Genomic DNA, 113,380 nt, shown 5'->3' with positions numbered 1-113,380 from the left:
CGCTACGGGCGACTTATATTTCTCTTATTATGTAAACTAGATGGTACGCTCGCTTCGCTCGCGTACTATCTAGGTCGTGCCCATAGATGGTTCTCGAATACACAGTAATTTCAGCGTAAAAAAATGCTTTTTTTAATGTACGTACTGCAGGACTATAATAGTTATTGTGGTTTACAGAAACGAATAAATAGACACGATGATTTATGTATTAAACTAAAATTAGCACACTGGGAATTACTTCCGAAATTTGTTATTTGGACTCATTTAAACAAACCCAATTTGTTTTTTGTGTGTAACATTAGGGTTGAGGGATGGGGAAGAGGATATGGGTACAAAGAGAACAATTTTTAAATATATTCTTTATCTACTCAGTAACGAAATATGTTTTTCATGTTTGATAGGCCAATAAATAATATACCACTTGATACAGTGACACATTTGCGATTTAATACTTTGTTAAAACTGTCACTGTCATAGTCGATTGAAATAGCATAGTACATGTAACGATACACGTACCACTACAACGTTTATATTCTTTGTAATTATTAATTAACTAGATGGTTCTCGAATACATAGTGATTTCAGCGGTAAAAAACTGGCGACTTCAAATGTACATGCAGGACAATAATACATGTCGTTTACACAGGAACGAATAAATAGACGCGGTGATTTATGTACTCAACTAAAATTAGCACCCTGGGAATTACTTTCGAAAGAGAAACTTGTCACAAAATAAGACCAATTGTTTTAATTGTAACAAACTGAATTTGTATTTTGTATGTAACATTAGGGTTGATGGATGGGGAAGAGGATGGGTGCAAAGACGAAAATTGTTTAAATGTATTCTTTATCCATTTAGTAACACAATATTAATTGTTTTCATGTTTTACAAATAATATTCACTAAACACAGTAAAACATTGCGATTTAATACTTTGTTGAAACTGTCACCGTCATAGTCGATTGAAATAGTACAGTACATGTAACGATACATCACTAATACGACGTTTATATTTTTTTGTAATTACATTATTAATTAATACAAACGTTCAGAAGGAACTGTCAGTAATAAAGTAAGACCTCTATTCGTGGTAAATCGTAAATTCGCTTTAATCGTCAATAGATAATTATCTAACTCAACTTAATTAGTAGGCCTAATGGTTTTCAATTGTTTCTTAGAGCCAATCCATACTTAAGTTGGTTCCTAACCACCAAAGTTGTTCTGCGTTTAGGGCATGTGATCCTTCGTACTGTAAGCCTGTCCTCTACTGGCTTTACAACGCTACTCATGCCAGTGAGGGGGAGGGTGGTGGTGTGGATGGTGGTTTAACTGCAATAATAAAGTTAATTGTACATAGACGACGACTGGAAAGGCTAGCTCATTATCCGTTAAAAAAATACCTATATCCAACCTCTGCAGCACAGATTGTAAAAAAATGGATCGAATTTCTGTTATGACTGTACTTGTCTTTACGACGCCTGAGGGAATAGAAGCGTGTGGAACAGAGATTGGAATGTTCCATTCATCGCAAATCAATACATTTGTATAAACGTATATTAACTCTATCAAAATAGTATTTTTTAAAGAAAATCGGCCTGTCTTCAACATTATGATACTGTACTCGAGCTGTTCAACCGGTTTTTAGCCATTAAAAACAATTATCGTAAAAGGAGATAGGAAAATTCGATGCATCCTCGTGTTATTGTGTGCAGGTATTTTTCAAGAGGACATCCATTAGACAGTGTATACCACGATCGGAAAACACCCCTATTTGGGGCAAATCGTTGAACCTAAATTCGTTTTAATTGTCAATAAATAATTATCTAACTCAATTTAATTAGTAAACAGGGTTACGTCTGGTTGTTAAAATCAGTACCGAGATTCTAACCAACTTTATATATCATCGAGTAAACATTCTAGAAATAACGCGCGATTTATCGAAGTTTGCCCTTACGTAAATTTATATATAGATGTTATCTTAATTAAACCTGTTTATGTTTTTTTTGTCTGTGTGTTAATTTATTGATAGGTACCGTGTCAAGCACGCGCATCAAAGAAATGCTAAAAATGGTAAAATAGAACACGACAGACCGATATTTTATTCTTTATACTGATATTTGTTTATGTTTTCTTTGAGACAAAATAATATAATATTATACGCATTACCCTGATTGACATAGATATTAAATCTAGTGTTGGCAAACAATTTTTGATCGGATCGTAACAGTTGTAACGGAATAATGTTATTACATTTGTACCGATATTTTATTCTGTATTGCTTACGAATGTTGTGTTTTTTTAGACACTAATACTACATGTGATTGACATTGCAGAAAAATAAAGTTTATGTTGCAAAATTATAGTTTGAACGAACAAGTTTATAGTTGTAAATAGCAAAAAGATCAAAAGGATTATTTTTTTTTACTTTATGAAATGTGATAATTTGTAAAATCATGGAGGACTTATTTCCTCTATGGTAAAATCGTGTATGCATACGTTAAATAAAAACGGGGAAATTTAAATTTCGAAAGGGCAAATTCGACTATATTTTTTAACGGAGATTACAATTTTGTCACTATTTGGAAGAAATCTCTGTAAATTACTTTTTAGTTGACGATGCGAAAAAATATTTGGATCGTCGATAAAAATGATAATAATTCATTTTATCGTAAGTTGTAAAAGTGTGATATCAGCAATGGTCAAAATTAATAGGGTGCTCCTTATGAAAACACGGTCATTGTAGCTTACATCTTAGAAGCTAAATCCTTTACAGGGAGCAATGGTCAAATTAATAAGGTGCTCTTTATAACGATAGGCCTACAGCCATTAATGCAGTAGCTTACATCTTAGAAGCTAAATCCTTTATAGCAATGGTCAAATTAATAAGGTGCTCCTTATAACGATAGGCCTACAGCCATTAATGCAGTAGCTTACATCTTAGAAGCTAAATCCTTTATAGCAATGGTCAAATTAATAAGGTGCTCCTTATAAAGATACGCCCAATAATGCAGTAGCTTACATCTTAGAAGCTAAATCCTTTATAGCAATGGTCAAATTAATAAGTTGCTCCTTATAAAAGTAGAAAGAAAGGTACTTCAGACAGAAAATGATCAGTCAGCCATGACTTTGGTGAATTTCCTGATTACGTAATATCGGTCTAGTCAGTCGTGATTATAACAATGGGGATAGTATAAGACAATAGAGTATATCATTTCACTAGAATTGTTATATAGATTTGTTATATATTAATATACATTATAATATAAAATTAATAAATATTAAATAAAAATGATATGATGATTTAGTTGCTTGTGATGAGAACAAATGGTTTACAATGGTTGAAGTCAATAGGTGTTATGTTTCGGATTATAATACAATGGTTAACATAGGGTAAGGAAGTGAGACAATATAGTTTTTGTAAGATTTGAATTAGTCATAGAGTCAATAAAGATGCACCTGGTTTAATTAAAACAACGTAACAAAATAAGTTATTTGATCCGGATATTATAACAATGACTAAAACAAAAAGATAAGAATGAATGAAGTTAAATAATAAGTATGTCTTGATTGAACTTTACCGACAGGTAATTAACCATCTTCCGGATTTGTTAACAAAGGGGAGAAATTGAAAGCAGTGACACGGGTGTTCGACATACTAAAGTTTACTGTAAGTTATCTATACAATTTTAACTTTTTAAATCATAAAAGGAAAAAAACAAAAGAAATAAAAAGGACGCTTCTGATGTCATGCATAAATTAATAAATGGTTACGTTTACAAAAAAAGAATTCTTTGTTTCCTTTTAAAATAAAACAAAAAGGGGGTAAAAGAGAGACGCTACTGACATCATGCATAAATTATTTTATATACAATATTCTGTGTATAATGTTGTAGTCAAAATAGACATTTCAGTAGATCTCTACCAGAATGAATGCCTATAAACCAACAGTTGGTTTCACTCATTCCAAAAGAAAATCCACAGAATGCAACGTACCTTCTGAAAAGGTAAAGGATGACTACACAAAGGAACCAACAGAGGCACGTAAAAGTAATGAAATAGATTTCACTCGGAAGCTAATCAAATCAGATAAGCAGCAGATGATTTCCCCATATTTTAAGTTTCCAGTGCACAAAATATCGAGAGAAAATTTAGATTGTGATTACATTCAACTTCTTGATAAAAGCTCAGCTGATACTTTGTATAAACAATGTGAGGAAGAGATTGAATATTTTACAGGTGATCTTGCAAAGGTGAAAGTGTTTGGTAGATGGTTTAATATACCTAGAAAACAGGTTAGTTTCTCTTTATTTTTTCTTCATGGTTTCATGACGTTAATGTAGGCTACATACTATTACGTTTAAAAAGATGCATTTTTACATTTTAATTACCGGCCTACCGCACTGTTTTCGTTTTATGCAACAGAATAACAGTTAACCAAGCCTACAGCACTGTTTTCGTTTTATGCAACAGAATATTAACAGTTAACCAGAATCCAACTGATTATAATTGTATATACATAAGAGAAACATTTTTAATAGTATGTTTCAACTCTGACAGGTTTCTTATGGTGATACGGGTTTAACATACACATATTCAGGCAATATAGTGCCAGCCTTGCCATGGCCACCGTTCCTGAAAGATCTTCGAGATTATTTGAAAGAAGTCACAGGGTTCTACTTCAATTTTGTTTTGGTTAACAGGTACTTATTTATTATATATCTATATATGTTTATATTTGTTATAATTAAATAATGCAAAGCTTCCTTATGGTTACATTGTTTATACATTTTGTACATTTGATTTATTCTCAATTTTACTCTCAAGATTGTATAATTGAACAATATCAGTAATCAGTCTTTTCGTCAACTATTAGAATCTCTCACTTTTTTTATCTGCACAAAACTGTGTTTAATTATGTTGTATGGTTTATTGTTTTTATACTAAAAAGTTAAGTGCAAAAAGGATATTTATTTTCTAGCTTAAATTACAGTACAATTTTTTTATTTTAATTTATGTTTCTTTACTAGATATGCAGACGGTAATGATTCTATTGGTGAACATAAAGACGATGAGAAAGATATCAACAAATTTAGTTCAATTGCGTCCATTTCATTAGGTCAAACACGATTGTTTAGATTTCGCCATGGTGCTACACGTGGAATGAGACACAAAAGAAGTATTGAACCAGTAAATGTTGATCTTAAACACGGTAGCTTACTATTGATGAATTATCCAACTAACGAGTATTGGTACCATTCGCTGCCTAAAAAACCATCCATCAAACTACCAAGAATAAATCTGACATTTAGAGATATTAAAAGATGAGAAAAGGTCAGGATTACTTTAGAACGCAAATCTTATTAGCAACAATTCATGAACAATTGTTCTAAATGTAATAGTTACATGTATTTGTGTTTTATCAAAATGTAATGGTTACCTAGCATACATTATTATTGGCGGCTGTCAAAAACTATTTTTAACAATTCATTTCTTGTATCTTCCTTTTTTATTTATTGTAAAAAATTTTGAAATAATTAGTAGCATGGTACAAGGAATCGGCCCGGAAAAAAATAACAACAACTAATTTAATTCTTCTTTTTCTGTTGAATTATTATTATTATGTTTGTGATGTGTATTGCAATAGATTTGTTTAATGAAATAAGTTAATTATGTTTTGACTTAATTTATGTCAGTGTAAATTTGTAAAAGTAGTTTTCCTATTTTAATTCATGGTAAATTTATTTCTTGACTTAATTTAATTTGTTTTCTGTTCTGTTGAAGTATTATTATTATGTTTTGTAAAGTGTAGTGCAATAGAATGTGTATTGAAATAAATTTTGTTTTTAACAGCAACAATAAAAATGAAATTTGATCTTTGCGTGTTATTTAACTCCTGTATGATGTTTTTCTAATTTATTTATACCAAAAAAAAACAAGTTTTTGAATTTGTTAAATGTAATTGCAAAAACACAAATGAATGTGATTAAAAAATATTCTGTTTACTTTTTTTTTTTATTTGAAACAGTAGCATTTTTAACAGTAGTTATATTTTATATATAATAAGTGATATTACAAAAATAAACATACAAAATGTATAAAGCATAGACTTATTAAATTTAAATACAATTTCTTTATTTCAAAATGAATTTCATTTTCTACGTGTTTTCAATTTTAAATCTTTTAAGAAAGACACAATACGTACTGCTAAAAAAAACGCACACAAAAGAAGACAAATTTGAGACGCACGGTATGTAACGACACTTTCAATAAGAAGGCATATTATAAATGTATTTTTACCAAATTTATAAAGTAAATGGTTATTATTGAGAAATATACATTTTAGATAAATGATAACACATCTAAAATTAATTAGAGAGATCAATACAATATTGTGTTCATGATAATTTGTTTTGATGACTAGAGGAAACATCTAAAGAAATTCAACGAAAAACAAGCGTTAACACCATACCAGTCACTAAGAATGCTACTACTCTGAAAAAAACATCTCCCTTCCTACACAGAAACAAATTCTGAACGAAAATAAAAAAAAAAAAAAAAAAAATTAGTAATCGAAACACGCGCATTATAAATAAAATGAATAATTTAAGAATATTAGTTAAACTACGCACGAACAAAAAACGAAACATACTAACCGATTCATCGTCATTACAAAGTTCAAATAACGAAAACTTTTCCTTGAAAAATCCACAGGAGACACGTTTTACATTTTCTAACTGCAATTCAGTGTCACATTGTGTCGCAACACATGTACATACAACGAGTCCTGTCACAAGTCTGCCGACATTTATTTTTCTATCGCTCATCATTTGTTCTAATACATAATACAGCGCTTCCGAAGAAATATCTTTACACAATTCTAACACATTAAATTTGTTTTCCAACTCTTTACAAGCACGAATAGTACTCTGGAGGATGGGTGAATCCAAAACAACTAACCCCGTCAATTTATATTCAATGTATGCTAAAACCACTTCCTCTAAATCAACCATAACGCTCGACAAACAATTGATAATGGATGTAATGGTCAAGAAAGTTACAACTTAAAACATTTATTTTTGTTTTTTAAAAAGAAGTTGTAACATAGAAACTAATTTTGTCAGGAAATGTATTTTTATCATTTATGTGATTTATTTGTGTTTAGAAAGTTACAACATTAACATTTAATTTGGTCAAAAATGTGAATATACGGAGCCGATTGTAATTTTTAATCCTTAGTATAGTGAGAGATTTTATAAACAAAAAAAGAGCGAACGGAAATTAATGATTGCAGATTAGACATATAGAAATGGATTGAAATTGGAAATCCACATGATCAAAGAAAAGAAACCCATTGTTTCGACAGAAGCTAATGACATTTACAAAGGATGACACAGTTTGAATAGAGTAATTACCGTATAACATAATTAAATTTTACACCACCAATACTACCGGGGTGTTTAGGATCGTAATATACTTTTCTTAAGTACTCATCCATACTCATTACCCTCAATCACCCAAATGAAAACTTAAAAAATAAATCAAATACTTAAATAACACGCAAAGATCAAATTTCATTTTCGTTGTTGCTTTTAAAAGAAAAAACACAACCTTTATTTTAACACACATTCTATTTCAATATATTTTACAACCATAATAATAATAAATTTACCGAAAAGAAATAAGAATTATAAAAATATATAACATTAATTAAAAAAAAGTGTTAAAATAATATTTAAATTTGTACAAATTACAATTGGTTAAGAATCTTATTAAAAAGTTCTGAATCATTTGTAATCAACTTTATGGCTTTATCGAACGCATCAACATTGATACAACGTAAATGAAAGTAGTTTAGTGCCCATTCAAAATGGGTAGCGCTATTGTCCACAAGTTTCAATGCCAGAATTGGTCGAAAAAATGTTAGCAGTTGTTCATATCTTGAGCCGTGAAAGTTATAACGTTCAACCATGTCATTCAGAATAAATATAAATTCTTCTATGAAAACCTTCTCAATTGTTCTCATTATTTCATTGTACTCAAGTTCGGTAGTTTCTTTCTTAATCTCCACCTCCAGCACAGGGTTCAGGTACTCCTATTTTATTGTAATTATTTATTTATTTATTTTATTTTCCTTTCACTTAAAATAAAATACAGAAGTGGTTATCGCGGTGATATAAATAAATTTATTTTTCTCTGTTCATAATTAAACAAATTTACAACTGAAAACACCTGTGCATGCTTTAAAAAAAAAAATGAATTCTGTCGTTAGATGTTAATTTTTTTTTTTTTTACTTATTCTTAGGATTTTAAATTCAAGTAAATTAGTTCAGTAGTTAGTTATTAGTTTAAGTTATAATTATTTGTATTTATATTTTTTTAAGTAAGATGATCACTTGAACGTTGAACTTATCTATTAGTACTCATTTTTAAGTTCTAGAATCACGGACCAAAACAAGTTACCAGAATGACAATGACGATTGGTTAAAACAGTTCCCGTAATTACAATGCAATCTTTTGGAAAAACGGAATGATGATTTAAATTCAATGACATTGGAGAAGCTACTTAATGAAACAAAAGGAACACAGCGCTTTTCACTGTATATAACTCTCGATTATTTTGTAATATTTACCTCATTCTACAACGCTACAGAGCTCGACAAGACAGACCAAAAACCAACAACTAGTTACTATGGGTTCCGTGATTGAAATCATTGATCTTACTATGGACTCTGATGTCGAAGAAGAAGTTATATATATAAGCAGTGATTCAGAATTTGAAGACGAAGACATACTAGCTATGACTGGTGCCTATTTTACAGCAGAGGAGCAGGAAGAGATGAGGGAAGAGATGGCCGGGGATATGACGTTTTTATTGGCGATTCAACCCCCACCTCCAATGAACGTTGATTTAAATAATGTATCTAATACTGAAGAAGACGAATATTATAGATCGAGAATAATTTCTGAAGAGGAGAGAATTGTATATGACGACACGTCATCGGTAGATGTAGATAAATGTTTTAAGTTGTAACTTTCTTGACCATTACATCCATTATCAATTGTTTGTCGAGCGTTATGGTTGATTTAGAGGAAGTGGTTTTAGCATACATTGAATATAAATTGACGGGGTTAGTTGTTTTGGATTCACCCATCCTCCAGAGTACTATTCGTGCTTGTAAAGAGTTGGAAAACAAATTTAATGTGTTAGAATTGTGTAAAGATATTTCTTCGGAAGCGCTGTATTATGTATTAGAACAAATGATGAGCGATAGAAAAATAAATGTCGGCAGACTTGTGACAGGACTCGTTGTATGTACATGTGTTGCGACACAATGTGACACTGAATTGCAGTTAGAAAATGTAAAACGTGTCTCCTGTGGATTTTTCAAGGAAAAGTTTTCGTTATTTGAACTTTGTAATGACGATGAATCGGTTAGTATGTTTCGTTTTTTGTTCGTGCGTAGTTTAACTAATATTCTTAAATTATTCATTTTATTTATAATGCGCGTGTTTCGATTACCATTTTTTTTTTTTTTTTTTTTTATTTTCGTTCAGAATTTGTTTCTGTGTAGGAAGGGAGATGTTTTTTTCAGAGTAGTAGCATTCTTAGTGACTGGTATGGTGTTAACGCTTGTTTTTCGTTGAATTTCTTTAGATGTTTCCTCTAGTCATCAAAACAAATTATCATGAACACAATATTGTATTGATCTCTCTAATTAATTTTAGATGTGTTATCATTTATCTAAAATGTATATTTCTCAATAATAACCATTTACTTTATAAATTTGGTAAAAATACATTTATAATATGCCTTCTTATTGAAAGTGTCGTTACATACCGTGCGTCTCAAATTTGTCTTCTTTTGTGTGCGTTTTTTTTAGCAGTACGTATTGTGTCTTTCTTAAAAGATTTAAAATTGAAAACACGTAGAAAATGAAATTCATTTTGAAATAAAGAAATTGTATTTAAATTTAATAAGTCTATGCTTTATACATTTTGTATGTTTATTTTTGTAATATCACTTATTATATATAAAATATAACTACTGTTAAAAATGCTACTGTTTCAAATAAAAAAAAAAAGTAAACAGAATATTTTTTAATCACATTCATTTGTGTTTTTGCAATTACATTTAACAAATTCAAAAACTTGTTTTTTTTTGGTATAAATAAATTAGAAAAACATCATACAGGAGTTAAATAACACGCAAAGATCAAATTTCATTTTTATTGTTGCTGTTAAAAACAAAATTTATTTCAATACACATTCTATTGCACTACACTTTACAAAACATAATAATAATACTTCAACAGAACAGAAAACAAATTAAATTAAGTCAAGAAATAAATTTACCATGAATTAAAATAGGAAAACTACTTTTACAAATTTACACTGACATAAATTAAGTCAAAACATAATTAACTTATTTCATTAAACAAATCTATTGCAATACACATCACAAACATAATAATAATAATTCAACAGAAAAAGAAGAATTAAATTAGTTGTTGTTATTTTTTTCCGGGCCGATTCCTTGTACCATGCTACTAATTATTTCAAAATTTTTTACAATAAATAAAAAAGGAAGATACAAGAAATGAATTGTTAAAAATAGTTTTTGACAGCCGCCAATAATAATGTATGCTAGGTAACCATTACATTTTGATAAAACACAAATACATGTAACTATTACATTTAGAACAATTGTTCATGAATTGTTGCTAATAAGATTTGCGTTCTAAAGTAATCCTGACCTTTTCTCATCTTTTAATATCTCTAAATGTCAGATTTATTCTTGGTAGTTTGATGGATGGTTTTTTAGGCAGCGAATGGTACCAATACTCGTTAGTTGGATAATTCATCAATAGTAAGCTACCGTGTTTAAGATCAACATTTACTGGTTCAATACTTCTTTTGTGTCTCATTCCACGTGTAGCACCATGGCGAAATCTAAACAATCGTGTTTGACCTAATGAAATGGACGCAATTGAACTAAATTTGTTGATATCTTTCTCATCGTCTTTATGTTCACCAATAGAATCATTACCGTCTGCATATCTAGTAAAGAAACATAAATTAAAATAAAAAAATTGTACTGTAATTTAAGCTAGAAAATAAATATCCTTTTTGCACTTAACTTTTTAGTATAAAAACAATAAACCATACAACATAATTAAACACAGTTTTGTGCAGATAAAAAAAGTGAGAGATTCTAATAGTTGACGAAAAGACTGATTACTGATATTGTTCAATTATACAATCTTGAGAGTAAAATTGAGAATAAATCAAATGTACAAAATGTATAAACAATGTAACCATAAGGAAGCTTTGCATTATTTAATTATAACAAATATAAACATATATAGATATATAATAAATAAGTACCTGTTAACCAAAACAAAATTGAAGTAGAACCCTGTGACTTCTTTCAAATAATCTCGAAGATCTTTCAGGAACGGTGGCCATGGCAAGGCTGGCACTATATTGCCTGAATATGTGTATGTTAAACCCGTATCACCATAAGAAACCTGTCAGAGTTGAAACATACTATTAAAAATGTTTCTCTTATGTATATACAATTATAATCAGTTGGATTCTGGTTAACTGTTAATATTCTGTTGCATAAAACGAAAACAGTGCTGTAGGCTTGGTTAACTGTTATTCTGTTGCATAAAACGAAAACAGTGCGGTAGGCCGGTAATTAAAATGTAAAAATGCATCTTTTTAAACGTAATAGTATGTAGCCTACATTAACGTCATGAAACCATGAAGAAAAAATAAAGAGAAACTAACCTGTTTTCTAGGTATATTAAACCATCTACCAAACACTTTCACCTTTGCAAGATCACCTGTAAAATATTCAATCTCTTCCTCACATTGTTTATACAAAGTATCAGCTGAGCTTTTATCAAGAAGTTGAATGTAATCACAATCTAAATTTTCTCTCGATATTTTGTGCACTGGAAACTTAAAATATGGGGAAATCATCTGCTGCTTATCTGATTTGATTAGCTTCCGAGTGAAATCTATTTCATTACTTTTACGTGCCTCTGTTGGTTCCTTTGTGTAGTCATCCTTTACCTTTTCAGAAGGTACGTTGCATTCTGTGGATTTTCTTTTGGAATGAGTGAAACCAACTGTTGGTTTATAGGCATTCATTCTGGTAGAGATCTACTGAAATGTCTATTTTGACTACAACATTATACACAGAATATTGTATATAAAATAATTTATGCATGATGTCAGTAGCGTCTCTCTTTTACCCCCTTTTTGTTTTATTTTAAAAGGAAACAAAGAATTCTTTTTTTGTAAACGTAACCATTTATTAATTTATGCATGACATCAGAAGCGTCCTTTTTATTTCTTTTGTTTTTTTCCTTTTATGATTTAAAAAGTTAAAATTGTATAGATAACTTACAGTAAACTTTAGTATGTCGAACACCCGTGTCACTGCTTTCAATTTCTCCCCTTTGTTAACAAATCCGGAAGATGGTTAATTACCTGTCGGTAAAGTTCAATCAAGACATACTTATTATTTAACTTCATTCATTCTTATCTTTTTGTTTTAGTCATTGTTATAATATCCGGATCAAATAACTTATTTTGTTACGTTGTTTTAATTAAACCAGGTGCATCTTTTATTGTACCCCTTTTTAAAAATACCGCCAAGTACATGACTAATTCAAATCTTACAACAATTTTTTACTTCCTTATCCAATGTTTTAGTCATTGTTATAATATCCGGATCGAAAAACTTATGTCTTTGGATTATGTCGGCTTAGATCAAGCAAAAACCTCAATTAACTAGTTTTAATTAACCAGGTGCATCTTTATTGACTCTATGACTAATTCAAATCTTACAAAAACTATATTGTCTCACTTCCTTACCCTATGTTAACCATTGTATTATAATCCGAAACATAACACCTATTGACTTCAACCATTGTAAACCATTTGTTCTCATCACAAGCAACTAAATCATCATATCATTTTTATTTAATATTTATTAATTTTATATTATAATGTATATTAATATATAACAAATCTATATAACAATTCTAGTGAAATGATATACTCTATTGTCTTATACTATCCCCATTGTTATAATCACGACTGACTAGACCGATATTACGTAATCAGGAAATTCACCAAAGTCATGGCTGACTGATCATTTTCTGTCTGAAGTACCTTTCTTTCTACTTATAAAGATACGCCCAATAATGCAGTAGCTTACATCTTAGAAGCTAAATCCTTTATAGCAATGGTCAAATTAATAAGGTGCTCCTTATAAAGATACGCCCAATAATGCAGTAGCTTACATCTTAGAAGCTAAATCTTTTATAGCAATGGTCAAATTAATAAGTTGCTCCTTATAAAGATACGCCTCTTAATGCAATAGCTTACATCTTAGAAGCCAAATCCTTTACGGCAATGGTCAAATTAATAAGATGCTCCTTATAAAGATACGCCCAATAATGCAGTAGCTTACATCTTAGAAGCTAAATCCTTTATAGCAATGGTCAAATTAATAAGTTGCTCCTTATAAAGATACGCCCAATAATGCAGTAGCTTACATCTTAGAAGCTAAATCCTTTATAGCAATGGTCAAATTAATAAGTTGCTCCTTATAAAGATACGCCTCTTAATGCAATAGCTTACATCTTAGAAGCCAAATCCTTTATAGCAATGGTCAAATTAATAAGTTGCTCCTTATAAAGATACGCCCAATAATGCAGTAGCTTACATCTTAGAAGCTAAATCCTTTATAGCAATGGTCAAATTAATAAGTTGCTCCTTATAAAGATACGCCCAATAATGCAGTAGCTTACATCTTAGAAGCTAAATCCTTTATAGCAATGGTCAAATTAATAAGTTGCTCCAGACTATTATGACAATTTTAGAACTATTACGACAACTCTAATGAATTAGGCCTATTCAGTTACGGTCAGCATGGCATTTGTTTTAGAAGTTTAAAAATCAGAAATGTGAATAGTTATCCATCATTACGGTGCATATGTTATGCTATGGTAGGCCTAATGCTGAAATATGAATATGAGAACTTTACTGATTTTATTTTGCGATTCTTACAAAATAAAATAAATGCAAACTCTCGGATATGTTGTTGTGTTTATTCCGTAGGCCTATAGCTCTGTCAGTGACTTCCTTGACTAAAATTGAAATAATAAATTAGACTCGCGCTCGGTCTGGCCCACGAAATAAAAACATATAGATCTAGGTGGTGTTACTTTCTTGTAGTGCCTCACTGCGCATCATCACGTCAAATAATCTTTCATTGGAAGAGTTGTACTCGTATTGACTGTCCTTTTTGTTTCCCTCTCAATAATGCTACAGACAGATCAAGAACTAAAGGTAAGTAAGGGCCTGTTCACACTTTACATTTTACATATGTCATGGTTGCATGTTGCTTCCAATGGGTATAACATTTGAGATAAAACAGCTGTTTAAATAACATACCCTAGTAGCTAAATTTTTAAATTACAGTACAGCATAACCCACAATATCATTAACCACAAGATACGAGCAAATTTCACCTTAGTCCCAAGAGCAATTTAGGTTTGTGTAATTGAGTCAGAACATATGTTTATGTTTGATACTCTTTCACAAATTGCATACATCAATATTCATACTGCAAGTCCTAGTATAAGAACATTGTGGCGCAGCATGTTAGAGATTGTACTTTATATCATGGCATCGAGAGTTCGCATTGCTTGTGTTCCTAGGCAAGACACTTAATTGTCTCTCACCACCAAGGTGTACAAATGGGTACCTGATGAAGGTGATTAATTAGCTGTATAATTCTGGGAAAGGTCCATACATGTTTAATCCAATGACCGGGGTAATAAACTTTACATGTTTTCTACAGTATAGTACTGTATTACATTACATTAAACTGCACTTACTTATTTAGCTCATTTTTATATTGACAATTGGATGCCTCTTGTTTCTTTCTACATTTTCCTATTTAAAATGGTATACGCTTGAGAACGAGACAAGAAGGACCACTCTGGGCCTGATGTATAATAAAAATAAAATACATCATTTTTTGAAGAATTACAGCTCTAGTTTGCAAAATTGTCTTAGCACAGCCCCAACCATAGAGCTGGTCGTAGGTACTTATAAATTCCATTTCATATTTCGAAGTGCATTTTCCAAGGACCTAACTGCTCTAAAATTTGTTTCGCAGTATGATAAGTCCACTTTCCAGGACCTTCCAACTATATTTTTCTAAATTTTTTTAGCTCCATCCCAACCACGGTGGTCTGGTTCTGTAGATGTAAATGAATGTATTAAATTGCAATTTTCTGGAACCTAGAAGCTCTATTTTCAAACATTTTCTTACAGATCAGCCCAAGGCGTCCATTTACAATTTTCGCACCCCCAGACAGCAACCAGCCATACTTCTCTGCGATTAACAATATACCTCTTGGCCCGTGGGTATACGTTCACGTTCGCGTATATTTTCTATGCTATAATTTACCCGATAAATATAGGCCTACTTTGAACTTTTAAAGGTCACTTCATTTTTAAAATTGAAAGTGGATTTACACACAGTCATTGCATGCATCGGACCTTATGCAATGTGTTTTGCACGCAGTATTTTATTTATGTATTATAGAAAAATTGAAAAAGTGGTTAACATAAATCTGATTAAAATGGCCTCAAATTACGCTAGAACGCGTCGCTTCCGGGGGCTTCCCCAGGCTAGTGATGCTCACTTCGCTCGCATAGCCCCCACCCCCCATCGGTGACTTTAGCCTTGCGCCACCTCTGTTGGGTCATCATTGGTCATAGTACAGGAAAGATATGCTCAGAATCAGTAAAAGGTTGAAAAAATTGCAACAGAATTTTTTTCACCACAATGCATTTCTATAAGGTCCCTATATGAACATACTAAAAGTCTAGAAAAATCCAGGTAGGGGAAATAGGTTTTTTTAAACAAAATGGCCGCCAATGGCGAAAAACGTCTAAAAATGAACAAAAAACATATATTGTATATCTAATTACCACTTGATAGCAGTTTTTATAATGCTTTTTATATTTCTTTAGTGTCAAACATTTAAACTGCAATATACATATTAATTTAAGTGCTATTTAGCAGCAAAAACACACATTTAAGTATCAAGATATCACCACGGTTATAATAATAGACAACGTAGTCTTATGCATTATAGTGCAGGACTACGGTGTCTAATAAAACAGTTCATTTACATTTGTACTGTCACAACAATAGAATTATACAATTTTACAATCTATTAATCCATTCATTTTCATTGTCCAGTTATCATCCTCTGTCTATAGGTAGGAATTAAGCATGTGCTGATGCCGTGGTATTCGTCACAAACAGTGGCACTGGTGGTAAATTTGTCATCAATGGACACATCACGCCATTTGTAACTTTCCATCCCCCATTCTGTGGGTTGAAGAGTATTTTCTATCTATTGCTGTACCATGGTAATATACACGCAGGGAATGACATTTTGCAGCATTTGTTGTTGGGGGAATAGACTTTATTTCAAGTGCTGTTTTGCTTTTTGCTACTTTCTCCCAGAACGTATTCCTCCATACAGCATATGGCTACCAATGCCAATTCCTCTGATGCGATGGTTTCTTTTTTTTGGAGACGTTTGGTTTTACAGAGTTTGTAAGCATACTACTGCCCAGGTGTTATGACATTTTAAGACTAAAACCTTTTCCTATACCAAATAGATGGGATGTAGTATCACATCCCTGGATTCCATGTATAAAAAGCAAATTAATTTTTACAGAGCTTCACACCAAGGAAAGACTTTACATGCATTCACAGTGCTCCCTTATCGAGAACATACGGTATTAAATCAATGAATGAAGCAACCGTGACAGAATATTAATTTAAGAGGAAAGAACATATTATTACACATGGGTCAAAATCAACCATATTCATCAATAGAGAAGCAGTGTACATTCCCTAACATATACCATTTCATCATTGATGATGATGTGAGACAGTCATACACAATGCATCATTTGTTGAAAAAGAACCTTGTACTTTTCCTGCAGCCCTCTTTTACTCCATTGACTCCATACACATACTGCCTACTGTATGTTATCAATGGGGGAGCACTGCTACATCAAACCTCTTGGCCCGAAACAGCAACATTTCAAGACATTTATTATGTACCATGTATGTTTGTTACGTTATGTGAAGGCAAAGCAAACTCTTGTGTTTAATGGCTATAAGTATGGGCCGTAAGTAAATTTGGTTTAGGAAAAGGTGTTGGTCTTAAAAATCATCACATCACAGTTGGAGTTGTATGTCAAATTCTGTAAACCAAACAGTTTCCAAAAAAAAGAAAACATTGCATCAGGAAGTTGGCATTGGTAGCTATATATGGAGGGAAGTCAATGAAGACTTTAGACAGCCCACTTTTCTTTGAGAAAGTTGCAAAAAGCAAATCTATTACCTTGCTGCAAAATTTCCTTTCGTGAGTCTTTATTACCAGGTATAGCAGTGGATAGGAAATACTCTTCAACCCACAGACTAGGGATGGAAAGTATTGATGACAAATTTACTACCAGCACCACCAGAGAAACTATTAAAGTTGATTAGATGTACCTGTAAATAGGGTTGTAGTAAAATGAATTGCAGCTGCAGAAAATATGGTTTGGACTGCTGCTCCACTATTTTTTAAGAATGCCACGGCATCAGCACATGCTCAATTCCCCACCAATAGATGGAGGATGAGATACTGACAAGATGAAAGTGAAATGACCACATTTATTTGAATAAATGCCCTTGGTGGTTGATTTTTAAGGAGGGTAGTGGGGGCGTGTAATCGTCGTGAGGAGTTTATTCGGAGAGAGGCGTTTATTTTTGTGGGTGTAATGTGGTAACATGTATAATCAAATAAATACACCCTTTAGATATGAACAAATACAACACCATCATGTCATTCAGTGAATTATATTACAAATAGAGATGTGTTAAAATACAATATTGTGTATAATATGCATGTGGCGGGGCGTATATTCGAGGAAATAAATTAAAAATGATGTCCGATGGAGGCGGGGGAGGGCTTGCGGTGGCGTAGGTTATTCAATTTTTCTAAATGTAGCGTTTATCCGAATAAATACGGTAATAGATTGTAGTCCAGTGATGGCGCAAGGATTTTCCCGATGAGTGGGGGAGGGGGGGGGGGGGGGGGGGTGTTGAGAGCGCAGCTAGCATCAATTGGCTGGGCCATCAATGGGAGCGCACCCAGAAGTTCCGACAATATTATACCGGTAAAGGGTAGTTTTAGTCACTTTTAAAAATGAAAATTCTTGAAACAGCACTCAATGGGGTATTGTTTTATATTAGGAAATATCATCATATTGTCTACATATACTCCCGAAAATAGCCAATTGGGGAGAGGGGATGGGGGGTGGGGGGCGGACAGACTCCCTCACCCTTCCCATATGATCTCCCATTCCTATACTCCTCTCTGCTGGCACCACCAATGTTGTAATATATTGTTATAACAGTACAAATGTATTATTGACTGCGTTTTATATATTATAACAATAGGGATATATCTAGATACTTAAACATTTGTTTTTCGGCCATTTTCTATATAACAGCACTTAAAATAATGTGTATATTGTAGTTCAGATCTTCGAAACTGTAAAGAAATATATAAACCATTGTAAAAACTGTTATAAAGTGGTAATTAGATCTATCATTTATGTTTTTTTGTCCTTTTTTAGGCATTTTTGCCATTGGCGGCCATTTTGTTTAAAAAAACCTATTTCCCCTACCTGGATTTTTCTAGACTTTTAGTATGTTCATATAGGGACCTTACAGAAATGCATTGTGGTGAAATAAATTCTGTTGCAATTTTTTCAACCATATTTCATAGTTTTCCTGTACTATCATGTTTTACCATCGTTATGTTGATGACATCTTTTGTTTATTTAAAAATACAAAAGATGATGTCAGTACTTTCTTTGACTACATAACGATCAGCACCCTAACATATAAAGTTCACAATTGGATATGAGATTGACCATCTTCCATTTTTGGATATATTGTTAGACAATAATGTTTCTTCTGTCGTTACTTTGGTTTTAAGAAAGTCTACCTTCATGGGACTCCTCAATAATTTTTTCCAGTTTTACTTCCTTCTCTTACAAAATTAGGCTTGTTCTTAAATTGATTGACAGAGTACAAATTAAATAATCCCTGGTCTAGCTTTAACCTTGACATGACATTTTCTTAAAACCATTTTAAGTAAGAACTGTTTCCCCCTCAGAATAATTAATGATAATATCAATAAATTATTAATGTTCTCTCTCCTTGCAATGTTACTTCTGTTGAGTCAATTAATGAACAAAATAATGTATAAATAATAATTTTTTATTTTAAATGACCTTAGGCCTACAGTTTGCTAAATGCGTACAACAAGGAATTGATTAAATAACACGTAATTGCAAAGGAATTATTATTAAATTAGCATTTAAGTCATTTAAAATTGAAAACTCTTTAGTCTTAAATAAAGATGTATGGTATCCCTGGAAAAATTATTTTTTAAAACTTTTGTATTTGCTATTTTAATATCGCATAATAGTTATCTACTTTTTTTGACCAAATATTAGATCGGAAAAAAAATATTTATTTGAAAAAAACTGTAATTTAAAGCAACAAATAGTCAAATTTGCTGTCAGCCAATGAGTTTTTGGTTGAATTTTACCATTTAGTTTGTTATTTTATATGCGAAAACATTTTTTTTTTTTGCGAAAGTGATTGACTTTATTAAAACTACAAAATAACCTAATCAAAGTCTGATTTAATCAATTTTCATTGTTCATGTTTTTTTATTCTGCAGATTTTTGTTTAAACTCAAGGTAAAGGAAACCCTCCACATCACATGGAAGAAACCTTCCTTGAATAAACAAATCTATAACTTAGGCATCAAGCTTGCAATTTGATTGTAATGTTGTCCCCTTACCTCGTTGTTTGTAATGGCACTGTATATACTGTAAGTGCTCTAAGGCGTTGATTTCAGTTCTGATGATGAGAATAGTATTCCTGAAACATGTCACAATATTTTAAGGCAGTTTGCATGTTCATTAAATACCTTACGATTTTGATTTTAACTCGAAAGTTTGGTGATATCATACATAATTTATGTTTAACATTGTATTATTTTGTATGTTTTACTGTATAGCTGCCCTGTTGTTAAAGCAAGCTGCCAGTAACCCTGCTCTAGGACCTAGTCCACCAAAATTGACATTGACTTCGCATGCGAACAAAAATCCTGCAATATTGAATGAAATTAAATCGAAACTAAGATTGAAAAATACAGGTAAAGTTGAATAAAAAGTTAAAAATTAATAGTTAAAGTAGTTAAAAGTTGTGTAATGTTAAAAATGTTAAACATCACAGTCATGCTATACAAATAATGAATGAATTATTAATAATGAATATTTGAGAAAATGGTACACATTCATTATTTGTAACACGCTCACTTTTAACGAACGAGGCCAGGGTCTAAATCAGTCAAGAAGGCAGCAATCCAATTGAACAAAATAGATGGTGTGACACTACAGGTTGATTTTTAAACGTGCGGTCATCAACCTGTTGCTCACTGTGTAACATAACAAGAATATATTAAATATCATGTGACCTACATTCCTCCTATCACATGACAAGAATAGTCATATAAATGTCCTCTTTTATGATATAGATATTGTAGTAATAATATTTAAATACTTTTGGTTTACAGACAATCTCTCAATGGATGAATCAATTGCTGGAAAGTCACAGCCATGGCATAGTCGTGTCACCCAGGATCTCCGTAATCATTCATTTTTTAAGTTGTAGGTTTTATTTTCATCCAAGACATTCACTATACACTTTTAACAATAAAATATGTAATGACATAAAAAAGGATTGATGCTTCCGAACCATTTTTTAAAATAATACAATTCAAGAAACACAAATTGGTGACAGGAAATAATGAACTGATCATTATAGAAATACAGAACTGTACCAAACAAAGCTCATAAATTGTCTCTCTTTTTGCTTTACAGAATTCAAGCCATATTTCCAAATCCTGATCCAGTAACTTTTACTAGGCATATAGAAAAGTTAGTAGCTTAGTTAGTAACAATATCAAACTGAAACTGGAATATTGCACTAATGACATGTATAACATTAATTATTTGTATTTTATTATATTTATTTATTTTTTTTTTGCAGGAAGAGTATTTTTATTTTCTTGCTGCAAATGGTGTGACCGGCTCATCTCAATGTAATGCTTCTGAAATGTATCAGAATGCCATTGTAGAAGAAATCCAGAAACAAATGCCCAAACTTACAATAGCTGATAATAATGATGTGAGAGAAGAACTTGAAACAGAGGCAATGCAAAGTGTTACTGATGATGGTGAGATTGAAGTGAGAACGTGGCATCACAGTCAACAGAAAATACAGCAGAAGCAAGCGCATCAACAGACAAGTTGGATCTGGAATGTAAACATTCATCACAGTCAACAGAAAATGCAGCAGAAGCAAGTGCATCAACAGACATGTTGGATCTGGAATGTAAACACTAGTAGAAGAAGAGGTACTTCAGACAGACAGTGAATTTCCTGATTACGTAATATCCGCCAGGTGTTTCTAATGAAGGTCGTTTCCGATGGTCCAGCAGGTTCACATACAATATCATGAGCACGGTATAGTCAGTCGTGATTATAACAATGGTTAACAATGGGGATAGTATAAGACAATAGAGTATATCATTTCACTAGAATTGTTATATAGATGGAAGTGAGACAATATAGTTTTTGTAAGATTTGAATTAGTCATAGAGTCAGTAAAGATGCACCTGGTTAATTAAAACTAGTTAATTGAGGGTTTTGATTGATGTATGCCGACATGCAGGTTCACATACAATATCATGAGCACGGTATAGTCAGTCGTGATTATAACAATGGTTAACAATGGGGATAGTATAAGACAATAGAGTATATCATTTCACTAGAAAAATGCCGACATAATCCAAAGACATAAGTTATTTGATCCGGATATTATAACAATGACTAAAACAAAAAGACAAGAATGAATGAAGTTAAATAATAAGTATGTCTTGATTGAACTATACCGACAGGTAATTAACCATCTTCCGGATTTGTTAACAAAGGGAAGAAACACAGGGTGTTTGACATACTAAAGTTTAATGTGTGACGTCATGATGTTACTTTCACTATTTTTTTGATGATTTTTGTTTTCCAATGTTTAGTTTTATTTTCATTTAAATTGGTTACGTTTACGAAAAGATTTCTTTGTTTCCTTTTCAAATAAAACAAAAAGAGGGGTAAAGAGGGACGCTACTGACATCATGCATAAATTATTTTAGTGTGTATAAATATATGGGTAAGTTTATAGTGAACTCATCAGTACCAGTTTTACAACGCACTAAACTCACTTCTACATTCTTGATTAAGAGAATTTAGTACAGTTTTCATCAGTATGAACTTCTACAAACCAGCAGCTGATTACATCGATTCTAAATTAGCTGATAAGGCTAAGGCTACTATGCAGCGAGTTATGAGGTCTAGCAAGAGACAGAGAGTAGAAGATGAACCAAATACAAGCGCTTCTTTTCAACAAGATTGTCGACCAGTGGTAAAGAATCACTTTTTTAAGAATGATAGTCGAATTACAGTTACAGCTACTAAACGTATTAAACTTAATGAAACGAGGCACGTCGTTGCTCAACGTTGGGGAGATGATATGTACGTATGTATCCGAGAATACTATCAATCAGAACCAGATGGTAAATTTAAACCTGGGAAGAAAGGTATTAATTTAACATTGATGCAGTGGAGAGATCTAATGGAGCAAAAGGACATGGTCGATGAAATGTTTTTAGAATTGGATGGATTTGACGATTGTGGAACCGGTGTAGACATGAATGACAATGGAATGCCAGAAACACAAATGACCAAAAAAAGCTACAAGAATGACAATTACGATTGGTTAGAACAGTTCCCGTAATTACATTGTAATCTTTTGGAAAACGGAACGGATTGATGATCTTGAATTGAACAATTTTGGAAATGGGAGTACCCACTTTGAATGTGCATTTAAACATTTTAACCTGCGTGTTATTTTTTTGGTGTGGTTTTTTCAGTACTAAATAACATGCTAGTGTATTTGTAAAAGTAATTTAAAAAATTTAAATTTATCATTTGAATTAATTTGTTATTTCTTCATTTCTATTTAAAAGTTATTTTAAAATAAATTTAAATGTTTTTTGAGTTAATGTATTTTGTTCTTTCTGTCTAAATAATATGTTAGTGTATATATAAAACTATTTTTTTTTTCTCTATTTAATTGTTATTATGTATTTTGAATTTTATGTTTTTTAAAGTGTATTGCGTGTTTTGCAATAGAATGTGTATTGAAATAAATTTTGTTTTTTTAACAACAACAACGAAAATGAAATTTGATCTTTGCGTGTTATTTAAGTATTTGAATTATTTTTATAATTTTTCATTTGGATGATTGAGGGTAATGAGTATGGATGAGAAATTGAGAAATGTGTATTACGACCCTAAACACCCCGGTAGTTTTGGTGGTGTGGATCGACTTTATCAAAATGTAAAAGACGATTTAAATATTACCAAGAAACAAGTTCAGGAATGGCTGAGCAATCAAGATACATATACTTTACACAGATCTATTCAACGTAATTTCCAACGAAACCGAGTACTTGTAACGACAATTGATGAACAATGGGAAATGGATTTGGTTGACTTGACTTCATTAAAACGTTACAATAAGCAAAATACATTTCTTATAACATGCATAGATGTCTTATCTAAATATGCGTGGGTTATACCGATAAAGAACAAGTCTTCAGATACCATATTAAAAGCTATGAAAAAACTGTTATCAGGTAAAAGAAAACCGATTAAAATTCATACAGATAAAGGTACAGAATTTATAAATAAAAAAGTACAAACGTATCTGAAATCTAAAGATATACATTTCTTTACGACAAACAACGAAACGAAGGCAAGCATAGTTGAGCGATTCAATAGAACTTTAAAAACGAGAATGTGGAAATTGTTTACAGCAAACGGTAATAAAAAATATATCGACGCACTTCCTAAATTAGTTTCCAGTTACAATAATTCAAAACATAGATCTATAGGAACTGCACCGATTCTCGTTACAAGCGACAACGAGCACGAAGTGTGGCAGAAATTGTATGGTGAAAGAAAGCATCCGGAAAAACGTTTTAAGTTTAAAGTCGGTGATCAAGTGCGTATCAGTAGATATAAGATGATTTTTGAAAAAGGTTATTTAGCAAACTGGACAGAAGAGATATTCACTGTATTTAAACGTAAAGGAACATCAATGCCAACGTATCAAGTAAAGGACTGGAACAATGATATAATCGAAGGAAATTTCTACGAAAAAGAATTACAAAAAGTTTCAAAATCTGATAAAGATGTATATCGCGTCGAAAAAGTAATTAAAAGGCGAAAGCGTGATGGAAAGACAGAATATTTCGTTAAGTGGTTAGGGTACCCTGCTAAATTCAACAGTTGGGTTCAGAATCTAGTCAGATAAACACGAGCATCATGTCATCTCAGTTTCACGTCTCACTTCCGAGCAATAGTTCATTGAATTATTTTCCTGAAAATACACTTACAAGTTACACTACAAAATTAGCCGAGTCGATACGATTAAAAGGCGAGTGGGAAGTTGGTTTAACTGAAATACAATACCCACATACGTGGTACAATGTAGACGATACAAACAATAAAATTTGGATACGATTAAACGTTTCTCAAATAGAAACAGCAACGATGGAATACAAAATCGAAATTACAAGCGGATATTATAGTTCAGGTTCGAAACTGATTGATACGATAAACTCTGCTTTAAGAAAAAAGAAGTTGGATGATAACATAAGGTTTAAATTCAATTCTGTATCGGAAAAAGTTAATATTTCAACCGATATTCTGACATCTATAACGTCGTTAGGAGGTATGCAAACGTTATTGGGATTCGACATATCTTCGATTCTATTAAATTCAAATGTTACAGGAAATCATCCGATTAATCTTCATCATCGTGTACCTGGTTTATACGTTTATACAGACGTGATCGAACATCAACGAGTTGGAGATGTAAGCGTTCCTTTATTGAGAATTGTACAAACCAAGGAGAGTCAAATGAGAAACGTTACTTCTCACGAATACATGATGCCTCACTACAAGCGTTTAATAAAAAAAGAAATTGATACCATTTCGATAGATATAAGGAGTGACACTGGTGAGAAAGTATCATTTCAACGTGGGAAGGTTTTAGTGAAGCTTCATTTTCGACAGAGTAGATCATCGCATCTCATTTAATCATGCCTAACGCGTATGAGGATTACTACGTAGGTCAAGCTGGCGGTTTAAGCCTACCTGTATTTCATGGATCATCTAATCAGAGAGGGTACGGATTAGGTGGAATGTTGTCTGGTTTGTTTAAAAAAGCTGTACCGCTTTTAAAAAAGGGTGCCAAAACTCTAGGAAAACAAGCGTTACGAACCGGAGCCGAAATAATGGAGGATGCTATAAGTGGACAAAATATCAAACAAGCTGCAAAACGTAGAATTACGCAAGCCGGTAAACGAATTGTTTCTCAGAATGGTAACGGAAAAGTGAATAAAAAGAGAAAGCGAAAAAGCAATGAAGTCAGTCGAAGAAGAACTAAGAGAGCGAGAAGATCCTCCGATATATTTGATTAATAATTACTATGGCGTACGTACACAAACAATCTTGCGAATGTTTAAAATCAGAATTGGATTTGTTTTCTGTTCCACTGACTCAAACAAGTATAACGAAGGGACAATGGGTTCAGTATCATCCTTTCAATAGTATTACCGATACAGGACCGGTTCAATTTAACATTTAAGGTTCCACCGAAGAATACGTAGATTTATCACAGACTATGTTACGAGTTAAAGTTAAAATTACAAGAGGCGATGGAACAGATTTGCATGTTGACGATCCTGTCGGACCAACTAATTTACTACTACAGTCCTTATTCAACGAAGTTGACGTTTCTTTGAATGAGAGATTAATTACTCCATCGAATAACACTTATTCGTACAGAGCGATGATTGAAACCTTGTTAACGTACGGTGCTGACGCGAAGGAAACTCACCTTACAGGTGGATTGTTTTATAAAGATACAGCGGGTAGAATGGATGTAGCAAATCCAACTTTAGACGATGCTGCTGCGAATCAAGGACTTAACAAACGATCTCAGTACATACGAGGAAGTCGATTGGTTGATTTGATAGGACCTATTCATTGCGATATATTCTTTCAAGATCGTATGATGCTTAATGGAGTTGACATTAAATTAAAATTGCATCGAAGTAAAAACGCATTCTGTTTGATGTCATCCGATGCGCAAGCTGGTTATAAGTTACAGTTAGAAGATGCATCTATTTACGTACGAAAAGTGAAACTAAATCCATCTATAGCGCTGGCTCATGCAAAAGCGCTGGAGCGCGGGTCAGCTAAATACCCTCTTCGTCGAGTCGAGGTTAAAACGCTGTCGATACCGCGGGGGAACCTTTCCTTTACCCGAGAGTCGCTGTACAACGGGAATCTACCGAAACGCTTAGTGGTAGGCTTAGTAGGAACCGACGCTTTCAACGGTGATTATAGCAAAAATCCATTTAATTTTCAACACTTTAACACCAATTTTATATCCTTATATTTGGACGGTGAGCAAATACCTTGGAAACCATTAAAGCCTAATTTTGAAGCAAACGGTGAAGGAAGTTATATTTTAGCCTATCAAAGTTTATTCTCCGGATTAAATACATTATTCGACGACACGGGAAATCAAATATCCAGAGAAGACTACGCCAGAGGATACACGTTGTTTGCATTCGACCTTACACCCGATTTATCAAGCAGTGGACATTTCAATTTAATTAAACACGGCAATATACGTCTTGAAATTCAATTTGCTACCGCTTTGGTTGAAACAATTAACGTAATAGTTTATTCAGAATTTGATTCATTAATAGAAATCGATAAGTCTCGTAACGTAATTTTAGACTTTTAAACAAATCATGGATACTGTGCAACTTTTAAAATTAGTTAAATCTGATCCATTAACTCAAAGATACTTTCGAGGTGTATATCCTTCAGATTTGTTACCTAAAAGAATAAAAAGTTACCCTAGTGCTTACATAGCAAATGTTGATGATAGTAGTCAAAACGGTTCGCATTGGGTCGCTTTTTTTCTAAACAATATTAACGAAGGTGAATTTTTTGATTCATTCGGACATTCGCCTCAATATTACAGTAATCATTTTGTAAATTTTCTAAATCGTACGGTAAACACGTGGACTTTTAATGATACGGGTTTACAGGCTCCATTGTCGACCGTCTGTGGTCAATATTGTATTTTTTATATTGTTCATAAATGTAGAGGTATTGACACCTCAAATATAGTTAATATGTTCACTAAAGATAAGAATACTAACGATGCACATGTTAATGATTTTGTAGAACGTAGATACGATGTTAACCTACCGGTGTATGATAAGGAGTATATAAAAATACAATTTGTCAAAATGTTAACTAACATATTTTAATTAAGTATTGTCTTTTTCATATTGGTATTAAAATTTAAATGTTGAAAAAAAAAAAATATGTGTATGTATCTTTATTACGCGTTGGTTAGTAAATAATGAAAGAAAGAAAACAACAAACAACGAAATAAATTTGAATAATGAATACATTTAATAACTGAAAAAAACATTTTATAACATTGATTAGAATCCAAGCCATTTCGGTTTAGTTTTAGTACGTTTCTTTTTAGTAATAGTATATTTTTTATCTTCATCGTCATCGTCGTCATCAAATCTTTCAAGTCGTTTAGATTTTGTAGATGCGGTTTTTGAAAGAGGGCTTATTTCACCAGATTTTAGACGTTGCAACATGTTGCGTCGTGTAGCATTTCCAATCAAACTTTCTGGCGTGTTCAACTTAGCCAACAACGATATAAATTCTTTCCACCCCACTGGTTCAAATCCTCGCCTTTCTTGTATCATATCTTTGGTTAAATCAAATAAATTACTCCCCTTTAGCAATTCTCCTTCGATGATCATTTCACCGTATTTTGTCCAATCTAAAATACCCATATTTCTGTATCGGTCTATTCGATCTAAAAATGTCTTAGTTTTTGATTTTAACGATATAGGCATGCTTTGCAATACTTCTTTTGTCATCGAATCATCCTTGACTGCTTCTGTCGATTCATCATTCTTGTCTTCGTCATTAAGAGGTCCATGCATATTTATGTTCATAGGTGAAGGGTTGTTAACGGGCTTCTCTTTATTTAAAAAACGCTGAAGTACTTGATTGTACATTGTGATTTTATCGTGATCGCTAATATCCTGTCTATTAAGAATAGTCTGCATAGAGTCATCTAATCCATTAGTTATTGTTTTGTGCTTTTGTTCATAGTGCTTGCTATGTAGCAATGTATTTGCCAATTCTTGAGGAACTACAATCAATTTTTTTGTGTGCTCCATTTTATTCCAAAAGTAATCCACCCAGAGTCTGTAATATAGGTTTCAAAATAAGACCAAGAAATCCTCCCTTTTGAAGTAGTATACGCTTACGTCGAAGCGTAGGTATAGCTTTATTGGAAATATCACGCAAGTGTTTCCTATGCTTCGCCAACTTCTTCTTATGAGCACTAGACACCGGTACACTACCTTTTAAGATGTTCTTTGCACACTCACAGATTGCTGTTACTAATTGACTGTCGGCATTCTCAAGCAGGGCCTTTCTTTGTTTAGGCGTACATTTAGCTAAAAACTTTAAAGTTTCTGCGTTCTTTTTGATACGTTTTGACATGTTGCGAGTTTGTATTGGAATGAATAGAATAATTTCAAATCACATGTGTTATACTTTTGGTACGTAAGCGTAATGTTTATCTACTGAAAAGATATTTGTTCGTATTCTCATTTCTTCCGACGTATATGGTTTGAGATCAATGAATAAGTATCCGTACGATTCACGCGTAGCGTCATTAAATGCCTCTTGTAAGAACCGCCCTTTGCCAGGATACATTTGTTTCGATAAATTCAATATTTGCGTTTTATCCCGTGGATTTTTAAAAAGTACGATATAATGAGCATTCAAAGTAATGGTACGGATTTCTTTGGAACCGTAGAAGAAATTTTGCATTATAAATATCACTGAAATGTTTCTATGATGAGAGCCTTTGGTAAACAAATTAACGACTCTTTTATCGCTACTGCATTCTGTCATCAAATCATCTATAATTACTAAATGATTTTTACTCGAATCAAACGCATCTAATGTTTCGATAGGTATACCTTCCATAAAACTTATATTTGATACAGCTGTACTTAATTCCGAAAATAAATTCTGATATTCACCATAGCACCATGTAATATCGTCAAAGGGTTTATTGAAATAATTATTTTCAATCAATTTCCTTACAAAGACGGATTTACCCGAAGATGTCGGACCGCTAATAACTGCGGTGAAAGGTGTTATCAAAGGACTCGCCATTACAATTATGACGGTAATTTAGTTAAATAATTGCGTTTTATAACATCTTATTTGACACGAATTAAACAATAAAACTGAATCAATGTTTAAAACGTAAATCTAAATCTTTATTCATATTAACACTAATGCGTATTTGTTTGTTTACATTATGTACAGTAAATTAATCAAAGAAATTATTATTGTACAATTAATATAAAATAGATATTTAGAAAGTTATTGCACAAACCGATTACATAAAATTTTACAAAATTATTTGAATTTAAATATAAAAAAATATATATATATAAAACAAAGAATAAACTAATTACTTAAAAAATGAGTACTAATAGATAAGTTCAACGTACGTTTAAGTGATCATCTTACTTAAAAAAAAAAAATATAAATAAAAATAATGATAACTTAAACGCAAAAAGAGAAACGGTATCGACATAAGAAAATCAAGCGGAAAAATATTTAAAAATATATTTACTTAACCCCCGCAAAAAAAAAAAAACGGGTATAAAAATTATTTATATTAAAACAGGTATAAAAATATTTACATTAAAACTACAAATATATTTTGTTCAAACTATAAAAAGAGAGAGAGAGTACGGTAAAGAATGTATAAAGAGTAACAAATAATTATCTATAACAAAGTATGTTTACATTTTTAAAAAGAAATTTATGGCCGTGATTCACCAAACATACCCGTAAGGAACTGTACGATAATTTTCGATAACAATTCTTTTGTCGTACACGATTCGATAGTCTTTAGTCGATGTTTCGTTGACTATCTTTCGTGTTTTTGGCTTGCGCGTTATGCGATTCTTCTCAGCCGTCTTAATTGTATCGGGGCCAACACCCCTTACCATATTGGAGACGGTGTCAAAATTAATTTTCTGAGCGTTTGTAAAGTTAAGGGTAAAACCCTTAACTTTACAAACGGTCTTCCCCGTATCCAATTTATAGGCGTAGTTCTTAGGCCCCCCAGAAACGAAGGACTCGATGAATTTACCATCTTTAGGATCGACCTCGGTCGTTAACTGACCCAAATAGTCGCCCAGGGGAGGGTCCCAATCCCCGGGTTTTGATACGAAGATTACGCTGTCGGTATCGTAATACAGGACGCGCTCCTGCAATTGTTCCAACAGCTCGTACAATTTTAAACGCGCTAACGCTGTGGTAAATGCGGCAATGACAACGTTAACCTTTCGGTTAACTGCAACAAATTGTTCCTCGTCCTCATATTTTACCTCCGCCAAATTATCATTAACAAAATTTATGTCATGAACGGTTATCCCAGGGTTCGATAAAATATCGTAAACCTCGCTAGGATCTTGCGTATATTTAATTCTCGTGAGATTTTCACGCTGGCCAAATTTACCCCAAAAACTATTTAGCATTAATTTGGCCAGAGATCGAAGCCCAGGATTGTACGCAATGTCGTCATGATTCAAGTCGATACCTTCTACGGTTCGATAGTCCGAAATGTATTTTTGTTTATCTTCGGGCGTTTTACACCATTCAGGCCAACCCGAAGCTTCTTGTTTCAATTTTAAAAAGGTGTTAATGTAAGAGGCAAATAGGCCGGACGAGGGAGAATCTGCAGAGTACGCGCTTTTATTTTTAAAGTGCCATACTACGTGAACTTTACGTATCTCGTACCCAACTTCCACGGCTTTAGCGACTTCGATCGTTGCCCAAGAACCCGTAAATTCTCTATCTGTACCGGAATGATTGCAAGCGGTTTGTTGTTGGGAATCGGCGCATGTTCTACAGAGAGCAAACATTAATTTACCGTTTGATCTATAAGGTAAGACCGGATGGAATAATTTTTTAGGCGCTTCGATTGTACACTTTATCAAGCCGAAATAATCGTTGATATCCGTGGACATGTCGTTGCGATCATTGATTTCAGGATGCCCTACGGGGTAGGTACCGTATTTATTTACATAAGGGTACAATGAAGTATAATCTATGTAATTAATTTCTTCACCCGGTTTTACCTTATAGAACAAACAACTGGCATTAGTCCTCCCACCGAAAAACGCGTCTCTTGGATTCAAAGTTTGCCTAATTAAAGGAACTTTGGAGACGATAGATTTAATGTTTGGGGCCAACGATTGTTTGATCCGTTTCCATTCGTGCCCCCAAATTTCGACGTACTCGAAATCTGGAAATTGTTCCTTCAGAAACCGTGTTTTCTTGCTTGTCTTGACAAAGCATTCCAACATGGTCTCGTTATTGAAGGGATTAATGGAATCGGGTCTATAACAATCTTGGCACCCGTGGAAAAAACAACCCATAAATTCGAAAATTATTTTGTTTTCTAAACATGCGCCGTCGACGGAGTAAGGCCCAAACATTTTTTCCCCTCCATTTCTGGCATGATGGATAAAGACCCCCCTTTTATGCGACTCGTAGCCATTCCATGCTAGAGTGAGAATGGTTAACGGTTGTTAGATACCCTGATGATGGAAATAGAGCGATGGTGGATGGTTTTAAAAAATTTCTAGAAAATACGTGGTTACACGCTGAGGCAATTGTCATTAAATTATTTGAAAAGGGGTCAACACCGCCGAGTAGAGGGTTTTTCGGCGATATAGTTACTTTCAAAAAAAGATGTCTAAAAGTAAGACAACACTTTCTGAGAATATCTACATCGCTGATACAATACTCGACGAGTTCTTTTTTAAGATCAAATACTTGATTACTATCAATTTTCTGGTTGTACCATTTAAAGAAAGATTCTCGACCTGAAGTAGTCATTTTATCGGGGGAATAATTTGAAGAATCGGGGTAAGGACCTACGTAATTTTGGTTTTCTAAAGAATTAAAATAATGAGGAAAGTAACCCTTTTTAAGTTCGGAGATGTCAAAAGTTTTGGGCAATTTGGATAGAGGCATGGGCAGAAATGAAAGGGAATCGATGAATCGAATGCTCGTTTCTTTAACCCTAATCGAAATAAGTTTACCACCGCGAGCAATTACATCCGGTACAATGGAGTTTTCGTACAGGTAGTTGAGCACGAAGTAGCTATCATAACCCTGGAAGTTGTGAGCGATACACGTAATATTTTCGTTAAATTTGTAATCTTTGAATACGTAATTGCAGAAATCTTCGCATGCAGACCCCCCGTGAAAAACCACTGTTTTATCTCCACACACGTCACAATCGACGGAATCATTAGCGCCGTCGATACAATTAAGACAAGTTTTTTGAAGAACGCATAAATTTGGTTTGTGTTCGCCTGTATCTTGCGTGCATTCGAAATCAAAAAAGAAATATTTGGTGACAGCTCTGTTACGGGCCTCCTGATTCTTAAACTTTTTTTCAGTATGCTTAGGGGCTACAACCGGTTCCATGTAGCATTGATGATCGTATGAAACGAAAGTCCGACAAATTCTACAAAAGCGGTTTTGACAATTGTGATCTTTTTGAACGATCCTATTACAAGTTGAACAATTTTTAATTTTGCCACATACTGAAACTTTAGAATCAGGAGATTTTTTATGATTGGTGAAACATTGCTTATCCTTAAAAAATCTATTACATTCTTTACATTCAATTCTACTCTCTCTATTTTCAAAAGAATTAGAAGAGGAGCAGTCGTTGTGCTTGCACAGCACGCACGTAAATTGACAATTGTGTTGGTACTTGTGAATATACCCCTTATGGCATCTATCGCAAAAATAGTCAATTTTTAGAAAACCTGTCATTGTTGTTATTAGATCGTAATGATTAGAATGATGATAAAGATATATCTGCTTCTTTCTATAATCGCCGCTAAAAATGACAGAATTTAAATTGTCTTTTGAAATGACAATAATTTGGTAATTTGGTAATTTTGATTGCATCTTTTTTATTTCCTCGATGCCGCATGTCTGCTCCCTAACCCCCGAATCTCTAAGTAAATGAAGGGCGGCTATTTTTTGCTGACCCCAACCTTGCCTAATGTTATTCCATCTAGTTACGTTGTTAATTTTGTCTTCGAACATAGAAATACCCGTAACAATAGCGCGTGCGCAGCAGATAGTTTCGTTATCATCATTCTTAATCTTAATTATACATTTAGCATTTAACAATATGTCGATACCGTTTCTTCTATAGCCCCCACCCCTAGGCATTCTCATGTGAAGAACGTTAAATTTAAATTTGTTATTAATAAAAATATCCGTTTTGGACTGAAGGACCTTCATAATGGCTGCAAAAATAACGTCAGCCGTAAGATGGCCCCTCCGTCCAAAAGGGATAGAGATAGGTGAATCTAACCCCTCAGCCTGTATGACTATTCGAAGCATGTCGTCGACATGCACGTTAACGCAGAGATTATCGACGACATGCTCAAAAATTCGGTACAGTGTGGGCAGAAACACCTCTAAACTTATATGATCAATATTAAAAAAATTTACTAAAAAATCGCTAATAGTCGCGTTAAAACGTTGATTATACCTATCAGCTACTTGAACGATTCTACAGAAGTGATTCAACTCTACCTCATCAAGGTTAAGGTCCTCGTCTTCAACAGTATCAATGTCGGCAAATTCTTCTTCTTCTTCTTCTTCCCCGTCTTCGATTCTGAGCCTCTTTCTATTAACGCCCCTTCCGTACTGTATGGGTACAGGCTGAAAACAAAAAGAGAAAAACGGTAAAGAAAAAGAAATAAAAGACGTTGTACGACAACAACAACAACAACAACAGTAGTAAAGAAAATAAAACGATAGTTACCTCAATAATCGAAGACTCCGTTGAATCATTAATCTCGACATTTCCTCTCAAACTCAAACATTTGGTGTGAGCACCAACACCGTACTATACAGAAATAAAAATAATTAGATAAATTAGAAAGGAAAACGTATATAAACCGAAAACGCGGAAACACTTTGTAAATTATACACGGTAAAATAAATATTACGTAAAAAATAAAATATAACAAACACTTACTTCTATGTCATCAATACGCAAATTAGCCGATAGCTCCTGCACTATCTCAATAGCGTTATTACAAATATCCGAAAGTGAGAGGCTATCGGCTTCAGAAACACTCTGGCTAACATCTAAATCAAGATCCTGGTCATTAAATACGAAATCTTCTAGTAGTCCAACATCGGGGATAACATCGTCGGTATCGATATTTTCGATATTGTTTCGCGATAAACTAACGATAGCTTCTACTGCTCTCTGACATTCGATAAACAAGCTATCGTTAGAATCGGTAGATGATGATGATGATTCGTAATGAGCCATTGTAAAATAAAATTCTCTTAATCAAGAATGTGGAAGTGAGTTCACTGTAAATTTACCCATATATTTATACACACTAAAATAATTTATACATGATGTCAGTAGCGTCCCTCTTTACCCACCTTTTGTTTTATTTTAAAAGGAAACAAAGAAATCTTCTAGTAGTCCAACATCGGGGATAACATCGTCGGTATCGATATTTTCGATATTGTTTCGCGATAAACTAACGATAGCTTCTACTGCTCTCTGACATTCGATAAACAAGCTATCGTTAGAATCGGTAGATGATGATGATGATTCGTAATGAGCCATTGTAAAATAAAATTCTCTTAATCAAGAATGTGGAAGTGAGTTCACTGTAAATTTACCCATATATTTATACACACTAAAATAATTTATACATGATGTCAGTAGCGTCCCTCTTTACCCACCTTTTGTTTTATTTTAAAAGGAAACAAAGAAATCTTTTCGTAAACGTAACCAATTTAAATGAAAATAAAACTAAACATTGGAAAACAAAAATCATCAAAAATAGTGAAGCTAACATCATGACGTCACACATTAAACTTTAGTATGTCAAACACCCTGTGTTTCTTCCCTTTGTTAACAAATCCGGAAGATGGTTAATTACCTGTCGGTATAGTTCAATCAAGACATACTTATTATTTAACTTCATTCATTCTTGTCTTTTTGTTTTAGTCATTGTTATAATATCCGGATCAAATAACTTATGTCTTTGGATTATGTCGGCATTTTTCTAGTGAAATGATATACTCTATTGTCTTATACTATCCCCATTGTTAACCATTGTTATAATCACGACTGACTATACCGTGCTCATGATATTGTATGTGAACCTGCATGTCGGCATACATCAATCAAAACCCTCAATTAACTAGTTTTAATTAACCAGGTGCATCTTTACTGACTCTATGACTAATTCAAATCTTACAAAAACTATATTGTCTCACTTCCATCTATATAACAATTCTAGTGAAATGATATACTCTATTGTCTTATACTATCCCCATTGTTAACCATTGTTATAATCACGACTGACTATACCGTGCTCATGATATTGTATGTGAACCTGCTGGACCATCGGAAACGACCTTCATTAGAAACACCTGGCGGATATTACGTAATCAGGAAATTCACTGTCTGTCTGAAGTACCTCTTCTTCTACTAACACTCATCACAGTCAACAGAAAATGCAGCAGAAGCAAGAGCATCAACAGACATGTTGGATCTGGAATGTAAACATTTATCAGAGTCAAGAGAGAATGCAGCAGAGGCAAGCGCATCAACAGACATGTTGGATCTGGAATGTAAACATTTATCACAGTCAACAGAAAATGCAACAGAAGCAAGTGCATCAACAGACATGTTGGATCTGGAATGTAAACATTTATCACAGTCAACAGAAAATGCAGCAGAAGCAAGACGTGCATCAACAGACATGTTGGATCTGGAATGTAAACATTTATCACAGTCAACAGAAAATGCAGCAGAAGCAAGTGCATCAACAGATATGTTGGATTTGGAATGTAAACATTTATCACAGTCAACAGAAAATGCAGCAGAATCAAGCGCATCAACAGACATGTTGGATCTGGAATGTAAACATTTATCACAGTCAACAGAAAATGCAGCAGAAGCAAGTGCATCAACAGACATGTTGGATCTGGAAGGTAAACATTCATCACAGTCATGTTAAAGTTAAATTTGTATTAAAAAAATACATATTTGTACAGAAATTACAATTAATGTTAATGTCAAAATATTTAATTTTAAACAGAATGCTGTGCACCAGATGTAAAAGAACAGTCATAATTGTAACGATGAGTATAATTTCTCCATTCAACAAACTCATTCAACAAATATTCATTTTCACCTACTGTAATACATTTAATTTAAACAAAAAAAAACATCAAAATTCTAATCCTGTATTTTGATTTATAATATTTTGTTTTATATGCTGTTTTAGTATTTATTTCAGGTAATAGTAAAAAATATATATTTCTGTTTAGAAAATATGGAAAGTAATTATGATGATTGCGCTTCAGGCTCCAAAACTCAACCAGATAAAGGTAAATAATAAAAGAAAGATGAATTAATATGAATACTAATAATTTACATTTATTTATTATAATGTCTAATTCAAGCGTTTTATTATATTTTTGTAAATTATAATAAATGCTATGATCAGAGAGTATTCAAAAGGAGAGTTACAGATACAGATACAGATCTTTTATTGTCATACAAACCAAAATAGTACAGTATGCAATTTGTCTTCTTGTTGCGAAAAAGAATACATTTAATAAATAAAAACAAATTTACAACACAATATATTATAAATCAAAATACAGTTATTAAAGAAACAGGCAAATTAGGATTAGAATTTGAATGTTTAAATAAAATGCATTACATTAGGTTTGGTAATAATTTTAGTGACATTAATGGTACACAATACACACTTTGATTCGAAATTCAAATGTAGCAATATTTTATATGTTTCATAGTATTTTATAAGTATTTTAAATATTTTATAATATATTATCTTGCCAAGTAAGACAATTTTTGAAAATTGACAAATAAAGTATATCACTGTATATCTCTATGTCTATAGGTAAATTGTATTACCTAATATCCCTCAGATATCTCTATGTCTATAGGTAAATCGTATACCTAATATCCCTCAGATATCTAATCATAATTCAAAGGGTACCCGAGTAAAATTTGACAAAATGAAAATTGAATTCTAATCGTCAGTGACAATTTTTAAAAACACACATTTTCCCCTATAAGTATTTCACCAGATGATCAGTTATTTTAAAGTGCTTAGATCATTGTAAAGGTGATATATAAATGTTAATCAGATAAGAATAATAGAAAATTTTTGATGAAATTGTATTAAAGATATATATGTATATATATATGTTGTATTGTATTTATAATGCATATTAAGTGCACCGATTAAATTATATTGAAATATTGTTGAATTTATGTTCTGTATTGAATATATAAACAGTAGAATAAGTAAAGAGTAGTACATGTAGTAAATATATTTATTTATTGATAATTAATATCTCCAGAATTAATATAAGGTGCCAGAATTCTGTGATAGTAAATGTACTGTATAATACTTATTAGTACAACAAATATTATATGTTGAAGTTTATGGGCAGTAAGGTGCATTGTTGATATAGGCCTATCAGTACATTGAATACATTTACAATATAAACTATAAAAACACATACAATTATGGAGGGCGCTATTAAAAATTTAAAGGTATTGGCATTTATAATGGCAAACATACATAGGTATTAAAAAATGTTAAGTATCGGGATATTCGTTTTTAGAGAAATTTAATTTTAACGGGAGAGTGAGAGATCATAGAATTATTTTTCATAATGTGTATATGCCAATGACTTTTATGTAATTCTAATTTCCATTTACTTTACATAGTACTATAATTACTACAACTCGCTTCGCTCACGTACCATCTAGGTCGTGCCCACAGATGGTTCTCGAATACATAGTGATTTCAGCGGTAAAAAACTGGCGACTTCAAAATGTACATGCAGGACAATAATACATGTCGTTTACAGGAACGAATAAATAGACGCGGTGATTTATGTACTCAACTAAAATTAGCACCCTGGGAATTACTTCCGAAAGAGAAACTTGTCACAAAATAAGACCAATTGTTTTGTAACAAACTGAATTTATATTTTGTATGTAACATTAGGGTTGATGGATGGGGAAGAGGATGGGTGCAAAGACGAACAATTTTTAAATGTATTCTTTATCCATTTAGTAACAAAATATTAATTGTTTTCATGTTTTACAAATAATATTCACTAAACACAGTAAAACATTGCGATTTAATACTTTGTTGAAACTGTCACCGTCATAGTCGATTGAAATAGTACAGTACATGTAACGATACATCATTAATACGACGTTTATTTTTTTTTGTAATTACACTATTAATTAATACAAACGTTCAGAAGGAACTGTCAGTAATAAAGTAAAGACCTCTATTCGTGGTAAATCGTAAATTCGCTTTAATCGTCAATAGATAATTATCTAACTCAACTTAATTAGTAGGCCTAATGGTTTTCAAATGTTTCTTAGAGCCAATCCATACTTAAGTTGGTTCCTAACCACCAAAGTTGTTCTGCGTTTAGGGCATGTGATCCTTCGTACTGTAAGCCTATCCTCTACTGGCTTTACAACGCTACTCATGCCAGTGAGGGGGAAGGTGGTGGTGTGGATGGTGGTTTAACTGCAATAATAAAGTTAATTGTACATAGACGACGACTGGAAAGGCTAGCTCATTATCCGTTAAAAAATACCTATATCCAACCTCTGCAGCACAGATTGGAAAAAATGGATCGAATTTCTGTTATGACTGTACTTGTCTTTACGACGCCTGAGGGAATAGAAGCGTGTGGAACAGAGATTGGAATGTTCCATTCATCGCAAATCAATACATTTGTATAAACGTATATTAACTCTATCAAAATAGTATTTTTTTAAAGAAAATCGGCCTGTCTTCAACATTATGATACTGTACTCGAGCTGTTCAACCGGTTTTCAGCCATTAAAACAATTATCGTAAAAGGAGATAGGAAAATGCGATGCATCCTCGTATTATTGTGTGCAGGTATTTTTCAAGAGGACATCCATTAGACAGTGTATACCACGATCGGAAAACACCCCTATTTGGGGCAAATCGTTGAACCTAAATTCGTTTTAATTGTCAATAACTAATTATCTAACTCAATTTAATTAGTAAACAGGGTTACATCAGGTGGTTTAAATCAGTACCGAGATTCTAACCAACTTTACATACCATCGAGTAAACATTCTAGAAATAACGCGCGATTTACCGAATTTTGCCCTTACGTAAATTGATATATGACACCTAAAAAAAAAGTCCTTAATAATGTTTTACCTCGCTCGCGGATTGATATTACCCGAAATTATTAGTTGAATAAGTTATCACTCGAGTATTTGATACGACTTGTGCTTTATTGTTACAAATTCCATACTGAGTATCGCCTTTTGTGCTTCTCATTGTCAATGTGCAATATCCGTGAAGTTAGCCTACGTACCTGTACCAGGAAGTTGTAAAATAATTTCCCTGCCTGTGCGTACAGTAATTCATATCGCTTCATCTAATGGCGACATGTTTTATTTATGAAGATCACCAGGTATGTACTGTATATGTTTTTAAAATGTTACAATTAAACGTAATAATAATCATTTGTTATTAAGTTTATATAATCACATTAATTAATTGTATTATTTTCACCGAATTTTGTTGGGAAAAACTATAAATTGGCATTTAATTTACCGTTGTAGTTAAATTACATGCCGCCCAGTCCGTTTCCTTCCATTTGCATGACTTTTTTCATTTTACAAGTACTAAGCATCACTGTTACATGTGTTATGTTTTTAATTGTGATAACATATACAGTCGGCATATATACTGTTTTTTTCATTAACTAAATGATCTCAGTTATGATAATCAGCTATTTGTGTTTCATAAAACATCTTTCCTTACCTAACTCGCGGATTGATATTAAACAAAAGTAATCATATTTGAATAACCACTCAGCAGTATTTGTTAATGTTGAATCAACCATACATTCAATACAATTCAATGGGACATATTCTTTATAGAGACTCTAGAAATGTTAAAATTGACGTAGTTATTCTCTCTTTAATAAACAAATTATAATACTTTAATATAAATAAATAATAATTTTAATAATTATTGTCGAATGAATGTTGTTGGAATTAAAAATACTATAAATTGTCCTTTATTTACCACTGTATTTTGCCTTCCGTGGTAATGGGCTACATGAGTAACGCTTCTCACATTAACTATTAGGCCTACATTTTTTAAATATTATTAATTGAAATTAAATATTTATAGCTATATCATATCGTCTGCTTGTCAATATGGTTTAAAATGTAATCCTCTTGAAGTAACATTGTATAATTAATGTAAAGTTAACATGAAACATTCTGTATTGTGAGAGATTAAACAAATGCGCTTGCCATAAAATATATAGTGAGGAACCTAATGTACTTCCGTGAGATTTTAATGCTCAAGTTGAGTTCTTGAAATCCTTAGGACAAGTAGAATGCATTGCAACTGGGGGCCAATTTTTCCCGACCCTATGAGAAACCTCTATATGAAAATGGTTCAAGAAAAACAAGCATTAGGAAATAAAATGGAGAGGTACAAATGTTTAAGCATCAACCACATATCACTCCTTGACTGTCTTAACGGAAACGAGGATGCTGACACAATAAATGCATGGTATTGATTGATTAATATTTATAAAATATATAAAAACTAAATATGTGAATTAAAAATTAGATATTCAAATGATAATAATATGTATAAACCCATACAGTATGCCTACCACAAATAATTATCGATACATGCTCAAATAGATAAATGCTTATTGTATACATCAAGTTCATGTTTATTCAAAGATCAATAACTTTACTTCCGGTAATTTTCTAACAAAATGTTGCATTACAATAAATATAAATATGTATGATCTCAGCAATTTGAGACCATTTTTAAATTTCAATGACCAGCCGTTTTTAGTCGCGTGGACGCGATTCTATAGTTCACTATGTCGGTCGGTCTGTCGGTCTGTCTGTCGGTCCGGTATCACTATGCGTTTTAGCACGCGACTTATGGCTGTTGGCCTTGTTTAGATACAATGCAAGTCAAGGTCAAGAGTCATAGTGCAGAAAAATAGCATTTTCTATTACATTTCGTCAAAATGTTCCATTACAATGAATATAAATATATACGCTCCGAGTATTTTGATACCAATATCCTGTTGATAGACCAAAGGTATACGGAGATAGGGCCAATTGGGCGCCATTTGATCTTGGGGCTGTTACCATGGTTACGGGATCGTGAACATTTTTTACCTATAGCATTTTGGGTATCCTAGCACCATATTAAAAAGTGAAATCTCACTTTGGGCATTAAAATCCTACACGATGACCCTGACTATAAAATGCATAATGGCATTATATACGTTTTTAATGGCGGCCATCTTGGAATCAAATATAGCTGTCATATGCTATTATTATAAATTGTACCATTGGACTGATTTATCATAATATTGTAAGATTTATCACAAAAATTACGTTCGTACGTGGTTTAAAATAGGAGCTAATATCAGTTTTGAGTAAAAAATGGAGGCCATTTTGAAATCCAAGATGGCGGCCAAAATAAGGTCGGGAAAAATTTGTCCTCAGTTGCAATGAATTCTGCTAGTCCTAAGGATTCCAAAACTGCCAAGAACTCAACTTGAGCATTAAAATCTCACGGAATTGATATTTGGAACATTTAGGTTCCCCACTAATACCGTTGAAAGTGAGTGTTGACACGAAAGTGTATAAGGTCTGAGGTGCACATTTTTGCCAATGTATATTATTAAGGCTCAGTCCTACCATGGTTGGGGGCTAACTTCAAAATACTGTGGGGCCTATGTCGAAATATGATTTTGAAACCCCACCCATTTTGTGATGACATAATAAAGTTCACACATTTTCATTAAAATTGATTAAATATATTTCGATTTTTTATTAGATTTATTTCGATACCATACATAATTAAAACACAGATAAGAACAACAAAAATGTAATTATTGGTATGGATAACCTTCTAAATCCTAAGTAATGGGTATTTAGATCATGAGGGGTCCTCGAACAATAACGCATTTGACAAAAAAATTAAATTTGTAGTTATTGGGAGTTATATTTATTATGTTAAATACACATTAGGCATAGGCCCACATTCATATTTAAGGAAGTTGCCAAAAATCAAATTTCACAAATAACATATCAAGTATAGTTCTTTATTATTTCTAGTTGATAATTTTGTTTATCTTTGTAGCAAATGAAAAATGATAAGGATAATTTATATTATTCACAATATAATATTTTGCAGGAAACCGAAGTGCTTAAATGGCAGCGTCTGAAACTAATCAAGAGTTCGCCAAATTGAAGTCTGATATTGGTAGAATCTTTGACGGCAACCGGTTTCTTTGGTTAAAATTCTGCTTATTCGAGCATTTACCTATAGGGGCCCTCACAAAAGTGAATTCTATTGCAAATGATTTTTTTAATGAACTACATGACGCTGGGAAGATTACACCTCGTAATATTAGCCTGTTATTAGAGATTACCAAATTATGTGAATTAAAGAAAGGTGAAGATCTTGTACTCAGTATATTAGAGATAATAATGCTGAAAATACAGAAGAAGAAAAGATATCACGACGTAGAAAATTCATGTTTTCGAATTTGCGAAATGTTGATACAGATGCGTTGAAGAGGGTTATTGCTCACTACGATCTGGCAAGGTATAACTACACCAACATTTGGGATGTAACATTCAGATTGGAAACTGACCAACGTTTATCAAAAGAACCAGACAAGAAGGATGTGTTTAACGATCTACTTCGACAAGGTGTACATCATAGAAATGTACCTCAACGCTGTGGAAGTCAGGGAGGTAAAAAAAAAATTGGCATATTTATTCAATTATAATCTTCAAACAATCACAAATAACAATCTGTTTCATTATTGTAAATAAATATATTATTAATTAAGAGTGCTTTTATTTTAAACGCAATTGTTTAACGCAGTTTCACCTGTATGTATTAAATTAATATTTATTTTGGGTTATCAATTTTAAATTTTCTATAGAACGTAGGAAGGATGAATATGACGATAGTAAAGCATCAGGTTCCAACAGACGACCAGAGGGTAAATATGAATTGATATTTATAGCATAATTATATTTATAATTCATAGATCTCATAGAAACCTATTGACTGCCTATAGAAGCCAAACAATCATATAAGACATTTTTCACCAGGGTTAGGCCCTACCCTGGAATATTTCTGTAAAACTGTATCGTGTATTAAAACGTGTTAAACATTAAAATATTTTTATTTATTTCTATAGGATCTTATAGTACTGACTGCCTATAGAATCCTAACCGATCATATAGGAAATTTAATCAATTACTATTTGTTGTACACTCAAAAGAAATACTGTGACACAAAGTTGGAATTCCACTATAATAACTCTAACTTGATGTATTTTGTTCCATACAGATTTTCCTGTAACACCTCAAGATGAAAACCATAGTATGTATACTTCTTATGACCCCTTTGACTTAAATGTTGATGCTTGTTGTCAAATGCCTAAAAACAGCAGTGTTTTTCTAGATATCAGAATTGCATTTTGACAAAAAAGCCATTTTTATTTAACTTTTTAAAGACTGAGTGATATATCTTTGCAATTGGTATTGTTTATACTTCTTCACGTAAATTTAGAAACAGGAAACGGTATCCTTCACCTTCAATTCAGTTTTAGCTAACATCATTCGATTCATTTTGTCTATTTTTGCGTCTTCGCGGACTACAAAATCATGATTTTAATTTAAGATTTACTTATAACATTTTTAATTTAAGTTATAGTTAAAATTATATTTTTCCATCATATTGCATGTCTTTTTAAATTATGATTTTTTTTTTCGAAACCCAAAACAACCGAAAAAAAAATCGGCAATAACATTTGTTGTTTCATGTAGGCCTATTTTATTTTATTTTTCTTTTATTTCACAGAAAAGATAGAATTATATCTACTAAGCAAACAAGAGACATTTCTACAGAATGCCAAGACTTTCACACCAGCGACATTTAATAATTCATACCAAGTCGATATTTCTAAACTATTTACAGAGTTGGACCTACTTAAAGGAAATACAAAAACGAAGGAGAGTCAGTCAACGACATTACAAGATGTGTTAGCTACCATCAAAACCACGCCTGCGTGCAAAGTCCTAATAGATGGCGAAGGCGGTATAGGTAAAACTACACTGTTAAGGTACATAGCATACAATTCAGCTACAGATAAATCATTTGATGTGTTTGAAGGTAAAATTGTCTTTTTGTTAAAATTAAGAGATCTAGAGGAAGGAAAGGGAATTTTAGATCTTATGGTAGATCAACTCGATATGGAAGAATTTGACTTGGAAACAGATCTTGGAGAAGATTCAAAAGTAATCAAAAAATTTATCTTAAAACATAATGACAAACTTGTGTTGTTATTAGATGGACTAGATGAATTAAGATTTCAGAATAAAGATTGTATTCGCCTTTTCAGAAGGGAAAAATTAAAGAATAGTGTTGTGATACTGACCTCGCGAACAGTAAACATAGATGTATTCATTAATGCGTGTAATGTGCACGTAAGAGTAAACGGGTTCAATAAAAGGAACATTGGCAAGTATATTGACAATTACTTTAAGCATTTCAGAAAACGTAACCGTCGAAAACGTAATTTGGGAAAATCTCTTAGAAAAAAGCTTGGCATTGTTAAAAACCTAACAGATGTTTTCGTACATTATGGCTATTCGTCGTGGTATTATGGACATGAAGAATTGCGTTTTATGTGCAAAAATCCATTGTTACTTCTCACAATTTGTGTTATGTGGGAAGAAAACCAAAACCTTCCTACCGATAAATCTGGTCTTTTTAAAGAACTATTTCGAAGTATTTTAAATCAGTTCATTAAAAAACAACAGCAACACAATTTTATTTCTAAATTTGATGAAGCTCCAAAGGAGTATGTCAATGCTATGATTTGTTTAGGGGAATGCATGTATCGTAGCTTAAAACAAAATCAACTTTCAATAAATAAAAAGAACCTTTTAGGTGAAAAAAGTATGGTAGATATTGCTCTGAAACTTGGGTTTGTATATAAAGATACACCAATGTTAAAGTCCAGCTATGAAGAGAATTATATGCCTCCACACAAGTTAATAGTTGAGTCATTGGTGGGATTTTATTTATACAAACTATGTGAATGTATAAAAAGCCCATGTACTCTTGACGTAAATCCATTACTTATTCCATTAGATGAAAAAGAATGAAAAGAAATAAAAGAAAGTAAGAATTTCCAAATACCAAGGAAGTTTGCCATTGGGTTCCTTGGAGCTGATGCTGGTGAATTCTTAAAGCATTGGATTACAAATGATTTGGCAGCATATCGATCTATGGGAAATTACTTTAAATTGATAAAAAAGCATCATATGGATAGTGTTGAAAAAACATTGATTAATCACATATCTAATACATCTTTAGAAATAAAAGAACACTTGGAAGACATTTCAAATTCATTAAAAATGTTCATTCAGTTTGTAAAAAAAGAAGACAAAGTTGATAAACATGTTGTAAATATTCTCCTGGAATTTCATGAAATACGTAACCCTTATAATCATTTGCGCAGTTTTTTGAATGCAATATCATCTGATTGTAAAAGAAAGGTTCTTACACACATTGTATGTATTTCAACGTATGATACAGACAATAAGCTTGACTTGCATGATTGTAATCTATCAGGTGCTATGATGAATGCTATGATTACAGGGTTGAATGGCGTTGACTTGAGAGTAAATTGCTTAGATATCAGTGGTAATAATCTTAGTGACATTGATGTCACTTTACTGGGTTCTTTATTACATAAGATTACGCCAGTAAAATATCATCAAGATAAGGTTACACTTGATATGCATGATTGTAATCTATCAGGTGGTATAATAAATGGTATGATTACAAGTGCTGTAATGGATGCTATGAGTAGAGAGTTTTCTAATAAAGGAGTTAAATGGGAATTAAATCACATCAATATCAGTGGTAATAATCTTAGGGGCATTGATGGTGCTTTGCTGGGTTCTTTATTGAGTATGATGACTTTGTTGCGTACATTTGACATGCATGATTGTAATCTATCAGGTGCTGCAATGAATGCTATGAGTAGAGAGTTTTCTAATAAAGGAGTTAAATCGGAATTAAATCACATCTATATCAGTGGTAATAATCTTAGTCACATTGATGGTGCTTTACTGGGTTCTTTATTGAGTATGATGACTTTGTTGCGTACACTTGACTTGCATAATTGTAATCTATCAGGTGCTGCAATGAATGCTATGAGTAGAGAGTTTTCTAATAAAGGAGTTAAATCGGAATTAAATCACATCTATATCAGTGGTAATAATCTTAGTCACATTGATGGTGCTTTACTGGGTTCTTTATTGAGTATGATGACTTTGTTGCGTACACTTGACTTGCATAATTGTAATCTATCAGGTGCTGCAATGAATGCTATGAGTAGAGAGTTTTCTAATAATGGAGTTCTTTTGAGATTAAATCACTTTAATATCAGTGGTAATAATCTTGAGGACATTGATGGTACTTCACTGGGTTCTCTTTTAAGTATGATTGATGATGATGATGATGATGATGATGATGATGATGCGCTTACACCTGAAATGCATAATTGTAATCTATCAGGTGGCGTAAATAACTTCAATATCAATGACATTAATGGTATTTCACTGGGTACCATTTTTAGTATGATTCGTATTGATAATGATGATGATGTGTTTACACTTGACACACATGATTGTAATCTATCAAGTGCTGTTATGAATGCTATGATCAGAAAGTTGTCTATTAAAGGAGTTCGGTTGAAATTAACACACTTAAATATCAGTGGTAATAACCTTAGTGACATTGATGATACTTTACTGGGTTCTTTATTAAATATGTTACCTAAACTGAGGTGGCTTAACATGCATGATTGCTATTTATCAGAAGGTGTAATCAGTGCCATAACAATACACTGTTCAAATGGAGGAGTAACTTTTTTGTCATAAATACACACAATACCACGGGCAGATGTGAATGACATTAACTTCAATCTACTGGGTTATTTGATTAATCCTCTCCAACTCGAGCGTTCTGTCATAACAATTCTAAGTTGTATGGGGGTTCGACGCTTACTGTAACAATATTAGCGACAAGTAATAATTAATATTAAAAGTAAATTACACTTTAAACAAAATTGACCGACTTTACTTCAAAGTGTGTTAATGTTATAACATAGTTGTCGGGCCAAATAATGCAAAAACTAATGAGATGGAACATTTCTATTTTTATTGCTAAATCCTGATATAAAATACCTTCGAAGTGATATTAATTAATAAGCAAGTAATAAGTATTGTTGTTAGGCTACTATTGCTAACAATTAGGCCTATAACTATTTTTATTGCAATGTGTGCAAAATGGATTTCAGAAACAACTTTTTTTTTTAACAAGAAAAATGTCGCACCAAATTTGATATTTTAATATGAGTTTGATTTGATATAGTAAACAAAAAATTGTACAAACTGCTTTTATTGCATATTATGAATTAACAATTGTTTACTCGTTTTCATAGAGATAGTAGTAGTACAAATAGCCTAGTATTGAAGATATTTTGCATTTACTCTTGATGTTTACTCTAATAAGAACACTGACAGTATTCAGTGGCGTACGGTAACGCAAAGGCCTGATGCCCCTGGTTTAGGAACCCTAACTGGCCCCCAACGCCCTTTTTAAGCCTTTTTCGACTGACAGTAGACTAATATTAATATTTGAAAAGAAGAAGTTCACAGTAGTAAAGTTTTTTTTTAAATAAATAACCCATTAGTTTAACATAATGTTAAGGAATGGATTATATTATTAATTTGAAATACCAGTAGTAAATTATATAATTTACAATGAACTTTCAGGGTATAGTAAAGTAGTACTGACTAATGGTTTTTAAAATAAATAAACAGTTAGTTTAACTTGTTAATTATTGACTTCAGTTAAAGTATAGTAAACTATTAGTTTGAAAGATTGGTTTCAACTAAGACGCAACCACATAGATTCAAAGTATTGACGTAACGTACCGTAAGAACATATAACACATTGCGTGTCACAAGTGGCAACCGATGACGTAAGCACGGTGCGTAAACATTAACACGTTTTCTGCTTACGTTCGTCACAACAGTTATTATGATTCAATTTCTCGTAAGAGGGGGGATGCGAAATTGATAGAATAGTATTTTCTTATCTTACGTCGTTGCGTTGTTTCTAGTGGCAACCACTAAATATAAATTTACCTATTTTTCAATAATTAATTGAATTGAACTGATGTAGAATTACACCATTGTAGATAAGTGTTCGTTTACATTATTTTGCGTCGTTTTAGGACTTTGTTTTATTTTCTTCTATTTGTGAATAAATGAAATCAACAAAAGTTATGCTGACTGCTAATTGTATTTATTTCAAATATTTGTATAATTAAATGTATTTGGGTTTTGGTGTCCTATTAATTATAGTAACTTATTAATAAGAACGGAAATTGCTTCGATCTGGCGACTCCTAATGCAACATTATAAACTTGATTGTTGGGTTTTTATTGTTTCTACAATAATTGAACTTTAAACATTTTACATTTTCCCTCGTCACAATTTTTGTTAAAATATGCAAATTATTTGAGATGCGTCTCATAAAAACTGTAATGGACCGAAAGTTTTTTGTCCAATTTCTGTCTTTTCACGAATCTATAACGTCCTTATCTTGCCACATCTTATTTTCAATATGGAAATGTTGTATGGGGAATTAATCTGTTGTTACCTCTCCTGTGGTGGACACTTTAATGTGCGCAGATGACACGTGATTATAAACTGTCGTCAGGATAAAGCAAAGGGGATTTTCCCCTTGCCACGCATGAGAATTTCTTTCATCAGCTGACCGGCTACGGACGACTCATTGCTATTATCATGTATGTAAATGTATTTGTCTTAGGCTGTGTTTATACAACACCCTAAATTTGAACACGTCTTTAATTTTTAGCGTGTTGCACGGGCCGAGGTCAACCCCACAAAAACCTTGCAGTTATACATTAAATAGTAATACCGTGTAATACCGTAGTTCATAATCCTAAGTTGTATATATTCTTGCATGCATTATGAATTAATATGAGTTTTTTAAAGGATATTTATAAAGGATGATTTCGTTTAAAATTTAGTTTATTCAGTTATTGAGTTTTTAAATCTGCTTTTGAAATTATGAAAAAAAATGTTTTAGAATTAGGATAAAACTATGCTACATTTTGCCCAATTATGCCAACATTTGATTAGCGTTAATGTTAAGTGCTAAATCGGGTTAAAATATGCAAAAAAGGCACAAATCTACTAGATTTGGTCAACATTTTCAAAACATTATACTTTTTTTTAACGAGAGGTCAAAACAATACCCTGAGGACACTTCCAACACGCCAACAGCAACCGGGAATCCACAAAATGTTAGGATTCAGCCAAGTAGCCTTTTTTGCAATTAAAATCTCATTACACGGAATCTCTTCGATGTTATACAACACACTTCTCGTAGGCGTGTTGAATATGCGTGTAATAGCGTGTTGTATAAACGCGCCCTTATATAAACTTGTTTATGTCTTCCAATTGTCTGGTCTGTGTGTAAATCTAATGATAAGTAGGCCTACCCCGTCAAGCACCCGCTTCTTGGTACCTAATGTAATTGTGAATTGTATAAAAATATAATGGTCAAATAGAACATGATGAACCGATATTTTATTCTTTATACTGATATTTGTGCATGTTTTCTATGAGGCAATATATATTATACACATTACTGTGATTGACATAAATAGGCCTAAATAAAGTGTTGGAAAACATTTTTTTATTTGATCGTGTTGTAACTGTAGGCCTACAGTATTACATTTTGTACCGACATTATTCTATTGCTTCCGATTTGTTTTCGTGTTTTCTTGGGAGACAAATAGGCCTATACTTCATGTGATTGGCACGCATTTGAAGATAAATAATTACATGTTGCAAAATTACAATTTGATCTATAACGTATAACAAGATCATATAGTTGTGAATGGCAAGACTATTTTTGACTTTAGGAAATGTGATAATTTGTAAAATCATGAGGACTTATCTCCTCCAGGTAAATTCATGTGACCTACTTTAAAGTATTGATGAAAACTATGAAAAGTACTACATTTTGCAATTCTTACAAAATAAAATAAATACAAACTCTTTGATATGTTGTTGTGTAATCCATATAGCTCTGTCGATGCCTGAATTCCTTGACTATTTGAAATTATAATTTAGACTCGCGCTCTGTCTGGCCCATAAAATAAAAACACATACTAGGCCAATTTTCATAAAAAATATAATATTGTCCTCCTGTTTTGTTGAATATTTCAAAGATTTATTGGAAAAAAAATGTAATTTAAAGCCAAAAAAACTGTCTGTCAGACAATGGGACTTACTCTTAACCGGGTTGTTTTTATTTAGGCCTTTAATAGGCCTGACCTATAAAAAGTGAAATAATTCTAATAGTGATTTTGTGTTTTTTTTTCTACTGAAGTTTTAGTAACCTTATTAACTTCTGTAGAAAAAAAACCCACAAATTGATTATTATAATTATTTCATTTTTTATAGGCTTATTAAAGGCCTAAATAAAAAAAACCCGGTTAAGAGTCTTCGGAAGACAACACATCTCTAAGCAAATTAATTATAGAAATATATTTATATTTTTAATCGACTTCAACTTACCCAATTCATGAAATTGGTGTCTCTAGTAATAGTACTATAGTACTAGTGGAAATGACTGATAATATCGCCGGACCGCATGTAAAATACGAATCAATTATGATGATGATGATAATTGCAAAAAAATCTGGCATAATTTGTACACAATCTAGCATAATTTGGACGAAAACCCGAAGACCTGCAATTTTAATTTTAGCCTTAATTGTGTCTGGCATAATAGCATAATTTTGTGCTGCCACCTAGCATAATTTCATTACGATCGCTGGCAACACTGTGACGTAATCTAGACTGTGTGTTGTTTGTGTGTGTATCAAAACAAAGTGATTTGTAAGTAAAAATAACATTATTTAAAGAATTAAAAAATGACACTTTTAAAGATTTCGGAAGGTCAGAAGCACCGTAATTGATATTAATAATTCCGAAAGTAGGCCCAGCTTACCTAGTAGTAGGCCCAGCCTACTAACTAGTTACGGTTTACTAGGGAGGCCTATAGGCCTAGTTAGGCCTAGCTAGGCCTAAGCCCACACTCTAACTAGTCTAGCCTAGCCTAGGCCTAGCTAGGCTCTAAAGTCTTACTCTTAATTCTTATCGTAGTTTAGGCCTAAACCTAGGCCTTGTAGGTAGGGGGACTGGATCCCGCTAAAATAACAATTCTACCTAGCCTAGGCACTATATGTATGCAACTATTCATTCCGACCTTAAGTTTTGCATTGCATAGAAATGGACAGTCATATGGTTTCGATCATATTCATGCAAATGTAAATCCAAAGATCTTAAAACCGGCTTAATATCACCTTTCTGGGTAAATAACAACATTATAATAATGGTGTGCCAATTTCGCGTAATGGTATTAAAATCATTTTTTATCAATTTTGCACATCTGTAAAAGTGACACACCTTACTAGCATTTTATTTATAGTCAATAACACATTTTGAGTACTGTATATAGAATCTTGAATACAACATACTACTGTAATATACTGTATTTTTTCAAAAAATAATAAAAGTTCATGGTATTGTCCTCAACAAATGATCAATTTGATGTATTGCCTTTAAAAAATAATAAATTTAATGTAATTGTAATTTGTATGTTCATTGTTTTTGCAGTGACTACCACCATACCAGGATTACTTGTCAAGAAAATCATTTGCTGAAATGTAATCTTGCAGTTAACAATACAATAAAATGAACTCAAGGTCAGCATGCTGCAATGAACCCAAATACAACTCAAGCTCAGCAAGCTGTAAAAGGCAAAAATGAAACTCAAGCTCATCAAGCTGTAATAGGCAAACATGAAACTCAAGCTCAGCAAGCTGTAAAAGGCAAAAATGAAACTCAAGCTCAGCAAGCTGTAATAGGCAAAAATGAAACTCAAGCTCAGCAAGCTGTAATAGGCAAAAATGAAACTCAAGCTCATCAAGCTGTAATAGGCAAAAATGAAACTCAAGCTCATCAAGCTGCAATAGGCACAAATGCAACTCAAGCTCAGCAAGCTGCAATAGGCAAAAATGAATCTCAAGCTCATCAAGCTGCGATAGGCACAAATTCAACTCAAGCTCCAAGAGATCCTGAGAAAACAAAACGTATTCAGCAGGAACTAGTGCTCCTTCTACACGCACACAAGTGTCAGCGGAGGGAAAGCCAGGCTAACGGTGAATTAAAACAATGCTCATTTCCACACTGTCAGATCATGAAAAATGTACTCAATCACCTGACAGTTTGTAAAGCTGGCAAGAACTGTACAGGTAAATATTATATGTCATCCTTTATAAAGCTAGTTCTTATTTTAACCAATAGTTAGTTTTCGCATCACATTGGATGGACTCGTAATTGACCTGTGCATATCCCATAAATTTATCGTTCTAGTTTAGTGGCACTACAGAGACGTATTTAATGTTAATAACTGCTGTAATAAAGCATATGATATATTTCTTAGTAATTTTTCCAATGCTTATGAATATCTCATTAAAATAACTTAAAAAAATAGAGGAAAGGAAAGAAAACCATGGATCACTTTGGCCATAATAAAATCAATAAAACACCTGGGACAGATTCTACAAACAATTCTTAAAAACTAATATTAATGATAATACATTGGCTAAAAATAAATATAAAACATTTGATTCATGCATGCCAGAAATATGCTAATAAATTTAATTTATATAAAAATAGTATTAAGCAAACATGGAAAAATATAAATGAAATATTGGGTTAAAATATAAACTAAAAGCCACTCCGAGAGTGCATACCTCCGCCTACTGTAAAATTCTCCTACGTAAGATTTCTCCGGGAAAATATAAATATATATAAATTTGTGTGTGTCTTAATGCTGTTTGTGATTTAGGCTAATTTCACTACAAGCATGTGTGCGAGTTTGGTGTAATGGTTATGTATAACAAGCCTTTCAATTAACAATAGCTTCAGTTGACTAACAATAGAACGGCAACGCGAAAATCAAACGAGTGAATATGAAAAGAAATAGGTTTTTTAAACTACTCGCATCAAAAAAGGTGCACGTTAAATCAAATTATGTTTTAAAATTACAAATCACAAATGATAACTCTTGCCTCTTGTACAAAAAAGAAGTAGTTCTCGAGAAAATGCAATTTCAGTTTACTTGTTATTTTAAGACTGCTCGCCAGCTTTTGAAAAATTCTGTCCTATCTTTTAACACTAGCAGGTCTGAAAAGTATACTAAAAAGTGGTCCAGAATTGGGACCATGGTCCCAAAATTTAATGGAATGGTCCTTGAGCACCTATCTATTGTATTCATTTTGGTAAAGATCTTGTAATTACTTTTTGAGTAATCTTGCTAACAAACAAACAGACAAACAAACTAGCCTTCGCGCATAGCGTGATACTTGGCCAAATCAAAATTGGCCTGTTGACCTTGACCCGATTTTTACCAAAAGTGTGTGTCTTAATGCTGTGTGATTTAGGCTAATTTCACTACAATCATGTGTATGCGAATTTGGTGTAAAGGTTATGTAACCAGCCTTTCAACTAACAATAGCTTCAGTCGACTAATAATAGAACAGCAACGCGAAAAAACACACGGGTGAATTTGAAAAGAAGTAGGTTCTTTAAACTACTCGCATCAAAAAACCTGTATATTAAATCTAATTATGTTTTAAAATTTACAAATCAAAAATAATAACTCTTCCCTCTTTTACAAAAATGAAATTTTTTGGACAAGTAGTTCTCGAGAAAATGCAATTTTAGTTTACTTGTTACTTTAAGACTGCTTACCGGCATGTGAAAATTCTGTCTTATCTCTTAACACTAGCAGGTCTGAAAAAATGTCTAAAAAGTGGTCTAGAATTAGGACTGTGGTCCGGATTTTCACCAAAATTGGGCAGTGTCGTCCTTGCACCAGCCGACATGTATGACAGTAATTTGGAGTTATTCGAATCAAAATTGTGAGCGCTAGAGTGATGACAAACAAACACACAAACACACACACAAACCGCACCGATCAACATACTTGGCCAATTTTCAATTTGGCCAAGTAACTAGTCCTCGCGCATAGCGCGATACTTGGCCAAATCAAAATTGGCCTCCTGACCTTGACACGATTTTCACCAAAAGTGTGTGTCTTAATGCCGTGTGATTTAGGCTAATTTCAATACAATCATGTGTATACGAGTTTGGTGTAAAGGTTATGTATTACCAGCCTTTCAACTAACAATAGCTTCAGGCGACTAACAATAGAACATGTATGACAGTAATTTGTAGTTATTCGAATCAAAATTGTGAGCGCTAGAGTGATGACAAACAAACACACACACACCCCCACACAAACCGCACCGATCAACATACTTGGCCAATTTTCAATTTGGCCAAGTAACAAACGCGCGCGATCGATTACAATACTTCCTTGGCAGAGGTAAATAAAGCAAAATCTGGTAAAAAAGCACCGGATATGATGACAATGGATTAAACAAATAGCACTATTTATAGTTCGACCACTTATTCATATTTTTAACTTATCTATTCTTACTGGGATTTTTCCCACAGCACCTAAAATAGCTAAAATTATCCCTATCATAAAAAAGATGACCGTCACATTATATCTAATTATCGTCCGATATCGCTTCTTTCATGCTTTTCGAAAGGGTTTGAAAAGTTAATCTAGACTCATTGATTTTTTAAACACTATTGATATTCTTCCCCCTAATCAGTGTGGTTTTCGTAAAGAACACTCAACTGACCTAGCATTGCTACAGTAGATATCTGTAAACAAAATCGCCTCTGCTAAAATAAACATACCGTTGGAGTCTTTATGGATTTATCGAAATCCTTTGACACTATTAATCATACCATTTTAAAACATAAACTTGAACATTATGGCATCAGAGGACTCTCTCTTCTATTATTGAATTATCTTTACGACAGTAAACCTATTTTTATTCACATACTTCTAATTTACTGCCTGTAAACTGCGGGGTACCACAAGGATCTACTTTAGGTCCTTTACTTATTCCTTATTTATGTACATGATATCCCAACCTCCTCTGAGTTATTAAATTGTATATTATTTTCTGATGAAAACATAAAAATTTATCACATAAAAATATTAATAAACTTTTTGAAACACTCCAATAGGGAATTACTGTATGTCTCAGATTGGTTCAAAGTTAAATATTGATAAAACTAATTTGTTATATTTCGCAAGTGACAGAAGACACGTCCGAGGGAATAATAATCATTTAAAAATCAAAATTGATAATATTTTAATTAAAGAAAAACATTTTAAGTAGTGTGTAGTGTGTGGTTGTTGGCTTACTATTATGTACGTATAGTTTCAAGTCGATGTTCGATGTTTTTTGCATCGACTTGGAACTATACGTAAATAATAGTAAGCCAACAAGTTAACTGCACACTTCAAGCAACAATGATATAACATGGCCTTGACCTTGAAGTATCATGCATGCGCAAATAACAAATATCGTCTTGAACTATATGTACATTAAACCAACGAGTTAGCATGCAAACAACGCGCACACGAGCAGCAAATGGTAATAATCCAACGCGTTAACGACGACCCTAACAGACGTATCGTGAACACACAATTATTGAAACAACTCAATACAACATATAAAAATACATTAACATTAACTCTATCAAAATTGTTTGGGCCAACACTAAATTTAGATTATTTGTTTACATTTGTGGGCGAAAAGGTTTTTTTTTTTTACATTTGTTGGCGCTGTTTTCACATTTGTGGTTGTTTTGCACATTTGTGGGTTCAACAACTCTCCCCCCAACATGATTACTTCATTTTGTATTTATTATACTGTATGTTATTATTTTCTGGAAATAAATTAAATTGAAATTGAAACTAAAGTAAAAATACAAAATGTTGTTCGTGTTGGTGATGTGGGAGTGGGGGGTGGAGAGTGGAGAGGGGGTATGTGATAACCGATTTATGTGACTAGACTAAATTGACAGCATCTTTAATAATTATTGGCCTAAAAATAGTTCCTAATTTGATTGATTGAACGTTTACAGTAATAATAATCTGGTTTTACCTTCTTGTAGTGCCTCACTGCGTATCGTCTCGTCAAATAATCTCACATTGGAAGAATTGTACTCGTAGTGACTGTCCTGTGTGTTTGCCTCTCAGAAATGCTTCAGACAGATCATGGACTCATGGTAAGTAAGGGCCTGTTCACACTTTACAATTTACATATATCATGGTTGCATGTGTGTATAAAACTTGAGATAAAACAGCTGTTTATAAAATCTATCTAGATTTTTTAACTACACCATAAATAACTTTCAAAAAAGCTGAAAAACTTGACAATTTGATGCCCCTTGTTTCTTTCTACATTTTCCTATTTACTGTAGACTAACGTACTTAATAAAGAAATACTAAATATTAAAAAAAACAGTCATATAATATGTGGCATGCAAACATTTAGTTTTACAGTAGGAACTTACTTTTATCTCCATATTGAAGATGAAAAATAATTGCTCAATATTTGAATTGTTTATGTTTAACATTTCGTATCATTTTATGGTGTATAGCCACCACCGTCGACTATAAACCAAACTACTGCATTATTGTATCAACTAGGGTTGAGAACAATAGGTAAAGTTGATTAATAAAATGATATTTTAGTAGTTTGTTCAAGAGTTACCACTAAAATATTTAATGATTTTACTGACAGGTACACATACGAATCCATGTTTATGTCATGCTCAGTATAGATTTAGATTCTGTAGGAAAAGCTACACGGTTTTTCTCTTACTGTTACTGCTCTAAATTAGCACATTAAATGCAGTTCGCACAAAATGCAAAGACAAAAGCGCTCGGGTAATTTGACCAATCAGGATGTGATGGGTCATTCAAACTGTTGATTTTAGTTCTGATGATGAGAATAGTATTCTCGAAACCTGATTATTTAACTCTACGCTAGTCTAATATATAGGGCTTTACGGTTAGTTCCACCAGAAAAAAATAATTCAAAAAGTATATAAAAGTATATAATAACTGTTTCAAAAGTAGTCAATAAATAAATAAACAAATATAAAAAATAAACTAGATTTGAACTCGTCACTACGGACGAGTTAGGTTATCCGCAGAGTAAACGCCACGTGCACGTCATACGTTAGAATATTGCGCAGAGAAAAACGCTTATGCCATTGGAAAAATGTTAGTGCGCTCTCTATTTTGTGTCACGTCTAAGTATAAACAGTTTACACTATATATTGTATACGTACTACATACAGTGAAGAATAGGTGAAAATAAGTGACCAAAGTTATTGACGCTTTTGGACATGATGACGTCACAACAAATTTAAAAACGGTAAATCATGCGAAAGATAATTGATTGACCTAGACACTATAAAAACATGGGGAAAATGAAATACGGATAAATGGAGATGCGCTCTATTAAATGCGATGAGCTATGACGAAAGAGACAAAAATCCTATGTTTTATATTCGAGTGGCCATACGATGACGTCACAATATCCAGTTAGACATATCAATGCATGATTCGATATCTACAACTCATCTACTTTCAGAATATGTAATAAACAATAAAATTCACCTTGTAGTTTAGAATCTATGACTGTTTAAAAAAGGGCATAATTTTGACGAATTTTTGAACTATTTCATCAAAAACGTGCGCAAATTATCCAATTCCACGTGCTCGTATGACGTGATTTTAAGGCGAAATTGTTAAAAAATTGGTAAAATTACTAGAAAAGGCTAGAAAAACATAAATCACGCGGAAAAATTATAATTTTGCGCTATATGCGCACGCGCGCGTAAAATAATTGCCGTGCGTGGGAATTTTTGAAATGCTCAAAATGACATGAAACGCGTAGAAAGTTGATTAGAAGTTGATTTTTCGCATTTTGAAATTTTAAACGCGCGTGCGCGCGTAAATTTCTGTCAAACATGCCATTTTTAATCCATAGAAAGTTTGCCCTTGATATGACTTAAATGTTCACCAAGTGTCATTACAAAATGACTTTTGGTTTTTAGTCTATGTTAAATACGCGAAATTCATAAAATCACGCGTAACTTACGCTGCGCGACTCTAAAGTAAAAAAACTAACTGTCCTGCACTTCTACAGATAGAGGTCAATCTTCTGACAAAGTTATACAATGTAATGTTAAGAAGAATTTGAGATACACGTGACACAAAATTCTGGGAAAGAAAGAAGAATATAGAAAAAAAAAAAAAAAGATCGTGACAATAACAAGGGGTTATCCGCCAAGTGCGGATAACCAAATATGAGTAAATAAATGAATAAATAACGAGAATAAAGAAAAAGAATTAAGGTAATACAAAAGCACAAGAAAACACAGGACAAAAACACGTGACAAAACACGTGAAACGAGGACAGAAGGAACAAAGACACAGGACAAAAACACTTGACAAAACGAGGACAGAAGTAACAAAGACACAGGACAAAAACACGTGACAAAACGAGGACAGAAGGAACAAAGACACAGGACAAAAACACGTGACAAAACGAGGACAGAAGGAACAAAGACACAGGACAAAACACGTGACAAAACGAGGACAGAAGGAACAAAGACACAGGACAAAAACACGTGACAAAACGAGGACAGAAGGAACAAAGACACAGGACAAAAACACGTGACAAAACGAGGACAGAAGGAACAAAGACACAGGACAAAAACACTTGACAAAACGAGGACAGAAGTAACAAAGACACAGGATAAAAACACGTGACAAAACGAGGACAGAAGGAACAAAGACACAGGACAAAAACACGTGACAAAACGAGGACAGAAGGAACAAAGACACAGGACAAAAACACGTGACAAAACGAGGACAGAAGGAACAAAGACACGGGACAAAAACACGTGACAAAACGAGGACAGAAGGAACAAAGACACAGGACAAAAACACGTGACAAAACGAGGACAGAAGGAACAAAGACACAGGACAAAACACGTGACAAAACAAGGACAGAAGGAACAAAGACACAGGACAAAAACACGTGACAAAACGAGGACAGAAGGAAAAAAGACACAGGACAAAACACATGACAAAACGAGGACAGAAGGAACAAAGACACAGGACAAAACACATGACAAAACGAGGACAGAAGGAACAAAGACACAGGACAAAAACATGTGACAAAACGAGGACAGAAGGAACAAAGACACAGGACAAAACACGTGACAAAACGAGGACAGAAGGAACAAAAAACACAGGACAAAAACACGTGACAAAACAAGGACAGAAGGAACAAAGAAACAGGACAAAACACGTGACAAAACGAGGACAGAAGGAACAAAGACACAGGATAAAAACACGTGACAAAACGAGGACAGAAGAAACAAAGACGCAGAACAAAAGTTTAAAAAACTGGGTTAGACTCAGAGGGGAGGGACTGAATTCTTAGGGGAAATCGATTGAATACTTTGATACCAATGATGATTTGTAGCTAAATTTGAAGTGAGTTCCATAAAATGGGGCCAGTGGCTTTATTTGTGTTTCTTGCTGTGAAATGGTTATTGATAGGGATATATTTGTTAGAGTGGCGGGTGTTGTGAACTTCATTGTTTTTTGTAAAGAATCCATTAAATGTGATAGGAAGTTTCCGATTATTAAATTTGTGCATGAACAAAGCAGTCTGTAATTTATTTATGTCGAAGATGTTAAGATTTTTTAATTTTTTACTACTATTAATATGTTTAGAATACTGTATATATATATCCCTAAACAATCTTTTAGTGGGTTCAGTGCATTTTGCAGCAATTGCAAGCAAGTCGCAGCCATGGCACAGTCAGTTCACGCAGGATCAACGTAATCATATCGTTCATAGATTGTAAGTTTTTCATACTAATTAAAAGACTTTATTATTAACTTTAAAAAATGTAATAAAATAACCAGTTTCGATATTTCTGAATTTTTTTGACAAACAAATGATTTAAAAATTAAAAAAATATGAAACATGAATTGGTGGCAGGAAATAATGAATCTCAAAGACTGAACAATATCTTGAGATAATAAACTATATCAGTAAGAAGGTCTGATCATGATATCTTGAGCTTCTACCAATTTTCAGTGTTCTGAGCAATTGCTAATGTTGTACTGTATAATGTTGTTTAAAAATGTTCATCTGTTTTTTTTATACAATAAATTGACAATTCTTTTTTCAAAATCAACAATTAGCAAAACTGTCCAATCAGGACAGCAAATCTTTCAAGGTTAGTTTATCACTAAATTTTGGTTTTTAATAAAGAATTGTCAATACAATATAATTTTTTTTAACAGGGTTCAAGCAATCTTCCCGAGTCGTGATCCAGCTGCTATTAAAGATAGGCGAATGGCAAATTTAGTAGCCTATGCACGCAAGGTGGAGAACGATATGTATCAGACGGCTAGTAGTAGGGTAAGATTCTCTGAGTGGTGGGTCCAGGATGTTAAAATTAGGGCCTAAATATATTACAATTAAGTTTTAAACCTAAACCTAATGGTCTATCTTTTGTATTGTAATTGTCAAGGTTTAGGCAGTGCATCATCCAGCTGGGCCCATTTCGCTTGTGAAATAGTAGTAATAGTAGTACCGTAATGATTAAATTGAACTGATAAATTGTGATAAACATTACTTTACTTCATTATTTAAACATTTTTGAATGGAACTGTAATATTAGAAATCTGATGGAATCACATTATTTATTGCTTAAGATGTTTTATTTTTTACAGGAAGAGTATTATCATCTTCTCGCTGAGAAACTCTATCAAATACAAAAGGAATTAGAGAGTAAACGACAGAAACGGATACAGAGTGCGACCAAGTCATCTCAACCTATACCATCTCAGCTGGTGCCTTCCATACAAGCTAACATTACAATGCTGTCTTCCTCATACACAGTTCCAAACAGTGAGTGTCTAGAAAATCATTTTGCATCTGAGAGAATAACACCTATAATAAATATTGTTTCTTTCAGTATTCAATAAAACATATGACAAGGTTGTATTCATTGAATGAATACAATATTTTCTATCACATTAAAATCGGTTCTGGTTCATTAAATTGAACAGTCAACTTGTAAAATAGCCAAAACATATTATCAGCTACTATTTATTTATTTATCTTTGTTTTACGGGGCTATCTGCTCTAACAGCTTTACTACATTATTACAGATGATTTCATTAAACATCAAATTACATTCAAATTCATAAAATTTTAAATTTTTTGACATCATATAAAAGTAGCCTACCTAAGTTTTTTAACCCATAAAATACCCCATCTATAATTGGTCAGCAAGTTACTGTGTCCTGTTCTTAACATTCAATTATTAAACATCAGTTTTATATACTAATTATTGTTTTCTATACTAATTATTGTTTTCTAGACTTAACTCCAGCAGAAATACTGGCTCGAGGACCTGAAGCAGTTAAAGCATTCAATGAAGCTCTGAAAAATGGGAAAACTGAAGTTAAACAGGGGAGAACTATTTTTGTAGGTCTTGAGAGAGTTGGAAAAACCTCTACGATCAATTCCTTATTAGGGAAAGGGTAAGCAAACCTATTACCATAGTTCCCCGGGTATAATCCCACCCCCCTTGTACGTGAAATTTGCCCGAATTTGGGAGGTGGGACTATACCCGAGGATTTCCCGCTGCATGAACTGAAAATGACGATATTTCTTCTAGCTACGATTTAGGCTATCTAAAAGCTATATTCCGATGTAGGCCTAGCAATTAGACGGCCAGGTCATCTAGGCCTAGGCGGCCTAATTGGTCTTACCTGTGCTATGCCTACCGTATAGATTTTCCCCGAGATTTCTACTTAAAAAATACCATAAAATGTGATCTAGGCCTAGCTTCCTAAATCGACATGAACTCGATCATACGAGTTCTCCATGTTCACCCACACGCTCGAGCTCTCTGTGTAAATCGCATGTTGTTGCATGTGACACAAACTCTACTGTTGCACAAGCCGGTCGGTATAGAGGGCGGTGTTTTTTTTACGGTAATCAAGCATGCACAGTAGTGTAAACAACAAGAAAGAATGTACACGACGGCAAAAGGATGATCGGGGCATGCTAGCCTTAAGGTTGTATTCAACTTAACAATGTTTGATGAGTTTTAAGTCAGCCAAATTCAGAGAAATTACTCTATTTTTTTGTTGAGAAATTGACGTCGGCCTAGCTACAGTAGGCCTAGGCCCACTTCTGGCCTAATGTTAAATTATACACTGGGACTTTGCCCGGGGATATGCTTGCGTTCGAAGGTAATCGTAAAATCGGGGGTGGGATTATACCCGAGGAACTACGGTAATAGTGAAAACACAGACAATACAAAAGTCATTTTTTCTTCATTCTGTCACCACTCTCGCAGCATTAATATTATTGGTTATCCGCACTTGGCGTGTTATTGTCAGGATCCCAAAATTCTTCAAATTTGTATTAATGTAATTATTTAGATAATTTTCTTCTAAAATTGTTATTTTTACATGTCGCTTTGATGATGTCATCGTGTTAAAAAATTGGATTATATGACGGGTCTCGTAATTTTATCTATGCTACACTGTATATAACATATACAGTGTACAGTGTATTCCGTAAATACTGTAATATGCTGTATGATACAAAATAGGTACAATTCAGCACTGTAAACATATTTAATTCATGTCATAGGATGGCATAATAATTGTCGATGTTTATATAGTTTAACGTATGTGCATGTTGCATTTCCGCGAATAACTCGTCAAAGTGACGAGTTCAAATCTAGTTATTGTTGTTGTTGTTATCATCGCCAACTAAATTTATTTATTATGAAAAATGTTTTTTGTTCGTTTGTATAAAAAAACCCACAAAAAGCCTTCAGTGAAGTATAAATAAGTATGAATTATACAATTTCATTAGATTTTAATTGTGAAATTCTGATTATGCATTGTAAAATTACCTATAGTTTAATTTGAAATATATTTTCAATAGTTTTTGTTCAAAGCAAGACATAACAGATGCTATATCAACAACAAGGGTTTGCAGCACTCAAGAAGATGCTGATGAAACAAAATGGAAAGAACAATCACTAGAGACGTGTAAGTATCAACGGCGCAGATCCGTTTTTTAATTGAAATACTTGGGGCCAGGGGCTCTTTTTAATTTATAGGCCGTTTCAATCAATTTCTGAGCAAATTTACCCCTGGGAAGAATACAATTATTTTGGGTTACTCACCTTTTAGACACTGGTCCTGAGGCGCCACTGGTGGTAAGTATACAAAACAGACAAAAGCCAAAGTCTGCTCACAAGTTTTCAGCCTATACTGGATCATGATGATTTGAATTACTTTTTTCAGAGTTTGTCATAGTCAAACATATTGGCTAACTGATGCCATGGTTTATAAGTTTAAGTAAAATGATCTTTATAGCACTACTACATTAAATCTAATTAACACGATATTTTAAAGATGTATTGTCCCCCAAAACATGAAAAATAAAGATGAAAAATATCTAATTTTTAAAAGACCATTTTGTAGTTATATGAAAGTTATTTCTTTTATAAAAAATCAAATTTTTTCGAACTCATCAGCTCAGAAATTCCTAAATAATATAACTCATAAGTATGATATGATATGTTAATGAGCATCCAAACAGAGATCCAATCTGTTATCTTCACCACCTAAACAAGCATGTGCGACGAACAGAAGTGCTGGGGTTTCCCTGATCGTTTAATGTAAAAAGCTCTGCCATTAATTTGCTGGTAAGTAGAATTTTATTTTACTGTAGATGAATGACATCCTCCTATAATAGTTATATATCACAAACTAGACGTTTTTGGCTTTAGTTGTAGGGCTAAGCCTAGCTAGAGTGAGGTCTAGTTAGTAGTTAACTACTGTGTAGTGTAGTATACCTGTATGCAGGCAGACTGAGATAATCAGGTCAGAAAAGTAGACTAGCTAAGCCCTATATATTGTACTCACCTAACTAGGCCATCACTCCACAACTATATAAGTAACTTTATTCCAAAAAATGTAACAAAACCACGCACTGTGGATTTACAAAATCTGATAAGTTCTTACATGCATGCATCCTACAACAACAAAAAATATAAAATAACGTAAAAATAAAGATTCAAAATAACAAAAGCCACTTATTTCTGTTGCTGGCAATCTCACGCAAATTAATTAGGTCGTTTAAATTATTTATCTTAAAATTTCTGATAAATAAATCATTTCTAAGTGTACTTAACAGATTTGTTTGATGTTTTCCAATTCGCCCGTTTATTGAAATAGAGTGTACTATACCAAACATCAATGCTGAAAAAGCAAGAGTATCTTCACTCATTCTAAGTATATGGCCAAGCATAGACCACCTAAGTTTATTTACATTCTCAGATAAAGGTTTAGTATTTGTTACCAAATATAACTTATTATTGCTAATCTTTTTCGGATATTTCACATTAATAATAGTTCTTAAGTGGGACCTATGACAGGTATCAATTCTTTTCATAACAACTTTGGGAGCAGACCAGCTATTGCAATTATACAATAAAATAGATACAACTAATACATTATATAACTTGAGTTTCAAATCAGTTGCAATATTTTTCTTAAGCCACACATTATTAAACTTGTTAAATGCTACATTTGCTAATATAATTCTATGCTTAATATCCTTAGTAGTATCTAAAAATGAACCTAAGACCTTATGAGACCTCCATACTTCAGATTTTGGGTCTTTACTATCAATAAACACATGGTTAAACTCAGTCTTGCTTTCATTAATAAATAAATTCCAATCTTTAAAAACTTTAACAGCAATTGGCAAGACATTATCAAGTTCGCTCTTGAGTTCAGAAAGAAAGTCAATATCGTCAGCATAGGAGAATTCAAGCGGGAAACATTTAATGTCAATTGGTGGATTAGGTCTGAAAGTAGTCATAGCTCTTAACTGGTACAAAGCTCCAGCAAATGTGATAGTAAAAAAAAGTCCTGATAAACAATCGCCTTGAAACGAACATAGTACAGATTCAAACGAACTGGAAAGTTTATCACCAACTTTTACTTGTAGTTTGGTATTTGACAACATAAACCTAACTAGACGTATGTCATCGTCAGAACAACCAGCATCGCTTAGTAAACGTAAAACAGTATCACGTTTAATAGTATCAAACGCAGAAGACATGTCTAAACCCATTTTGTAGAATTCCCATATCTTTTGTTTGACTATAGATGTTAATATTCTTTGCGCCCATACAATATCAGCACAGCTCCGACCTCTCTTATAAGCACTTTGGAAGGGTCCTGTATAATTGTTAACGTTTTCCTCAATACGTTTATAAATAATCAATGACATAACTTTGCGAATAACGTTACTCAATGTAAGAGACCTTAGACTTTTACATGGTCCCTTCGGTTTTCCAGGTTTTTGTAGGGGTGTAATTAAACCTTCAGTTATACTCTGCAGATGTATATTTCTTTCAAAACATTGATTAATGATGCAAGCGTAAAGCACATAGACGTCATCACTCGCATACTTGAACAATTCTGGTGCAATCTTGTCAGGTCCACAAGCTTTATTATTTTTTAAAGAGGAAGCAGCATTAGCCACTTCACTGACCGTTATTGGGTAGTTTAACTTTCTTGGTGGACCATCAAATGCGTTTATTGGATCAATGCTGACATCAGTTAACTGTTTGCAAAACCAATCTTTCACGACTTCTGCTTTCTTTTGATTTGAATAAATCACACTTCCGTCATTTTTTGTTACAAATATTTCGTTAGTTTTCTTGTTTGTGTAGAGTAATTTTACAGAATCAAACATTTTCTTTGTTTCATTTGTAGTAGTGATTCTATCGATCAATTGTTTTGCTTTGTTTTCTTCAATGTTTTTCAACTGTTTAGAAATTGCATTTTTTTTCTTATTAATATACGTAAGCAATAAACTATGATCTTTCGAGGTATTGCATGAGTTTAATTGACAACGTAACTCAGATCTTTCAACAGTGAGTCTTGACAATTCATTGTCTTGTACATAATTAGGTCTATCATTATTTGTCATACCAATTGTCTTCCGTGCAGAAAGTACAGTTGCTGTTAACAATTTACTCATCGACACATTAGGATCATTATTAATATTAATATTCATTTTACAAAGTTCACGTTTTATTTGATTACAATATCTATCACGTGATTCCTGATTTAATAACAATGAACAATTAAGCTTGATTGTATATTTACTTTTCTTAAAAGTTAGTACACGCATATTTAGATTAAATTGAGCACACACTATTTTGTGATCACTGATGGTTCTGGTGCCACTATATGCCCTACTATTTTTTAAAGTACTTTTAAAACGAGTTTTACAAAGTATGAAGTCAATCTGTCTATAATATGGCTTAGTTTCTTTTGTTACTCTACCAGCATCCCAGGTTTTAACATACATTGTGTGTGTTGTTACATGGCGAATTTTATGTTTGAATGCTGTATTACAGGCAAAAAGCTTATTATTCATCATAAATTTAAAAAAAACTTGACCACTATCATTAATAACACCGTGTCCATAAGAACCAATATGTTCAGATAAGTTGTCAAAACCAATATTATTAGCTTTACCAAGTACAGCGTTAAAATCACCCAGCACAAACAATTCCCATTTTGCAGGTACACAACATGCTTTCTTAAGATCATTATAAAATTTATTTAGCAATCCGGGATTAGTTTTTGCCCTCACAGCAGTGGGACTATATGCATATTAACAACTCTACACTTAATGTAACCATTATTTTTCCGGGTTGGAAAAACAATGTTAAGGTACGCGATATCATCGTTAATTACGTTCCATGTCTCAACATATTCATTAATTCTACTACTTATAATGAAACCTACTCCTCTGTGTCTAGAATGATTTTGTTTAAAACAAATTAATCTATTTTTTGATGGAAAAGTAAAGTCATATTGTTCACATATTTTAGTTTCTTGCAATGCTATGATATCACTTCTATACCTCTTACAATCATCATCTAAAGTGTGCTTTATATTAACAATACCACGTACATTAAAGGTGGCAAGAGATAACATAATTATATTCACTAAGTATACTAGCCTTATGAACATATCTAGGAGTATTTAAGGAACAATACTGACTATAAAATACCACACAAAAGACTAACAGTGCGTCAAAACTAAATCAGATCCATCATGTAGTTAAAAAACAACGTACTGTATATTCAAATAAAGCACTACAATTCGTGTATTGTTTACAGCTGTACAGTTTGTTCAAAAAAATTCGCTCGTGGTTCAGAGGTCATGACTTTCGGGATGCATCCAATCACGTGGATTTAGGCTGGCAGTGACAGTCATACTCATAGTCCAGCAAGGTGCCTGTTTTATAACCCCGATAGTGGCAGGCTAGGTTCCGTGTAACACTTCGCCGTAAAATTACAGAAAAATATACAAAAAACTTCAAAAAAACGATAAACAAATAGCAACTTCTGATAATCATAAGTAGCATGCACATAAGTTAAACTGTCTAGCAGTGAATTAAACACGTTGTTTTGACGGTAAAATATGCTCCACTGCTATGCGTGGTCGTTACACCATCGCGCCATTCAACTAGCTACAGGAAATAGGATGTACTATTGATTGATACATTTGGAGCTGGACAAAAAACAAACATTAGGAAAATGATCAGGATACAGTACCAAAGAAGTTGAGTATAGTGTAACACTCTGACCATCAGGTCAACAACCCTTTTTCACTATTTCTCCCTACTCCATCTATAATTTAACATTTCTAGTGGTTCCTTCCTTTTCCTAGCTACTCTTTATTCACTTTCCTATAACCCACATCCTTAATCAATCATTGATTCCTCATTATCAGGGAATGTTCCCTATTCTAAATAGTTCCCTCCCATTATATAATTAATTAGGACCATTACTTAAATATGCATGTACTGCTAAGAAGAGAGAGAGATAAAAACGTTTTAATAATTGAGAAGAAAACGTATGTGATGATATAGCCAGAACAGACTGCATTACATTGGATATTGAAATAAAACTGTGTCTGGACCATAACCATATTTACTGTTTGTACATTAGTGGCGGTGTGTGACATCCTGCTGCTGATACTATATATAGTAACGGATACACTAAAACATCACCGTTACAATAGAATAGATTGTTGTTGATAGCAACCAAAATGAAAACACTAGTAATTAGACTAGACCTTGAGGGAGGGGATGCACCAATATTAATAATAATATGAGATACTAATAATAAGGAATGACTATTTTGGATACAACCATTTCAGGAATTCCTTACTGTACATTAGTACCCCAAATTGAAAACTTCAGATTCATGTACAGAAATAATAATTATATGTACAGTATGCAATAAATTGTGAATATTTAAAGACTCATGATGTTTTGTAAAAATAATGCATATTATATTACTTTAAAAACATTAAACCAGATCATTCCTTTACGTTTTATGGTAAATTAGGATAAAAAGAGAAAAACAAAGTAGCTCGCATTGAATTTCCTCTCTTTAGCCGCCTTTAGTTTTGTAGGCTTAGCTGGTAAACATCGGTAACGTACAAACATCGTATGCTAGCTATAGGCCTAGCCTGACATTGTATAGGTGCTGCATTAATTATCTTTCTGTTTTTGCACCAGACTTCGTTGATACAAATTGGGGGAGACCCAGTATTTTCACTGAAAAGTTAGGAGTCTCCGATTTGTTTTGGCCTCACGATCGATCGAAAAGTGGATGAATTACATTCATTTATAGCGGGCCGCTAAATTTTATTATTTCTTTATTTCATATAAAACATCAAAAACATTAAACACCACCATGCCACAAGTTACCACTAGTGGCCAAAGGCCAGATTGTGGGTAACTTTTACATGCATGTACCAAGACCAATAAAAATATACAAAATTTGAAACATACAAAATAATAAATTATACAAAGATGAGTGAAGATCAGGCGTTAAGCAGGCGGATAAAATAAGGGATTGGACTGTTACTGAAACGGGCGGTTCTGGATGGTAATTGTGAAATTTTATTACTATTACGGAGCAACCTCCCATGACTTTCAAACCGTGTCACCGGTAAAAGATCAGCAGAATGAACAGTCTCAGATATTCCCTTGGCAAATTTGAGACTGTGAGCTATTCTCCTATCAGTGAGGGATAAGATGTTACAGACCTTTAGAGCTTTGTCATACGAACTAAAATCCCTTCCCAATATGGTGCGGCATGCTCTGCGTTGGACAGATTCGATAGAGTTGCTAAGCGATTTGGTTAAGCCGGGGTGCCATACGACATCGGCATATTCAAGGAGGGGTCTGATATACCCACAGTAGACAGAGCATAGTTCATCAGGGTTGAAGCCAAATTTTTTTAGAATCCTTAAAATAAAAAGCTTCCTATTAGCCTTGAGGACAATATCCCTAATATGCTTATCCCATTTTAAGTTATTTTGTAATGTGACTCCAAGTATTTTAGTATGGGTGACAAATGCTAGTTCGTTACCCCCGATATAAATTTTATTTTCAGGAATATTCCTTTTACTAAAAACATATTTGTAGTGCCTGGCATTTAGCAGGGTTCAGGTCCATAACATTCCTTTTACATCATGAAACTCATTAAGATCATGCTGCAAGTGACCTGGTTGTGTTATCTTACGATTTTCATATACAGATAGGTCTTCAACGTATTTTAAAGCATTCGTTTTAGCACCCTTAACAGCATCATTGATCATGATTTGAAATGCAATGGGACTAAGTTTAGTCCCCTGGGGGACACTAGCTTTTAACGTGATAGCACTTGATAGGGAGTTGTTATATTTTACACATTGTTCTCTGCAGCTGAGGAAGCTGCAAATCCAAGGGACGATTGACCCACGGACTCCAATGTCGATGATTTTATTGATTAAGGTGTTGTGTTCAATTCGATCAAAGGCCTTAGTGAAGTCTGTAAGGACAACCGTCCCTATGTTATGAGCTTCCTCAGCTGCAGCACACATATCATGAACTAGACGTACTAAGTAGTGGCTAGTTGATGCCCCTTTGACATTGCCATACTGTCTTACATCTAATTTATTCTGGATATCAGATACCACCCATTCACAAACAAATTGCTCTGCCACTTTTGCAAAGGCAGATGTTAACGAGATAGGTCTTAACTTATCAATTTTTGGTGGGTGTACCTTGGGGATAGGAACAGTCACAGCTGATTTCCATTGGGAGGCGAGACTTCCTTCCCTAAATGAGCAATTTAAAATATTAGTAAGGGGTTCACTTAACTCAAGGGCAAGCTCTTTAAGAATTAAGGGTGGTATTTTATCAGGTCCTACTGATTTATGTGGGTTGGTTTTTCTTAACTTATTATAAACCTCCCATTCTTTAACTTGCGGTACAGGGCTGTTACATGGCAAATATGCCGGTAAAATACAATAGTCTAGTGGGGGTATGTCATTATTAATGCTAGCAAACTGGGAATTAATTGCATTAGCGATTAGAGGCGGATATGTCTGTAACATTAATATTTAGATCTCGACCCATTTTAGATGATGTTAAATCTTTAATTTGCGAGTGCCATTTTCGTGGGTCATTGTGCCGTAGGTGTCTTATTCTAGTTGAAAAATACTTAGTTTTGGCAACTTCAATTTCTCGCTTTACTTTATTTCGTAACTTCTTGAAAAGTGTGGTGTCCCCCCTAGCAAAAGCTGCCTGCCTCTTAGCTATTAGGTCTCTAATGCAATTAGTTATCCAGGGTCTATCAGCAAAAAATTACCATAATAATAACCATTTAGAGACAAAAAAAGTTATCTCAATAGGACCATATAGTATTATTTTTTACATTAAATGTAGTTTGTGACCGTAAATTAGATCTAAAAAACGTAGGGAATGGGACTTCAACTTTTCTATTTAATTTTTTAAATTTATAGACTAATAAGACTGGAACAGAGGTTACACTCATAGTACACCCGATTGACTTGGTAGTGGAACACAAGAAAAATATTGGATGACTATCAGCATTTGACAAATATATTGGCTGTTGTCCATTTTCATAATAAATGCATATTTTCGAAACATAGCAACAGCATTAAATAAATTAAAAAAATACTACTACAAGTATTTAAATGGTCTATAAATGGTCTAATGAAAACAAACTAAAACTTAACCCAACTAAATGTAAAACTATGTATTTTAACTTTCAAAGAAATCAATATGAGCATGAACCCCTTTTGATTGGAAATGCTACAATTGAAATCGTTAATGAAACTAAGTTACTAGGTTTATGGATACAAGCAAACCTCAAATGGGATCGTAATGTTAAAGAAATTGTATCCAAAGCCAGCAGACGTCTGCATATATTGTGTAGATTAAGAAAGTTCAATCTTCCAAATATGATCTTGTAGATGTATTTAAGAGTTACATAAGACCAAGTGTTGAATATGCTGTCCCAGTACAGTAATATAAGTAGTTCTTTGATAGTAAACCAATAAAACTTACGTTGGCAAGACAGTTTCGTCTAGCTGTCAGCTTGACTTCTTCAGTTGCTATGATGCGTTATGACGCCGACTGGTCTCCTTTCCAGCCACTAGATGTTTTTGTTGTGTAGCCTAGGGGACCAGCCGTCGTCAGAAGCTGATCGTAAATGTGAGATAGTTGGTGCGCGCCTTCGTCTCTATTCATCTTTGTATTTTTATTTTGCTTTCTTATGCTGATGCTTTCTTTAATTTTACGTTTAAGCCAAACTTGTTCTTTGTGTAGTACCTCAATCTTATCCCAGTTAGGTATGTGGTTGTGTGTGTTCATATGGTCTGTGATCGCTGATTTATGTAAAATGGAGGACGAAACTTTCCGTGATGCACGCGTCTGTATGTTCTGTGTGTTTTCCTCAACATCTTTCTTGTGTTCTTTAATTCTGGTTTTGAGTGCCCTACCCGTTTCTCCAATGTACACCATCTCACAGTTGGTGCAACCCACTTTGTAGACAACACCACAGGAATCATCTTTGCACGCTTTATCTTTCGGTCGGACGATTAGGTTTTTAATTTTGTTAGATGGTTTAAAGTATGTTCGTATGTTATGTTTTTTAAATGTTCTCTTGATTTTTTCTGACAGGCCTTGAATATATGGGATGGATATCGACCCTCTTATGTCTTCTGTTTCAGGTTGTGTGTCCGTTTTTTGTTTATCTAAGTTGCGTTGTACTTTTCTAATCGTCCATGTAGGGTAGTTACATTGTTTTAGTGAAGTATGTATCATCTTAGTTTCGTTCTGTTTGTCTGCATTATTTGTGATTATCGTGTTGCATCTGTGTAGAAGTGTGCGGATAACGGATAACTTGTGTTGTAGAGGATGATGTGAGTTAAAGTCCAAGTATTGATTTGTGTGGGTGGCTTTCCTAAAAACTTTGGTGTTGATGTTGCCTTCCCCATCAACTAAAATTAGCGTATCCAAGAATGGGATAGAGTTGTCAGTTATGGACATTTCTTCGCACGTGAAATTAATGTCATCATCGATTTTGTTTAAGTGTTGTAATAATGGTTGTGTCGCATCCTTGGGAATTATTGTTATAATGTCATCTACATACCTTTTCCATATCCTCGGTTTTATGTCGGTGTGAGCTGTAGTTATTGCCTCATTTTCCAGCCATTCCATAAATAAATTTGCAACAATCGGAGAACATGGACTACCCATGGCCATACCTGAATTTTGCTGGTAGATATCCCCTCTGAAGCTGAAATATGTAGTGGTAAGAACCAATTGAAGCAATTCCATAATGTCGTTGATATGTAACCACGTTCTCTCTGATAGTTGCTTATCACAGTGTAAGCGTTCTTCAATTATTTTGAGGGACTTGTTGACTGGTGTTTTTGTAAATAATGACACTACATCATAAGAGACCAATGTTTCATTTGGCTGTAACTTAATGTCTTTTATGTCATTAACAAATTCAAGTGAATTAGTAACATGATGGATGCTGTTTCCAACTAGTGGTACGAGAATGTCGGCTAAGCTTCGTGACAAATTGTACATAATGGATCCCGTATAATCGACAATGGGACGTAACGGATTATTCATTTTATGGATTTTTGGTGTGCAGTAAATTCTTGGTGTGATGTCCGACGTGGGGTACAAGTAGTGTTTTTGTTTGACAGTGATTTTCTTTTCTTTGAGGAGTCTCGTGATTACAGTGATAAGTTTTTTCTTGTAGGATGAGGTAGGATTTTTCTTTAATCGCGTGTATGTATCAGTATCTGAAAGCATGTTTCTCACTTTCTCATCATATTCTTTAGTGTCCAGAATTACTGTAGCCCTACCTTTATCGGCCGGTAATACCATAATGGTTTTATCTTTCGCGATGTTGTTCAAAGCTTGCATCTCTTCCTTGGTTACATTCGGGGTCGGAGGTTTAGTAGATTTAATTAGGCTTACGATCTTCCCTCTCTGTCCCAGTATGGCATTCTAGTCTCACTAAGAAACAAAGTGATTTGATAGAATCTGTCCAAAAAAGGGCTTGCAGAATAATACTGTGTAATGACTACATATGTTATGACCAAGCACTCAAGGATCTTTCTTTAGACACTTTATCTGATAGAAGGCGTAATCTATGCTATAAGTTTGCTCTGAATTGTTAAAAAAATATTCATTTTGGAAAATGGTTTCCAGTGAAGAATAAGTAACATGAAACTAACATGTGTAAAGTATCAACAACCCAAATGCAGAGTTGAAAGATATAGAAAAAGTGCAATACCATACATTACCTCGCTTCTAAATGAATAATCATTATGTATCACCCAATATTCAGCGCACAGTACAGTTGTTTGTTTCCTTTTTTTCACTATTTTTAATGTCTATGTTAGTCTTATTGGTCCTTTTAGGTGTTTTTTTTTAATGTTACTATTTTAAGGTAAACTTTTATAGTGTTCCTGTATAGTATTTCTGGTGTCTATTGCATCCTTTTTTATATATAATTATCATTGGTTTTATACTTTTATACAAATTTTAATATTGAGAATATGTAAATATCTTTGTAATTCAGCTAAGGCTGCGATAACGATATTGAAATAAATGAAAAGAAAAAAAAAAAAAAAAAGTTAAAATCTTCATAACTTTAATGTGTGAAGATTTATAGTACAGTACAGTACAAAATGAGTTAATTACTAGTATATTCCATTGAATTTCTGCATTATTGTTTGTTAAAACTCTTTGACAATTTATCTTCAACTATTAATTGATGTGATGATTGTGATGAGATTCAAGATTCAAGAAATTTTATTTGTCCATAAAAATGGAAATTCACTTTGCTTGGTAGATTAAAACAACAATATTGCAACAATTTAAAACGTGCAGTATTATAACAGATTAAAATTACAAGATAAAAAGTTAAAAATACTGTTAAAAATGTAAAACTATTTAAAAATTGCATTATCGTCTTACATTAGAATTAAAAATATGAATGCTATTTACAACGAAGGATTTTCTAGTTCTACAAAGATTTGTTCTTGGAGGTCGTAGCCTAATACCTGATCTATTTAAGATGATTGTGGCATTACAGCAATAGTGTGTCTTCTGGGATTGTACATCCATTTTAAAGTGTCATAGTAAGAAACGTTCAAATAAATATTGTGAATGTTGCTACCACATTTTGTGTTGATTTCTTCACCATTTTCCACTACTTGCTCATATTGTTCATTCAATTTATAGTGTGTTAATACCTATTAAAAGAAAGACATTTTTTATTAAAATGTGTACATAAAAAGTTTAATTGTGTGAATGTTGGTTTGAATGTTATTGCTTTGGAAGCATTTTCAACGGGATCCTTTTCAACATTGTAAAGTACACATTCAAAAATATATTTAACTTTGATTATTTCGTCATTTTCTCTACTACAATAATCACATTATTAGATGTACAGTATAATTTTCACAAATTTATATTAGCATTAAAAGCTAATTCATCTTGATGGAAAAACCAAGCACCATAATCTCTCCTGGCCCTGGTGGTGATATGAATAATGGTGATCGACTATTATAGTTTAATACTAAAAATAAGAAAGAAGAGGTGGTGGTGTCAACATCACTCTACTAAACCTTATTCTTTACTACACGCTCTAAATAATCACAGATAAATTGAAAGAAATGTTTTTTTAAATGTTGTAGGCCTAATCCTAGTTAAAGCTAGGTTGGCAATAACTATTAATAAGGCTTAAGCTGTATTCCATTAGTATAGATAGGCCAGATCGCAAAGTCGTCCCATACAAAGTCGCCCTGACAGTCGCCCGCTCCGCTGTGGAAATCGGAAATCGGTCACGTTTAATTTTGGTCCCAATAAAATGATGTTACTTTGGTCGATTAATATTTATTATTAATGATTAAATTGTTTTAATTTTTTATTTTACAGGTCTAGGTAGAAAGATGTGTGCCTTAAAAAATGACAGTCTGTAAACATAGTTTAAGATTATAATATTATTCGGCATAGAGTCATTTAACAGTACATAATTATTTAAATGTGAAATATTTTATATGCAACAAATTACGTAAAACAATTTATTAATAAACATTCAGTTTTACTATTAGTATTACAATGAACATTTGATTATAAGCCCGGAAAGGCAACCAAATATTTAAAAATTAGAACAGTGCATTAACATTATGAACACTGTGCTTCACTGGTGCCAAATTGGGTCCACTTGAGCACATAGTGTATTAATATACAAAAGATATTAAAATACAGTAACTTATTTCTATTTTATATCACTGTGCTCCACTGGCGCCAAATTGGGTTCACTTGAGCACAGTGTATTAACATACGAAAATATATTTAAATTAGTGACTTATCACGTGCCAAATTTGAGCCACTGGACCAATTACAGCTGTAATACTATTTCTATTTCGGAAGTAAATAAAGGCATAACTGGCGCTCCGTAGCGAAGTAGAGAATGCTCCATCGTCAGAATGATGCTCTGAATATACCTCTATTATCACGTCATATTTTTGTTGTTATGATGGAGAGGTCACTGCACGCAATAGAATCATACAATATGCATAATTCATAAGCTAATTCAGGGCAAGGATTAAATTAAACCAGAAGCCAGTTGGCTGCCAGCCAACCGACTTCTGGTTGATCATTTTTTATTTTAAATTACGATTTTCTCAGGTAAATATTTTTTTTTTCATCCAGTTTTAAAAATGGCCTATTCAATAAATTTTTTTTCAACAAAATTTTTTTCAGGGGGACAATACATCTTTAAGGATAGAAAAATACAAGTTTATTGAAATATTTATTTTTTGTTTACTTCATTATTATAGTCTAGTCTACTACTACTTTATTAGTCTTAAAGATTATTAGCTATTTTGTTAAGCTCAATAAGAATTGCATTATTTACAAAAATATAACAATAATAATAAAGACACAAAAAATGTCAGTAATTATTAAATTTTATTTTGTTCAAAGCTAAAGCTTCTGAAATTTTTGAAAATGCAGTCATAGAAGAAATGATGAAACTTGCTGAGACAATTGAAGTGATAAAAGAACTTGACAAAACATCAACAGAAGGTGTTTCTGATTTCGAGAATGATGTGAAAGGAGAAAATGTGACATCACAGTCAACAGAAAATACAGCAGAAGCAAGCGCATCAACAGACATGTTGGATCTGGAATGTAAACATTTATCACAGTCAACAGAAAATACAGCAGAAGCAACAGCATCAACAGACATGTTGGATCTGGAATGTAAACATTCATCACAGTCAACAGAAAATGCAGCATCAACAGACATGTTGGATCGGGAACTTGAGGGTAAGAATTCATCACATGTTCAATAGCATTTATTTACATCAAAGTATTGAATCATAACATAATGACGTGGACCAGAGTTTAATTCAATCTTTAAGAAATGTAATATCTAACAATATACAAAATATGAATATTTTTATAGCACATGTAATTTTAAATATTTCAAAACAAGTCAAATTTTAATTTCGACATTATTCAATCATTTTAATTTTTCTCCCCAATGTGGTTTTATGTTTAAAGATTATTGTCCCACTAAAGAATTTTTTTTTTTCACATTTTTTGTTGAATATGCCATTTTAATGTCACATAATAGTTATTCACTTTGACCCAAAAGGTTATTAATGAACCATTTATTTAGTTTTTTTATAGGTGAAATCATTTTTTTTTTATAGAAGTGAATAACTTTAGGAGCATGTCAAACACAAAGTTTACAGCGGTTAAAGCACTAACAGATGTTAGTTTATGCATAATCTTGTGGATTTCAGTAATTGCATTAGCAAATTGATTATTCATAAGTAAGCAAATGAATATTCATGAGTAGTACAGCAGAAACAGGAGATAGGGTGTGTGTGTACGTCAAATGGAATTGCTTTTAACTATTGTGTGGCTAGCATGAACACACATGATAATTTCATACAAAGGGAGAGGGTAATTCTTAACAGAAGGTACATGTGCATCAAATGGAATCGCCAATCCCCAATAATCGTCTGTTCAGCGGTGAAACTCGCATGATGAACACACGTGATAATTTCTTACCAGAGGGGTGCGTGTACATCAAATGGAATTTCCACTACGCTCGTTCATTCATGCAATAAACTCACATAGTGAACACACGTGATAATTTCTTACCTCTATTTAGTATTATCTATTTATTGTATAGCCTATGTAAATACTTGAACGTGACTACCACTCTGAGGATAGCAATTGTTATAATTATAATTTTTGACTGTGTAATTTTTATGTAGCAACTCGCGTTTGGCGACAAATAAAAAAATCCAACATACTTAGGTTCGAACTTCAACTCGCAAAGACACAACTAGAATGCTCAAAATAAATATTTAAACTAAACTATTTAAACTAAACTATTTTATGCATACACGCGGCACCCTCATTTTGGATCTATAGATGAGACAAAAGACTATTTGTGATCCGGTGATTTGGCTCGAAAAAGACAAAGTATTAGTAATTACAGTAATTTGCCTACCTAATACTTTTACTGTAAAGTATAGAATTTGTGTTAAAAATTCTGTACAAGGCCTAAATGAATATTTTAACGCCAAAAGTATCAATATTAGTAATTATCTTCATAAAGGATTCTGTAAAAGGTGAACTAGGTAGGCTTATTTACTTATTGTAGGCTGTCCCAGTAGATATTTGGCTATCGCCTTTTATATTATTATTTTTTTTTATTATTAAGATTTTACATCCCCTTGGGAATTTTTTTTTTCTCAAGAAAAATATCATTCCCAAGGGGATGTCAAATCTTTTATACACCTGTAAGCAGGCAATCTGTATATGTATATACTTGAATGTGGTTGGTTGAAAGTATTGTAATTGTAATGTCAACAGTGCATGCTATTTTCAACATATCTTCAATGTTAATTGAATTCACTATCCTGTCCCCACCTCCTTTAGTTTTACTATGAAAAAGAATTACATAACATTTGTAATTTGTTTCTTTATTTATAAAGCAAATTTTTAACCTATTACATTAACATTTTGATTTGACATTTTTGGTTTTTTAATCAAATTTATTTTAAATTGCAATATAGAGCCAAGTCATGAGATACTGCAAACAGAGATTCCTCCGAACATCCAAAAGAAATTAGAGATTATGTTTCAGAGAGAAGGAAATGAGATTCAAGCATCTAGCAACAAATTTGTTATGAACATCTGGGACTTCGGAGGACAACCAGTTTATCATGTGATACAGCGGGTAAAGTTGTGTGTTCATTTTGTATATGCTGCAATTTAATATCCACAAAAAAAAGGGACCCTCGGAGGTTCACAAGACAAACATATATACACAAGATGCTCTACATAAACAAAGTCTTATTACAAGTCTTTGGGATTGTACAAAAGGATGGCGACAGAAGTTTATACATTACACTGTACCTATTTTTTTATATTATGCTCTAAAACACTGCTTATAAGCTGCTCTTCTGCATCTCACTTAAGCCTGTAGGCTGTCCAAAAGACGATTGGATGACTTGAGTTAGTTCTGCAGTCTATGGTCTGATTTGGCTTAATTGTAAAAAGAAAAACATTTTGAGACACATGGCGTGTGAAAAAAGCATAAAACCCTGTTAGAGTGCCCATGAAAAGAATAAAGAACCAACAACTACTTATAGAGACATTGAAACTGCCTACTATTCATTAGAAGAAAATTAATTGTATTTTCTTGAGAATAATTCTTTAGTTTGTGTTTATCTTGTAGATCTTCATGGTATCATTTGCTGTTATTTGTGTTGTATTCAATCTCTGTGATGATCTTGATGCTCCAGCTAAAGTTCTGAATCCAACAACTGTAAGCAGTAATAATATTATTTTGTATTATTTTTTTCATACTTCTGTATAAATATATAGTTGATTTAGAAAATTGAAATGATTTATATATCATGCAAAAAAAAGTTATCCAACCTTGATTGTTTTGTAGCAAATGTTGTTGTCTTCACAACTCGCTGTATTTAAATGGCATTGCGTAATTGTCACATGTATTTATCCACATAATAGATCAAAAACAATTCTCGTTTTGTAGTTACGAATATGACTGGTGATATTCGTCAACACGAATACGCTTTACGAATATTAAATGGGGATCAGCTCAAAAGTTTCACAAATGTATGACGTATCCGTTTTCGTTATCGTATTCGTAAGGTTGCGAAACCTCCCTAATGGTAATATTTAAAATAAGTGGAACCGATTCTAAACTCACTCTATTAAACAAAGCAGTTGCTTAAAAAATGAATGAAGAAGTTTATTTATTTTTATTTATCTATTTTTTATTTTACCCACATTTTTTATTTTACTGATACCCACAGCATTGTCATGTTTTCAGTTATTTGCCTTTGGATTTATTTTAAAAAGATATTAATCTAATCCACTGGACTTAGTTGTTAAAAAACAGCGATGTTTCACAATCTTTCCAAGTCGTATCACATTAAGCTAAATGATGGAATGTCAGTGTTTGGTCAGAAATGGGGTCGAGGAGCTGTTAGTAAAGTGTCTAGGAATTTTGTTGATAGCTGAATTGAAAGTTCTGGATAAATTATGACGTAGGCCTCCCCTTCTGTTCAGGTTCGGTGCATCGGTTCACCACAATGGGAGATACTGGCTACCCTAAACCACATCCATGTTGTTGCCTATAGAATTTCATATTGCAAACAAAGTATAGGTGGTGTTAAGACAAAGTTCAAACAACAAACATACCTGATTTGGATTTAACTTGATTCTTTCTTTCATGTATAATCCTTGGCCAAAAATTCTCTTGAAACATTCGTCTTGAGATGGAACACATGTAAATATAGTGCTGATTATTCACACTTAACATCAACCACACTTTTAACAATTCATGAGGATGTTGTCATGAACTCAGATGGTTTGTGAAAAAAGGCAGTATATGTAAAATGTGAAGCACGGTCCCTGAATCAATCAATCAAAGTAACATTTATTTCTCTTATAAAGTTCATAATAACAAATAATAATTTGATTAAAATAAGACAGGCAAAATTCCAAAAAAGCAAAGCTTGTATGAGGCAGCCCATAAAACTAAAAATGAAAACATGACTAAACAAGAACCGGGAACAGGACAAAAACTGTAATGAAAGCTTATAGTTTCAGAGTACCGAAAAAAGCTAAATTTTAAAAAAGTACAATAAGTGAATGATAATTACACATAACTTGATAAGAGGTGTCGTTGCAATTTAAAAGAAAAACTCTTCATTGATAAAGCACTTTTGATGGGAAGGTACATGATCCCATAGTTTTGGACCAGTGAACTGAATGCTATGTTTGAAAGAAGAAGTTTTGTAAAAATGAATACGTATTTGATTTGCGCTCCGAGTTCTGTAATTATGAAAATTAAGATTGAAACTAATTAAATCATCAAACTAAGATGGAAGGAGCGAGTTTAACCATGAATAAAGGAAAACACATTGTTGAAGATCGTTTATATCCTGGATTTTAAGCAGACCAAATGAAGAAAATGAAGGATTGGAATTGGGATAAGGGAGGAGCATTTGCTATGTATCTTACAGTTTTCGTTTGGATCAATAACAGTTTGTTTAAGTTGGATGGGTATGTATTAGCCCAACTAATATTACAGTGAGGTAAGGGAGGATTAATGAACAGTAAAGAATGCGGAGTATGTTTTGAGGGATGAAAGATGATAACCTATATATGATACCAGAACTTTTGGATATTTTTTTTTCGACTTCAGTAATCTGATGTTTCCAAATTTAGTTTTCTGTCCAGATAAACACTAACAAATTTAGTTTCTGAACAATAGGTATTAATAGGTACTGGTATTTGTGAATTTTTGAACACCAGAAAAGTATGTTAACATTTTGGGTAGATTTTCAGTTGATTTTTTAAAAAGGGAATCTACATTTTTATCAGTGTAAATTAAGGTTGTGTCATCAGCATACAACAGAAACAAAAACATATTTACTCTAGTAGCTAGATCAACTTTCGTATGCACTTTGAGGTCCAGAGAATTTGATTCAGAAATTGGTTTAGGGTGGTCAAACAATCATTTTTGTCTTGGTTACACATTTTGAAAATGTGACAAATGGTCAAAAGGTCAGGGTGTATTAGGTTAAAGACTAAACACTAATGTGTCCTTAAATCTCAACAACCACTTGTCACAGGGAGGTAATTTTGGTCTCAAATTGATCAGAAGGTATACCTTTTATATTCAGTCTAATGGGACATTTTAGTCAAAAATGAGCGGAAATGCCATTTCTGACCTTTGACCCACACCCCAGAGCATGTATGTATCTCCGTAACTACTGATCTTCATATCTCTGTAAGTACTGGTCGTAGAAACTTAAATTTGGTATCAAATTCTTAGAAATACACATATTTACATTCATTCTAACAGAAAATTTGATTAAAAGATGACCAGAAATACTATTACTAATGTTTCAAACGAAAAACATATCTCTACACAACTTATCCTTAGACAGTAATGTTATGCAATAACTGATGCTTTAATAGTTTCATTATAGGAATGTTTTATGCGTCGTGCAATGGTACAAATCATTTTATAGTTTTACGAGTGAGATAAAGAATTTCATCTTTCAACTCATGAAATTTCATTTTTCCCTGTTTGTACCATTATATGAATATAAAACATTCATTATTTGTTTATTGTAACACACCTACTTTTAACAGACTATGACTATGACTATGCCAAGGCCTAAAACATTAGAAAAGGCAACGCTCCAATTTTGGACGCAGTGTTCTTCTTCGTACTTCTTCGTATTTGGAGCCAACTTCATATGTGAAGACTCTGCTCCTCCAACTCTGTTTTGCTAGCTCTACTGTATTTGGTTGTGTTTTATTATTCTATTTAGTTATTCTTTTACAGAGAGAAACTGACTCCCTTATTTATTTATAATTATTATTGGTTAACCCCTTGTTATTGTCAGGATCTTTTTTTTTTTTTTTTTTTTCCTTTTTTTTTTCTATATTCTTCTTTCTTTCCACGAATTTTGTTGCACGCATATCTCTAATTCTGGCCAACATTAGATTGTATAACTTTGTCATAAGATTGACCTGTAGCTGTAAATGTGCAAGAAACTTTGTTTTATGAATTTCGAGTCGCGCAGCGCAAGTTACGCGCGATTTTATGAATTTCAATGATTGATCATGGATTAAAAACCAAAAGTCATTTTGTATTGAAACTTTGTGAAAATTTAAGTCATACCATGCGCAAACTTTCTATGGATTAAAAATGGCATGTTTCACAGAAAGCGTTTAAAATTTCAAAATGCGAAAAATCAATTTCTAATCAACTTTCTACGCGTTTCATGTCATTTTGAGCATTTCAAAAATTCAGACGCGTGCGCAATTTTTTTTTTTCCCCTTACTTCTCCTTTCACTTTTCTTTCTCTCTTTTCTTCTTCTTTTCTTCCCTTTCCCTTATCTCTTTTTTAAATTTTACTTATATAAATATATATACATGTTAGTATGAATATATATAATTATTTGATCTATCCCATCTATTATATAATTGTATTGTATTCAGACACCTTGTATTGAGTAAAATAGAGTAAACTGTACCCAACATCAAACACTATGGAAGTCTACCGTCCGTGCCAACCGCTATCACTTTCCTGGGCCGCTACCTAGGAGGCAGAATAAAGTAGCTGGATACCCATTTACCCCGCCTCAGCCATCCAGGTGCCCAGCGAGCTGTCACCAAGACAGAGACCCCCAGAGAGTAAGTTGTGACAAGGGGTACCCTATTTAATTAAGTTTGGACAATATGGGTTTTGAATTCCAGAATAGAAGTACAATTTACAACCTTATCTGGTAGATGATTCCAGTTGATGGCAGTGCGTGGAAAGAATGAATACCTAAAGTAATCAACTGTTGAGTGAGGAATATGGTATGATTGACTGTTCTCTCTCCGACTGGGTCTACAGGTGTTTTTCATGACCAGTTTCATATCGGCTGCTACATTGCAGTAGTGTATTTTATGGAACATTAACAGTCGAGCTATCCTCCTCCTCTCTTCCAAGGTTTCCCAACCAAGGACCTTCATCATTTCGGTTACACTTGACGTGCGCTTATAGTTGTTGCAGGCAAATCTAGCCGCTCTTCTCTGTACCATTTCAAGTTTACCAATTAAATTGGAATTATATGGGTCCCAGACGGTGTTAGAATACTCTAATAGAGGGCGTACACAACATTTATATGCAAGGCCTTTTATCCGTTTGTTCCTGACACACACGTTTCTTCGCAAAAAGTTGAGTGCATTATCTGCCTTGGAAGTTATGGCATCCACATGGGAGTTCCACTTCATATCTTGGGAGATGTTGACGCCAAGGTATTTAGCAACATCAACACTCTTTATTTCGCTTCCACATAGGGTGTATTTCTGCTTTACTTTCTTCTTCTTCTTTCTTGTTATTGTGAGAAGCTCACTCTTTTCTGGGTGGAACTGCATTTGCCATGTCCTACCCCATTCTTCAAGTTTGTGGAGATCAGACTGCAGGAGACCGCTATCAGTATTACTTGTAATGGTGGTATATATCATGGTGTCATCAGCAAATAACCAGATAGTAGAGTTGAGACCACAGCTTATGTCGTTGATATAAAAAAGGAACAAGCAGGGACCAATAACTGACCCCTGGGGGACACCAGATAATACGGGCACACTGCTTGATATGATACCATTAATGACGACTTGTTGTTGCCGGTCATAGAGGAAACTCTTTATCCACTTATGCACTTTTCCCTTGATCCCATACCATTCCAATTTTGACAGCAGTCGCTGGTGTCCAACCTTGTCAAACGCTTTGGCAAAGTCAAGTATACAAACATCAGTTTGCAGACCGTCCATCATATTTGCTGTGATATCATGTACAAATTCTATCAACTGTGTCTCACAGCTCCGCCTTGCTCGAAATCCATGCTGCTTAGAATGTAGAATAGTGTTTAATTCTGCATGGTTCATCAGACTACTAGTGATAATGTGCTCCATGACTTTAGATGCGATACTTGTCAGGCTAATAGGTCGGTAATTTCTTTTGTCACTATGCTGGCCTTTCTTGAAGATGGGGACAATATTTGCATTCTTCCAGTCACTAGGCACAATCCCAGTATTTAAAGATTTCTTGAACAAGCCACAGAATATCGGGGATATATCTGTTGCAAGTTCTCGGAGCACTCTTGGGCTTATGTTGTCAGGTCCCGAGGCTTTTGCTGGATGCAGCTCTTTCAGCAATTTACAGACTCCTTCTTCTGTGATGTTAACTTCTGGCATGAGCGTGTGTTCGGTAGGGGGAAATGTGTGAGTCAAAGGACTTTCATGTATAAATGTTGACTGAAACTGTTGATTTAGCAGCTCGGCTTTCGCTTTATCATCGGTTACTAGTCTGCCATCATCTTTAATGTCACTGACGCCAGTGAAGTCATTTTTCCTATGTTTTATATATTTCCAGAACTTTTTCATGGGCTGGTAGGTGTTTTCATCTTCTTTAGGGGTTATCATATTCTCTATGTATTCCCAATATTGCTTTCTTATTTCTCTTTGACATTGGCTCTTCAAAAGACGGAATTTCTTTTCATCCTGTGTACGGCCACATTTTGTACAAGCTTTATAGGCTTTATCCCGTCTACGCATCATTCTTTTTAGGCTCCGAGATATCCATGGGGAAGATTCTTTTTTCTTTACGATTTTGCTTGGGATGTATTTTTTTATACCTTCATTGAGATGAGTTTTAAACCAATTCCAGTCATCATCAACAGAGCTTGTTAATGGGAATGGTGGCAAGGTCCTCATATGCATTGCCAATCCTATCCAGTCAGCCTTGTTGTATAGAATAATGGATCTTGGAACTTGATTCTTTCTAGGAAGTTTAAGGTTTAGCTCAGTGTACACAATGCTGTGATCGCTGATACCTGGTAACACCTGGGTCCTACGTACGAAAGTTGGGCGGTTAGTTGCTATTAGATCAAGGATGTATTTCCTCTGGTGGCTTCTCTTACAACTTGTGTGAGGCCATTATCACAAATCACACCATAGAATCTGCTATGCAGTGAAGGAAAGGGGCAGGAATTATAGCATGTGTTGTGATTTAAGTTAAAGTCACCTCCGATGAGTACTACTTTGTTGTTGTTGTTTGTTAACTTGCTGAGGGACATTTCTAATGCATCTAGTGTACTGGTGTCACCAACATTTGGTCTGTAGCAAGCGCATAGATATAGTGCCTTACACTGGATCAACTTCACTTTAACCCAAATAACTTCAGTATTGTCCTGTTCTAAGTCATACTCTCTGGAACTAGGTATCGAGCTGTTGACTGCAACTATGAGTCCTCCGCCCTGGGCTTGGAGACTCCGATCCCGTCTATGAATGGTATACGATTTACTAAAGTATTCAGAGTCTTTAATTTCGCTCTTAAACCATGTCTCAGTTAGCATCATAATATCTGGTTTTCCACTTTCTATCAAATTATTTAGTTGTGGCTTCTTTTTCACTAAGGATTGACAGTTAATATTGAATATTCTGAGGGGTCTTGATCCAGTTATAGTCTTGGGTTTAGGTTTAATTGGTGTTGATGCATAAGTTGGACTTGATAGACTACTGATGCTGGTGTTATCTGAACAGCTGCTATCTCTTGGATTTGAATGCAGATCACTTGTTCTATGCAGGTCAAACAGCACAGAGCTATAGTTGTTGCCCTGACAGATTGTGCATGTCCATGCTGGAGTTCTGTCATCTTCAAAAGCATGGTACATGGAGTCAGTCACTTGCTGGCAATGACTGTGGAACCATGACTCACAGGTTTCGCACATAATAGCCTTATTTTCCCAGGTAATTTGGGTTTTACATACCGCGCAGTACTTGGCTGAATCATTAGGAGTAATTTCATAATTTTTATTAGAGTTAGTTTTGTCTCTTGTTTTGTCTCTATTATTATTAAGATATCGGAACTTAGCTCTTTTTCCTCCTCTTCTTCCACGCTTTCTTCTGCGCTTTCTCCTATTTTTGCAAATTCCCAGCTGATCTGGAAATCTAAAAAACTTTTCTAGGATCTCAGTTGAGCAGAACTTTCTGGTGTTGGAAAAACATGATTTTGATGGATCCAGCAGTAGAAGTTCCTGCCTAGAGTACTGCAAAGGTTTTTTAATTACCATACAGAATACTGCGGTGAAGAAAACACCTTTAATTTAACTGTGCCGTGTTAATAAATCTATATCTATGAATAAATTGTTGTAATCTCACAACCGGTAAGCTTGGCTTAGGCTGGTATACGATTTAGAAGATTTTGTTTAGCCTAGTAGTGTAGACCTAGCGGTATTTGGCCTAGCCAGATTTGTTTAGCCTGGTAGTGTAGGCCTAGCAGTATTAGGCCTAGCCAGATTTTAGGTAGATTAGACTAAAGTCTGATTTTAATTTGGCAGCATACAATAGATAAATAGTCAGTTTATTTCTTGTATTTAAGAACTCTATATGATGCAATCCTAGTCATACACCATCAAATCCTATCAGCAGACAATCACTTTTCCTAGGCCTGCAGGATCAGATTTTGTCTGTAGGGAGATAAGGCTATTGGTAGCTATTGGTATTGTCTATGAACTACTTTGTAAGGGGCTAGCTTTTTATTTAATAATAACTGCTAAGAGTTGTAAGCTAATTTATGGGAATTTCAGCGGCCAATTTCCAACATTTATTCTGTAGATTGCTTTTATAACTATTTTTAACACAACACAAACCGTAATACAGCAGAACAAAACGTGCAAAACTGTGATTTTAGTTGAGCTAGTCATTAGTGAAGTCGACCGACTCGGCGCCTCCACCTTTCCCAAGGAAATTTTAATCTGTGTTAGACCACTACTACAGGTTGGTTTTCAAATGCGATCAGTCTACAGCCTAGCATTGTGTTGCACGTTCCGGTTGCTCAATTAAGAAAGCATGAACTGCATATTATAACGAAATTGCACTTGTATCATATACCGAAATTGAATCTACTCAGATGTGGTACAATAATATAATTAATCACTAAAATTAACACACACATTGAAAGAAGATGCATGAACTGAATATTAAACATCTTACATCTTGCATTAGGATAAATAAAAATAATCAATCAATAGATTGAGAATTATAATTTTAGTCAGATCAAATGTTAATATTGTCAATGATTATGTATATTTTATATAGAAACAACTGTATGAACATCGAATGACAAATCTTGACTTCATTCTTTACTGGATTCGTTCTATATACACAAATAGTAGACCTGATGGAAAGATAATTGATGGACAGCTTTCTCCTCCTGTCTTACTGATAGGTACACATTTAAATGGCCTAGGAAATGAAGCAGAAAGGCAACAAAGGGTAAATTAAAAGCTCCAACAATGTTGAAACATATATTTTGTAATGTAACAGAATAATCTGCAAAACTGGTTTATCCCGATACAACTTTAAATGTTGTTTTGGTATTTATTAAAAACTTAGAAATTATTAAAACAACGTTATTGTAAATGTTTACTTTGTTTTTTAACTTTGTTTATACCTTGAGATTATAGAAAGTTAGATTGTATTCATACTAGCAGACCAGGAAGATCTTGCCCAAATAGCATGATTGCACTTGTGCCTTGATAGAACAAACATATCAACTCGATCTTACATGAATATTAGCAGACCAAACCAAGCAAAAGCATTCATTCTATGGTTCAAGCGACTATTTACACTCATAGTCCGCGAAATATCAAAGGCGTAAATGGGATTTAGGCCAACCCATCTTCATTATTATGAGTTCCCACAATCATTATGTTGATTATCAAGGAACTACCAGTGTGGTGGCAGTCTTCACCTCTGGTTTTGGGTTATTTATTTTATTTTTCTTTCTATGCTTTTTAATTTTTTTTAAGGGGGTAACTTGAGTTGGCGGAGTTGTCATGCCTGAATTTATATGCACTGTCTAAACCTCTGCCTCTGTTAACAAAGGTTAGCATACATGCACACACTTACAAATTAGATTCTAAAATGGAACCTTCACTTTACTCCAGGTTGCAAAAATAAAGGAAAAGATTCGGCAAGCCCTGAAAGACAAACCTTATGAGGCTATGGTGTGTTCAACTATATTTACCATTGAAAACAGTCTGGAAGTTGACGAACAAAGCAGTGCTTCTGTCATTATAAAAAAGATACAGAAATTGGCCAACGAAATGGTTCAAATTTTGCCAATAAGCTGGTTGCAATTCCACGAGAAAATTCAAAGCTTGAAAAAAGATATCTATCTACCAACTTCTAAGGTAGGCACATATTAAGTAGACACATAATTTCATTACCCTTTTTAAAGTTTTAAATGTTTTATTTTTGTACCATCTATATTCTCCAATGACCATTTTATGAAATTAAATAAAGGCCTGCTCTCTAGGCTTATTGGTTAAAAAAAATGCTCGATACGGTAAAGTAGAGCAAAAATATATTTTGAGTTGAGAAGAAAAAATGGAACTACACGTTTGTCTTTATAAGCTTGTTGTCAAGAGTTGTGTGACTCAGGCATCAGGAGACTTGATGAAAAAAAAAGGCCTGTAGTTTAAATACTCCAACAACCTTTCATTTTTTTCCTCGTCTGTTTTTAACTTCTTGCTATGGCCTTGTACATTGTGAATCATTTGGTGGGGCCTGTGGCAAAGTGAATTTTCTTAAATGACACCCCTACGTGGTCGGAAATGATACTATCACAAATAACATTCATAAAAAATGTCAACACGCTGGTTATGGCACTGACGTTACTTATTAGGTTACTAATTAAATGATCATACAGTTGTTACACAGGTGGTAAGTTTTGGATGGTTAGTTGTTACGTAATAATGGGTTTTTTTTGTCGATTGTTGATGGGTGACAGGTGATAAATAGTTTTTTTTAAGGCAGATGTTGCATCTTTTCTTGCGCTTCTGTAGACTTTAGTAGAAAATAAGATTACCTTTTGAGTGCAATGTTTTGTATTTTTTATATGAGATATTTTATGTTAATTTCAATTTATTTATATAATGCATTGCAACAATAAAGTTCAAGATGCGGCATGAGATGGAGTAATCCCAAGGAGAAAATTACTGACAAACTGACAATGCTGTAGTATCACTGGTTGATCTTAATGAAAATAAAAATCAAAAGTAAAACAGCCAGAAAAAAAGTGCCAATCTTTTAGAATCTTTATACTTTTTTTCAAACTCCAATACGGTTTTCAATAACTTTTTTCTAGGTCTTTGATTTATTAAATGACTGTGAAGTAAAAGAAGATCAACAAGTTCTGCTTGAGTATTTACATGACATCGGCGAGATTCTCTACTTCCCAGATGACGAGGCACTAAAATACATAATAGTTATAGATCTGATGAAACTAGTTGACATTTTCAAAACAGTGATCACTGTCATAGACCCAGAAGAAATGGTTAGTAGAGTAAATGTTCTATATAAACATCATTTTGAACACTAATAATGGCCCGCTGTTCAAATCAACAAATTTAGTTTGTATTGCGTTATAGTATTTAATAAATAAACATGGTAGATAGATAGAAAACAAACAAGAATCTCATTATCAATTATATACAAACAGTATAAACAATTGCTCATAAATTACTTGTCCATTAATTGAAATTAATTTTTTTCTTGTAATATAACAGAAGCCAATTATGAAGAGGGCTTGGAGAAGACTGGATACTGGTATTCTAGAAGTTGGTTTGTTGAGACATCTATGGAAAGAGTTCTCTGATTCTGATGAGACTTTTAACTTCTTTACGTCTCTCATGCAAAACTTTGGTCTGATGTGTGAACAGAAAAGTACAAAGGTATTAATTTGATATGAATATAATATGATAAACCCATGAATGATTTGAAACTGATATTTCTTTATCTTAATTTCCAAAATTTACACAATATTCTTTTTATTTTATAGAATGATGGACAAATTTTCTATGTTCTCTCGCGTCTGAAACCATGCATCTCACCACCACCTGAGTTTGATGAAAAGCGTGCAATTACTCTCTTTCATGATTTTGGTAGTTTTTTTTTATTTTTCTTTTTGTACAAGCATCTCACTTGTTTTCATTCATAATTTAATATATTGCGTGCGTAGAATTGAGGGACTATAGTGAAATACCATGAAATGAAGTGGTCTATTGGTTAGGACATCTGCATATCAAGCAGAAGGTTCCCGGTTCGAGTTTCGGTTGGGTGACTTTTTCTCATTCTCACATTTTTCCTCATCTTTATCGTTTCAAATTAATTAATTAAAATTTCAGTATATCACCAGGCGGTTTAGAATTGATGTTCTATGCCTGATGTGTTTATATATATATAAATATATATAAATGTAAACAATTCATTTATTTAATCAATGTTTAGTACTACACCACCTAAATACTGTAGTAGATTTTCTAAATGTGTTTTTTAATTTACTTTATATTCATAAAAAGTCAATAGATTGAACCATGTGCCACATTTTAATACAGTAAATACAAATAAGCAAAATGAAAAAAAAATTGTCAATATAAAATTAATTTAATATATGCCAATTGCACTTATACTTAGTACATTTTTAAAACAACAAATTTTGCTGTTTTATGATTTAAGTACATACAAAGTCATAACATTACTTAAGCTACTGATTATAGAAAACAAATATTTCTAGTAGATTTTCTAGGATATAAATAGTTGTTGCTGTAGTGGTACTTTAAAACATCATAAACCCAATTTATTCAAAATATGTTATCTTTTCTTATTCTCTATTCCCTTACTTTAATTTGAAACTGACAGCGTCTTAAAATCTTCAAACAGTTAAAATACAACTTTTTATATTCTTTAAATTTTTCACAAAAAAGGTCTGTATTCACATGCACGTTTGACCACCCTAGTTGTTTTAAAATATTTATTACAGTATTATATCAGTTATTATTTCCATGATAATGTAAAATGTAATACCTTTGCTAAATCATTTGTTACAGCTATTAAACAGAGAGAAGGAAGGGTTGATCGTGGTAGCTATCTTCCAGATGATCTCTTTCAGCGTGCTGCAACTAAATTCATCAAGAAATTCCAAATGAAAGATGTTGAACCTAAATTATCTTATCAGCATGTAGAATTAAATGTTGATGCCAATCATCTAGTCATTCTATATGTGGCTACCATAAACTGTCGCCGTATGTTACAGGTATAATTGTTTATACTTTAAAGCTTTAATTTAAAACATTGATATACCATCATCATCAGATTTTAAACTTTAATCACTTCTACAAATTATTGTACATTTAAAGTACAACAATTTTATAGAAATAAATTTCAGATATATTTTGTAAACTACCAGTCATTTTATAAATATTTCAGACAACAATAGTCAGAACAAAACTCATCAATACCTGTAGTTCTTCAGGACACCAATGCACAGAAGATGACATTAAGCCACAGCCTGAAGTATGCAAGAAGGTAAAGCTAAGATGTAAAAATAATATTCAAACAACATAACTATAACTGTTGGTTCCTATGTTTATATGGTTTACTGTTTATAGAAAACCATTAATCAAATTACATAATTAAAGCCCCCTTCCCTACGTTTTTTAGATCTAATTTAAGATCACAAACTATATTTAATGTAAAAATAATACTATATGGTCCTATTGCGATGACTTTTTTCGTCTTTAAACGGTTAAAAATGTGAAAAATAAGTCGATTCTAATAATTATAGCGGCCCGCTATAAATCCCAAAATGCATTGCGCGCGGATTGATATTTTTGTTTTTCACCTGTAATTCGCCCACTTTTCGATCGATCGTGAGGCCAAAACAAATGGAAGACTCCTAACTTTTCAGCGAAAATACCGGGTTTTCCCCAATTTGTATCAACGGAGTCTGGCAAAAATAGAAAGACAATTAATGCAGCAACTATACAACGTCAGGCTAGGTATATAGCTAGCGTACAATGTTCGTACGTTACCGATGTTTACCAGCTAGGCCTACAAAACTAAGCCTAGCTAGGCTAGGCCTAAGACCGTCCACGAGAGGTCGATCGCCGCGAGCTACTTAGGTAGTGCATTGTTTCTCACTTTTTATCATAATTTACCATAAAACGTACATTTAAGACAAGGAATGACATGGTTTAATGTTTTTAAAGTGATATATATGTATTATTTTCCAAAAAACGTCCAAAATTGCAGGGAAGGGGTCTTTAAATTTACTGTCTCTATACTTGTTTTTTTGAAAATAATAATGTTTGATTATGTTTAAACAATTGATGTTTTAGGATTTGATTATTCCACTTACTGACTGAGACATGATAATTCTACTAATTTTGATATGTCTGTTTACTTATGTACACTATTATATTTTTCTAGGTTCTTTGTTTCCTTGAAAAAGAACTGAAAATGTTCGGTCAGAAGGATACACGTGGTCTTGACATGAAGATGCACATCCGTTGTACATGTTGTTCAAACAATGAACATGCTCATATGCATGCTATTCACAAGTTTGATACTGATGAGTTACCTTGTGGGAGAAACAAAATGGATGTGAAACATTACTGTAAATTGTTTGGCCAAGAAAAAACAAGTAAATATATTTATACAATATGTTTTTGTATCATGACAAGGTATGATGAGAGTGAACGTAAATGTAGAAAATACAGCAACTTAATAAATATAGAGTTTCAATAAAAGCTTAAAGAAATGAGCGTTTGAATTGATTGAACTGTAGATATGAGAATGATTCAGTTGTTAGATATGCAAATGTGTGCAAATAAAAGAAAAGAAAAAGTTGTATTCTTACATGTGCCGAAATATCAATGCTGTGGCAATATTTTGCCAAGTTCTTCAGTCAGTTTCTGAGTGCTTTCATTAAATTGTTGAAAACAATTCTTTATTACAGCATCTGCTTTAAAAGGAACCCGCAAAAGAAAGAAAGCAGCAACTGCAGACATGTCCAATGAAGAAGAGAATTCAGGTTGAAAATATTAAATTGCACTTATTACTACTTTTTAATGTAACTGCTATTATGATTTAATCAAAATCATTTTAAAATGTATCGACTATAATGCATACAAAAATGTAGACAAGATACAATACAACTGAGCATTAACTTTTGTAGTCTTTTTAATGCAATTGTAGGGTACTCTTGTGATGGCCGAAAAACTACTTCAAAACAGAAGAGAAAAAAAGGTATACAATAATGTTTCAGTAAACTTAAAAGCATATGATAGATATGATATGATATCAATAAACATAAAAGAACATTCTAGATGAATTGAAACGTAGATATGAGTTCAAATAGAATCTCAGAATTTTGCATTTAATGTATCTCAGGATTCTGTTGTTCAACTTGGGTTTAGGTTCAAGATTAATGTAAAGTAGTTTGAAAACATTATTTTGATGGCATTCTGAAACTTTAGACCAGTACTACTTACAATTAAAGCCCCCTTCCCTACGTTTTTTAGATCTAATTTAAGATCACAAACTATATTTAATGTAAAAATAATACTATATGGTCCTATTGCGATAACTTTTTTCGTCTTTAAACGGTTAAAAATGTGAAAAATAAGTTGATTCTAATAATTATAGCGGCCCGCTATAAATCCCAAAATGCATTGCGCGCGGATTGATATTTTTGTTTTTCACCTGTAATTCGCCCACTTTTCGATCGATTGTGAGGCCAAAACAAATGGAAGACTCCTAACTTTTCAGCGAAAATACCGGGTTTTCCCTAATTTGTATCAACGGAGTCTGGCAAAAATAGAAAGACAATTAATGCAGCAACTATACAACTTCAGGCTAGGTATATAGCTAGCGTACGATGTTCGTACGTTACCGATGTTTACCAGCTAGGCCTACAAAACTAAGCCTAGCTAGGCTAGGCCTAAGACCGTCCACGAGAGGTCGATCGCCGCGAGCTACTTAGGTAGTGCATTGTTTCTCACTTTTTATCATAATTTACCATAAAACGTACATTTAAGACAAGGAATGACATGGTTTAATGTTTTTAAAGTAATATATATGTATTATTTTTACAAAACGTCACAAATTGTAGGGAAGGGGGCTTTAATGTTACACACTTTTTCAAAACAAACAGAATTATAACAAATGAATGTTCTCTCATTGTCATATTTATGGTATCTACATAAATATTCATCGTGGCTGCTAATTGTCCGTTTATATGGTTTTCAGGCGGTGAATTTACAATTTTTAATCAAATTTAATACAATAATCAAAATTTTAAAAAAATTTCCAAATATAAATTGTGTTTGTAAATAACATGTTATGAAATGTTACCAGTGTAGAATTTAAATGTATATTAATTCAACTACATTAATAAAGAAATGGTTTAATTGGACACCAACCAAATGAACTAATTAATTTATGATGACCGTAATGTTTTGTTGGCAAAATAATTGGTGAATAATTTATGTTTGCAACTTGTATTGTAGTTAGGTCCTGTGAAAGTACAAACAGGCAGTCAAAGTAAAACCAGAATATTAGGATTTGTTATTTTTTATTTATTTTTGTTATATCTCTATTATTTTGGTCTGTTACCTAAATTGTGAATATTATATATAATCTTATTTTGTAACTTTTTTTCCTTTTTCTTTCTATTTTGTAGGAATTTCAGATTCTAAATTTGTCCAAATTAAAGTAAGATTTGCACAATTGTGTGATGATCGTTGTTTACTCAATATGCTGAAAGTATTGTACAAAGATCTCCTGCCAACTGGTAAGTTAGTTGACGCATCAAAGACACCAATCCTGCTAAATTGTTTAACGGACAGAGGACATCTGACCAGAGATGACTTTACTTTGCTTTCTGAAACCATAAAAGCAACGGAACTATTTGGATTGGCAAAAGAAATTCAAGAGGAAATTGGAGTGTTCTCAAATGTTAGGGCTGTTAGCTTTTCAAAATTAACTCATCATAGACGGATGTTGATCAAATTTGGTGATGAGCTGACCGGAGATGATGTGGAATCAATGAAAAGCTATTTTAAAGTGGAACACAAGGTGTATGCAGATAAATGGCATTTTATCATGGACCTTGAGGCAAGAAACGAAATCTGTGAGCAAAATATGCAGCCATTTATCAACAGCTTGAAGCTTCTGAAACTTCAAAGACCTTTGCAAGTTATATTGGAAGGTAATATGCTTCATTATTGAGTTTATTTTAATAAGTCATTGGAAGTATATGCAGATTACCTATTTAAAATTCATGCCAGCTTCAACATACAATACAAGCACTAGAGTTGCTGAGCCATCGTTACATTAAGCCTTTTCTATAGAATGAACTGAATAAAATTGCAGCTTGAACTTCAAGCGATTGATATGTATGTGGCTTAGCAATAGAAAAACATTATCATTCTAAAATAGCTCCTCCATCTTTTATGTGTTTTGTGTAGATTACTTTATATAATTGTATTTATACCTGTATATACGTTGTTTTAATAGTTGTTTGCTGCTAAAAAAAAAGCCAATTTTATTTAAGAACAATCTTACACTATTACTACTCTCATTTAGCAAACAGGAAAAAACAGAAAATAGACATTTACATTTTAACAGGATAAAGGTTTTAAGAATTTTCAAATTGTTTTATTTCATCATTTAAATTTTCATTTTGGTGTGGGGCATCTTTGTTATTTTTTCATTTTAAATGTTTTGTTGTGTCACTTGAATTATGACATTATTTTATATACATATTACAATCATTACATCAAGATTTGTTTGTTATGTAAATAATTCATCTATCTGCACATTTATATATAAATAATCATTTTTTTAATTTCTGCACAGGTTGCACACCATCAGAGGGTCAGTCTTAAGACACAAAGAGTGACTTTCAACCTAAATGAAGACAGAATGTATACATGTGTTACAAGAGGACAATGAGATGAACTTCATTAATAAATCTGCATGTTATATATGACAACTTGAATTTCGCTCAACATAAAGATTAATTGAGTAAGTTGGCTTAATTCATCCAACTGGTCAGTTTGATGAAGCATCTAGCACACTAAACCTGCTCAATCTATTAACAGACAGAGAGCATCTGACAAAGGAGGACTACACTTTGCTCTATCAAACCATAAAAGCAACATAACTCTTCAGATTGGCAACAACAATTCAAGAGGAAATTGGAGCATTCTCAAACGTTAGAGCTATTAGCTTTTCACAATTGGCTCCTCACAGACGGATGTTGGTCAAATTTGGTTACAAGCTGACCGAGAAAGATGTGAAATCAATTAAGAGCTTTCTTAATGCGGCCACGGTTTATGAAGATAAATGGCATTTTATCATGGATCTTGAGGCAAGAGGCGTAATCCGTGAGCAAGATATGCAACCATTTATTGATAATTTGAAGGTACTAAAACTTACATGACCTATGACAGTTATTTAGAAGGTAATATTATGTACTATTTTCATTAAAAAATGTTGGTGAAACAAAAATTACAAATTCTTCTTGACAATTTGTTCTGCTCAACAAGTCAAGTCAAGTATGTGCAATTGTTTCATTTCTTCAACAACATTGACATCTCTGTGTGGAGCCTCTTTTTCATTTGTTTTGTCTCTTTTTATAATTATACAATTTTTCAACAACCGTGTGAAAGATCTCTGATAGCTGTTACAAGAAGGTTTGTTTGTTTACATTATTCTTTAACATCAAATTCAGCGAATTGAACATTTTTTAATCATAAATAATTTCTTTATTTTCTGAACAGGTTGCACATCACCACATGATTAGACTCGGGACAAATAGTGATTCTTAACTTAAATGAAGACAGATATGCACATGTGGGGATGATGAGATGAACTTCAACAATAAATCTGGGTTAATATGACAATCCGAATCCGTGATGTTCATAGATTTGAAATAGATGTTTAAGAGGGTGTCAATTTAAAAGTGGGTTTGGATCAACCATTGATGTATAAGGGATATGTTTGTAAGTGCTGAAAGGGTGCTATGGTGTCGGGTGGATGGGGTAGGGTAGGATGTTGTTCAACATGGGATGGGATGGGTAAATTGTTTTTATAAGGAAAAGGAGGGACTGGGTGTTGGACTCAAGGAAAGCTGGCTTAAAAAATATGAATTAGGTTATTTTATAAGGGGAGGGTACTGGGGGTTGGAACGTTGGTATGATTCTAAGGATTTGATATGCAGCTATTTTATAAAAAAAGAGGAGGGGATGAACTTTTTTATAAGATGAGCTGGAGTTACAATTATAAAGGGACCATCAGCATGGAGTTTTTTATAAAAAGAGTTGGTGCAAATGTCTGTATTATTTTATTTTACACAGGGAACTCACTGAAACATTGATTTTTGCTATTTACTAAGGCAAAAGGACAAAGTACGATTCCAAAATTGCTTAATGTATAAATAATATTTTTTATATTTTTATAGTTCAAAATTTTGTATTATTGTATAGATAATAAAATGTGCAATATAATTTATTTTGTACAATCTGTTATTATGTATGTATTATGTTTAAGTGATTTAGTAGTTTCCAAGACTGACTGATTTTACGCTGTTCCGCTGTAAAGTCCTGTGATTCCTACTGTAATCCTTGCAATTTCTTTAGTTTTTCTAAATATGCATGTGTTTTTATTTATTTTTTTATCTTATGTGGGTTCATCCCACTTTTATTTCCATACAACTGTTCTCTTTACATATATTTTTCACTATACACTATACATATCATTATATTTACAATGTTTGTTTAATCATCTGTTTACATATACTTATTTAAAGAGTTTTATTCATTTGTTTACATATTATCACATTGATTACATAGCTTCCTCTTTTTAAACATATTATCTGTAGCACATTTTCATTAACAAGCTTATTTTTTTTCTTACATAGTTGTTTTGTTTTTTTCATCTACCACATTTTCCTTTAACAATGCATATTCTCTGTTATACTCATTACTTACTAAATGTTTACTGTTAACATAATATTGTTCTCATCCTTTAACATTAATATTAATATTTTTGTTCTTTAATGTTTACAAAACTTTTATTTATCCTTTTTTTGCATCTATAACTTCTTAAATTTTCATTTAACTTTTTTACTTTCTTCTCTTATGTGGATTCATTCCACTTTTTTTTTACTTATTTTCTTTAAAAAAACTATTTCCATATATTATTTTGTATATATGTTTTTATTTTAATTTATTTGTGTAAGTCGTCGTCGGTTATGTAAGATCTCGGCTTATTCTAGTGGGAAGTGTTTCTCTCTTCTTTTGTTGTAATCTTTGTCCATAAAATATAAATCTAGATGCCAGACTTAATCTGTCCAAGAGAAAAAGTAAATTATATGAAATATGATGAGGATAAAGCAATAGTAACTTTGGGATAGAAGAGAAACAAGTTTGTTAACATACTTGGCGAGACCGCAAATACTATAGACTAGACTAAAAAAACGACCAAAGGCGATTTTGACAACAAATGAGTCAATACAATAACAATCCATTCTTCCAGAATAATTGAAAGAGGCTTTAAGACAAATAAAATAAAACAAAGCTCCTGGTATAATATAACAATCTCTGAGGGAGAAGAGGCAAAAACATACAGCTCATAACAGTATACAACAAAACAAAGACATGGAAAGTAGTATACAAGTAGGCCTATACTTTTGACCTACAAAAAACATATTTGCTCATGACATTTTCTGAGCTGCTCTTCTTTTTTAATCCCTTCTAATCCCTGTGTCATTTGGATCTTGCTAGAATGTTTAATCTAGAATTGTTGATTACTATACATCAGATTCAATCTGAGCAGTTGTTAATCGTTTCTAATCCCTTCTAATCCAGTTAATTTAAATCTCGTTTTTAGTCCTAGAAAATCATCATTAACATCCTAATTTGGTCTACTATCATTTCTTAATCAACATTTTTGATTACTTACATCAGATTCAAGCTACACACTTTTCTCATGTAGATATCATTATTCTCCTCTAATCTGATCTGAATGTAAGTTTGTATCTGGATTTAAATATAAGCCTCTAAGAAACCAACTGGGAGTAGTAATGGTCAAATGTGCCATGGTCAATTTCATTCAATTTTAATCTGTTTTACCAAACAGAATCAGGTATAGGATCCTATGATACAGACCTATCATAATAGGTACTAACACAAACTGGGATATAACCCTTGGGTGTAAGCCTACTCTGTGGTATAAGGCCATTTTTGCAAACTTGTTATCATGTGTTGCATGTGCAAATAAAGAGACCAATTTGGAAATAGTGTGACCCACAACATTTGATACCTTTTAGCCCAACCCCATTCGTTATTCCATTTTATTTTTTGAATATTTTTGTTTTTTAGTTATGTATTGTATACTTCCTTCGTTCATTATCTGTCGTTCTTTTCATTCCATTACCCAGAGAAGAGTGAATATAGAGAATCAGCAATCGTCTTTAGGGATGATGGCATTATTGGCATCAACCATTGGTCAAGATGCATATTGACATGGTAATACTTGGGTCATAGAGTTACATATGTAAAATCAGAGATTGTTTTATGTTTTTACTTGTGCCAACAAGGACTTATAGGTATTAAGCATACCAAAACGATAAATTTTGGCGAAGTCGCATACAAACAAGGCCATACAAATAGCTCAAATTTGAGTTAGTGTTTACCAACCGACATAGTGAGCTATAAAGTCGCGTTGCACGCGACTAGTGTTTACCGACCGACCGACCATCCGACCGACATATGACATTTGGAGCTACGCATTGAAAAAATGGAGTCACTCCGTACTACTGTGTGCACAACAAGTTACATAAATGTTTAAAAAAATATATTAAGTTTCGACAAAGCATTACACAGTAACAAATTGTGTAAAAGCTATATGCATTCACATAATTATTTTCGTTAGAAATATCAATAACAAATTTCCTTAAGATCTATGACATTGAAACAATGTTGTTGGGAGCTACATATTGTCAAAGTTTCATCAGAGCTACGCATTGAAAAAAGTTGCTACAAAGCTACGCATTGACAAATTTGAGTTTTTTTGACAAATAGGCCTAGGGACAAATTTGCGCCCACGGAATGTGTGAATAATTTGCGACAAAAGTGCTGTAAAAAATAAAACATACAATGAGCGAACAGCTCGTGTAACCCATAGCATGATTGGAACACGAGTCAATAGTAGTAATCTTCATGGGTATAGGCCTATGATCTGAACTTTTGCCACATAAATTAAATCTACCATCTACGGTCCCACTTGTTAGTATTGTTTTCAGACCTGCTAGTGTTAAGAGATAGGACAGAATTTTCAAAAGCCTGCGAGCCATCTTAAAGTAACAAGTAAACTGAAATTGCATTTTTTTAAGAACTACTTGCTACAAAAAACTTCAATTTTGTACAAAAGGCAAGAGGCATACTTTGTGATTTGTAATTGTAAACTTAATTTTATTTGATGTAAAGGTTTTTTGATACGAATAGTTTTAACAAACCTATTTCATTTCAAATTCACCCGTTTGTTTTTGGCGTTCCTGTTCTATTGTTAGTCAACTGGAACTATTGTTAGTTGCGGAGAAATCTTATGTAGGAGGCGGAGGTATGCACTCTCGGATTTGTTTTCTAGTATTTCCTTGTGTACAAGAAAGATAAAACAAAAACATAGTTATCATGGTTGGAAATCGCAAGATACGGGAATAATTGTGAACTTTGCAAGACAGAATGTTCAGCTTAAAAAGATCAGGATGCCTGCGGCGTTATTTTGTTATGTTTGTAATCATTTTGCCATCATAAATAAACCAATGTAGTATTTAAATTCAAGAGATGCATTGTGTTATTGGTTAAAACATTACAGGGTGGGCATGATTCAAAATGATACTTTTGATATATTTGATTTTGATTTGCACCCACATTTTGCCTATGTTTATTATTTAATGACTTTTTATTATTTTATTTAATTGTTTTTTTAAGGTGATTGTGTTTAAATCTGTTTTAGAGTGCTGATACTTAATATCTGAGTTGAATTTAGTTTAGATTTAATGGATAGGTTTAGGTGACACGACACATTTTCACTAAATTGTACATTAATATCGACCAATTGCCTAAATTTCCCAATGGAAACAAAACAAAAATGTCACAGTCAATATCTATCAATTTAAAATTGTACGGTTTACTTTCAATATTAAATACGAACTTTCCCATGTTCTTTATGATGTTTGCATTAGTTATATCTATAATTCAATAGAATCAATCATCACCCAACAAACGTCTAAAAATATACCAATTGTGTGACGACATAAACTACCAATCGACCAGCCATTATGAACAGTTCCAGGCATTAACAGTTGTAAAATACACCTTACTTCATATTAAACAATGTTGATTTAAATATAAAAAGTCAGCCAAACCGCAATACACTATACTAGAATACAATAAAATCACACGACTTTTGCTGTATACTCATAAAATTCCATAATAACGATTCATTGTCAATTTTAAAATTTCCGTGACGTTGTAGTTACTAGTTTGTAGTTCCTTCTTCACAGAAATCAGTACGTTTAATGGCGAAATTATTTATAGGTTTTCCAGGATAACGGTACCGTGTAAGTAAAGTTTAATAAAGTTTATATAATTATCGTCACAATATTGATATTTAGGTCGAATATACCGTTGTAGAAGAACAGTTTGGAATAGATTATATTAGCCTTAAATTTACGGCTCTATTTTCTCATTCTTCACTACTTTACCATAGCAATTGTATATTCTAGTACAGCCGCTCCATAATCTCTTTGCTGTTCTTCCTTAACGCAATAGGCATAGAAATTAATTCTAAACCGCCCGGGTGTATATACTGAAATGTTTCAATAAAAATACAACGTACATTTCTACCCTAACAGCATTTTTCAAAACTTTAATTAAAAGTCGAAGATAGTCAGGTCTCGGGTCCATCCTATTGTCGCCACAGATTGATATCTTCATCAGTACCGCTATGTATAGATGATTAGGAGGGAACACGAACGCTAGTACCGTTTTAATCAGCAAAAACCTCAAGAGGTCGCAATCTTTAATTACAGTTGTTTATTAATTAAAGTTGGTTATTATAATCGGTAGCTAATATTAGTATAAAACTGAATTTGTACATTCGTGGTATATGCCTACTATACGACAGTTTGTAAAAATAAGAAATAAATCTTCTTACAATAAAATTATAATACATTAAATGAGTTTAGGGTGAATTTTAAAACATGAATTTAATTACCATTTAATGAACATTGGCGTTTGAGTCCAAGTTTGGTGATTAATAAACGTTTATTTATTTATCAATGATAATGGTTGTATCAGAAAACCATTTTTGGTACTTATATCATTATATAAATGTGAAAAATCTACATAAATGATAATTACTTATAGCTTATTTTTAAATGGTGATAGATAGAAATAATAATTAAACTCTTTTTACATGTCAAAAGTTAAGGTTGGTATTATTATTATTGATATTGCATTTCCCAACATAGGAATGCATACAGTTTTCCCACCTCACATAGAATCTAATAGGAAGTTGATAGTCTTTGTTTTCTATTTCATGTCACAGCCTTTAGAAATTATTTGTAATGTATTTGTCAGCGTTAACGCTACCAAACAATACATATAAAAATTATAAATAAGAAAGAAATGTCCTTTTATAGTCAAAAACTACGTGTGCTATACACAATGTATTGTCAATGTGCAATGTCTGTGAAGTTATAGGGTTAGTTTATCCGTTATCTATAAGAAGATCTGATCACCAGATATTTATTCTTTAAAAGTATCAACATAACTTCATTGTTACAATAATCATTGTCTTTTATCGCTAGTAATATAATAATAAAGAATGATTTGTGTTTGTACTGACTATAATTGTAGGTATAATTAAGTAGGCCCATCGCTGTAAATGCAAAGATATTCTTGCTTTATTTTCCTGTCGGCTGCTTCGTATACTTACGGAAGTGGCAATCTGTAACTATACCTATCTAAAATTAGCAAAAAAATTATTATATCATTACGCCGACGAAACATCAATTTGGTAGTTTACTTCCCAACAACTGTAAATTAGGGTAACATAGCTGATTAATAAAACATACTGTAATTTTGTATTTCCTTTTCATATCGTATTTTCTTAGTCATCAGAAATATTATAAAAATTTACAGCCTAGCCTATACTAGTGATCTTTTTACTTGTAATTTTGAATATATATATATATATGTTTTGAATTTTCATTCAGATTAGGCCTACTTCTCGATCAGCCACATCTGTTTACAGCCACTATGACTACAAACCTTTTCTTTCTTTCGTTCTTGCCAAATAATTCTTTTTCTCTTTCTTGTCGAATATATCTTTCTTTTCTTCTTGCCGAAAAATAAAATACTGGTGTAATGTAATTAATTGTTAACACTAAATCAGGCATATAATTAATTGTACACAATGTTTTATTGCAGGAAACAGAAAGCACCTAAATGGCAACGTTTGAAACTAATCCAGAGTTCACCAAATTGAAGTCTGATCTCAGTAGACACTTTGATGGTGAAAGGTTGCTTTGGTTGAAGTTCTGCCTATTTGAGCTTTTACCTATAGGGGACCTTACAGAAGCAAATGCCATTGGAAATGACCTATTTAATAAACTAGAAGACACTGGTTTTATCGCACCTAATAATGTTAATCTTTTGTTAGAGATTTCAAAATGTTCTAAACTAAAGAAAGCTGAAGATCTTGTAGTCCAGTACATTAGGGATAATAATGCTGAAAATACAGACGGAGAAAAGATATCATCACGTCGAAAACAGATGTTTACAGATTTACGAAATGTTGGACCAGACGCCTTTAATAGGGTCATTGCTTACTATAATCTGGCAAGATATAAGTACACTAGCATTTGGGAAGTGGTATTCAGATTGGAGGAGGACCAACGTTTATCAAATGAACCAGACAAGAAAGATGTATTGTTAGATCTTCTTCATATGAATGAACCACCTTGTAGCGGTAAGTATGATATTGTTTAATGCATATTCTGATTTTTTTACATTGGCTATGTCCAAATTAATATATTTTCTACGATAAAACTTGGAAAATATCGTGTGAGTACCATTCTTCTCAATGCATACCTAAAACAAACAAACAAAAATGAAAGCACTCAGAAACTGAGTGAAGTACTTGTATTTTACCTACATGGTTTAAAATCCTGCTTGGGTTTATAATTTGTAATTTTCAATACAACAAACTCCGGTAATGCAACATTCTCATCTCATCTCATAGCCTATTTCACCCACTGCTGTGTGAAGGCCTCCTCCAGCTGTTTCCATTTAGTTCTATTCCTTGCCGATCTTTCCCATGTTGCCGTTTCCATGTACGTTGTTATGTCGTCACGCCATCTTCTTTTTTGCCGTCCTCTTCTTCTTCTCCCTGTCCTCGGCTGCCATTCATTTTCAATCTCTTTGTCCATCTGTTGTCCGTCTCTTCTCGCTATGTGTCCTGCCCATCTCCATTTCAATTCTTTGATCTTTACCATGATGTCTTTGACTATTGTTCTTTTCCGTATCTCACTATGCTTTACTCTGTCTCGTATTGATAGATTTACCATTTTTCTTTCCATTGCTCTTTGTGTTGTTATCAATTTTGTTCCATCTCTTTCGTTGTTGCCCATGTCTCTGCCCCATAAACTATAGTTATAATTATTAGAACAAATTGATTTTACACCCTGCTTCTTAGTGACATGGGAATGTCTTGGTCGGTCAGGATATGCTTGTGCATCCCGAAGCTTCTCCAACCTGTTTTACAAGTGTTAATATCTCCTCCTCTGTGGTGTTGACCATTTTCAAGGTCTGCCCCAGGTATTTGTATTTGTCAACTTTCTCAATCTGGTGATTGTCTATTGTTATTGTCTCTTGAGTCGAGAAGTTGGTCATAAATTTAGTCTTTCCTTTGTGCATTTGTAGGCCAACCTTTTTACTTTCTTTGTTCAGGCGATTGAGCTGTTCTTCCATGTCCTTAACACTTGTAGTTATTAAAGCCACATCATCAGCAAATCTGAGGTCTGTTAGCATCTCTCCATTTACGTTAATACCCTTTTCTTCAAGTTCTGCCTTTTTGAAGATATCTTCAACTGCTGCTGTGAAGATCTTTGGAGATATCGTGTCACCCTGCCTCACACCTCTCTTTATTTTGATGACTTTAGAGATGTCTTTATTGATGTGTATTTTGGCGGTTGCATTTGTGTATTCATTCTTGTATTCCGATTTCCTTCATGGCATCAAACATATCTGTGTGTTCTATCGAGGCAAAGGCCTTTTGGTAATCTATGAATCCAAGACAGACGTTCAGTTGATATTCATTTGACTTTTCGATTAGTTGGTTTACTGCTTGCAGATGGTCTATAGTTGAATAGCCCCCTCTGAAGCCTGCTTGTTCCCTGGGCTGGTTTTGGTCCAAGATATGTTTCAATCGGTTTTGGATTACTTTGGTGAATATTTTGTAAGTGACAGAAGGCTGATTGGTCGGTAGTTTTTGATGTCTGCTTTGTCCTCCTTTTTGTGGAGTAGTATGACTTTCGCTTCTTTCCAGCTTTGTGGTATTTTCTTGGATTGCAGAATCTGGTTAAAAAGTTTGGTAAGTTGGATTACTGCCTCATTACCTCCTGCTTTAATTATGTCACTTGTTAATTCATCAATAACCTTTCTAAAATCAAGATTGACTAGAACAATGGTCGAGGAATTTGAAAAGAGATATATTTTTTGAAACTACTCGTATCAAAAAATCTGTACATTAAATCAAATTATGTTTTTAGTCGCGTGGACGCGACTCTGTAGTTCACTATGTCGGTCGGTCGGTCTGTCTGTCGGTCTGTCTGTCAGTCCGGTATCACTATGCGTTTTATCGCTTTTCTGTACTGAACTGTTTTGATGTCAACATGTGGGCATTTACGTGAAACTGTGCACCTCCTATTGTGAATGACGTTAGAGTTGCGCAACGTGATTTACGCGCGATTTAACGATTTTCTCGTATTTAACATAGGTCAAAAACCAAATAACATTTTAAATTGAAACTTTGCAAAAGTTTAATTAGGCGCTAACTTTCTGTTGAAAAAAAAAATGTGTTTTACACAAAGTTACGCGCGCACGCGCATTTAAAATTTTAAAATGCGCAAAATTAATTTTTAATCATTTTTCTACGCGTTTCTTGTCATTTTGAGCATGTCAAAAATTCCCGTACGCGCGCAAAATTGTACGCGCGCAGTGCGCACATAGCGTTAAATACATACTTTTTTCGCGTGATTTATGTTTTTGCAGCTTTTTCTAATAATTTTACCAACTTTTAAACCATTTCGACTTAAAATTACGTCATACGAGCACGTCGAATTGGATAATTTGCGCACGTTTTTGATGAAAAAGTTCAAAAATTCGTCAAAATTATGCCTTTTTAGTCGCGTGGACGCGACTCTATAGTTCACTATGTCGGTCTGTCGGTCTGTCTGTCGGTCGGTCCGGTATCACTATGCATTGTAGCACGCGACTTAATGGTTGTTGGCCTTGTTAAATTACAAATCACATATATAACTCTTGTCTCTTTTTGAAAAAATAAGTTTTTTGGACAACAAGTAGTTCTCGAGGAAATGCAATTTCAGTTTAATTGATTTTTTAATTAATTGTTATTTTAAGACTGCTTGCCGGATTTTGAAAATGGTCTCCTATATTTTAACACCAGCAGTTCTGAAAATAATAATAATTTTTTATATTTGTGAAGTTATTAATAAACCTATTTACTTGAATAGGCATGGTCTGTAAGTATATTATACAGTACCTTTCTATACCTTAACTTCTAAAACTGTCTTGTATTATAATGTATCATTGTTTGGTTGCGTCTGTAAGTTAATTTCTATTTGTTAAACATTTATAGGTACTTAATTTACAGTACTGTATCCAATTTGGTTTTTTTTCTAGGCAACAAAAAGGAAGAAGATGATGGGGCATTTGGTCTTAACAATAGTTCAAATAATAAACATGGGCTGATCCAAGATGTTAAGAAAAAGAGGGTTTCTATAATTTTTTCACCTTTCAAAAAGTTCCGTCAGAGTAAGAGTAGAAAACCCCCATCTTATGATAAAGGTAAGAAAAGAACAATTAATGATAATAATAATGACTAATAATTTTAAATTTATTAGTCAATCATCATATTCAAGAATTCAGTAACTTTGAAATATTCATTGTTATCTGTTAAAACGTTTTCAAATCATATGCACCTTCAACAACAAAAAATGGCCAACATTCCAGTTCCACAAAGTTCTTTCTCTGATAATCACTTTAACTTAGATATAATTTGTTTTCTTTACCAAAAATCCAGTCAGGCCAACATCAACTCCTGTTGACGACAACCAGGGTATGTATATACAGTTTATTCATTTGATTACAATCGTTCAGGCTGCCCAAGATACACACAACAACAACAAGTTATTTGGAAAACATACTTGGGTTGTGTTCCAATATAAAGTTTATTTCTATATGGTTAGCTGTTTTGCAAATGAAAAGTTCGATTCAATAATTTTCACAATTTATATTAGAAATTATGACCTTCTCACGTCAAAGAATCTAGTTTTTAACTATGCATTTATTGTTATTATCTTGATTACTGACTATTTTAAGAAGAGTAATATGTGTATGGTATCGCCATAATTGGTCATCTGTGCGATCTCTGCTATCGGGCAAAAGATCTGGTTATCTCCGATGCTATCTTTAGAGGTTTCTACATGAATGCACTGAATTGAAGTATTTTGTGACACCAACCAACTTCATCACCTAGCTACAAATTCACATGATCAATCAAGTCTTGTGCGTGCCATTACATAAGTAATAAACTTGGTTTACACATGTTTGTAAAGTATGTCTAATATATACCACTACTATACCACATTGAACACCCAAAATAAACGCAAGAGAAACACACAAGTGTCTCTGGAGCACTAGTTCACTTTAACTAGAGACTCCTGAGAGATACAATTCTTATCAATCCACCGGAGTTTTGCAATTAAACAAGGCCATATACATGGCTGCAGTCGCGTGCTCAAGTTAGTGTTTACCGAACGACCAACCGACCGACCGACCAATCGACCAACCGACCGACATAGTAAGCTGTAGCTTATATAGTAACTATAACTTATATAGTGCTTATTATGTCCCTGAATGGATTGATAAAAGCAATTAAACTAGAAAGCCACTCCGAGAGTGCATACCTCCGCCTACTGTAAAATTTTCCTACATAAGATTTCTCCAGGAAAAAAAAAAATATATATATATACATTTGTGTGTGTCTTAATGCTGTTTGTGATTTAGGCTAATTTCACTACAAGCATGTGTATGCGAGTTTAGTGTAATGGTTATGTAACAAGCCTTTCAATTAACAATAGCTTCAGTTGACTAACAATAGAACAGCAATGCGAAAATCAAACGAGTGAATTTAAAAAGAAATATGTTTACTCGCATCAAAAATTACAAATCACAAATTATAACTCTTGCCTCTTGTACAAAAATGAAGTATTTTGGACAAGTAGTTCTCGAGAAAATGCAATTTCAGTTTACTTGTTACTTTAAACTGCTCGCCGGCTTTTGAAAAATTCTGTCCTATCTTTTAACACTAGCAGGTCTGAAAAGTATACTAAAAAGTGGTCCAGAATTGGGACCATGGTCCCAAATGGTCCCATTAATGGAATGGTCCTTGACCACATATCTATCTGTATATTCATTTTGGTAAAGAAACAAACAAACACACGCGACCGATTACATACCTCCTTGGCGGAGGTAAATACATTTTCGGCTACTTAGGGGCCCATTTAACCCTAAACAACACTGATAACTTTCACATTTCGTTCTCGGTGTCTTCTTGGTGCAGAGTGGAATGCATTCAGGTGTTGGTGTTTTGAACTACCGATACGTTTGATTTTTTAATTGACACCACGTTTAGTTTGCGCGCCGGTGTGCAAACTCCAAAGTTTTGCTGGGCGATTAAAAAAGGGGTACTGTGTATGATTTCAACAAAAGTTATTCTTTACTTTTTTTATGTGTTTGGTTGTTTTCTTCTGTTTAAGAACAGATATATATATTTAATTGATCTAATTGATAAATAGCTGACGTTTGCTCAAAATGTTGTTTTTGTTTTAATTGTTAATTATAGAAAAGATAGAAGTGTATCTAATCGGTAGACAAGAGACATTCCTTAAAAATGCTAAAAGTTTTACACCAGCAACACTGAATACAAGATACGAAGTCGACATTTCTGAACTATTCACAGAGTTGGACCTACTTAAAGAAAATGGAAGGAAGAAGGAGAGTCAGCCAACGACGTTGAAAGATATATTAGCGATTATCAAATCAAAACCTGCTTGTAAAGTCCTTATAGATGGTGAAGGTGGTATAGGTAAAACGACACTATTAAGGTACATAGCATACAATACAGCCACCGATAAATCGTTTGATGTATTTAAAGGTAAAATTGTCTTTATGTTCAATGTAAGAGATTTAGAGAAGGGTCACACAATTTTAGAACTCATTGTAAATCAGCTTGACATGAAACATTTTAGGTTGAAGACAAAACTTGGAGAAGATCCAACAATAATAGAAGAATTCATAATAAACCATGATGATAAAATTGTGTTGTTGTTAGACGGACTAGATGAATTAAGATTTAAGAACAAAAGTCTGATTGAACTGTTCAGAAATGAACAATTAAAGAACAGTATAGCAATAATAACATCGCGAACAGAGAACATAGATGAATTCAGAAATGCATGTGATGTACACGTAAGAGTGAATGGATTTAAGAAGATGAACATAGGAAAGTATATTGACAAACACTTTGAGTATTTTGGAAAACCTGACTTGAGAGAATCACTTAAAGTCAAGCTAGGTATTAGATATTATGATAGTGATTATATTGATAATTTGTCACATCAAGAAATACATTCAATGTGCAAAAATCCAATGTTACTTCTCACAATTTGTATTATGTGGGAAGATAAACAAAAACTTCCTAACGATACATCTAATCTTTTTAAAGAAATCTTTCGAACTGTTTTGAATCAGAACATTGGAAAAAAACAAAACAAATGTCTTTCTAAATTTGAGGAAGCTCCGGTGGAGTACGTAAATGCTATGATTTTATTGGGGAAATGCATGTATGATGGCCTAAAAATAAATCAACTTTCAATTAACAAAAAACAATTGAAAGCTGACAAACAAATCGTTAATATGTCTTTAAAACTCGGTTTCGTTTATGAAGATAAACCAATTTCAAAATCTAGTTTCGATCAGTATTACATAGCCCCACATAAGTTGATATTTGAGTCATTGGTAGGATTTTATTTATACAAACTGTGTGACAGTGAAAGTAGAAACAAGGAATGTACAGTTGATGAAAACCAACTACTTGCACCATTGGACGAAACAGAATGGAAAGAAATAAGAGAAAATGAGAATTTTAAAATGGCAAGGGAGTTTGCAATTGGGTTCCTTAAGGCTGATGCTGGTAATTTCCTGAAGCATTGGTTTACAAATGAATTATCAGCATACCGATCTTTGAATAGTAACTTGGAAATTGTTAAACAGCACCATAGAGATACTGTGGAAACTACATTGATTAATCACATGTTTAATACAACTTTAGAAATAAAACAACATTTAGAAGATGTTTCAAATTCATTGAAAATGTTTATTCAGCATGTTACACGAGATGACAACATTTATGGACATTTTATACATCTTTTAAGGAAATTTCAAACCATTTCTTATTCGAGAAATGATTTTCGCACATTTTATAATACAATATCATCCGATTGTAAGGGAAAGGTTCTTGCACACATTGTATGTATTTCAACTTGGTATAGCCCAGGCAAGCTTAAATATAATGACCTTGACATGCATGATTTTAATCTATCAGGTGTTGTAATGAATGCTATGATGACAGAGTGTTGTAAAAGAGGTGGCCATTTGAGAATAAAACACCTAAATATCAGTTGTAATAATGTTGGTGACATTAATGGTATTTTACTGGGATCTCTATTAAGTATGATTACTTTGCTGCATATTGATATGCATGATTGTAATTTATCAGGTGGTGTAATGAATGCTATGATAAGAGAGTGTGATAAAAGAAAGGTTGAGCTGACATTAAGTGATTTCAATATCAGTGGTAATAATCTTAGTGATATTGATGGTACTTTACTGGGTTCTTTATTGAGTAGGATTACTTTGCTGCATACACTTGACATGCATGATTGTAATCTATCGGGTAGCGTAATGAATGCCTTTATCAGAGAGTGTTCTTATAGAAGGATTGAGCTAAGATTAAATACACTTAATATCAGTGGTAATACCCTTAGTGATACTGATGGTACGTTACTGGGTTCTTTGTTGAGCATGATTAAAGAATCATATTATCATGCAGGTGAGCTTAAACTTGACATGCATGATTGTGATCTATCAGGTGGTGTAATAAATGCTATGATTAGAGAGTGTTCTATTAGAGGAGTTGAGTATATAATAACTAACTTCAACATCAGCAGTAATAATCTTAGTGACATGGATGTTATTTTACTGTTTCCTTTATTGAATATGATTAAGGAATCATACAATTATACAGGTGAGCGTACACTTGATATGCATGATTGTAATTTGTCAGATGGTGTAATGAATGCTATGTTTAACGAGTGTTCTAATAGAGGAGTTAAGTTGAAGTTAACTCAACCTTAATAGCGTCTAATTTAAAATTAGGCCTGCCAACATGAAACTAATATGTATATTATTTTTAGACCAAATCGGAATGTGTGGAGACTAGGCTATCACCTACCCAGACACATCAGGTACGAGATGTTCCGGCCATTTTTAAATATTTAAACGGCCCACTTTTAAGCGCGGGTTGTTGCAGTATCAAATTTTACTTATAAAAAGTTTGAAGAAAACAATTATGTATTATATGAGGATATTATTTATTATTATTTTTGTTAAATGTTGAGAAATTGAAGATAAAAATCCTTTGTTTTTTATTGTAAATTTCTGGGGGAAAATTCTC

General features: G+C 33.0%; 7 protein-coding genes across 7 annotated transcripts; 4 read left to right on the top strand and 3 right to left on the bottom strand.

Moving 5' to 3' along the window:
• The first annotated feature begins 3,926 nt into the window (after positions 1-3,926).
• On the top strand, positions 3,927-5,543 carry LOC144835425 (DNA oxidative demethylase ALKBH2-like). The gene is made up of 3 exons (XM_078690510.1): positions 3,927-4,292; positions 4,558-4,700; positions 5,028-5,543. The coding sequence occupies exons 1-3, from the start codon at positions 3,927-3,929 to the stop codon at positions 5,323-5,325; spliced, it is 807 nt and encodes a 268-aa protein (XP_078546636.1). The 3' UTR covers positions 5,326-5,543.
• A 4,999-nt stretch (positions 5,544-10,542) lies between these two features.
• Positions 10,543-12,159, bottom strand: LOC144835424 (DNA oxidative demethylase ALKBH2-like). The gene is made up of 3 exons (XM_078690509.1): positions 11,794-12,159; positions 11,386-11,528; positions 10,543-11,058 (listed from the first exon to the last, which is right to left on the bottom strand). The coding sequence occupies exons 1-3, from the start codon at positions 12,157-12,159 to the stop codon at positions 10,761-10,763; spliced, it is 807 nt and encodes a 268-aa protein (XP_078546635.1). The 3' UTR covers positions 10,543-10,760.
• Positions 12,160-25,996: 13,837 nt separating this feature from the next.
• LOC144835423 (uncharacterized protein F54H12.2-like) lies at positions 25,997-27,130 on the top strand. Its single transcript, XM_078690508.1, has one exon. The coding sequence runs from the start codon at positions 25,997-25,999 to the stop codon at positions 27,128-27,130; it is 1,134 nt and encodes a 377-aa protein (XP_078546634.1).
• A 3,163-nt stretch (positions 27,131-30,293) lies between these two features.
• On the bottom strand, positions 30,294-31,493 carry LOC144835422 (uncharacterized). The gene has a single exon (XM_078690507.1). It carries the CDS (start codon positions 31,491-31,493, stop codon positions 30,294-30,296), a length of 1,200 nt encoding a protein of 399 aa, XP_078546633.1.
• A 514-nt stretch (positions 31,494-32,007) lies between these two features.
• LOC144835421 (uncharacterized) lies at positions 32,008-34,853 on the bottom strand. Its single transcript, XM_078690506.1, has 3 exons — positions 34,544-34,853; positions 34,328-34,411; positions 32,008-34,224 (listed from the first exon to the last, which is right to left on the bottom strand). The coding sequence occupies exons 1-3, from the start codon at positions 34,844-34,846 to the stop codon at positions 32,008-32,010; spliced, it is 2,604 nt and encodes an 867-aa protein (XP_078546632.1). The 5' UTR covers positions 34,847-34,853.
• Positions 34,854-40,035: 5,182 nt separating this feature from the next.
• Positions 40,036-113,061, top strand: LOC144835420 (uncharacterized). The gene is made up of 7 exons (XM_078690505.1): positions 40,036-40,065; positions 42,789-43,408; positions 43,603-43,662; positions 44,016-44,048; positions 44,529-45,458; positions 46,308-47,258; positions 112,796-113,061. The coding sequence occupies exons 2-7, from the start codon at positions 43,186-43,188 to the stop codon at positions 113,059-113,061; spliced, it is 2,463 nt and encodes an 820-aa protein (XP_078546631.1). The 5' UTR covers positions 40,036-40,065; positions 42,789-43,185.
• LOC144836242 (uncharacterized) lies at positions 52,475-98,778 on the top strand. Its single transcript, XM_078691493.1, has 24 exons — positions 52,475-52,881; positions 52,945-53,106; positions 56,903-57,016; positions 60,588-60,681; positions 61,131-61,248; positions 61,563-61,740; positions 62,216-62,378; positions 63,802-63,908; positions 77,281-77,625; positions 79,395-79,558; positions 80,060-80,149; positions 88,520-88,696; positions 89,371-89,616; positions 90,573-90,761; positions 90,994-91,158; positions 91,266-91,368; positions 92,314-92,519; positions 92,693-92,791; positions 93,695-93,908; positions 94,224-94,298; positions 94,463-94,513; positions 95,949-96,476; positions 97,127-97,733; positions 98,053-98,778. The coding sequence occupies exons 1-23, from the start codon at positions 52,572-52,574 to the stop codon at positions 97,153-97,155; spliced, it is 3,927 nt and encodes a 1,308-aa protein (XP_078547619.1). The 5' UTR covers positions 52,475-52,571; the 3' UTR covers positions 97,156-97,733; positions 98,053-98,778.
• Positions 113,062-113,380: the final 319 nt, after the last annotated feature.

This window comes from Antedon bifida, chromosome 2 (assembly GCF_963402885.1).
Source record: "Antedon bifida chromosome 2, ecAntBifi1.1, whole genome shotgun sequence".
NCBI lineage: Eukaryota > Metazoa > Echinodermata > Crinoidea > Comatulida > Antedonidae > Antedon > Antedon bifida.
Note: the sequence above shows the minus strand (reverse complement) of the source record. Positions and strands in the feature narration are given on the sequence as shown.

Bases quoted from the DNA above. Each gene is read 5' to 3' on its own strand.
- LOC144835422 (XM_078690507.1), bottom strand. From the start codon at position 31,493: ATGTCCACGGATATCAACGATTATTTCGGCTTGATAAAGTGTACAATC.
- LOC144835425 (XM_078690510.1), top strand. From the start codon at position 3,927: ATGAATGCCTATAAACCAACAGTTGGTTTCACTCATTCCAAAAGAAAA. The intron at 4,293-4,557 runs GTTAGTTTCTCT...CAACTCTGACAG, and splicing joins TTAATATACCTAGAAAACAG to GTTTCTTATGGTGATACGGG. The intron at 4,701-5,027 runs GTACTTATTTAT...TTTCTTTACTAG, and splicing joins AATTTTGTTTTGGTTAACAG to ATATGCAGACGGTAATGATT.
- LOC144835421 (XM_078690506.1), bottom strand. From the start codon at position 34,846: ATGGCTCATTACGAATCATCATCATCATCTACCGATTCTAACGATAGC. The intron at 34,412-34,543 runs GTAAGTGTTTGT...ATTTCTGTATAG, and splicing joins TGCGTATTGATGACATAGAA to TACGGTGTTGGTGCTCACAC. The intron at 34,225-34,327 runs GTAACTATCGTT...TTTTGTTTTCAG, and splicing joins CGGAGTCTTCGATTATTGAG to CCTGTACCCATACAGTACGG.
- LOC144835424 (XM_078690509.1), bottom strand. From the start codon at position 12,159: ATGAATGCCTATAAACCAACAGTTGGTTTCACTCATTCCAAAAGAAAA. The intron at 11,529-11,793 runs GTTAGTTTCTCT...CAACTCTGACAG, and splicing joins TTAATATACCTAGAAAACAG to GTTTCTTATGGTGATACGGG. The intron at 11,059-11,385 runs GTACTTATTTAT...TTTCTTTACTAG, and splicing joins AATTTTGTTTTGGTTAACAG to ATATGCAGACGGTAATGATT.
- LOC144835420 (XM_078690505.1), top strand. From the start codon at position 43,186: ATGTTTTCGAATTTGCGAAATGTTGATACAGATGCGTTGAAGAGGGTT. The intron at 45,459-46,307 runs GTATTTTAAATC...GTAATCTATCAG, and splicing joins TTTTAAAGAACTATTTCGAA to GTGCTATGATGAATGCTATG. The intron at 47,259-112,795 runs GTGGCGTAAATA...GTGATCTATCAG, and splicing joins GCATAATTGTAATCTATCAG to GTGGTGTAATAAATGCTATG.
- LOC144836242 (XM_078691493.1), top strand. From the start codon at position 52,572: ATGAACCCAAATACAACTCAAGCTCAGCAAGCTGTAAAAGGCAAAAAT. The intron at 61,249-61,562 runs GTAAGATTCTCT...TATTTTTTACAG, and splicing joins ATCAGACGGCTAGTAGTAGG to GAAGAGTATTATCATCTTCT. The intron at 94,299-94,462 runs GTTGAAAATATT...ATGCAATTGTAG, and splicing joins CAATGAAGAAGAGAATTCAG to GGTACTCTTGTGATGGCCGA.
- LOC144835423 (XM_078690508.1), top strand. From the start codon at position 25,997: ATGTTACGAGTTAAAGTTAAAATTACAAGAGGCGATGGAACAGATTTG.